Source organism: Gopherus flavomarginatus, chromosome 2 (genome assembly GCF_025201925.1).
Source record: "Gopherus flavomarginatus isolate rGopFla2 chromosome 2, rGopFla2.mat.asm, whole genome shotgun sequence".
Taxonomy (NCBI): domain Eukaryota; kingdom Metazoa; phylum Chordata; order Testudines; family Testudinidae; genus Gopherus; species Gopherus flavomarginatus.
In genome coordinates, this window is record NC_066618.1 from 7,328,223 (window position 1) to 7,472,401 (window position 144,179).

At 46.4% G+C, this 144,179-nt stretch overlaps 1 protein-coding gene across 1 annotated transcript; it reads right to left on the reverse strand.

Moving 5' to 3' along the window:
- Positions 1-90,316: 90,316 nt before the first annotated feature.
- Positions 90,317-91,861, reverse strand: LOC127045921 (Y-box-binding protein 1-like). Its single transcript, XM_050942806.1, has 2 exons — positions 91,807-91,861; positions 90,317-91,071 (listed from the first exon to the last, which is right to left on the reverse strand). Exons 1-2 carry the CDS (start codon positions 91,859-91,861, stop codon positions 90,317-90,319), a joined length of 810 nt encoding a protein of 269 aa, XP_050798763.1.
- Positions 91,862-144,179: the final 52,318 nt, after the last annotated feature.

Below are 144,179 nucleotides of genomic sequence, written 5' to 3' on the forward strand. Positions count from 1 at the left end.
CTGAAGGGGTTTCACACTCACTTTGCAGAGGAGAATCTCGAGTAAGAGTAATGCGCTACTGTATTTGCCACTGGAATACTGTGTCCAGTTCTGGTGCATGCTCACAATTCAAGAAGAATGTTAATAAATTCAAGAGGGTTCAAAGAACAGTCACATGAATGATGAAAGGACTGGAAAATATGTTTTATAATGACAGACTCAAGGAGCTCAATCCATTTAGCTCAACAAAGAAAAGGTTAAGTGGTGATTTCATTACAGTTGATAAGTACCTACATGGGGAACAAACATTTAATACTGGGCTCTTTGATCTAGAAGAGAAAGGTATAACACCATCCAATGTCTGGAAGTTGAAGATCATAGAATATCAGGGATGGGAGGGACCTCAGGAGGTCATCTAGTCCAACCCACTGCTCAAAGCAGGACCAATCCCCAAACAGATTTTTGCCCTAGATCCCTAAAAGGCCCCCTCAAGGGTTAAATTCACAACCCTGGGCTTAGCAGGCCAATACTCAAAGCACTGAGCTATCCCTTCCTGCCCAAATGCTCGAAATAAGGTGTACATTTTTAATGGTGAAAATAATGACCCACTGGAACAGTTTACCAAGGCTCATGGTGGATTCTGCATTACTGACAATGTTTAAATCATGAGTGGATGTTTTTTCTAAAAGATCTGCTCTAGGAATTATTTTGGGGGAAGTTCTCTGGCCCGTGTTATATAGGTAGTGGAGAAGCTGTTCATCAGCACAAAGCAATTCTACTCAATATTTTAAGACAGAAAGAATTGGGACCATCTGTACCAATCTGTGATCAAGTACACGACTGTCTAATTGATTTGCTGAAGAACCTCTTCTTCTTTACGTACTGAACTAATATAAAAAGCTAATTGGAGACAACCGCTTTGCGCTGTTAAACAGCCACTGTGCTCCACCCCAGAAAAGACTGCATTTCAAGATATGTGGGTGGGTGTGATTCTGGCCTGGACTTTATGAACAATTTTAATAACACTTAAAACTCTAATGGAGATGTAACCCAGGCCTGCTTGGCGTCCCTCTCTCGTGGTAGCTATTTCAGCCAAGGTTGAGGAGCCTGCTACAACCTTGGCTAAGAGAGATACACCTTTTAGCTCAGGCAGTAGAGTCTCATGCATTAACCCTCCAGAGATCCCAGGTTTGATCCCAGTCACTGATAACTGGGGTCTGCCAGCATTACACAGAGCATAAGCTGTGCATGAAGCCTTGTGTAGTCTGTCAGCACTGGGGTGAATTTCACCTGTGCAGGACAGCTGTCTGTCTGTCAGTGCAACACCCCTTGGGAGCACTAAATTCATCTGCAGTGTTGCAATAACTCAATCTTTGGCATAATTCACATGGATAAACTCTGAAGGTGGTTGCAGGCAGGGGGCAGATCATGCCAGAAAGGATGTCAAGTGATTGATTGCCAGCATGTTACAGGTCAAGGCAAACCCAATGTTCCCTCGATGTCCAAACATCACCGACATTTCAATTTCAGCGAGAAGGAGAAGTTCTCAGACACCATCCATCAGGGAGTTGAACCGTTTGGTAATGTCACGCCTCCAACCATGTGAAATGTACGTCAGCGTGGGGGGCTAACGGAGCGAGGCAGCCCGGCCTCTGGAATGTGTACGTCTTGTAAATATTAGCATTACACTGCATGAAAACTCAGCAGGCATAAAGTTCTGAGTCAGGCTTGTGCTTTGTTTTCATCACTTGCAAGCCCATTGTCTGCATGTGTGTGTGCAGGTGCGTGCCCCAGGCGTATATCAAGCATGACACTACGTGTAACACAGTAGATGTCAGGACTCAAAAGCGGGTAGACTAATGGACAGTTGTGTGAGATTGTCACTGGCTCCATCCAATTTAAGGCAGGGATATGATCTCTTCTAAAAAAGAAATGTAGCCCCGGAACTTTGACCTTTTGACGGAGCGTTTAGCCAGTGCCTTCTGGATGGGGGTAGATTTGATGATGGCATACACATTAACTGACAGAGAGAAGAGGCCAGATGCTGATTCCACTTTCAGTAGTGTAAATCCATTATAACACTACTGAGATTGGACCAGATGGGCCACAGTTCTGACCCCCCCAAGGCTGTTTCTTTGGTCTGTGAGTGCCTCTTGATTTACAGTGGCACAAGCAAATCATAGAATCATAGACTATCAGGGTTGGAAGGGACCTCAGGAGGTATCTAGTCCAACCTCCTGCTCAAAGCAGGACCAACACCAACTAAATCATCCCAGCCAGGGCTTTGTCAAGCCAGGCCTTAAAAACTTCTAAGGATGGAGATTCCACCACCTCCCTTGGTAACCCATTCCAATGCTTCACTACCCTCCTAGTGAAAAAGTTTTTTTCCTAATATCCAACCTAGACCTTCCCCACTGCAACTTGAGACCATTGCGCCTTGTTTGGTCATCTGCTACCACTGAGAATAACCAAATACTGTAGTGAAGTTACAATGCCCCAGGTATGGAGTAACCTGGCAGAGCTAATCACTAGAAATACTCCAAATTTGCACTGGCATAACTCAGAACAAAATTGGAGCCCAGGTTTAGGGAGGGTGGGAAGAATGTATTTGTGCCTCAGAATTCTACCTCCTTAGCTCCCTATATGGGGTTTTGGGTGACATCTATTTTAAAGAGACCTATGTCAGGCTGAACTTATTTGAAAAGGACCTATTTTGGGTTGGTTCTTTTTAGAAGGGAACTTGTGATAGTTGGTCTGGCCCATTAAGAGGAATTGGGCTCAGTTTCACGTGGGATGTAGCAACTATCCCCCAGTTGATCCTGACTGAGTGGTTTAATTGCAATTATTGGACACAGCTGGGAAAGGGTCAGGAAGGCCTATGGCGAGATAGGGATTAGTTGGGAAAAGAGAGACCCAGGAGACTGGGAGTTCCCTCTCTTGGGAAAAGACCTGCTCAGACTCAGTGAAAGGAGAATTGAGGAAAGCTCGGGTGGAGGGGGAGTGAGCCTCAAAATAGGAACATTCAACTGAGAACCAAAGCAGAGGGGAAACTTTAGAGGGACAAAAGGCAAGGACAAAATATCTTGGGGTCTGGTCCTGCTTTGAGCAGGGGGTTGGACTAGATGACCTCCTGAGGTTCCTTCCAACCCTGATATTCTGATTCTATGGAGGCAAGAGGGACAAGTTGGGCAGAAGTGGTTTTAGTTTGTATCTTCATGTGAGTTTTGCTAGGGGAATCCAGGAGGGCCCCTTGCCGGGCCCTGCCCTGAAAGAAGAGTGAACACTTAGAGGCCGTGGAGCTTGCTATGAATCAGGTACACACTGGGCCTAGGACGGGGTGGTAGGAAAGGCCTGCAGAAGTCTGAGGCAGGAAGAAGCAGGGGATGGGTCTGATAGATGGTTCTTGCCTGCTTACTACAAGGTCCCTGGGCTGGCGCCAAGGGAGAGGGAGGGCCAGGGTTCCCCTACCAGCCCTGCTCATGATTTTCATGTTGCAGCTTTTGGCTCATTCAAATCTGAAACTCAAAAAAAATAAATTCAGGGATGGGGAGGTGAAGAGATAAAACCTGAAACCAAAGAAAATAGTTGCAGGGGATATTATTATTTATTATTTGCCTCAGCTTAGGTCAGAGCCCCACTGTGCTAAGCGATATAGTAAGAGACAGCTCCTGACCCAAAGACAGACTGAGTGGGAAACCTCTGCAAACTGAAACCGTGAGTTTCACCCAACTATAAATATTAATTTCAAACCTTCAGCATTAGGGGACTGATCCAAAGCTCACCAAAGTCAGTGGGAGTCTTTCTGCTGAGGTCAGTCGGTTTCGGATCAGGCCTTGGAAGCAGCTGAGAGCTGCACTGACCCAAAGATGAACGTCACGCTCTGGCTGAAACACATGCGCTTACCTACGATAGCCTGCACGCTCTTTGCTACATTCCTTTGCTCATCCCTGGTTCTACTACACTGAGTGCTGGCCACTGGAATGGCACGCAAGGCTAAGCAGAGGGTGGGTTTTTTTGAGCTGCCATAGTCCACTGCCTGAGATAGTTTAACCTTTGAGAGCCCTGTCTCGTGCTTCAAAATTCATAGCCATTGAATCACTCCGATGACCTCAGTTTTAGCACCAACCTAGCAAGACCTAATTGCAATGGAATTCCCCTGCTGAGGAAGGGAAATACTGGAGGGCCCACATTTTTCATAGCCTGTAACTATGTCACTTCAGGGCTGCTAGTCAAGAAAACTTGATGCAGAGGTCTCTAGTGTCCTACAGCCCGTGAATGTCTTTGCTTTTGGATTTCTACTGTTATTATTAATACCAATAATAACACTTGGCATGTATATGGCACTTTTCACCTGCCGGTCCCAAAGTGCCTTGCAGACATGAGAAAGACAAGTTAGGTGAGGTAATATCTCTGATTGGACCAACTTCTGTTGGTGAGAGAGATGAACTTTCGAGCTCCTGAGAAAGAGCACTGGGTAAGCTCAAAAGCTGGTCTCTCTCACTAACAGAAGCTGGTCCAGTGAGAGCTATGACCTCATCTATCTTGTCATTCTAATATCCTGGGATGGACATGGCTACCACAACACTGCATACAACAGTTGCAGACATTCATTTATTAGGCAAATACAGAAAAAAATTATATCTCTATGTATATCTGCATCTATCTATGTGTATGCAATGATTTTAAGCAAGAATTGTGTGCCTGGTGGATGGCAGAGGTGGGTTTCAGGGGGAATTTACATGCTAAATTGGACAAGACACAACTTTTCTGCCTTGGTTTCCCCATTGGTATAAAGGAGTTAGTAATACTTACCTATCTATTTCACACAGCATTGTGAAGATAAATTGGTTATTACTTCTTAGTCACTTTGAAAATGAAAGGAAATATATAAAAGTGAAGCATGTTTAAGCATTTATTATAACTGTATAAGCGCTACATGACGGCGTAAGGTGCTCAGATACAATGTTGATAAGTACAGTATAAAGGCTGTGATCCAAAGCCCATTGAAGTTAATGAAACATTCCTATTGACTTCAGTGGGATTTGAATGGGGCCCCAAATGACTAGATATGTAGTTTTGGTAACGCTGACCCTTCTTCCATCACCAGTGCAACTTGTGTACTGAGCAGTAACAGAATTCCAGGGTTTTGCAGGTTGGCTTCCAAGCGGAGGAGAAATCAGTAATGGGCAGTAACATGTTTTATTTATATATACACTAGTCCTAGAAAAGAGGTGGTTGCCAATAGCATGCAGGGAAATCTCTTCTTCCTGGAATCTTAGCCCAACAACAATGCCTAGTTCCCAAGATGCAACTCTGCTCAAGAATGGGCTCCACGCAAGGCACAGTGCAAACTCCACTTGCTCACACATTTCTTTCTTCAAGGACCACTGCCTCTAGGGAGAATCTTGCATAACAAAAGCTAACAACTAGCAGCATGTCCTCCCTAAACTGAACATTTACTTGTGCACTAAGAAAAAGAATTTAGAAGACTATGTGTTACATCACCACCTGGTGGCCCCTGCCATAACAATAGTATGACCTTTGCTCCAGTTTCATTTGGTATGAATCATCTTCCAACTGCCTGGAAGCTGGGAGGAGTTGATGAGAAAGCCAAAGGTACAGTACCCTTAGCCAGTGGCTCTTGGGATGAGTATCTGTAACACATGGAGAGGGAACATCTGATAACTTCATTTCTTAGCTTCCATCTCTTGGTAACTGAGCATTTTTGTAGCTCTCTTTTATTCATCTGGGTTTGCTTTATATTCCAGGTGTGTGTGCTTTGTCCTTTGTAAAATTAATAATCTGAGCTGGCAGCCATGCTTGCCAATTTGTCCTACTTTTCTCGACAAGGACAGTCATTAACAGATCCACGTTGAATGACTGGAATGTTAAGCGAGGCACATGAATGCCTCTTAGCCATGCACTTTCCACAGGTATACTTCAGCTCCAGCCAGATAGACATAGAAAGCGTTTCTGTTATTTCCATCACTGTGACCACCAGCTTAGTGCCTGATCCAGCTCTGCTAAAGTGCATAGAATGACTCCAATTGACTTCATTCGGAGCTAGGTCAATCCCCTAGAGCCTAAAATGCCCCTCATTCATTAGCATGTAAAAGTTCCCCCTCCAATGGGATATTTTTTGATTCTCAGGGTCTGTCTACACTGTAATGTAAGCCCAGGGTTAATAGAACTCAAGTTAGCAGACAAGACGGTTACTCACCTTTGTAACTGTTGTTCTTCGAGATGTGTTGCTCACATCCATTCCAGTTAGGTGTGCGCGCCGCGCGTGCACGTTCGTCGGAAACTTTTTTACCCTAGCAACTCCGGTGGGCCGGCAGGTCGCCCCCTGGAGTGGCGCCGCCATGGCGCCCAATATATATCCCTGCCGGCCCGCCCGCTCCTCAGTTCCTTCTTGCCGGCTACTCCGACAGTGGGGAAGAAGGGCGGGTGTGGAATGGATGTGAGCAACACATCTCGAAGAACAACAGTTACAAAGGTGAGTAACCGTCTTTTCTTCTTCGAGTGATTGCTCACATCCATTCCAGTTAGGTGAATCCCAAGCCATACCTAGGCGGTGGGGTCGGAGTGAGAAGTCGCGGCATGGAGCACTGCAGATCCGAAGGCCGCGTCCTCTCTTGACTGCTGGACCAGGGCGTAGTGGGAAGCAAAGGTGTGGACCGATGACCAGGTCGCTGCCCGACAGATTTCCTGGATGGGCACACGGGCGAGGAAAGCCAGCGACGACGCCTGCGCCCTGGTAGAATGCGCAGTCACACGGCCCGTAGGGACGTGGGCCAAGTCATAGCAGGTCCTGATACAGGACGTTACCCAAGAGGATAACCTCTGGGAGGAGATAGGAAGCCCTTTCATGTGGTCCGCTACAGCCACGAAAAGCTGGGGGGATTTGCGGAAGGGCTTAGTCCTCTCCACGTAGAACGCGAGAGCCCTACGGACATCAAGCGAGTGGAGCTGCTGCTCCCTGCCTGAGGAGTGAGGTTTCGGGAAGAAAACCGGAAGGAATATCTCTTGGCTGATGTGGAAGGACGAGACTACCTTGGGAAGAAAGGCAGGGTGTGGTCTCAGCTGCACCTTATCTTTGTGGAAGACTGTATATGGGGGGTCTACCACAAGAGCCCGGAGTTCCGACACCCGTCTAGCTGAGGTGATAGCTACTAGAAAGGCAGTCTTCCAAGAGAGGTAAAGCAGGGAGCAAGTGGCTAACGGTTCAAAGGGGGGTCCCATAAGCCGGGACAACACCAGGTTAAGATCCCAGGTTGGAGCAGGGAGACGGACGTTAGGGTATAAACGTTCCAGCCCCTTAAGGAATCTAGTCACCGTCGGGTGAGAAAAAACAGAGCGACCATCCGCACCCGGGTGAAAGGTGGAGATAGCTGCCAGGTGTACTCGCAGCGACGATATGGCCAGACCTTGCTGTTTGAGGGACCAAACGTAGTCTAAGATGTCGGCCACCGAAACTTCCATAGGGCGGAGATTTTTCTCCACGCACCAACAGGAGAAACGCTTCCACTTGGCCAAATATGTCGCTCTCGTGGAAGGCTTCCTGCTGCCCAAAAGCACCTCCCTCACCGGTGTGGAGCAGCGCAGCTCAGAACTGGTCAGCCACGCAGGAGCCACGCCGCTAGGTGCAGCGACTGCAGGTCCGGGTGACAGAGGGTCCCGTGCTCCTGGGTAATCAGGTCCGGGTGAAGGGGCAGGGGAACTGGGTCGGCTATGGTCAGGTCCAGCAGCATGGGGTACCAGTGTTGCCTGGGCCATGCCGGGGCTACCATGATGACGTGAGCCCTGTCCCTGCGCACCTTCAGAAGGACCCTGTGGACCAGAGGGAACGGGGGAAACGCATAGTACAAGTGGGTCGACCACTGGATAAGGAAGGCATCCGCTATCAACCCGGGCTCCCTGCCCTGAAAGGAGCAGAACGCTTGGCACTTCTTGTTCCCCCTGGACGCGAAGAGGTCCACGCGGGGATAACCCCACCTCCGGAAGATGGAGAGGGCGACGTCCGGGCGAAGGGACCACTCGTGCGACAGGAAGGATCTGCTCAAGCGATCCGCCAGCGTGTTCCGTACTCCGGGGAGGAAGGAAGCCGTGAGGTGAATGGAGTGGGCTACACAAAAGTCCCAGAGTCGCATCGCCTTGTGACACAGGGGGGAGGATCTGGTGCCGCCTTGCTTGTTGATATAATACATGGTCGTCGTGTTGTCGGTGAACACCGCGACACAACGACCCTGAAGCTGATGACAGAACGTTTGACAAGCAAGGCGGACCGCTCTCAACTCCCGCATGTTGATGTGCAACCCCACCTCCTCCTGGGACCACAGGCCCTGCGTTCTCAGGGTCCCTAGGTGGGCCCCCCAGCCTAGATCTGAGGCATCCGTTGTCAGGGACACCGAGGGCTGAGGTGGGTGGAAGGGGAGCCCCGCACATAGCACGGACTGGTCTAGCCACCAACCAAGAGAATCTAACACCCTTTGGGGGATTGTGATCAGCATGTCTAGCGGCTGTCTTGCCGGCCGGTAATGATCGATGAGCCACAACTGGAGGGGCCTCATGCGGAGCCGAGCGTAACCGGTCACAAAGGTGCAAGCCGCCATGTGGCCTAACAGGGCTAGACATGTCCGCACCGATGTCAAGGGGGCTGCCCGCAGTCGTTGAACGATCGCCGACAAAGCCTGGAACCTCTGCAACGGCAGCGAAGCCCTGGCCACAGTGGCGTCCAGGACGGCCCCGATGAACTCCACCCTCTGCGTGGGGATCAGGGTGGACTTGTCCGTGTTTATCAAGAGGCCCAAAGTAGCGAACATGCCGGTGATCACGCGGACATGGCTGCAGACTTGTTGTTCCGACGTGCCCCGAATCAACCAATCGTCTAGATAAGGAAACACGTGGATACGATTGCGCCGAAGATGCGCCACAACAACTGCCATGCATTTTGTAAACACCCTCGGGGCCGTGGAAAGGCCAAATGGGAGGACTGCAAATTGGTAATGAAGGGGGCCCACCACGAAGCGAAGGAAACGTCTGTGGTGTGGCCAAATGGCAATGTGGAAATACGCGTCCTGCATGTCGAGGGCGGCGTACCAGTCTCCCGGATCCAGGGATGGGATAATGGTCCCCAGGGATACCATGCGGAACTTCAACTTCACCAGGTATTTGTTGAGCTCTCGCAGGTCGAGGATAGGCCTGAGGCCTCCCTTGGCCTTGGGGATCAGAAAGTAGCGGGAATAAAACCCCTTGCCTTTCTCGTTTTCCGGAACCGCCTCTATAGCTCCTTTGCTGAGGAGCGTCTGTACCTCCTGTCGAAGGAATTGCTCGTGAGAGGGGTCCCTGAAGAGGGACGAGGAAGGGGGGCGGGAAGGAGGAAATGATACAAACTGCAGGCGGTATCCCGTCTGCACCGTGCGTAAGACCCAGCGGTCCGATGTTATTCAGGTCCACGCCGGGAGGAAAAACGAAAGGCGGTTGGAAAACGGGAGGGAAGGATCCATGGGGGAAACTGTTACTGCGCCCTCGGGCGCACCTTCAAAATGAAGGCTTGGGTCCAGGCGGGGGCTTAGAGGAGCCTTGGTTCTGCCCCCCTTGGTTCCCCGAATGCCTGCGCCTTCCATTCCTGCCGCGGCGCCTGTTAAGGTCCTGCCGCTGGCGGAACTGGGAATACGGCCTGCGCTGCTGTTGTTGCTGTGGCCGGAAGGGTCTGCGTTGCGGTCCCGGTGTGTGCATCCCGAGGGAGCGCATAATGACCCGATTATCCTTCAGACTCTTGAGTCTGGGGTCTGTCTTTTCAGAAAACAGGCCCTGGCCTTCGAAAGGGAGGTCCTGGATGGTATGCTGGAGCTCCGGCGGAAGGCCAGAAACCTGCAGCCAGGAGATGCGACGCATCGTCACGCCCAACGCGAGGGTACGGGCAGCCGAGTCTGCAGCGTCCAAAGAAGCTTGCAAGGACATGCGTGCGACCTTCTTGCCTTCATTTAAGATGGCTGCAAATTCCTGGCGAGCGTCTTGCTGCAGCAGCTCCTTGAATTTGTCTGCTGCCACCCAGGAGTTGAAGGCGTATCTGCTCAGCAGGGCTTCCTGGTTCGAAACCCTGAGCTGCAGCGCCCCAGCCGAGTATACTTTACGGCCGAGGAGGTCCATTCGCCTGGCCTCTCTGGATTTGGGGGCTGGAGCCTCCTGCCCATGACGCTCTTTGTCATTCACCGATTGAACCACCAGGGAACACGGTGTCGGGTGTACATGGAGGTACTCATAGCCTTTAGAAGGGGCCATGTACTTCCTCTCGACGCCCTTCGCAGTAGGAGGGATGGAGGCCGGAGACTGCCAGATGGTGTTGGCGTTGGCCTGGATGGTTCTTATAAAGGGCAGGGCGACCCTGGTGGGAGCATCCGCTGAGAGGATGGTGACGATCGGATCCTCTATTTCCGAGACCTCCTCGGCTTGCAGACTCAGATTTTGAGCTACTCGCCTGAGGAGGTCTTGGTGCGCCCTGAGATTCAGCGGTGGGGGGCTGTTGGAGGAGGTACCAGCCACCGCTTCATCCGGGGAGGAGGATGAGGAGACCCCCGGCAAGAGAGTGTCTAATGGAGAGTCTCCCTCGGCCCTCGCCTCTGCCTCAGGAGCCAGAGCGGAGTCTTGCTGCTTGGACCCTTCCTCCCCATCCGGGGAGGGAGGGGGGCGAGACAACGAGGCTTCAGGCGCCCTGCGCTCCGCCGTCGCAGGCCTAGCAGGGAGCTGTTGGGGCCCCTGGGCTTGATGGTATGCCCAGGGTGTCCAGAACCCCCATTGCTGCGGGCCTTGGTCGTGTTGTGGCGGATCGCTGAATAGCGCCGCCTGCCGGTCGGTGCCCAGCGCATACCCGCTGTCCGTTTGGGAGGAGACCGACGGCTGTCTAGAAGGCCACGGCGGGGCTGACCCTGGTTGGTAAGGGTCTGCGCGGGTCGGCATGGACGAATGTCTCGGTGCCGGGGACCGGTGCCGGGAGTCAAAACGGTGCCGGGATCGGGACCGGGACCGGGTTCTGTCTCGGTGCGGGGATCTAGACCGGTACCGGCCGCCGCTTCGGTGCCGGGATCGGGACCGGGACCTGCCACCAGCTCGGTGCCGGGAGGTCGACCGGGACCGGGACCTGCCACCAGCTCGGTGCCGGGAGGTCGACCGGTGCGGCGAGTAACGTCGGGACTGGCTCCTGGAGTCGCGGTGCCGGTATCGGCGGCTGGAGTCCGACCGCGACCGTCTTGAGGCCGACCGGCGCCGCGAGTGCGACCGGTACCGTCGAGGGGAGCGGTGCCGGGACTGCGAGCGGCGGCGGGATCTCGAGCGACCGTGGCGTCGGGACCTCGATCACGAGCGTGAGTCCCGAGACTGTGCCGACATCATGGGCTTGCCTCTGGACGCGACCCGCACCGGAGGTACCGGGGGCGGCGGCTGAGTGGGCTCAGTCAGGGCTATGAGGTCCCGAGCCGAGGCGAAGGTCTCCGGCGTGGATGGGACCAATATCTCAACCCCAGATCTCATGGGGGAGCTTGGCGGCACCGGACTCGACGGACCCGCCGGGCCCGGAGTCGACGGTGCCGGCGGCGCCGCGGCCGATGTTGAGGCCGGGCGCTCCAGTCGGGTCTGCCTGGCCGGTGTAGCAGACTTCGACGGCCTCGGTTCTATCCCCGGTGCCGGAGAAGGTCGGTGCCGGGGAGTCTTTTCGGTGCCGGTGCGATCCGGTGCCGGCGCCGAGATCATGGCCTGCGAAGCCGCCGGGTCAAGTGCCGCCTCCATAAGGAGAGTTTGGAGTCTTTGATCCCTCTCCTTCTTTGTTCTTGGCTTAAAAGCCTTGCAGATGCGGCACTTGTCCGATCTGTGCGATTCCCCCAGGCACTTCAGGCACGCGTCGTGGGGGTCGCTGGTGGGCATAGGCTTCTTGCAGGCCGCACACTGCTTGAAGCCCGGCGAACCAGGCATGAGCCCGGTGCCGGGTGCCGGGAAGGGCTAAGCCCCCGGCGAACAACTATTTACAACCTATTTAACTTAATTACTACTATCTACACTTAACAATCTAACTAACAACTATAACAGTACGAGAGATAATCGAGAGATAACAAGGAGAGCTAGGGACGTGGAGGACAGCTATGCCGCGCTCCACGGTTCCAACGACCGACACGGCGGTAAGAAGGAACTGAGGAGCGGGCGGGCCGGCAGGGATATATATTGGGTGCCATGGCGGCGCCACTCCAGGGGGCGACCTGCCGGCCCACCGGAGTTGCTAGGGTAAAAAAGTTTCCGACGAACGTGCACGCGCGGCGCGCACACCTAACTGGAATGGATGTGAGCAATCACTCGAAGAAGAACCTGAGTTTGCTAACCTAGGACTTGAGCGTCTACACTCATTTGTAACCCCAGGTTAAGAATTGTTGAGTCTCAACTTGTGGCTCCAGCATCCACACTGCATTATGCAGGCCTGAGTCCATCTGCCCACATCCCAGACTTCCTAGCGCTCTCCCAAAATGTGGCTGCTTTAGCCTTTTGTTTGCAGTGCAGTGTGGGAAAACTTGACTGTCCACCAAACTGTCCAGAAGAGAAAGAAAGTCGGCCATGCAGGGATACAGTTGGGCTATATCTACACTGCAAAGCAACAGGGCTCGAATCCTGGGTCCCAGCTTGACTCAGACTTGGACCCTTCACCCCACAGGGTCCTGGGATCCAGAGTCTGAGCCCAGGGTTAGTGCAATGTGTACACAGAAAGAGGAGTTATCCTTGAGCCTGAGTTTGAACCCCGGACTTACACTTTAGTGTAGACGTACCCCCTGAGACCAGGAGGAATAAAAGGGCAGAAAAAATAAAAACATAAGAATGGCCACACTGGTTCAGACCAATGGTCCATCCTGCCCAGTATTCTGTCTACCAACAGTGACCAATGCCAGGTATCCCAGAGGGAGTGAACCTAACAGGTAATGATCAAGTGATCTCTTTCCTGCTGTCCATCTCCACTCTCTAACAAACAGAGGCTAGGGACACCATTCCCTACCCATCGTGGCTAACAGCCACTAATGGACTTAACCTCCATGAATTTATCCAGTTCTTTTTTAAACCTGTTACAGTCCTAGCCTTCACAACCTCCTCAGGCAAGGAGTTCCACAGGTTGACTGTGTGCTGTGTGAAGAAGAACTTCCTTTTATTTGTTTTAAACCTGCTACCCATTAATTTCATTTGGTGGCCCCTAGTTCTTATATTATGGGAAGAAGTAAATAACTTTTATTTATTCAAATTTTCAGTATCAGCCAAAGAAAGGTTACTTAACTGGAGGAGATTATTTACCCAAGTGGAAAGGAAAACACTAATGGAGAAGAGTTGAAGCTTGAAGGTATAGGTCCAGACTTATGAGAGAAAGGATGGCTTTGTAATTAAGGCCTTGTAATAGGAGTCAGCCTATATCAGTTCAATATTGGTTCTGCCACAGACTTCCTGCTCGATAGTGAGAGATTCAAATAGTCACCTGGTGCCTCAGTTTCCCCACATTTACTTATTGCACAGGGGTATTATGATGATTTGGTAATATTTATAAAGTATTCTGGAGATAATTATTTACATTGTAGTTTATTATTAGGGACTGCATGAACTGGAGATGTTACAAATGTATAGATATGTCTATGAGGGGTTATCTGCATAGGAAAAGGAAAAAAATTGTTTCCATGCTGTGGACTGAAATTCATGGTTTTTAAGGCCTGATGGTACTTTTATGACCATCTAGCACTACGTTCATTACAAGATCTGAATGAGAATCACAGTATTTTAACTAAGAATTTGTCCACTTCACCAAGCCTGGATTTCAAACAGCAATCATTGTTTCATAGTTTGAGCTGCAGATATGATGCAGATGCAAAGGCAATGAGGAACAAGGGATGGACTATGATGAACGAGAAGGTGACAGGTGAAGACCATGGTGGTGCACGCCTGTAATGAGTCACCCGCTATGGAAGTCTATGGCACCCCCAGAATTATAGGCAGGATGCCCTTCATAAAACACAAGTTGCAGTGGAATCTGGCAAGGATTGCACGAGTTCTTTAGGTTGCTCCTGGTTTCTTTGATGCTTCTTGCCCATGAGTGTGCGTGTGGAATAGTGGCTGGATGGTCGTGACTGTAGGTAAGTAGACAAGTCACTTAGGACCAAAATTTTAAAGGTATTTAGGTGCTTAAAGATGCAGTTAGGTGTCTAGTGGGGTTTTTAAAAGCACCTAAAAAAGTTAAATCTCTAACTCCCATTGAAACCAATGGGAATTAGGTGCTTAACCTGCTTAGATCAGTGGAAGTTATGCACCTAGCTGCATCTTTAGGTCCCTAAATACCTTGAAATCTTGCCCTTAATTTCTCTGAGCCTCAGTTCTCCCCACCTGCTTCCTTTCAGTCTTCAGATTATTTAGATTGTACGCTCTTCAAGGCAATGACTGTCTCTTTAATATGTTCAGTAGCTCGCCAAATGGGGCCTCTGGGTGCCCCTGTGCTATGACTAATTATGATTTGGTTTAGCTCACTAGCTTTCTAGTTGATTCCCTTGTAGTATGCCAGTCTCCATGGTGTTTAGTAAGCCTTCCCATATGCATGTGAGGTCAGTACTCACATTGTAGCCATTTTTCAGATGGGGACACTGAGGAACGGAAAAATGCTGTTCAAAGTCCCACAGTGGCAGAGTGGGGAATCGAATCCAGGAACCATGATTTATAGACACCTTGTTCGATAGACAAGCAGTTCCCAAGTGTGGGAATTTAGAATTAGGCTCACAAAGTCAGACTTCACAGGGTAAGCGCTGCTTCCTGTAGGGATCAAAGCCCATTGAGGTTAGTAAGACTCTATTATTTCCTCCTCTGGGCTTTAGATCAAGGCCTGGAAGAGGAAGAGGGATTGTACCCTCACATGAGATCCTACTGTCAGAATTTGAAGCATAGAGCTAAAATGTGTCATTTGCCACCTGCCAAAGATCCGAAGAGCTGGTGCAGGGTGTGGTTGCCTGAGAACCCTGTACCTTTACATGATCCTGGAAACACGGCTTCCACTCCCTGCGTGTAACATTTGACACTGCATGTTGCCAGCCCAGCACAGGAGTGGAAAGCCTTCCTGCTGCAGAGCGGACACTCCTCCAGCGAGGGCACTCAGAAGGGGCTCTCAGGACAGCTGGAAACTGAGCTGTGCCAGAGATGTTGTAAATGTTATCTTTCTGTGGGAAGGGAAATAAAATGATTAGGCAACTTCACTGTAGCATCCCTAAAGGTTCTGATAGCACAGCAGGTGGCTGACTGGGTACTGTGCAAAACTGGTCTGAAAAGTCCTTGTAGCTAAAAGCATAAGCTGCCTTGAAAGCTGCAGCTTAAAGTTGGTTGGGAAATGATTTTTTTCCCCACAATTTTTTTTCCAGTTTTCATTAAAAAAAACCCCAAAGCATAAAACCCAAGAGCTTTTTGGTTTGGGGCAAAATCACAAATATTTTCAGTGAAAACATCATTTTCCTGGAAACTGAATTTGACAAAATTCCATTTTTGACCCCTCAAAAATCCATTGAAAAAAACTTCCATTAGCTGTAGATAAAACTAGAGAGAAAAAAAAACAATAATTGGAAGGTGGAAAATAAGAAGAAAGGGAAGGAAAGGAAACAATGACAAATGAAGAGAACTTATGTGTGTGAGTTTTGAACTAGACCAAAATCCTCTGTCTCAGATTTTCTGGGGTTTTGACAACTAGAATTAGTCTGCAAACAAGTGTTGTCATTTTAGCCCTATAATTAAAGCCAATGGGTTGCCTAAGGAGGTGGTGGAATCTCCATCCATAGAGGTTTTTAAGGCTCGACTTGACAAAGCCCTGGCTGGGATGATTTAGTTGGTGTGGGTCCTGCTTTGAGCAGGGGGTGGGGACTCCTGAGGTCCCTTCCAACCCTAATCTTCTATGTTTCTATGATATAAGCCCTCTAGGGTGGATGTAGTTAGGCTGGTATGAAAGTGCATATAGTGGTATACCCTACAGGAAAGAGACTAAACTATACCAGTATATTAAAGGCGCCTTTATAACAGTATAACTGCATCCACACTTGATGTTGAACCAGTATGATTATTTTAAAAAATCAGACCTCTAATCACCATAGTTGTACCAGTACAAAAGCTGCGTTTAGACTAGGTTTTAGTAAGGGAGAATCACAACCTCTAGACCAACAGGTGATTTTTTCCCCTTCCTGTAGAAGTCTGTTAAGAACAATGACCACTTCCTTCCAGTGGAAAGAGCAGTCAGTCCATAATGAAACAGGGGACCATAGCCAGTGAATTAGTGTATATACCCTATAGAAATAAGCCTCCGTTAGAGTGATCCACAGGCTTTCAGGCTTTCAAATCAGAAACACAGAGGATTAAGAAAGAGGCAAAGGGCTAAATTCTTGTTCTCTGCTACGTGGATATAAATCCAGAGTAACCTCACGGGAGCTGATGGTTCCTATGGATTTACACTGGGTAACTGAGAGCAGCCTATGAGCTAAAGAGAAAAAAAGGAGCACTCTTCTGCCTGCTGAAGTCAAGGTGAGTTATTGCTACTGGTTTCAACAACACCCATTGGTAAGCAATTAGTCACAAGATTATCCCCGTCCGCGTCATCTGAGTTCTAAAAAAGTAGAACATAACAACGTTCCCTCTAAAGCAAACGGTTGTGGGTGGAGGGATGTGTGAATGCGAAATACAGAATGCTCTGAAGGACCCCTTTAGGATAGCAGTGTATCTCATGCTGAACCTCAGTTGTTGGGACATTAATGCGCCCCGCTGTATTAAAGTGTCCTCACTCATACGCTCCTATCCATCAGCATTAAAAATAAAACCATAATTTTTGGCTCATTTGCGTGGAAAAAAGCTTTCATGAGCCTGCAGATGTTCTCACTCCGGCACTTATAGTTTTATTACTCAAATAGGAACTTTTCGCCAACCAAGTGTAATGAAAACATAATATTTAAATATAAACTCCATTTACCTTTCAAGTATTTTTCTTGTCCAAAAAATTTCCTAGTAATTAGTGTCTAAATCAGGCCTCACTCTCATTATTCATCTCTTCGTGGGCTTATTCAGATTAATAGTGCTAATTCTCCTTTTGTGACATCAATACTGTTACTATGGCAATGGACTGTGATGTCACAAATATAAGACAATGGCCTCTGGCAATGAATAAACATGCCAGAAGGATGAGTAATGAAGGAATTGAAGGGCACATATACTGTATCAAAATATCCTGGGATCCAAACTTCCCACAAATACCTTAACGCACTTTATACGCTTAGCTTTCATCAGATAAACTATTGGCTGTCTGTGCGATAATTTTGTTGGGATTATTGAGGAATAATATATTGGGTGAGTTGCACTTAGTGCTGCTGTGTTCTAATGGCTGCTCTTTCAGAACTGTATGAAAGGTTCTTCAATTCAAGACTAGGGTGAGCACATCAACACACAGTCATAAATGCTAGAGATGGAAAAGCCCTGCTTGGCCACCTATCTGCCAACTTAGAATTGTGCCCTACAATATATTTCCCATTGCTTTGTCCAGTTGTGGTCATAGACAGTTACATAACACAACTCATCATCTAGCCCAATGAATCTAGGCTACTTCCCTGGGGAGACTATTTGACAGTCTACTGGATGTCTCTGTCAGAAAGACTTTCCTGATATTTAGCCAGAATTTTCCTTTTTAAATTCATCCCATGTTGTAGTTTTGCCCCTTTGTACTTAAGAAAACAATTCCTCCCATTAGCATTTGCATCCATCAGATAGTTTTAGACATTGATCACGACTCTCCTTATTCGTAGTTTCACCAAAGGTATACTTAACTGGCCAAATCCTCCTCTTAGGGCAACTCTCCTGTCCTCTTTGGCTATTGGACACTAGCCTGGGTTGCTTTTACTTGGGCCTAGGGTTATATTGATCCTATGTATTGTGACAGGGTCAGGCCAGATGGCTACAAGAGAGTGGTTGAAGGTAGATACATTAGCTCCAGGTTAAGCAGGTCCCTTTTCCCTGGGTAAAATAACAGGGATTATTCCAGAACACTCAGGAACTTTCTATAATTAATTAAGGCAGGCAGGCTAATTAGGACACCTGTAGCCAATTGGGAAGTTACTAGAATTAATTAAGGCTAATCAGGACACCTGGTTTAAAAAGGCTCTCACTCCAGTTAGTGGTGTCTGTGTAAGGAGCTGGGAGTGAGAGGATGTGGTGCTGAAGGACTGAGGAGTACAAGCATTAACAGACATCAGGAGGAAGGTCCTGTAGTAAGGACAAAGAAAGTGTTGGAGGAAGCCATACAGAAGTGGGCCAGGGAATTGTAGCTGTCGTGTAGCTGTTCCAGGAGGCACTCTAGACAGCTGCAGTCCACAGGGCCCTGGGCTGGAACCTGAGGTAGAGGGAGGGCCCGGGTTCCCCCCAAAGCCTCCCAACTCCTGATCCAACACAGGAAGATCTCTGAGGCTAGCAAAATCCGCCAATATGTGCAGGACCCACCAAGGTAGAGGAGGAACTTTATCGCAGTATTCATATGCTGCCCATCTCCATAGTACCAGAGCACCTCACAATCTTTCCATCCTCACAACATCCCTGTACTGTAGGGAAGTGCTATTATTGCCATTTTAGAGATGGGGAACTGAGGCACAAAGAAACTAGGGCCCAGTTTCTTACTTTCACCTTTAAAAAAAACCAACAACTCTGAATTTATCTAACTTCAACTTCCAGACACTGGATCATGTTATGCCCCACTCTGTTAGACTCAAGAGCGCATACTTAATCCAGTCACCCCTCAAATTTCTCTTGGTCAAGGTAAATAGATAGGTGACTTGGAATGCGATCCTCAAAAACCAGTACACTTGGCGGGGTGCTGCCTAAGCTAACCAGTGGACCATGCTGATGGGACAGTTGTGTCCTAAGCCCTATCCCTCTCTCGGAGAAAGGCTGCAGGGTGTTGCCCACTTCTGCTTGTGATCCACAAACTGGAGAGAGATAGGTGCCCCTCAGCTTAACTCTCATGCAGGGCCTGATCAGGCAGGCATGCTTAGGGGCCACCTAATTCTACACCAAGTGGCCAGGGGAGAAGGAGCTCCCTGGTAAGCGCTAGCCTTGTGATTAGAGCACTCAGCCGGGTCATGAGAGAGCTGGGATCAATATCCCCTCTGTCTGATGAACTGGGATCTACCACCTCTCAGTCGAGTGCTCAAACCGTTGGGCTCTGGGGCATTCTGGTGTGGGTCTCCCTCAATCTCTGCTGTTGGAGTTGTTCCACTTTAATTTAAATATTAATGGGGCCCCAGAGAGTGAGAATCGCTCTCCAGTCAAGCTGGTTCGAGCACTCCCCTGAGGGGCGGCAGATCCCTATTCAAATCCCTTCTGACCAGATAGTGAGGGGACTTGAACTGCTGGATTCCTACCTGCCAGGTGAGTACTCTAATCAGGGGGCTGAAGGTTACAAAGAGCTCGTCCTGCTACTGCTGCTCTCTCCCCTCACCTCCTTGATCGGGCCCTATGTGTGAGTGAGGCAGAGGACCTGTCCTCCTCCAGTTCATGGAAAGCTCTGGGGCTTAGGTCGGACAGAGACTCCAGAGGCCTCGATGGAGGCCACCACACACATGCCCACAAGCAGAAACTTGGACACTCAGAGAACTTTTACTGCAAAAACGTAGGTGTCAAGTGAATTTGGGGGCCTGCAGGGCTGGGCAGCAGCCAAGTCGGCATTCTGTGGATGGCAGCGGCTACTAAGTGACACACCCAACGTCACACAGGAAGTCTGTGGCAAAGCAGGCAATTGAAGATCAGTCTTACAAGGCTCAGGCGAACACCCTAACCATGATAGCATCCTTCCTTTCTTCCAAGTCAGAGGCTCATTTCATTAGAAGTCTCCTAAGGAACTTCCCTGAAACTAGCTTAAATGTGACAAGAGTTTGAGATTCGCAATCCAAGCCTGTTCGTGGGTGCAATCTTTGGAGACGCATCGCAGGAAATAGGCCAATTTGGGTTGTCGTCCTCATTCTTCTGCTTGGAAAATCAGGCTCCCAAGTTTCCCTGTTCTTATATTTCCTATACATACTTTCCTTGAATGAATAGACTTCATTTGCCTGGTGCTGGGCTTCCCATGCATACTATGTTTTTGCTCAGAGAACTCAATGCTTTAGTTGTTGGTTTTGGTGAGTGCTTTTTTATGGTGCATCAGATTTCCCCATGGGAATGGATATATATATGTGCTAGTTCTTGCACCAAATGCTGGAAAGGGAGGGGCAGAGATAAGGTTCTTTTGAGAAGGTACTCGGTATTTTAAATGTGCACACTCATTTAAGAGGTTGTAGTGAATGGGGAGGATTCTGAATATATATCTTTACTCTACCGTATCGGAATGATAATCAGAGTTTCTCTGTGTTAATTTCTTTGCTTTTTTAAAAAAAAAATATTAGAACAATACAGAATAGGGTGACCAGATGTCCTGATTTTATAGGGACAGTCCTGATTTTTGGGTCTTTTTCTTATACAGGCTCCTATTACCCCCCACCTCCATCTCAATTTTTCATACTTTCTATCTGGTCACCCTAAGCGGCCTGTGTCTTGTGTTGTGTATATATGAAGTTGCTCAGCAGTGTTCCCAGCTACCTCTCACCTACTGAGATCTGTCAGGTCTCCTGTCTGGCTCATCATACCCCAAAGAATTTTGGAGTAAGAGGAGAGAGTTCCATAGATCCCTAGTTGTAATTAGATACTGTGTTGAGGGCCAGCAGTATAAAATAGGAGCCCTTTGGGCCCAGTTTTTCAGATCCAGAGGGTAAGTGACTTCGCAGAGCCCTCTGTTTTGTACTGCTCTGAAATAGAGAGATGGAAAGAAATTCTGGAAGCTAACCAAAATGTCAGATCAGGCTACATGGGGACATCTGACTAGCAAGCCGAGAAACATTCCCAGCTGCAGAAGATTTGACACTTGGAGAGTTTTATATTACATTTATTATCTAGGATTTGATTTACAGCACATTTCTGTGTAGCTATATTCCCACACACACGCAACAACAAAAGCAACAACAAAACCCATACCAACTTCAACACTGGGCTGGAGTTAAGATTGAGAGTACATATCAGTAACTTAAGTGTGAAAAGAAATGGAAAGATGTTATAATGATACACACCACTGGGGGATATATAATATATAAACACATTTCATATAAGTTTATGTATATGTGTGTATATATATATATATACACACACACACACAAAGCACCAGATGTATACTAGATATATTTATATTCCTATAAAATATTTGGTAGGTATCTTACCACTGCCTAACAAAATAATAGTTAAAGCTGAGTGGGAACAGTTTTTTCTATCCTGAAAACATTTCTGAGATTTTGAAATCTCATCCTGTCATAAGAACGGTCATACTAGGTCAGACCAAAGTTCCATCTAGCCCAGCAACCTGTCTTCCAGAAGTGGCCAATGCCAGATGCCCCAGAGGGAATGAACAGAACAGGTAACCATCAAGTGATCCATCCCCTGTTGCCCATCCCCAGCTTCTGGGAAACAGAGACTCAGGACACCATCCATGCCTATCCTAGCTAATAGTCATTGATGGACGTATTCTCCATGAATTTATCTAGTTCTTTTTTAAATCTTGTTATAGTCTTGGCCTTCACAACATCCTCTGGCAAGGAGTTCCACAGGTTGACTGTGTGTTGTGTGAAAAAATACTTCCTTTTGTCTGTTTTAAACCTGCTGCGTATTAATTTCATTTGGTGACCCCTAGTTCTCATGTTATGAGGATGAGTAAATAACACTTCCTTATTTAGGTTCTCCACATCAGCATGATTTTATAGACCTCTATCATATCCCCCCTTAGTCATCTCTTTTCCAAGCTGAAAAGTCCTAGTCTTATTAATCTCTCCTCACACGGCAGTCATTCCATACCCCTAATAATCTTTGTTGCCCTTTGAACTTTTTCCAAGTCCAATATATCTTTTCTGAGATGGGGTGACCACATCTGCACTCAGTAATCAAGATGTGGGCGTACCATGGATGTACATAGAGGCAATATGATATTTTCTGTCTTATTATCTATCCCTTTCCTAATGATTCCCAACATTCTGTTAGCTTTTTGACTACCGCTGAACATTGAGTGGATGTTTTCAGAGAACTATCCACAATGACTCCAAGATCTCTTTCTTGAATGGTAGCAGCTAATTTAGACCCAATCCTTTTATATGTATAGTTGGGATAATGTTTTCCAATATGTATTACTTTGCATTTATCAACATTGAATTTCATCTGCCATTTTGTTGCCCAGTCATCCAGTTATGAGATATCCTTTTGTAGCTCTTTGCAGTCTGCCTGGGACTTAACTATCTTGAGTACTTTTGTATCATCTGCAAATTTTGGCACATCACTGTTTACCCCTTTTTCCAGATCATTTATGAATATGTTAAATAGGACTTGTCCTAGTACAGACTCCTGGGAGACACCACTATTTACCTCTCCCCCTTCTGAAAACTAACCATTTATTCCTACGCTTTGTTTCCTATCTTTTAACCAGTTCCCGATCCACGAGAGGACCTTCCCTCTTATCCCATGACTGCTTGCTTTGCTTAAGAGCCTATGGTCAGGGACCTTGTCAAAGGCTTTCTGTAAATCTAAATACACTATATCCACTGGATTCCCCCTTGTCCACATGCTTGTTGACACCCCTCAAAGAATTCTAGTAGATTGGTGAGGCACGATTTCCCTTTACAAAAATCATGTTGACTGGTCCCCAACAAATTATGTCCCAAATGAGACAAAAAAATTCTAAATCTCAAAAAATTTTGCAAACTGACAATCCAAAGAAAGAAAGAAAGAAAAAGTGAGTCAACCAAAAGTGGGTCAATCAAAACATTTTGCTTCAATAATTTTTTAAAAAATTATAATTATCTTAAGTTTCAAAACTGAATCTGAACATTGGCATTTTTCATTTCAAAAATGTCAAAATGAAACATTTTGATAATTTTGAAGCTCTTTATTTTGGAGAAAAAAATAAAAATTATTGATAAAACAATTAAAACCCAAATTTTAAATTTCCAAGGTATTGAACTGATCAGTGTGATTTCTCTAGTATAATAACCTAGGCGGTGATAAATGACTGCATATTAAAGCTGATTAAATCATCGATTGCCAGTAATAATCACTGTGAACATTGGTATATTTTTCATTTGTGAAATCATGTGTATTTGTGAATAGCTGCATGATTTGACCAGCGCTCTAGCTGACTGGGTCGTATTTATCAAATAATTGTCTGAGACTTTTTCACATCATTCGACATATATTGTTGATCAATTTTCCCCACCTCCCACTATTCAGCCAGTTCTACTGTCTCAGCTAAATGTTTGATTGTCCATACACTGAAGTCAACATCAACCTTCCAATTCACTTCAGTGGTGTAATAAGAACCAGCATTCATCCTACAATGGTGTGCCCTTCATCGCCATATTTGTTATTCTTGGAAATTCCACAAATACTCTTGTAAAGGCCAGATGTTGTGGCAACGTAAATGTTGAGTCTTTTAAGGGCAACACCCTTAACTCCAGATTTGAGGAAAAGGAACCAAAAAGATGTGAAGTGAGAAGAATATTGTTGGGAAATTAGATGCTAATAGATTGGGAGTTAGGCTGTTCAGATCTGATCTAATCCTGGTCCTTTTTTTAATCCCTCTCATGTAGAGAAGGAAAATAATAACAAAAAAAATTGGACATTAAAAGTAACTAAGCTTTTTTTTTTTAGAACCTCAAAATCTATTTGGCTGCAATTGTGGATGAAGGCTCAGGGTGGTCTTTCTGATCTTACTTCAGCTGAATTCTCCATCCCTAGAAATTAAGCTCCAAAATAATGGAAGTAGTGTTTAGGCTTTGGTTTTAACCTCAAAAAAGCAAGGGGATTCAAAGATAATGCTGTCGTTTCATCCTCTGTTGTGCACTAGGGAATACAGCTCATGATCCCTGGATAATCTTTCAAATCATATGAAGTAAATACCGAGGCATGGCCTAAAGTTTGATCCAATGCCCACTGCAATCAATGGAAATACTCCCAGTGACTTCAATGGGCATTGGATCAAGTCCTAAGTGAGGTAGGGTGGAATGATTTTCTGAATGTCTTTGTGGCTTCCATTCCGAATCTCAAAACCAGAGGAAGCAATATGTGGTTATATTTAAATAACCCATTGCTATATTTTGTTCCACGGACATTGATTTTATTTTTCAAAATTACGGTATCGCGTCAATATGTTTTGTGTGCCACAAAATGGCATAAGAGAAGAGGGTTTTGCTGAGTTTTTTTTTTTTTCAATCTGAAGTCTGTGGTGGGTCTATGAACTACATATTGAGCTCTAATTAATCCAAGGCAGCTCTTATGAATCCAGTTATTTTGGCCATTGGTTATCCTGCTGCTAATTCACTTGTGGAAAAGAAAGATGTATGATGGGGATTCGAAAGGCCTCCCCTCCATCGAATTCATCACACACATACACTCAGAAAATAGAATCCATCCATCCTTCAGTATCGTGAGTTTGAGTTAAAGAGCTGCATGGCTGGGAAAGTTTTATAATCACATTCTCTGGATTGAAATTATGTGGTAAAGATCAGGTTAACCTCGGTGCTGCTGGCTGCCAAAAAATACAGAAAATTCTTTAGGACGCCAACCTTTATGCTACACTGAGATTGAGCTTTAAAACATATTTTTATACTTGCAAATATATAGGCTGAATTTCGCTAGCAGAAGAATATACACTAGGCCAAATTCACACCCCCCACCCCGTCTAATTTCATTGATTTCAATGTGTTTATATGTGTAATTGAATTTAATGTATCGACCAAATGTGCGGATCCAATCTATCTCTTAAGCATCACAGCATGAAGGACTTGCCTTTCTCATACCAGTCGTCGCCACTGGAGTCAATGAGAGAACAGAATTTGGTCCGATCCTATCAAATGACTGAGAAATAGAAAAACAATTTGATGGATAATTTCAAATGGCCAAAGTTGTTTTCACTTTGCAGTGTTCAGTGGGACCCTTTTCCCGTTTGTGATGACATTTTCACATTTTTTTTTACCAAAACTAATTTTTTTTTTAGCTATTTTGTTCTTGAAATCATGATGCGGTTGGGGGAAGAGAGTGGTTGCTACTGAAAACGACATTTTCTTACAGAAAATTGGACTTTTGGTAAACAAAACGGTTAATAGTGATTTTGAAAATCATTTTAAAATCATTAAAATGTTGACCAAAATTGATAACAGTGTTGCAGGAAACGCCATACAAAATAGAAAATGTCACTAACGTTGATGGTTTTCAGTGAAAAATATCTTTCGGAGTTTAAAATTCTGATTAGTCCTATTTCCAGTTGGCGTCACTCTGGTGCACAGATGATTCATATTCATAGAACGCTTTGTGCTGGTCCACAGAAACTTGTTGAAAGTGCAGAAGTGCCAGATTGGGTGGTCACTGGAGAGAAGGCCTTTCTCTTTTGAAGGGATTCACCCAATGGAAAATTCAGTGAACATATGTCTTTGGCATATGTCTCAAGGCCTTCAAATATTTAACTATGCGAGAATTCCTGCAAAATATCAGTTCTCATCATACACAGAGGTTCAAACTAACAGGAGAGTTAGTTGATTTCAGGAGAGACTCCAGCAAATAACATGGAGGCCTTTAAGAGTAAAAAAAAGGGCTAGATCCCTAGATGGTGTCAATTGACATAATGGATTTATACCGGCTGAGGTGCAGGCCCTGTATCTTTCCAAAGAAACGTAAATGTTTTATTAGAATTACTGTATGGCTTGATGAAAAGAATACAGTAAATGTAATGAACTTGGATTTTAACAGAGGATTTTGTTATTGTTTCATGAAATCTTGCCTGAAAATTTAATTCATCTGGGATTAGATTGGATTGTGGTCAGGTACACTGCAGACCGGCTAAGCAAGCATAAAAAAAAAGATTAAACACGTCAAGATTCGAGCTGGTCTAGAATTTGTCAACAAAACCTCTTTTGTAGGAAAATGTTTTGGAAAAGCTGAAACTCTTCACAGAAAAGGGGAGGTTTTGATGAATTTCTCATGGGGGGGAAAACATTTTGTCCCATTTTGACATTTGTTCAACAAAAAAGCTCTGTTTTTCAGTTCAAATGACTTTTTAATTTGAAATGTAAGTACATTTATAGTAAAAAAAAATAAAAAGTCAAAATCCGAACAAAATGTGTTGAAATTATTAAAATGAAACATTTCAAATTTGAAACATTTGAAGTTTGGTGGCTTTTTGGGGGGGGGGATTTTTGATGTGCAAAATTTGTGACTTGACTTTTCATCCTGATTTGGGAGAGGAATTTTTTTCAAAATCTTGAAAATTCTTGCAGAATGGGGAAAAACATTTCCCACCTGACTCTAATAGCAATGGATCCATTGGGATAATACATGGCTCAACCTTAGCTCCATTCAGATTTAATATCTTCATTAATGAACATGAAGCAAACAACACATCCATGACATTTTGAGGTGACATCGAATAGAGAAAACTGCAAGCACCAGCCATAATTATTATAATAATACAAAGAGACTGCAGGGCTGATACAAAACCCATTGAACTCAGGGGAAAAACTCCCACTGACTTCCATCAGACTCGTAGGGTACGTCTACACTGCAAAGGTGCAGTGAGTTTTAAAGGTAGGGTCTACAGACTTGGGTTCGCTCTGTGTAAACCTGAAGATGCCCCTCACCTTAGGCTTGAGAGCCTGAGCTCCAGCCCAAGCTGGAATGTCTATATATCTATTTTTAGCACCTTAGCATGTGACTGAGTCTGTAGACCTGGGATCTCCAACTAGATGTGGCAATGTAGGCATACCCTGAGAGAGAGCAGAAATGTTGGCCTAAAATAACAAAATAAAAGTCAGTCTGGAAAAATGCAGGCTGGTACACCTTGGTATACAGATGGCAAGCACTGGAAGTTGAAACTAGAAAAATTCAGACTGGAAACAAGAAATAAATTTTTAACAGAGTAATTAACCATTGGAACAAATTACCAAGAGTCTTGGTGGATTCTCCATCCCTGGCAAGTTTTAAATCAAGGCTGGATGCTTTTCTAAAAGATCTGCTCTAGGAATTATTGTGGTGCTATAGAGGAGGTCAGATTAGGAGACCACAATGGTCCCTTCTGTTACACTGAAAGATATGTAGTAGTGATGGTAGATGGGAAATTAGACATGAGTTTGCCATGGTATAAGAGAATAATAGAAGAGTCCATGAAATTTGGGACCATATGTGCAAAGACATGGAGTTAAAAGTCCTTTTTATGCAGCTCTGGTGGTATTAGTACTTCTCTAAGGGCCTATTAATAGAAAAACTGTTGAGTTGGATCATGACCCATGTGCTTGTATATATACTGAATTCAGTTCTGAGCACTATGTAAAGATATTGATGCTCAGAGAAGACTGAAATCTGGAAGCTCTTAAGGAAAGACCTAAAAAGCTAAAGACGCAGCATCTCCTGGTGAAGACCCAAGAAAGAAGAGGAAAGGTGATTGTTGTGAAATATGTTAATACTAAGGAGGTTGAGGGATAATTTAGTGTGATTCTTATGGGTATGACCGGGAGTAATGGGATGAGACATGGAAAATTTAGGATGAAGATCAGAAGAATTTCGGCGGGTTACATGAAGGCTATGGGAGAGTTTCCCCGGGGAAAGCAGTGGAAGACAAATAATTTAGGATTTTGAAAACTACACTGGACAAAATCACTAGGTGCCTGATTCACCACATCTTAATTGCTATATTTATACTTGTGGGGTTCCATTGAAATCAACCGCATAAAACTAATATGGCTGAGTGGTTCTTCTGGCTGGAGAAATGTACAGTTGGGAACAACCTCGCTTCGGGACTAAGTTTCATTGGATGAGCTAAACCAACTTTTCCCCTCTAGCTTCTGTGATGCTATGTGCCTTGATATGGGCCCCATCGCCCTACGCCCTGGCATGCGTTCAGTGCTTTATGCAAGCCATAGCATTTCACCCAGTGAATTCCTGCATGGAGACCATTCACGTGTGGTTGAACTAGAACTGATCTAGAAAGACATCCAGTCTAGATTTAAAGAGTCAGCTGGACAGTATTAACTCACAGAGAACTGGAAAAGACCTGTTGCTAATAGGGACCTACAATGCTAACTCATAGAGAACTGGAGAAGACTAACTGCAATTTCTCTGCTAGCCCGTGGTCTGGATGGGGTGTAGGGGAATACAGGATTATCTCCTACAGTGTTTGCTCCATCTGCTTTCAGCTGGCTCAAGTGCTCGGTCTTCAGACTTGCCAATGGAAACAAGTGAATTAACCCTTGTTGACTTCAAGCTATTTTAGCTGCACACCAAAATAACTACTGCCGCTGGGAGCAGTCATGCCAGTGGAGCCTGTCTCTGTGTTTCACCTCCGCCTAGCAGGGTGCTCCCTGAGAGACAGGGCGGGGTGTTATCAGTATGTCAACGCAGACAAGCTCTATCTCTGCACTGTCACTCACTGGATAGCTATTTATCTCTCTCAGGGCTGATACAGCCTCTTCGCACCCACAGCGAGAGGCGATAGTGGCACTGTCTCTGAGGCTTTACACCCAGCCCTGGCCTTAGCTAACATCCTCTCTTTGATAGGAGACAGCAGGGTGGTTCCTAACAAGGCCTGGTACCAGACAGCGAGCGAGAGAGAGCAGGATGAAAGGGAGGCTTTAAGGTAGGATCAGCTGGGTGGCTCACACGGAAAGGGTGCCACTCCTTAGCTCTATCACAGCTTTCACTCGTCAGTAATGACAGCCAACAGCTTCTTCCTCTGGCCCAACCGCTGATTGAGAATGTTAAAAATAAAGTGCCAGATCCTCACAGATGTAATTCGGCGTCGCTCCGTTGGTGTCTCAGCTCCAACTGGTTTAAACTGGTGTGGCTCCATTGGAGCCTCTAAGATCTCTCTCCTTTCTCCCAGAATTATAGTTAGAGTTTTTCCCCATCGCTTTGTGGTATATATGCACACCGTCTCACTCGTGCTTACAAACATCTACACTCGCACAATTACTAACACAGACGCAGGCCGCACTCAGCGTCACAAGCACACGTGCACCATGGTTTGTCCCGAGCATTGGAAAGAAACAAAAGCAACATTAAAAAGGAGCATTGGCTCTAGTCTAATAGTAAGAGAGCTGTCCTCTATCTTCTCATATCTATGAGGTAAAGAATTGTTAAGTCAGTCGGATCCTTCAGGTGGCTTATTTAATTGACTCTGTGCCAAGCTCCTATGAGGGGTTTTGGGAATACCGCCCCCCCGCCCCCGGTCAAGTAACATCCCATCCCATTATGCTTGTCTGCTGCAAATATTCAAGCACATAGAGAATCCCTTCTGATTAGTCAAAAAAATCCTATACATGCAAACTATAAGTGTAACCCACGAGTTATTGTTCCCCTCTCTGACAGATCCATAGAGGCGACGAGGCTATGACAGTTGTAGGTATAAATCCTGTCTATTTCAGCTTCACAGGTCTCAAATTCTGGTGCAGGCCAAAATAGTAGCCATCACCTAAGGCAGGGTTGGCAAATATATATAAGCAGGTGGCTAGAGCCTTGGAGTGGGACTCGGGAGAGCTGGGTTCTCTTTCCACCTCTACCACTAGGCGGCTGGGTGACTTTGGACATGCTACTTCCCCCTTTCTGTGCCTCTGTTTCCCCATTTGTAAAATGGGCATAATGATCCTGACCTCCTTCTTTGTAAAGTGCTTTGAGATCTACTGATGAAAAAAATGCTAGGCGAGAGCTAGGGATTATAATTATCCTCCTGCTACATCCTGTATCCAGAAGGCCCTGCAATGCTTGGTGGATGTGCCGCAGCTCCCAACAGGTTGCTGATCATGTAATAGGAGCAGGTCTTTCCTTGTCCTTCTTCTGATTCTTTCTTCCCCTCCCCCTGACAAGGTTGTACCTAAAGAGCAGACACAGAAACTAAAACAGCCAAGAGCCAAATCCTCAGCTGGTGAAAATCAGCATAACTCCAATGAAGTCAAGGGAATTAGGGTAGTGTGCATCAGCTCACACTTTCTGCCTGTGTTGCAACTGTATAGCTGGTTTGCCTTGTCTAATATACAGGATAGGACTACCGTTAAAATGTTAACACCATATTTCCTGATTTAAATTCCCACAGTCTGACCTGGGGCAATTCCTTTATCAGCTTTAGTATTTTTTCAAAAGTAGCTAGTGACGTGGTGTGCCATCATTTCTTTTTTTGTTGTTGTTGGTACCCAACTTGATGGCTATAAGGGGAATGATTTCCCGAGATGTGGGGGTTGGATCAGCGCTTCCTGAAAATCAGGTCCCTTTAAAGGCATCTCAGGTAGGGCACTCAATATCACTAGTCATTTCTGAAAATCTTGGCGTGTTTTCCCAGGCGAAAGGATGTTCTGTCTTCGGGGGGCGGTGGGGGAAGTGGAGGCAACTGAGCAAAGCCAGAACTTTATTGTTCTTAGCCAGGCTAATAATAGATACAAAAACACCAGTAAAAAATGTTACTTAGTCTTCATTCAGCTATGAAAAGGTTTGTCAGAAAGAATGGGGAGTGAGAATGGGGAAAAGAGTGAGACAGAGATGGAGAGAGAGAGAGAATGGGGGTTTTTGCAAAACTTTTCCACTAGAAGACAGCTGTGTTGGCCCGGCGTTCCAGTGCAAAGGAGCGCTCCCATAAATTAACTCCGTTTTGTTTTCTCTAACATCAGTTAGCCTCACCACAAGGTCTCAGTGCCGTGCCATTTCCAAACCACTTTGGGCCTGTCAAACGTAAATCACAGGGTGTGGAATCACTGCAGGCAGAGAGTTATGGTCTGGGCACAAGGTGCAAATTGCTTAGAGTTAGCGCCAGATTTTTTTCCCCCCTTTCACCACAAGTTCATTTTCTTTCTTTCTTTTTAAATTATTCTTGTAAGAATCAAGAATTAACAAGAGGCAATTAGGATAGCGCTAACTTTAAATGGAGCACGGCCCCCATCACAACATCCACATTGGACTCTTAACCTCTCCCGTGGAATATGTTCCACTTCTTCCTTTTGAGGGTCCTCCCCTTCGCTCTGCTTTTTGTTCTGCTGCAGTGATGGTGGTCTCAGTCCCATGCAGAGATCCAGAAGTAGGAATGGATACTGAACAAAGAGAGGGCTTTGACAGCAGTGACTGCTTCCTTCAGTGCTCTGCCTTTATTTTTTTAAACATAAGCCCCTTTGGCCAAGGTCTTCACAAGGCTAATTGGAGACCCTTAAAAAAGGTCTGATTTTCAAAGGATGGATGCTCAGCACTTTGTGAAAATCAGACTCCTTTGAGCTGCCTGAAGTCAGACATCTCAAATAATGGAGGCACTAGACATTTTGGAAGAAGTGTTTTTTTTACCCATGAAAGCTTAAGCCCAAATAGATCTGTTAGACTTTAAGGTGCCATCGGACTCCTTGTTGTTTTTGTGACTACAGACTAACACGGCTACCTCCTGATATTAGACACTTTGGAAAGTCTTAGCCCATGTCTCTATCTTTCCAGTGCAGTCAGAGATGCTGTCAGACGTATAAGCGGCAATGGAAACCTGCCTTGGGCATCAAGGGTGGACGTGTCCAAATTCAGAGCTCTGTAGTGCTCTCTCGCATCCAGTCCTTCAAGATCCTGCTTCAAAACCGCCTTTTGGTAAGCACAGCATTTGCGTGTTAGGAAGTGCTTTCCAGCCTTGTTACTGGAGCTGGGTAAAGTTATGTTTCGGTTCACTGGCCTGTCTGAAATATCAGAAAAAAAGTCATTTTGAACCAAAAATTCAAAAAATACTGGTGAATCAAAGAAGTCGACAACTCCTCCCTCCTTTTATTTTGGGCCAGGCAAAACATTTAATTTGACACAAAATGAACCATTTAGTTTAGTTTCTTTTTAATATAGAAGCAAAAGAAATGACAAACTAAATTCACAAAGTGGAAGGCAACATTTTCGGATGACCTTTAACCTAGTGGTTAGGGCTCTCATATGGATGTGGGAGATCCAGGTTCAGTTCATTTTCTTTCTGCCTCATATAGAGAAGGGAGTGAAACTGGGGTCTCCTACATTGCAGAAGAGAGCCCTAACCACTGGGCTAAGGGTTATAAGGGCAGTAACTTTGTGACTATCTATGTAGGTGGGCAAAATACTCCTGGTTCTGGCTAATTTTTTGTAGGGCTCCTACTGTAAGCAAATCTTGAAACCAGACCACGGAGATTTAGCTTCCAGTGACCAATGTCTGGATTCACATCTTGCCAGCTTTCTGCCTGAAATAAGTCTCTTGTGTTGTAGGATGGGTCTCGCTTCAAGCCATTTCACAGTGCAGGGATGAATACCTCAAAGAGATAAAGATGCTCTTTAATCACTTTTTGTTGTCCCTAGCAGTGGTCACACGCCATGTATTACTTTCCTCTTTTGCACTCATTCTAAAAGTGGATGCAAAATTCTAATGGCCAGATATTCCCTCTTTCATCCTGGCTGCCTTAGCTGGGGATTTCCCTTGTGTAGGGGTATCCCTTTGTGAGATAGGGGACATATGTCGGGTATGGCCTTGGGTGGGAGGGGACGTGACTGGACATGGCAGCTGCTCTAACTCATCCCAGCTGCTAAGCTGACTGCCGATTGGCCCCAGAATCAGGGATCTACCCTACAGATCTTATATTATAAAATCTCCTGGTCAGGAACTGCATCATTTTAAAGTGCCATGCCCACCTATGGTACTGTATAAATCACAAATAAATCTACACTAAACTTAAGAGCAGGAAGCATTCTTGTTCCAGGTGCTGGTGCTCAGGCACAGTGGGGATAGCCAGATTTCACGCTGGACATCAAAGTTCACTGGTCCCACCTGAAAATCCTGGCTTTCAGCTTGAGTAATCCAAGGAAGGCATTAATCAGAATGTTGCCTAATAGAATTTGCATCTCTCGGTGCTGTGGTTTCTTTAAAGATTGAATACTTCAGCTCAATTGAAAATGTCAATCCTTGCTCATTTTCAGATCAATCTAACTTATGTAGCCCATTGGGGTGAGTGTGTGGGGGTTTTATTTTTGCATAATGATCACATGCTTCAATTAAACCTTTTCCCAAGGTCATCTCCAGAGCAGATTGATTCTGCAGAATTCTTTTCTGTGTCGGGGGGCGAGAAATGGTGCGGTGGAACCCCTGCTACTACACAGCAGATACCAAGGAGACAAGATTTGGACAGTGCGGGCAGAACCCCAGCGAACACATTTGTTCTAGATGAAAAATTCCCAGCCTGCAGAGCTAAGACAGCAACCCAGGTGCTGCAATGTAACTTCTTCTCCACAACTGGGTTAAGGGGGGGCGGGAAGGGAAATCGGAACAAATGCCAAGAGGCTAATACATAAATAATGAATGCCTGCGGGCAATGTGCAGTGGCTTAAAGTTCTACACATAAACTGCAGTAGGTCAAGTGAGCTCCCATTAGGAGGGTGAGTGACAGAGGGAAAAATATCAAAGCCGCAGCAAGCCTTTGCAGTCAAGGTAACGTGGAACATTTTAACAGCACTGTCCCCGTGGAGACCCTTTCTTTCTTTCTTTCTTTCTTTCTTTCTTTCTTTCACAAAAGAAAATCTAATAAAACTAGCCTGCCCGCTGGATTTCACACTCAGGCAACGGATCAGGTTGTGGCTGCCTTGAGCAAAGAGTAAACAAAGATGCTCTGCCTTCTTTCTTTGGAGAGAGTTCAGCCAGTTTAGGAGCACTTGGAGGTCTCCGAAGGAAAATATAAGGCAGAATTTGCATCTACAGATGGAATGTTGGGTTTTCATGGTAGGGAAGGGGAAAATCTGAGTTAGAGATGGGCCTGAACCATAAAATTTGGACTCGGATTATATATAAATCCTGGGGACAATGAAAGAGAAAACAGTCCTGGTGCTTTGAAATTCCATCTAGCCTGCAGGGTGAAGTCCATTGAGTAACACTGGGTTCCTGAATTAAAAAAAAGATACTCTTTTGGGAAAGATGCAACTTTACTCAGCTAGGATTGTGCAATTAGAGACGGCAAAACAAAAAACCTTCTTTCAAAGAGAAGAACATTTCATCTTGACCTGAGAACATATCAAGGACTTGCAGACCCACCACCGCACTCCTGCCACCACCCAAGAATACGCTGATACAAAGAGATCCTTGCACCCATAAACATATGACCTCCTTCCCTTGGGCGCACATGACTTTACCAGACCTCTGTGACTTCGGCTTCAGTTGTCAGCAGTGGGGGTGGAGCCGTGACTGTATGTCCCCAACCCACAGCTTTAGTGGAAGCTGGGGTTTGGCACCCCTACCCCTGAGGCTTTGGCTGGGCTGGAGCTGTGTGCCCCTGACCCCCAGCTCCTGTGAAGTTTGGTTTATTGCCCGCGACTTGTCTGTGACTTTTACTAAAGTGACAAAATCTTAGCCTTATTTATGATCATCAGTTGGTCTTGGATCCCTTGCAATTCCCTCTGCAGCCCACCTCCATCCCCCGATGACTCCTGATACTGTCCAATCCTGAGGCATCTCCCCTTTCTTTGGTCTCTGGAATCCCTAAATATCCAACCCTTGGGGTTAGTTGAATGGATTCTGATGAATTAAGACTTGGAGATATGGTTTCTAGGTCATCCTGAAGTTTGGAAACAGGCCCAAATTTTCTCAAAGACCATTGTGTCAAGTCCAGTGTACAAATTTGGTCCTCATCTTGCCTGAGAATCAATATCTCCCAAATCACCAAGCCCAGCTAAATCATCTTTGCACTCCCTGACTGCCTCTGTTGCAGACCAAATACCACAAACATGGTCATGCCTATGGTCTCTCCAGGCCAATCATCGGCAAAAAGAGATATACTTTTCATGAGTGACAGCTCTTATACTTAAAGTAATGGCATGATGGTCTCAGGAGACCTGGGTTCAAATCTTGTCTTTGCCACAAAGTTTCAGAGTCACCTTGGGAAAAGTCACTTAAGGTCAAATTTTAAAAATTCCTACATGATTTAGGAGTTTAAGTCCCATTTTCAGAAGCATCAATATCACTTAGAAACCTATTGACTTTCAATGGGACTTTAGTGACAAAGTGACTTGGGCACTTTTCAAGATTGGACTTATGCTTCTAAATCACTTAATTACTTTTCAAAATTTTACCTTTAGTCTCTCTGACTCAGTTGCCATGTGGGGATTATTCTATTTCACTGTCTTACACTACTCATCTGTCTTGTCTTTGTTGATTGTAAGCTCATTTGGGCAGAAACCATCTTTCTAGAGCTCACTGAAATTTTTGAGATGAATACTGGAGTAGACAAAAAAGCAGTTTTGGTTAACCTCAAACTATTTGAGAGTATGTGGCCAATCACAAAATGGCTGGAGGTAGTGGTGGTGCTGTTGTCTCATCTTTCCCCCACCCTTCAGCTTAGTAGTTCTGACACTAATCTTCCATTCATGAGCTACAGGTTCAAATCCTTGCTCTGTAACAGACCTAGAATCTTCAATTCATTGAAAATTCCCAAAGCTATTTCCCCCCTCCCCATATTTTTGAGCACTGAACTGAAAAATCAGTTATTCATATCACTCTATGCCTCACTCTGTGTTTATGCAGTGCCTTGCACATTGGAGCCTCCTGGAACTATATCTTAATAAGAATCATGTTTTGTGAGATTTCCACTCCTGGTAGGCAGACGCACAATGAGCTCATTTGAACTGACTGTGAACCCTGAACTTTTATAGCTTTCCCCCCTTCCCAATTTTCTGAAGAGAAAATGAACTTATAATTAAAAGCAAATAGAGTACATTTTAACAGCTGAATTCTAACCCCCTGGAAGTAGGAAGGGTTTATTAGGGGAAGGCTGACCCACTGCCCAGCCCAACAGTGTATAATAAACAAATCCTAATGTACAGCCAGGCTAATGTGCTAGTTTCTCAGCATAGGCTTCGGTCCTCCCTATATTTTGTACATGCTCGAAAAATAATGCACATTTTTTCAGTGTTTACAGTCTCACCAATGGACATACTGTCTTCCGCACACACCAAAGCGATACTGTCAGTCTCCAAGTGGGTAGCTGTGCAACCCTAACACACATCATTAGTATTGCCTTCGATTTTGGCTTCCACTGGAGGTTCTTGTCATGGTATAATTCCCCACTCTGAACCTTAGCATTCAAAAGATGGGGTACCAGCATGGATCCCTCTAAGCTCAATTACCAGCTTAGTACTTGTAGCGCTGCTACCAACCAGGAATTCCAGTGCCTGGTACACTCCGGTCCCCCCAAAACCTTGCCCGGGGACCCCCAAGACCCAGTCTCTCTGGATCTTAACACAAGGAACGTAAACCCTTTCCCCCACCATTGCCTCTCCCAGGCTTCCCCTCCCTGGGTTACCCTGGAAGATCACTGTGATTCAAACTCCTTGAATCTTAAACAGTGAGGAAAATTCACCTTCCCCCCTTCTTCTCTCTCCCCCTCCCAGACTCTTCCTGAGAGAGAAAGTAATCCTGACACAGAGAGAAATTTAACCTTTCTCTCCCCCTTCCTTGCTTTCTCCCCACCAACTCCCTGGTGGATCCAGACCCAGTCCCCTGGGGTCTCACCAGAATAAAAAAACAATCAGGTTCTTAAACAAGAAAAGCTTTTAATTAAAGAAAGAAAAAACAGTAAAAATGATCTTTGTAAATTTAAGATGGAATATGTTACAGGGTCTTTCAGCTATAGACACTGGGAATAGCCTCCCAGCCTAAGTATACAAGTACAAATTAAAATCCTTTCAGCAAAATACAAATTTGAACTCCTTCCAACCAAATACACATTTGCAAATAAAGAAAACAACCATAAGCCTAACTCGCTTTATCTACCTAGTACTCACTAGTCTGAACTGATAAGAGCCTGTATCAGGGAGATTGGAGAGAAACCTGGTTGCATGTCTGATCCTTCTGAGCCCCCAGAGAGAACAACAACCAAACACTAACAGCACACACACAAACTTCCCTCCCTCAAGATTTGAAAGTATCCTGTCCCCTGATTGGTCCTCTGGTCAGGTGACAGCCAGGCTCACAGATCTTAACCCTTTCCAGGCAAAAGAGATATGAAGTACTGTTCTATTAACTCTAACTTATCTGTTTATGACAGTTCTTAACAAGGAAAGGCTGGTTGGCGGGTTGGAGGGACACCTTTGCTCTATCAGCAGTTAGCTGTTTAAAATATTACCCTCTTCATCACTGTAAATAGGGTCCCGGAAGTTTCCCTTGGTTCCAGCAGGATCAGCTGATGCGTAAATAGTGGCAGTCCCAAAACAGATCTCACTGTTGACTCTCAGAAAGCCTGGCTGCAAATGGGTCATCAGGTGTCACAAGCTGAGACCCAATTAAAAAACAGAGACGTTTTTGGAGTAGACCCCTGGCTTGTGGCTGTGACTCAGAGGGCACAGGTGATCTGTTCAAAAGGGCAATGTCTCCGAACGTACTGCCCTATGCTGTTTTTTCCCTTCTCTCCCAGGGCATTAAAAGCATGCTCCCTGGTCTGGAGTCAAATTCAGGTTGCTGTGAGAACTAACAGCCACGGATCATTTTAACTAAAGAAACCACAATTCCTTCTTGGAGGTTTGCTTTCATGCTAGTATTTTGTAACATATTGATTGACGCTGCACTCTGTATCTTGCCATGATTATTGGCTGGAATTTTCAAAAGGAATTAGGTCTGGATTTCAGTTGGATTTAGGCATTTCAGTCTTATTTGAAATCCCAGCCATAATTCTCAAGGCTCATTGGGTGGGAATTTCATAGGAACATAAGGGAGTTGGGTATCTAACTTTTTTAGGCTTCTTTGATGATCCCAACCACTGTGGGACCAACTTTGTGGCCCTTTACAAACATTAACTGATTGACTTTCACAGCATCCCAGACAGGCAGAGTATTATTAATTCCCACTTTATGGGGAAACAAAGCGGAGACGTTGGTTGACTTGCTCAAGGGCACAGTGGGATTGTGTATCTATCTTTGCTATGTCCGAGGTGTGACTGCAGCTCAGGTAGGAACACTTGCACTCCCTTTAATCTAGCTAATAACACTCAAAACCGCAGCGGAAACAAGACAGGATGGACTGTCCAAGCCTGGCTGGAACCCAGGGTATGTGCTAAAAGCCACCTGGCCCTTAGCTAAGGCTGTAGCAGACTCATTAATCTCTAAATGGTCTCGGTGCCGCTAGAGGAGACAGAGCACCACACCCAGGAGGTGTGTGGATTACACTAACATTCCTTGTCTGTGCTGCTGCATCTTCACAGCTATTTTTGCCTGCCCAAGCTGAATTTACACCTCCGATTGCAATGTAGACAGACCCTTAGACCTGCGGGTAGAACTCAGAAGTCCTGCTCCTCCATCTGGAGACAATTAGATTGCGCCCCTGTTTATGGTATTGGTAACATTCTATGCTATACCCCAGTATGTCAGTGACACTAGGGCAACTTAGCAGGGATTCCTCATACGGTCTGGCAAACTGACTAGCTGCATGTGCATCGTATGTGTTGCCGGAGCTGAAGCTTGGATCAGGACACTAACTGAGGGATTAAAAACGGACCTAAGCTATGTGACTGTGATCAGAAACCTTCAGCAGTGCCCACCAGCAGTAGTTACACACATCCCATAATTATACTGACAAACCTCTGCTTGTGTAGATATGTGCAGGGCATTTGAGGTAGAGAGTCTAGTGAATTTCACACTTAGGGTATGTCCACACTGCAATCAGGAGATATGATTGTAGACATACCCGTAGCAAGTGCAGTGAGGCTGGCCCAGCACAGGCAGGGACTCAGGCTCGGGCTAACTGCTTCAGCATGTGCCCAGGTCCAGAGTAGGCAGAGATAAACTGCTGTCCGCCCTGCCCCAGCTTTGCTGCTGTTCCTAGCTAGATAAAATCTAGCTCAGCTATGTCTACATCTGCTGTAATCACACCTCCTGACTGCAGTGTAGACGCACCCTTAGACACAAGGTAAGATGTGGCTAATGAAAAATGGTCCTGATCCAGACATTCTGAGGAATGAGCTAAGAGACAGAGGAATGGAATTGCCTTGACAGACTAGTTCTGTTAGCATACCCTGCATAAATGAAAACTACCCAAGTGATCCCAAAGCACAGCCCATCCTCATGTCACATAGGGTATGGCTACACTGCACACTTCTTATGGTGGTGTGTAGAATACATACACTGCATGTCACACACACACCGCCACTCAGCACACGTATAAATAGCAGCGTAGACCAGTGGGTCTCAAACTTTTTTACTGGTGACCCCTTTCACATAGCAAGCATCTGAGTGGGACCCCTCAAATAAATTAAACACACTTTTCAATATATTTAACACCGTTATAAATGCTGGAGGCAAGCAGGGTTTGGGGTGGAGGTTGACAGCTGGCACCTCCTATGTAATAACCTCATGACCCCCTGAAGGGTCCTGACCCACAGTTTGAGAACTCCTGGCGTGAACAATGAGGCACTGGTTTGGTGAGTAAAGACATGCCAGAACCTTAGGACATACCCTACACAGATCTCTGCTCATCCAAGCAGAGTCTCCCACATCTACCCTGCTATTTTTTACATGTGTAGTGTCCTACTGCCTCCCTGCTTCCAGAGCCTTTCACTGCCACAGAGAAAGATTCAGGTTGCGGGGAAAGGCTGTGGCAGAGGGAGACAGTGATGATCTGCCAGAGCCTTTCCCCACTGCCAGAGCCTTTCCCTGAGGCATATAGCTACACACTGCAGTGTGGGCACACCATGCTTTTCACTATGGCATGCAGCTACCCCTACTGCCAGCGGGTACAGTACAGAGATAGTCAGCTGAGTGCTACCCCCCACAGGGCAATACTGGGGAATGGTATTCCAAACTAGATGGCAGTATACTTAAAGAGGGAAATGCCAATATACTGGGCCTGATTTTCCACTGCCTCAGACCTTGTCTCATGGGTTTCCCCTGTGTATGGAGGGGGTAAAAAGCTAATTGATGCAAATTACAGTGGTTTACAGCCACCTTCCATGGTGTAAGTGAGGATGTGAGGTGCAGGGCAGGGGAGAACCAGGTCTGTTGTTTCTCTAGAAAACACAAATGTGGAAACGCAGCACCTCAGCTGGCTGGAAGAATCAATTACTGAAGCCCTCACTGAATAATTTTCCAGGCCCTCAAACCAAATTTTGCCAAGACTTTGATCTGAGCTCCACTGAAATCCCAGTGAGGTGCTGATCCGTGACCTCAGATGTCAAGGCTTATTTTACACCAGCACTGAGAGCAGCATTAGGAATACAGGGCAACTTCTTGGTGCCAAAATATAGGTATCATGGCCAGAATTTTGTAAAGGGGCCACTGGCTGATGGTGCTGGCTCTGGGGTGGGGCTGGGGTTGAGGGGTTTAAGGTGTAGGAGGTGCTCCAGGCTGGGACCGAGGGGGTCAGGGGGTGGATCAGGGTTGGGCAGGAGGTTGGGGGCGGCTCAGAGGTGAAGGCTCTGGGCAGCCCTTATCTCAAGCGGCTCCCAGAAGCAGCAGCATGCCCCCTACTCCAGCTCCTACTCAGAGGCGCGGCCAGGCAGCTTTGCTGCACACTCCCCTGTCTGCAGGCACCACCCTTGCAGCTCCCATTGGCTGCCGTTCCTTGCAGCGCTGGGGGCAGGGGCAGTGTGAGGAGTGGAGCCCCCTGGCTGCCCCTATGTGTAGGAGCTGGATGGGGCACATGCTTCTGCTTCCAGGAGCTGCACGGAGTGGTCCCCGACCCTGCTCCCTGGCTGGAGCAAGCCCCAGACCCCATTCCCCAGCGGGAGCTGAAGGGATGGATTAAAATGGCTGAGGCACACAGGTCCTAGTTTGCCCATCCCTGCTCTAGCTTCTAGTACCAAAAGAAAGGGGAAGGGTTGATGGAAAACTCTGAGACAGACAGTTCCCAGGGGCAATGGGGAGAGGAGGCTAGGTCTGCTAGGTATATGTGCACTGGTGGTCTGTATGGCATACACACACCTGATCTCCCAGCTCAATCTGTTATTCTCCTATGCAGAAGTCTGAGGTCAGAATTAAGGTTGGGTGAGGGACAAATGTGTCTATTCTAATACTGTACATATCAGAGGTGGTTGGGTGACTCTTAGTGTGACTATGGGGGGAATTCTGTTAGCTCCAGAGGCAAGAGGTCAGTTGGTTCACAAGCACGAAACCCTTCTTAACTGCATCCCAGGACTCGTTTGCCCATTAGATGCATTCAGATCAGATCCAATGTAGAGAGGCAGAACTCCTGGATTGCAGGTCAGATGTAAGAAAGACTATTCCATCTTCCAGGGTCTCCCTTGGTTCATGCAGAGACAAATAGCTGGTCAGACATAGTTGGGCTAATATATTGGACTCACAGTATCATCCAACCACAGGATATGTTGTGCAATCAAACTTCTCTGGAGTTAAGGATGATGGGAGTCTTTTAGCCAGTGACCTTGTAACCAGCAACGTGAATGGAAGAACAAGATCCCTGGTGGCTAACGACTGACATCTCAGTGAGGCCAGAGGGAACGGCTATCAATGTCATTCTCCTGCCCTATGCCTACTAATGTGTCTAAATGTACCAAGTCTTCTCCTGGACACCATGTCAGGGATCAAAGGCCTCAAATTTGTGCAACTGACCTGCCATATCTGCACCTCACAGCAACCTTCTCACTCACCTGAAGAGACAGACCTGCTGCGGCTGAACGCTCAAACAGGGACCACCAAGACAGGTTCCTGGCACCAGCTACCCTACTTTCCTCTGTCTCTCACAATAAACCTTTAAAACTTTTCTTCTCCTATGCAAATCCATCCTTATAAGTCTCCCCCAGCCTTGACTATAGGCAATGTACAATGGAACAGAAGATATTTCCCAAAGGGTTAATTAGTCTGTCTCTGAACTCACTTGCTTATGCAAAAGGCTATGTTCATCTGCAGCTGTAGCCTGGTGCAGGCGGTACCAGTGCAGTAGGTGGGTGGCATATCTATCTTTGGAGGGGAAAAAGGTGCTTTTTATTGCAAATTCACTCACTTTAAACTAGTCATCGAAGCCTCACTGGTCAATGTAGTGACATCAAGATCATCAAGTGGTTCCATGTGAGTTATGGCCAGAGAAGGAGAAAAATATGTATGTTTAAGAACAACAACAGCGAAGGCCAGGCACGGAAATGCTGTCATGAATGTCAAGTGGGAGAGTGAGGGAAAGAGTTCATAAAGTAATAATCCAACAAGTTTATTTCTAAGTCTACATTTTAGTGGTGAAAGAGCTCTGAGTATTAGAAGTCTAGACAACATGAGCGTTGAGTGTTTGGCAGAAGTTCACCGACTCTTGGTGCAAAGTGCATACACATACCTGATCTTCCAGCCCAGTCTGTTTTTGTTTTGTTTTTTTAATCCGGGTGATGGTTATGTTACTGCAGACTTGAGCTGCGAATGCCAAAAACACATGAGGTCAGACAACTCTATTCCTTACGGGCTGGATGGTGCCCTGTCTTTAGCCATGTATAGTAAGGATTTCTCCACATGCTTAGCTTATAGGGGCAGGCAAGCGACAATTGAACCAGTGGTGCTTGGGGGAATCTGTTCTTTGTGCCCCAGATGGAGGGATAAGGAAAACAGCGGTGTAGCCCAGGAATGAGGCACTGCTCTGGCTTTCAGGACTCTATTCTCAGCTCTCCTACTGGCTTACTGTGTGATCTTGGACAAGACACTTCACCAGCAGGGTAATGTGCTATTCAGTCTGAGTAAGGATAGCAAAATCTGGCTCTAAGGAAGAATGTTTGGCTAAAAGTATCAGTCCTAAGCAGTGATTCAGCTGGCACATAAGAGATTCCCCTTTCTTACTTACTATTATAATAAACTGGCTACTCTGTGTGTGTACCACTGCCCTCTACTGACCAAAATCATAATGGTTTTACTAGGTGTCATAGGCACTATACTATCAAAAGATCATGGAGATTCTCCTTTAGCTTAAGTGGTAGGGGCATGTGCTTGGTGACTCCTCCTGTAGCAGCAATGTTTTGAGAGAGCAAAGTGTGAAGCATAATAAAAGTCACAAGATGCTAGGGTAACAAAACTGTGGCTACCTCTTATGAAATGGATTGGTGTAAACATTCAGATGGCTTGAGAGGATTCTGAACTAGAGCTGGTAGAAACGATTTTGCTGAAACCTCCTTTTTTTTTAAAATGAAAAAAAAACTTTTTGACTCAATCAAAAATGTTGATAAAGCTTTTTTTTTTTATTTTGGTGAAAAATTTTCCACCATAAAAGTGAAACCCCCCAAATGGAAAATATTTCAGTAGATATTTTTGAAGACCAACATTTTTACTGAAAACATAAAATAACCAAAAGCAGTTTTTGAATGTAGAAAACAATTGTGTTTGGTTTCAGTTTTTCATCAAAAAAAAAACTTTAAAAAATGGGAAAATTAAAAAACTCCACAATGATTTAAAAAAAACCCTTTTCTCCACAGCTCTGCTCTAACCCCACTATTACCTCTCAGGGGAGGATATCATGTGTCTCAGTGCATTGAGAATATCCATCTCTGTTCTGATCATAATAATATTTAACCTGTCGTGAGTGCTTTTCTACTGATAGATCTCAAAGTGCTTTACAAAGGAGGTCAGTATCATTAATCCTGTTTTACAGCTGGGGAAACTGAGGCATGAAATGGTTGCAGTGCCTTATCTAATGTCACTCAATCACCCAATCAGGAATTGAAGCTAGGTCTTTTGCACTTCACGTCTGTGCTCACACTCAACAAGCTACAAAGCCTTGCTCTGTAGGCAGCTGCTTTGTTTTACTAAGAAAGTAGAGAGAGAGCTATGTACTGAATAAATACTGACAGGTTTCAGAGGGATACCGGGTTAGTCTGCATCAGCAAAACCAAAGAGAAGTCCTTGTGACAACTAGAGACTAACAAATGTATTTGGGCACAAGCTTTCGTGGGCTAAAACCCACTTCATCAGATGCATGGAGTGAAAATTACAGCAGGCAGGTATAAATATACAACACATGAAAAGATAGGAGTTGCCTTACCAAGTGGGTGTCAGTGCTAACGAGGCCAATTCAATCAAGCTAGAGGTGGCCTATTCCCAACAGTTGATGATGATAAATACAGTGAGGTGTGAATGTATCAGCCAAGTGTCTCTAAATGCTCTTAAGTTTCCACCTCCCTTTCTGCCTGTCATAGATGCACAGCGTTTAAGGCCAGACGGAGACGTTTCTGATCATCTCGTCTGGCCTCCTACATAATACAGGCCAGAGAATTTCACCCACTAATTCCTTCCTCTTTGCTCTTCTTCTCCCCATTCCCATTTCTTTCTCCTGGCCTGTCTCTCCTCTGAACAGCAGCCACACCCCCACTTCGTTAATCATTGCCTCCCTCCGCCAACACTCCATTATTCAAACAAACCACACACACACACACACACACCCTGAACATCAGACTCAGTGGAAAGTCTTACCAAGATGGCGATGGCCACACACAGGTTCCGAGCTCTCATCCAATAACACCTCCGGGCTTATTTGATTTGTTAGAGTGGGGGCTATCCTGGCTTACGGACTCCACCTTTTCTCTCCATAGGCAACGTTGTTAATATCACATCTGGATCAGACGATCCTATGTGGGACTTGGGCTCTGACTCAGGATTGTCGCAGCAAGTAAGGCTCTTATGGGGTTCTTAGCTGTTGCTTGGGCCATCTTTCAGAGACAGGGCCAGGTCCTGAGCTGGCATAAAGCAGCATCGCCCCATTGATTTCAGCAGAGTTTGCCCATTTTCACGACAGTAACGCCTAGGAGCTTCAACCAGCATCAGGGCTCTATTGTGCTAGCTGCTGTATGGGCACATAGCGAGAAGCAGACCCTGCCCCAAAGACCTTGCGGTGTAAAGAGATAAAGGATGGGAAGGAAAAGAGGGGTGAAATCACCTAAAGTCACACAGCAGAACCAGGGCTAGACCCCAGATCTCTTGATTCCCACTGTAATGGGAAGCTGTTTCTGCAGCTCCTATAAGCATACTTGAACTCGCTTGCTAAACACAGTTATAAAGCCTCAGCAGGCTGGGCTAGCCACTCTGTACAAGTCCATCCCAGACTACGGGTACATCCCTAGGCAGCCACCTCTTCAGGTCTGTTTTCATGGAGCTAACTCAGGCACACTGCAATCACACCTCCTGACTGTGATATGGACACACGGCTTATCTGGCGCCCTAGCCATTGGACCCTGCTGCCAAACAGCTGAAGCTCTGGGCCGAATTGTTTGCTGTTACCTTTTCCTGCTTCAGGAGAGCTACACTGCCAGGAAGAGAAAAAAAATCAACCAGAACGTGCCAGAGAATAATACGGGCTGTAGATAGGCGGTATGCAGGTGTAGAAATGAGCTGGAAGGCTTAGAAATAAGTAGCGCTGTGTGAGATAGTCCTGACAATATTCCAAAACCACACTGATGGGGAAGCATGGCTCTGTGGTTGGCTGAGGCACATGATGAGGAGAGAGGAGATCTAACTTGTATTTCCTGGTTCTGCTACCGACTCTTTCTGTGACTTTGGGCAAATTACTGACTTTCTCAGTGCCTTAGTTCCCGAGTGGTAAAACAGAGGTAATGGTACTTTCTTTGTCTGACGTGGCTATTTATGTTGTAAGGGGCAGAGACTGTCTCTTTCGATGAGTTTATATTGAGACCTTGACCCTGGCAGGGTTTCTAGGGGTGTGTCTATACTGGAGCTAGCAGTGTCCCTCCCTGTCCAGGTAGACAGATGTGCTAGCCTGGATGTTGTGGCACAGGTGGTGGCATGGACTAGCCATCTGAATACAAGCCCAACTGGGTGAGGGTTTACGTGGCTAGCCTGCTGCTGCACCATTCACACTGCAATGTGTGAGTCTGTCTCCTTGGGCTGGGCGGCTTGCTTCCAGCTCCAGCGTAGACAGATAGAGGTGCTAATGCAATATACCTCATAACGTCATGGTCTTTTACACCACATTATTACAATCTCATGGGGAAAAAATGAAAACATTGCTACGCTATAGACATTTCTCATGAAAAACTGGATTCAGTTTTCAAGCCAAACCAGTCCATTTTTCTGAGCTTCTGCATGACAACATGCCGCAGCTTCTCATGTTCAAGGCAAAAGTAGCTATTTTGTCAGCATTCTGAACAAAGGGACATTTGATGGGATGCCGAGTGAATCGGTGAAAATGTTCATGTCCACTTCTGTGAAGCAAAAATTGTACTTGTGTGCAAACTGGAGAAACAACCCATTTGTAGAGACAGTTGGACCATTTCCAACAAAATGCATTTTCATCAAAATTGAAAAGTTTCAGAGACCTCAATTCCAGAAAAGGAGTTGATGGGGAAAGTTTCTATGGTCCAGAGCTCTCCAGTCGCTCCTGATAAGAGAAAGACCCAAGACAACTTTGGTCTGAAAATGGATGTTTCGACACAATTCTGTTTTGCGAAAATGTTCTGAAGAGTTTGTTTTTCTTCCATTGCGGAACCAAAACAAATATTAAAACCTCAAAAGTTGCTGTGAAATGGAATTGGCTTTCTCCAGCCAACTCTTGCCTCTTTGTCTCTCTCCATGTGGCAGCTGAGGTAATACTGGGGTGAATCACAACGGTAGTTACTCTTCTACTTGGGATCTTGAAGGGCCTCCAAACTTCTATCTAGAATGAGAGGTAAAATTCAGAAAGGTTTATCAGCTGAGCTGGTCAATCTTTTTTTCATGTTAGACAAAATGTGTTGGCAAAAATTTCCAAGGAAAAATATTCATGATTATTTTCACCAAATATTTCCACCTAGTTTGCCACCAGCAATATCTGGGAATTCAGGTGAGATTGAAAAACACAGGTGCATACCTTAGTTCTTAGCTGCTGTTTTTACTCAGGTCAGGGATACAACAAATGCAACCATCTCCATTGTATTTTTAGCACTTGTGTTCCAGCGCTAAGAGCACAGAGGCAGCGAGAAAATGATCTGGAGGAGAAGAAAGGAAAAATAACTGTTTTAAAAGAAGGAAAATTAAAGAAAATTAACCAAACTTTTTTGGATCTCAAGCAACATTCAGTTTGGATTTGCATCAAAGTATGGACGACAGTTGGGGATTGTTTCTTATTTCAATGTGAACAGGTTTGCTCCTCTTTTACTTCTAATACCCATCTAATGCCAACTGGCACAGACAAAAATGGAAGAGAAATCTGAGTCAGAGAAACACTTTCTTTAATACAGTACATTAAAAGTGGTTTCCCTTGGACTGAAAAACCACATCATGAAAACTGCTATTTGATGACTCTTTTGCGATGAGAAACACATGTAAGCTAGCAAAGCGAACCGGGTTTTATTTATTATTGGTTATAAATTCTGCTCATTTCCTAATGTCTCTGCCCTTCAGCTGGGCGAGCTGGGCTTTGAAACTATGGAGAGTTTTCATCTCTCTGCTGTTCATAAGAGCGGGTGGCTCTGGTGTAATGGAAGGTGTCTAGGTACTGTAGATACAGAGGACCACACTGGATTCTGGGGCATGTTTTGCAGAGCCAGTCAAAGAAATAATCTCCTGTATTTGTATACTGCCTTCCAGCTGTGAATGACAAGCATCGGTCAATGAATTACAACTCACAACACGCTGGTGATGCGACTACCATTGGGTAATATTTTCAAAAGTGTCTAATTGGTTTAGGAGCCCAAGTCCCAGTGAAAGTGCATAGGATTTAGGTGCCTATGCGCTTTACATTTTTATCTCCATCTTACATTCAGCCTTGCAACACACCTACAAGGAAAGGGAGTTTTGTTATCACCATTTTACAGAAGGGGAACTGAGGCACATAGAATTATAATAATACCTAGTGCTTACAGGGCATTTTTCATCTGCAGATCACAAATCTTTTTACAAAGGAGGTCATTATTGCCATTTTACAGATGGAAAAACCGAGGCACCGGGAAGTAAAGTGACTTGACCAAGGCCTTCCAGCAGGCCAGAGCGGAGTCCCTCTGTCCACAAGGCCACACTGCCCCCTAAATAACTTGCCCAGAGTCGCTCAGCAGGAGCCCTGAATGTAAGCTAGAAGTCTTGAGCCTCAGTTCAGTATCTTTATCACCAAACCATCCTTCCTCACATGGAATCATAGAAGATGAGGGTTGGAAGAGACCTCAGGAGGTCATCTACTCCAACCCTCTGCTCAAAGCAGGACCAACCCCAACTAAATCACATGAGGCTACCAATGGAATTGCTAGTGTGAAGGAGGGCTGCAGGTCTGGTCCCTAATTTGAGAGATTTAGGGAATGTGGCTCTTCCAATGGGGAAAGCTGGGTGGAAAAATCAAGATTTTATCCATGAAAAATTTCAAATGCAAAATTTTTGTACAAAATGTCAGTTTTGCCATGGGAAATACTGACCTGATTTGAAATGAGAATGTTGCTTTGGTTTGGTTTTTTTGGTTCCAAAACCAAGAAACAGCCCTTTCACTATCGGTGTACATGACAAGCATAGTTGCCTTGACTTCACTGGGACTATATGATTACTCCCGTGAAACAGGTAAGCGACACTGAGCTTTTCGCTATATAGTGCATGGGGCTTTCCAAGCAAGTAAACATGACCATGTCCCTGCCTTATCATTGAAATTTGATTTAAAGGGCTAGATACTCAGCTGCTGTAAACAGACCCAGTTCCTTTAACTTCAGTGGATCGGTGCCCATGTATGCCAGTGGAGAGTCTGGCTTGAAATATCCGCCATTGCTCTTTTCCATGGCAGGTGAGGATGAGAGCAGGTGGAAAGCGTGAGAAAAACATATTTATGTCTCTTAATCTTGGAAAAGGCACTTAGCCTCTATGTGCCTCAGTGCCACATTTGTAAAACAGGGATAGTGGGGCCTGTACCTTTCAGGGCTGTTGTGAGGAGAAATATATCAAACTGCCAAGTGCTCGGATATTGCCATAAAGGGAGTCATTTAAGTACCACAGCTAGAATAGCTAGAGAGACCTGCTGTATTTGGGCCAGATCCAACCATATCATAGGCTTGCGCTGAAGGAGGAATCATTCTGGGAAGTTGCATGGCCTGTATGGTATAGGAGGTCTGACTAGATGATCAGTGGTCCCTGCTGGCCTTGGAGTGTGTGACTTTGTAACCCTGGGATATCTACATCCAAGTCACTGGAATTACGCACTTGTACAGCTGGTCTACGTGCCAGTAGACTCAAGCCCAGATCATCCCAAGCAGTTGCTCTCTGTATTTGTCGTTGGATATGTCTATACTGCACTATAAACCTGGGTCTGTGGGACCCGGGCTTGCAATTTTCAGGCTCACACTTTAGCATCCGCACCGTATTGTGAGCCTGGGCTTACAACTGCTGAACATGGGTCTCACAGTCCTGTTAACATCACCGTACTGAACTACACAGACCTTCCGACTTGGGTCTGTGGCTTGAGGCGCTTCCACACTGCAAAATGACAGGGCTTAGCCTCGAGTCACAGTGGATATATCTACACTGCATTGCAGTGTAGGCCAGGAGGCCAAACAGCTTTAAGCCTCACCCCCTTTCCGTCAACACACAAATGGCACTAACCGAGGACTCAGTCCCAGGAGCCCCCCAGGGTGAAGGATCCAAACCTGAGTGGAACCAGGGTTCAAACCCTATTGCTTTACAGTGTAGATGCAGCCTCCCTGGACTTGTGCTCTGGCAGTCTGCCAAAAGTATCCCACGATCCCACAGGCCTACTTTCTTTGTCTTGTGGACAGTCTTGTTTGATGGACGGTTATATTTTCTCATGAACCACAAGCAAAGGGCTGGAGCAACCATATTTTGGGAGGGCGCTAGGAAGTCTGGGATATGGGTGGCTGGACTCAGGCCTGCATAATGCAGTGGAGATGGAGGAGCCCTAGACTGGGACTCAGAGTTCAACAATTCCCAATCTGGGGTTACAAATGAGTGTAGACGCTCACGCCCTAGGTTAACAAACTCAGGGGCTGCTAACTCAAGTTTTACTAACCCTGGGCTTACATTGCAGCATAGAGACACCCAGTGGGACATGGGCTTTGACCTAGTCCCCTAGAGGGGTCCCAAGACCGAGGTCCTGAGTGCTTGCTCACCTGAGCCTAGCTGATTTGTGTGTGGACAGAAGGGGCTCAAACCTGAGTGGGAGCCCAGCGCTTGGCGTGCAGTGTAGACATGCTCTTTATGGCCAGGCCTGTACAATACACTGCGCGCCTGAGGCTCAAGCCAAATATAGATATGACTTCAAACACACACTGTCTGGGTCTGAGGCTGAGCCTTAGCCGGCAGTGTGACCTGCTTTTACCAATGTCGGTGCCAAAACTGCATTTCCACTCTCTGATCTGCCAAGGCTCTTTTGTATTGTGTGTCAGTGGATTATAGAGTTTTTCCCTTCAGAGCGCCATTAATATGCACGCCTGGGGGAGCCGACCGCTTGCGATCTGGTGAGTGGTGTATTGAGCCTGGCTAGAGAGGCCCACGAGACACTTCCTGTGCGGGTCTGGGACGAGTCCATCACACACAATATCTCAAAAAAAGCGCAAGGGGTGTCAAAAAAATAAATGAGAGAAGGAACATACAGGCAATGGAGAACTCTTACAGAATAATTATAGATGATATTTAAAGAGGACTTGGATCTTTGCTTAGCTGTTTAGCAGGCTCAGGAAGAATTTACCAGCATGGGTGGGACACCATTAGGCCCTGTCTGCAGTAGTATATTTCATATCCAAGTGAATTAGGCAGCTCATTTTTATCTGATAATTTCTGATAATGTAGCAACCTATCATCTTAGCTGCCTCACCAGGGATCTCCCAAGTGAAACAGCACAAGCTGTGCCTGTGTGAGCTAAAGCTCCCTAGTCTCATAGCCCCTGTGGACTGGGCCCATAACACACCCTCACTAATGGGTTACACTAGACTCATCATAGATATACAAAAAGACAAGGAGTGTGCCCGAAGAGTTCACCGTCTAAGGCCTTGACCCTTCTGACACCCACATCCAAGAGTAACTTTAGCTGTTGGAGTAGTCCTCATTGAGTGAAAAAAAATGTACACCAGGGATGGTGTAGGGTATGGGTTTTCAAAGGAGTCTAAAGAAGTTAGGCACCTAACTATATTGAATTCTAGTGGGATTTGGGTGTCCAGCTCTCTTAAGCTTAACAATTCCAGCCTTAAAGCTGCCACCTTTCCCAGGAGTCAGCCTCAATGAATTCCTATCAGCCCTTTGTACTTATTACTGTGTGTATTGTGTTAGCACCTAGAGGGCTCAGTCAGGGTCTCATTGGGCTAGGTGAAGAGCAAAAAGATGGTCCCTTCCCCAGAGAGCTCCCAATCTAGTATTTAGACCAGTGATTCTCAACCTATTTACCATTGTGGGCTGCACATGTGGCTGGGGTGATCAAGACAGTCCCGATATTTGGGGCTTTTTTATATATGGACTCCTATTACCCCCCACCCCCAATCCCATTTTGTCACACTTGCTATCTGGTCATGCTCCATGTGGCCCACAATGTGTTATGTGGGATGCATCCAATACTACTTGTATGGCCCTGAGGATGTCACATGGGCTGCAGCTGTGTGCTGATTGGGCCGCAAGCGGCCCCTGGGCCGCACATAGAGAACCACTGATTTAGACAATATGCCACCACTGACTAAACAGATAAACGGAGGGGAGTAAGACAAGATGATGGGTGCACTAGTATAAATTAGTAGTTTCAGTAGTCACAGGTGCTCTCTAGCCTAAGCAATGGCAGATGGATTGATCTGTGGACATCATGGCAAAGGTGGATTTTAAGGAAGGTTTTAAAAGAGTTGCAGAGTGTGGGTGGCTGGATGGATTTTGATGGGGAGTTTGTTCCAAGCATACGTGGTGGTACGGAGGTGTTTGTGGGAAAAGTGGACAAGTGGGTGATTATAGACAATCGTCATGGCCAATCCATCTTGTAATTTTATATCTGCCATATATTACAAAAGATCATGTCAGCAATGCACTAGAAAATTCTTCAGATGTTCTGTTGACATTATTTCTGGCATCCTTTCAGCTGCAGAACCAGTTGGCATTAGTTACCATAAATCCAGCTGTACATAATAAAATCACAAATGTAAAGTTCTCTATCTCATCCTCTTCCTGAGACCAGAAGCAAGTGTTGAGTGTCCCAAAGGGAAGCCAGGAATCTGACCCACCATCTTTGGATCACACCTTGAATCTTATTCACCATGACCTTGGTCTTCAGTTGTCATTAACACTTGGGCAAAGTGAGTTCAAAGTGGATGAAACATGCTACCACATCCCAATGGCAGTGCGTTAACCCACTTTGCACTGTTGTAAATGATGACACAAGGTACAGGGCATCAGAGAATCAGAGCCATGATGTGTGTGTGTGTGTGTGTGTGCGCGCATATCTGGTTAGAGCTGTTCAACAACTGAAGTTTCACTTTTGCAGGAAATTTCAAGGTTTCAAAATTATTTTCCCTCCTGAATGGGAAAGCAAGGTCAAAATATGAAGAATTTTCACAAAACAAATTAAAAAAATGCAAGAAATGTTTCAAATTGGAAGTATCAGAATGGAGAATTTCTGCATCAGACTGAAATGATTTGACATGTCAAGATGACGTTTTTTCATTTCAGTGCTCCCAATTGGAAAATTGAGAAATTTCATCAATAACATTTTCCCCTGGAAAATGTCAAGGTGGATAAAACCACCTATTCCAATAGGAAAATTTTTCTTCTGAAAATTTTGAACCTGCTCTTGTCTGGATCTTGGAAGGACCAGAATTGCAAACAATAATTTCTCGTTACTGCACTATTAGTTCTTGATTCAAGCCTGACTCATGACATCTGCAGAGCTTACTCTCACTATGTCATAGTCAACTTCAGCTTATATCACACCGGAGCATCAGGACATTTTGCCAGTTACATGTATTAGCACAGTCTGCAATGTCCAGCTAATATGGAAGCAATGGGAAAACAAGTGTGTCTTTGGGTTTGACTTTAAAGTACCAGGATTCTGGACTCCACTGAGCCAGGAATTTCTTAGAGAAAACTTTAAGGACTGGATCCAAAGCCCATTAAAATCAGTTGAAAGATGCCCATTAACTTCAGTGGGCTTTGGATCAGACCCTAAATGCTTACAGCAACAGACTGTCAATGTGGCATGGATAGGTGCAGAGGAGACTTTTAAATGATAATAGAGATCCCTGTAAACCACTGGAAGGCAACCTGCGGCCCATCAGGGTAATCCACTGGCGGGCTGTGAGACGGTGTTTATATTGACTGTCCGCAATGGCAATGACCGTCCCTAGCTCCCAGTGGCCGCAGTTCACTATTCCCAACCAATGGGAGCTGCAGAAAGTGGCGTTGGCCCCAAGGATGTGCTGGTTGCCACTTCCCGCAGCTTCCATTGGCCAGGAAGAGTGAACTGAGGCCACGGGGAGCTGTGGGAGGCCATGCCTGTGGATGGTCAATGTAAACACAGTCTTGTGGCCCACCAGCGGATTACCCTGACGGGCTGTGTGTGGCCCGCGGGTCACAGGTTGCCCACCACTGTTGTAGACAGACCATTATAGCAGCAGTGGGTGATATCTGTTGGTGCATGCTGGGTATGTTGATGAAAAGGGAACATGTCATCGGGATGGCTGGGTCCAGAGAAAGGTTAAAACTAAAGATTTCAAAAAGCTGTTATGAAAAGCATGTTGAATCTGCCTGGCAACCAGGATCAGCCAGTGCTTTGATTAGAACCTATTTTCAGTATGGATAGCATTCAACAAGCTTCCTCAGAACACACAGGGTGAGTAATTATTTTGACCCCCCAAATAGAAATACTGAGGCACAGATGACTTGCTCAAGGTCACAAAGCCAATCAATGGCATCCCTGGGAATACAAAATGGGAATTCAGTTCTTCCATACACCAGAGGAACAGCTGGATCAGGGAAGATGAGGGGCCATCAGAGAGCCAGCTATGGCTCCCTCAGTCTGTGTTAGCCTGGCCCTGAAATGAGTTAGAACAGTTTTGGGGTTGCTCTGAGTGTCACCACTGGTACAAGATGTTTTAGCAGAGGTATATTCTGCCACACATCCCAGCTAACTCCTGACATGCCTCCTCCCTTCTCCAACATGCTGCCCATATTGGGGTGCAGGAACCATATCTGCCAGGTTGACACCAGCAGAGTGCCCCTCTGCAAAGAGAGTTCTCTGCTAGCCATTTGCAGCTGGATTCTAGCCCTTTTGCAGTACCTGGGCACTGTAAAGTGACCAGCTTGTATCAGAGAATACTGCCCCTGGCATCTTGCTTCCCAAAGCAGTTTCCAACCTCTGGGCCATTCTATCTCCTGGGCAGCTGGTGTGTGCATCAGAGAGGAGACTCTTATCTAGTACTGGCTTAAAAGGATGAGGTGGAACTTTTATTCAATGGAGTTTGCTTTCTCACAAATGGTTCTGTTTAAAATGCTGAGTAATCAAATTGAAGTCAAGCTCCTAGAAGCTATTTTAAAAGAATAATCATTGGCTAGAACATATTCCAGCAAGAGAACAACCATCTTCTTTCAGCAACAGTATGCCTACCACTCAGACCTTTTCTGGAACAATGAACACCAGGAGATAATAATACCATTATTGGGGGGAAAAAAACATCCTTCAGCATGACTGACTGAATCAGGAACTTCTCAGGGAAAGCAAACTGACATGCTCCCTCTCATTCAAGAGCTGTGCCGTGCAGGAAGACTTGGGGTGTGCTTCTCCATTGTTTGTAACTAGAGTCAGCTGAAAAGGCTTTGATGAAACTTTCTTCCCATCAGAAAATGTCATTTTGTCTAAACCAAAATGTTTTGTGAAAATACATTAGTTTTGACAACAATGTTGTTGGGTTGGTTTCTCAGGTTCAGAATGCAATTTCTTCCTTGAGAAAATGAGTGCCTAGAATAGCCAGTGGCCTTCTAGTGAGGGCAGTCACCTGCAATGTAGGGAACCCATGTTCAAATCCTTGCTCTGAATCAGGGAGCTAGTCCCTTGGCTAGTCATTTCCACCTGTATGATGGGGGTATGAACACTCCCATTCTGATTTATTTCCATTACACCCCCACTCTACCCTGGTGCAAATTCTCATGCAAAGAGCAAAGCAGTGGAGAACCAATCCACCAAGAACAAGCAGAGGAGACTCAATCCACTGAGAAGCGTTCTTGCTACTGGTGATTAAATAAAAGACTCCAGTCCAAAGGGCTGTCTATCTATCACCACTAAATTTATACAACAAAAATATTAAAGAGAAAGGGGGGAAATCTCTTGTAGCTGTAGAGCTGAGGAGTTGTGATGATTGACACAGCTTAGTAAAGACTGCTGCAATACTTAATGACTTGGTCCACTCTAGATTCTCCAGAGACCTCTGCTTACTTCCCTGAGAATCAAATCGGGCTCAATCTAGAGTTGCGCCTTATAAAACTGGTGATTGTTCCATCTCATGTTGCACCGATGACTCCGGGAAAATGACTCCCCAGTGGGGAGCTTTGAAGGCTGATTGATTTGTCATTGTTTCCGGTGGCTACTCCTGATCACTTATCAGGACGCCCAAGGAGACGTGGAATAAAAGGGGAAATATAAGTCAGCTTTGGCCCTTTCCCATTTAATCCTGTCAGGCGCTATGAAAGGTTTGCTTGTGTAAATCCGGCAACGGGGCTGTTTCTGCTTGGGGATGAGGTAATCAATTGCTCCACATCCTAGCAGAGGAAATGAACACAGCCAATACCAACCACAATATTTAATTCAGGTGCTCGCAGCTGACTCACTGACAGGGGGAATAAGGGACCAGCCTGGGGACAAGCTGCAGCTGCAGCCATCCCAGCAGCAGGCATGTGCAGTGAGGAAAAAAATAATGGCTGTGGACGAATAGGCAGGAAAAGAAGAGATAGCAAGCTGGAGGTTACAAAGCTGCTAAGATGCTCTCGCTTCCACAAGTGATTCCTCTGGCTCATGTTTAGCACACAGCAGGCGAAAGCAGCAAGAAGGAAGTCTACTATTGCTGTTTCTTGCTGAACAAAACCTGCTAGGGGGTTTAACCGCAGCACATAAGTTCTGATCACTCTCAGGGAAGCTTTGTTCTGTGACCCAGCTGCACTCTGCAGTCCAATCCTAGGAGATGACAAACATCATGTGGTCCCACTGCAGTCAATGACAGCTGCAGAAATGAGGTAGACAATTCTGTCCGTGTCCCCCCCGCCCCCGACCTGAAATGCACAACTTCACTGTTGTCCAGGTTTCACTCACAGGATCAGACCCTTGTTCATGTGTCAGTCAAGAGGGACTTCACCCAGAGGAGAATTTGGACCCCTTTGTGTTTGGGCAACCCTAGGATGATAATTATAGCTAGAGGCTCCCACCCAGGTCAGGTCTCTGTGTGCTAGGTGCTGTACAAACACACTCCTGCCCCACAGAGCAAACAATCTAATTCGACAGGACCCCACAGTCATACAGGATGGAAGAGAACGCAGGTGCCCTCTCCCACTAGATTACACTACCTCTGACTGAGCATGTGCAATCTCTTTGGCTTTCAGTCATATTGCACTAGCTTACACCAGGTCTGAATCTGGCCCCAAGCAAACACCTATTTATTAACCAACGTTAGCTAATGCAATGAGATGACGTGGCTGTCCATCATGCCTTGACATCTCTGCTCTGCTGAGTGGCTGGTTTTACTGACTCTGCCCCTGGAAGCCTGGTTCTTATATGCCAAGACATTTTTCTTCACTTGATTTTTCTTTTAAGGCTCATTCAACATTGCACCAGAGCCTTGGAGAAAATAATTTTCAACAGCACTGCGATACTTTGCACCTTGTCTGTGAGCATCTCAAAGCACTTACTGATCTTTAACCTATGCAGCTTCTCTGCCAAGTATTGCTTCTCTCTTTGATCCACTCTGCATGATGGGAATCATGGTTCCACCTACCTTGTCCCATGTGTGGTCCCTCGTGCTTGTGCAAAGTGGAGAGTAAGACAGTAGCATTCTAATCTGGGAGCACTATACACCCACTCTGCACAGGGGTAAATGGCTGTGCAGGGTGCAAGGCAGAGTAGGATCAGTCCTAGTGGATAATACTTTTAACTGATTTTTTTAACCCATCAGCAACATGATCTTGTATCCTCCATGCCTGACTGGGTTAATACTCTCTTGGTAACCATGGCAGCTGACCATGGCTGCCTTTCTCTGACCCATTGGACATGCGTCAAAAGAACATAAGAACGGCGATCCTGGGTCAGGCCAAAGGTCCATCTAGCCCAGTATCCTGCCTTCTCACAATGACCAGTGCCAGGTGCCCCAGAGGAAATGAACAGAACAGGGCAATTATTGAGTGATCCATCCCCTGTTGTCCACTCCCAACTTCTGACAGTCGAAGGTTTAGGGATACCCAGAGCATGGGGTAGCATCTTTGACTGTCTTGGCTAATAGCCATTGATGGACCTATCCTCCATGAACTTATCTAATTATCTAATCCTTAACCATGCCTGGGTAATCAGGCCAGGTGGTCCTCCATCCTCTCAGAGGTAGCATATCCCAGAATGCATTGCTTCAATGTGATCCCAGAGCTGTTCTGTGCACTTGACCGCCACACATTCTATCCCCTACTGAGGCAGCCTGGGAGAGCTGCCCAGAGTCACCCAGAACGCACTGCCACAACCCTGGTTAGGCAGCTTGTCAAGTGAGGGTTTACGAACACCATGGGTAGACATTTAAGCTATGATAAAAGCAGCTGTGTTCACACAATTTAGCCCTGAGGGTTATAACTGTCTTAGACGAGGGTATCACAACCTGGTTCCACAAACCCAGCCACATTTAAAGGCTGAGATTTTCAGAGCTATCAATAAGGTTGCGGACACCTGATTCCCATTTAAACAAACAGGAACTAGAGATCAGATCCCCTCAGAGGCTTTGGCAATCCCAGCCATGAGGCCATCTGTTGAGGTCCTAGGTGCTTACACAAAAGACACTCAGCTAAGCAGAAGGCCTGACTTGCAAATGATCCCCCTTCCATGCTCCCAAGAGTGGTGGATGGACTACAGATAGACAGATGTAGCTCTGGCAGGTTATAAAAGCTACCGGTGGGGAGCGTCTGGACAGCTGTATCTTTACTCTCCTCATGGAGCACCAGGGCATGGGGGCAGAGGCATGAGGAGGCAGAGGTAACCTCATCCACCCAGAGCGGAGGAGGAAGGGAGGAGGTAATCCCCTGGTAATGTACAATTTAGCACTAATCTGATGGGTAATAATGGTGGTCAAAGGGGATCAGCACAACTGGAGCCCGCTGTTAAGAAGAGTGAAGCTACATTTCCCTATAAAGAGGAGTCGATCATCACTGAAGGCCACTGCAGACAGGCTTGTGGGGGTAGAGGGGGGAATCACGTCACTGTAGTTTAAATGGAGTTTCACTTTGGCCTGGTCCGGGCTGGGAGTTCATCTTGATTTCAACAAACAGCAGCCAGGAAAGGGTGCAGCTGCTTCAGAGAAAGCCACAGTTTGCACCCGGGGGAGATTACCCATTCTGGAAATTAAGCTATTGCAATAGCCTTGGCTCTGGCCTCCCACACACACACACACACACACACACACTGCCCCTCTCTAGCCCACACAAATGCAGCTGCTAACAGCATCTTCTTTGCTCATCAATTTAATCAGGTCACGCAGGCCCTTTGGATCCATCCACTTGCTCTCCTTTGGCCACTGCATCCAATTTAACTTACCGGCCGCCTGGCTCAGAATGTGTCTGCCCCTCCCTGCTCATCCTCCCTTGCTGAGTATAAGAACAGCCATGTAGCCCAGTATTCTGTCTTCTGACAGTGGCCAATTCCAAGTGCTTCAGAGGGAATGAACAGAACAGGCAACTGAGTGATCCATCCCCTGTCATCCATTCCCAGCTTCTGGCAATCAGAGGCTAGGGATACCCAGAGCATGGGGTAGCATCCCTGCCCATCCTGGGTAACAGCCATTGATAAACCTATCCTGCGAAGCTTCATGTGGCATCTATGCATCCTCTACCTCCACCAAATCCCCCTCTTATCTGCCCACTTGACAGCCTCTGAAACAGCCACCTTCACGCCATGTAGTCTCTAGGCACAGAACAATCTCCCTGAGTTCAGGTTCAAGGACCCCTCCCTCTCCACTTTCAAGTCCATCTTAAAAGCCTACCATGCTGCTGAAAGCGAATCAAGCTGTTTGGTGAAGAAAATCTTTCCCTGGCCTCTGTCTGTCTGTCTGTCCATCCTTAGTTTGTGATGGCCTGGGACCAGCACCATCTCTATTTGCATGAATGGAAAGTGACCCAACGACATCACTGGCGTTGGTGCAAACAAATAAACAGATAACAATAAAAATCATAAAGGACAGATTCTGCCTTGTACCTGGCTTCTCCATTCATGTGACACACTACTAAGGTGGCTACATCAGCCTCTCGGATCTGAGCTGCTGGCCAGCATGTACGCATGTAATTAGTTCTGTAAGTGCTGTTTGATCTGTGTGCTCCAGTTGAGGAATACAATCGGAGGACAATTCTCAGCTAGGCATCTCAAAGAGCATTACGAACATGGATGGGTCCAGCCCACACGCCTCTGTGAAGAGCAATAGGAATTGTGTCATTTTCATCTTTGTGTCGGTGTGGAAACTGAGGCACGCATAGTTTAAGAGCAGGGCTGTGATTAGGACAGCATGCTTGAGCAAAGAGGAAAGGGAGAGAAAGAACCCCTCAGCCCTATACTCTGACATGGGCTCTCCAGAACTTGGGTCCAGGTGTACACAACCTCTCTGGAGCAAGTGGGTGGGTGATCAATGATCCATGCTCTACTCACTAGCCAGCTCCATCTGAGCCAGGGTGGGGTGGGGAGGTGTCACTATTTGCTACTGGGATAAATCCACAGTAAATTACTACACACACTCCCCTGGAGCAATTACTAGATTGTGTTTCTGAGTCACAGCATCTCTTAGAATGGTGCACCTGACACACCACCCTTCACTCAGTGGTAGGACCAAAGGCACAATCTACCCCTAAGTGGCATGTGTTGAACAGAGCAAGTCATCAACAGAGAATGAAACAGAACCTAACAAAGTCCTTATTCTTTGCCACAACCGTTAGACTTGGTATTTTTTTTAATACCTTCTATTTTTGGTTGAAATTCACACTACAAATGAAGTCAGCATAAAATAGCCAATATGGAAAGGAGAGATTGCTGTGACTAACAAAGCTTGTAGCTCGATTACATTAACATCAATTTAGCATATGCAGATCTGAAAGTAAAAGTCTTTTTGGTTTATTTTCAGTACTTGGAAGAAAAGAAATCTCATGTAATTTACTCTCCCCAGGGTGGTGGAAAGGAGAGAAACTTTTTCTTAGCTGGCATAAGGTACTTTATATGTTTTCTTAAACTCCTGAAGGCGCTCACATACTAGGTTGATGGAAGTGGTGTAAGAACCTACATAGAAGAGAATATGCTGTGTTGTAGCCATGTTGGTTCCAGGACATTAGACAGACAAGGTGTGTGAGGTAATATCTTTTATAGGAACAACTTGTGTTGGTTGCAGACCTGAGGAAGAGCTCTGCATAACTCAAAAGTTTGTCTCCTCACCAGCAGAAGTTGGTCCAATAAAGATCTTACCTTAGCCAGCTTGTCTCTCTAATAGAAGAGAATACAAAGAAGTAATGGAAGGTTATTATCCTCTCAGGGTTGTTTGGAGCCCTATGTGTACAGGGTCATTTATTTAGGAACCAATTCTGTAACCCCAAAGTTGAGAGGCACTTTAAATATGAGGCATTAATGGCTGGAAGTTAAAGCCAGGCAAATTCACATCAGGAACAAGACACAATTTTTTTTGACTATGATGGTAATTAACTTCTGGAACAAACTATCAAGGGAAGTGGTGAATCCTCCATCTCTTGATGTCTTCAGAGCAAAAGTGAAAGCTTTTCTGGAAGATATGCTTTAGTCAAATACCAGTTATTAGGCACAGTGGCCTGTGTGCTGGGACATCGTAACATCAGGCTTGCGACGAAGCTGTGAGTCTATAGGACCATGGTTTTAATAGCTTTGTTGTATGGGAGTGAAACCTGGGTTCTGGGAAAGTTTGAAAAGCAGCGGACTGACATTTTCAATTCTCCTCGCGTTTGTCAACTGCTCCATATTAAATGGCAGGAAAAGATCAGCAATGATAACATTGGGAGCCAAACCCAGCAAGCATCTCTCTCAGCACTGGTTTGGTTTTAGTGGCTTTTTTTTTTTTCTTGGTAGGAACATATTATTAGGATGGAAGACCAATGAATTTGATGTGCATTTACCAAGGAATGCAGCTACGTAGTCAGCCATCATGTGGGCCACCAACACTTTGATGGTGTGGTAAGATCGCCGACAATGGGCATAAACTGAATAGCCAGCCCCATTACCTTGAGGAGCTCACTAGAGACTGACCCAGGTGGTGCTCAGTCTGCAAGGAGGTTACGTCCCTTTGGGATTTGACATGATGACCATGAGTTAATGAGCTCTATGTAGGGGCAAGTGCATGAATTTCTCTGACCTGTGTTATACAGGAGGTGAGACGAGATGATCCAATGGTCCCTTCTGGCCTTGGAATCTATGAATCACATGTGCATCTCATTGATGACAGTGGGAATACTTGCATGAGCAAGTGATACAGAAGCCAACCTGTCACCATTTGCTTTTCTATGATGCTTATCACTCTGAGACTTCAGTAGAATTGGTCAAGCATTATACAAGCGCTTGGACCCAGATTCTTATTATCTGAACCCAAATGACCCTTATTTGAGTCTCACTCTTCACTGTATTAGACAGAGGCTGATGATGGAAAACTCCCAATGTACTCAATGTAGGCAGGCTAGCAGGAGGAGACAAGGTTAGGGATGAATGAACTGGTTTGACTGTCTTAAGAACCTCACCCTATCATCTAAGAAGCTTGTGCACAGACCACAGCCTATCATGCCGTTCAATATTGTCTCATTGTTTCCCTGTATTCCCCCATCTGACTGTGTCCATTTGGTGTCGCTTGTCCTATACGGAGATTGTAAGCCTCTTCGGGAACCATCTTTTTGTCCTGTGTTTGTACAACACCAAATGCAGCGGGTTCCTGATTCATAACTAGGGTACTTAGTTGCTATGGTGATACAAATAATAAATAATACTAATAATAACTAGAATGGGTTCCTATTTCCACCAGAACTGGTTACATAAACTCTGATTGTTTTTCAAGGAGAAAAATGTGGTATCCCAAATAAAAATCCTGTTAAAGCTACTTAACAAATCCCAGGTCCCTGTCTGTGGGCACTGAGGGTAGGTCTGCCTTGCAACAAAAGACCTGCAGTGTGGCTGCAACTGGCCCGGGTCAGTCAACTCGTGCTTGCGGGGCTCACGCTGTAGGTCTAAAGGGAAGGACAGTCCCTGGCTGTCCCATCCACCACTACCAGCAGAATGCCCTGGGGGCACCAGGACAATAACATACCATGTGATCTTCCCCACCAATGGGATGCAGAGGCAGGGGGGATGTGGAAGAGGGGAGAGGAAGGCAGAAGAGATATCTCTCAACCTCCTCCAAAGGCACAGCGGAGACCCAAACAATAGATAGCAAAAACTCAAAAGGCGTGGTCTTTTTTTGCTTTCTTTCTGTGACAAAGAGAGGGATTCAGGAGCTGCACTTCTCTTCTCCAACACCCCAGATCTGGAGTGGGCAGTCTCCTCTCCATGACCCAGCAGCAGTTCTCCTTTCACTCCGAGGATTAAGGGCTGGAATCCCCCTGAATTCAATGGGACTTAACTGCAGGGAGATTTGGATCAAGCCATTCCAGTAGCCACTAGCCATGTCTTCTGCTTTTACGTCCTGGGAAAGCAGGTATGTGAGGAAAGGAAACTGCTGCTGGACTGGCTGGGCCTGACCATGAGGTGCCTCTACATGGGTGGTGAGAACTGCAAAGCTCTTTCATATTTACCACCCCAGCATGGAGTGGTAGCCAGTTCTAGTGATACATTCACTCACAGTGCTATACAAGTACCAACCATTGACTTCAGTGCAAAATTGTCCATGCCCTACAGTGATTAAATAGAGTCTCTGGGAGACGGAGTGGCAGAAGGACAGAAAATATGAAAGTGGTCATGAGGAGAGACAGAGGCTATGTCTACACTACCCCCCAGATCGACACTCCGGGGTCAATTGAGCAGGTCTAGTGAAGACCCGCCAAATCGACCACAGGTCGCTCTCCACTTTACCCCGGTACTCTACCCCGAATGAGAAGAATAAGTTGACGTGAGAGTGTCTCCCATCAACCCAGCATAGTGTGAACCTCACGGTAAATTGACCTCAGCTACGTTGACTCCAGGTATGTTATTCATGTATCTGGGACTCCAGCTACATTATTCACATAGCTGGAGTTGAGTAGCTTAGGTCGATTTACCAGAGTTATATAGCCAGACACATGGACTGCAAGATGGAGAGAAAATGAGAGAAAATTGGAGAAAGAAAGTTAAAAAGAGGGGAAACAAAGTAAGATCATAAGAACGGCCATACTGGATCAGACCAAAGGTCCATCTAGCCCAGTATCCTGTCTACCGACAGTGGCCAATGCCAGGTGCTCCAGAGGGAATGAACAGAACAGGAATCATCAAGTGATCCATCCCCTTTTGCCCATTCCCAGCTTCTGGCAAACAGAGGCTAGGGACACCATCCCTGCCCATCCTGGCTAATAGCCATTGATGGACCTATCCTCCATGAACTTATCTAGTTCCTTTTTGAACCCTCTTATGGTCTTGGCCTTCATAGTCTTTACTAAGCTGATGCTAACCATAGAACAATCCTGATCCCAGGTGGGATTTAAGCTGTAAGCTATTCCAGGCTAGGAGAGCTTCTTACCATGTGTATGCACAGCACCTAGCACAACAGGGCCCTCCTCTCATATACTTTAAGGCCAGAGGGAACCATCATGATCATCTAGTCTGACCGCCTGCACGTTGCAGGATATGGAAACTCACTCACCCACTCCTGTGATAGACCCATAACCTCTGGCTGAATTACTGAAGTCCTCAAATCTTGATTTAAAGACTGCAAGTGACAGAGAATCCCCCATTTAAACTAGTGAAAATTATCAAGTGATCCATGTGCCAGCTGAGGCCTGTATGTGCTACCCTAATATAAATCATAGTGAAAATACACTCTCACCATCCTGGGCCTCCCTCTCTCAGGAAGGGATGGCTAATCCAAGCAAACCCCCAAATTCCTCGGTGTGGTGGGGAAACTGGCAATTCACCGTGGGCTATTAGCGATCCATTCACGGCTCCAGTTTCCCATCAGTGTGTGTGTGTGGGGGGGTGTGTGTGTGTGTGTGGGGTGTGTGTGTGTGTGTGTGGTGCTCTCTTCCTTGCTGTTTTTTCGAGATTTGGAATCAAATTGATGGCGGGAGGTGGGCATGGGTCCCATCTCCAGGCGCACCCTCCTGCCCCTTTACGTCATGGTCTATCCACGCACGCACAACGCCTACCCACAGCCTCCCAAGCACAGCTCACAGCGTCAGCTCCTGGCACGGGTGCTTCAGACTGTATTTCTTCTTGTTCTCTTGTGTTTTGAAAAGCTGCTGACGAATGTTTTGCTGGCCGGGAGCGAGAGATTCCAGGTTGGCACCGGGAGTCCCCCACCGGATTGGCGATACCATCAATATATCATGAATCACACTTTCTTATTGTGTGAAAACAAGCGGCTGTCTGAACTGACAGGCAGGGCTAAGATTTGGGCTTATCCCAGGCTACCAACAAACACCCTCTTATATTACGCATTCTGGCCGAATCCATACCCACCGCCGGCCCTTGTGGGTTTGGGAATCTATGAGATTTTTGTTTTGCAGGAACTGAAAACTTGAGACCATTGCTAAATTGGTCCATGAGAGAATATATGCAGGGACACAGTATTCAAGGCAACATGACTATATGCTACTTTCAGCTACAGCAGAGGAGCTGGATTTACCCTCTGATTCTCTTTATGTAGAGAATTTGTCTCACACGCTCGCTCTCACCAATTCACACCCCCTCCACAGGCATACATCCCATCATCACACACCCCTTTACCCCGAGTTATATTCCCCAGCACCACCAAGGTGACCTCTTCACTCTCTGCTGTCTCACTGGTACTGCCACATGCCTCAGGAGATCCCGATCCTGAGACCATTATTCAGGCTAATGCCTATAGATGTCTATGGGAGTTTGTTTGAACAAAGAATAGGTAAAAACTGAGTTAAGAATCTCAGCATTTTGCAGAGGAAGAATATCTATCTATCTATCTATCTATCAATCATGGATCCCTCTATGCAGCACAAAGACTTTGCACCCCTTAAGTTCCAATCGTGCCCAGTTGAAGGACCTCAGGGCAACTCAAGTGATTAGTATGACCAGACGTCCCAATTTTATCAGGACTGTCCTGATATTAGGGGCTTTGTCTACTATAGGACCCTATTACCCCTATCCAATCCTGATTTTCACCCTTGCTATCTGGTCATCCTACAGAGGCAAAGTGCTGGCCCTCTGCACAGAGTCTCTTTACGACTGGTGCTGTACAGACACATAGTGAGAGACAGTTCTTGCCCGCAAAGAGCTTATGACTTAAATGGATGCAGGGTGGAAGGGAAAAGGAAAGGCACAAAGACATGAAGTGACTTGTCAAGTATCACACCGCAGATAGGGACTTAATTTAGGTCTCCTGATTCCTAGCCTAGTGATCTACACACTAGACCCTGCTGCCTCTGGATAGACACAGTTAGCATGTGCAACACTGCTCAAGTAGAGAAAATCTTGTCTTTGTCTCAAGGATTCTGCGCTCTAAGCTAAACAGACAATCAAGAACCAGATGACCTTGTGAAGTTCTAGTCTCGAAGTGGTGTCAATTCTTTTGTTATTTTACAACTCTATGGGCCGCATTGATTCCCAATGTAACTCCATGGCCTTGAGTACCAATACTTTGTAGTGAACTTACTAGGGTGGCTGAGCATCACTGGCTGATTCCTGGAAGGAATCAGAGCTGATCAGTGGGACGTCATGGAGTCTAGACAGTGGACAGCCAATGGAGATACCTCTGCTGTTGCTGTGAAGTTCTTAATGGTCCTGGTGTGCATCCTGTGATATCTGTGGAGTCTTTGATAGCTGTGGATTTGTTGCAAAACTCTGCCATCTCATTACAGCAGATGAATAAAAGAAAATGCTGGACACCGGAAGGAATTCTCTGTCTCACTAAGTACAGCAATGGACAATCTTTCCCCCGATAGAGAGATCCTCCACTTTTGCTTACAAGTATCATTTGTAGGCTACTGCTGGAGTCAGGATGTGTGACCTGAAGGGTGAGTGACCCAATCTCCTATGGCAAGTTCCATGTGGTTACAGATGTTAAGACCAGAAAGACCCACCTTGTATGGCCTTAGGGATAATAGAAGCCATAAAATTTCACCTGGGAATTACTGCATCAAATCCAGTAAACTCAGGGCTGTGAAATCTCAAAGGAAAACTTGTTCTCATGAGATTTTTAGAGCCACTACTAAGTCATACATAAGGCTTTAGTTTTGCAGAGGCTTCATACTGACCTTCTGCAGAGGCATGCATTTCACTGACTTTACCTCTCTGTCACTTCTACAACAGGTGTTCTTCCGCCGTTCTGCAATATAATCCCCACGCAACTCTCCTGTCTTTCCTCCTACTTTTTAGACTGCCTACGAATACCAGGGTAGTGTGGTTCCCAAGCGCAAGTTGTCTTCATTTTGATGATTAATCAATCACAGGTCCAGCGACGGCTCTCACAACCTCCAACAGAGAAGACAAGTAAACTGTGCTCCTCATCTGTCAACTGCACCCAGATGACGGCAGATCTCTCTGTGGGTCTGTGTGTGTGCGCATCAGATACCTTGGTAAGAGACTCAAGTGTGTTACCCTACGCTGTAAGTGGTTTATGAGTCTTTAGCACATTTATAAAATACATGGTGTTAAGCATATGCATAAAAATAATATATAGATTGCCACAAAGTTTTTATGACCTTAACCAGATCCGTCTTGGAATGCCGTCTTGAATGGTTCACTCCTGCAGGTGAAAACACATATTATTTCAACCCAGCTCAGTGTAAGCTGTTTAGGCAAGGAAACAATATTGTGAGGATGGCCGTTACCTTAGCAGCACTTTGTCAGTTTACGAAAAGGGAAGGGCTAGCAAGGATGGCTGATTTTTTCCCCCTTCTCGCCAGCATCAACCATCAGCGTCTACTGTGGCTCCAATCTGGCATTCTTAGTGCATCCTAAACTCATGTTGATTGCAAATAATACAGATTCGGAACCTATCTTTATACTGCATTGCTCTTATATCACTTGACACTGTTCTATTTCTTTAATGATTTCCTCTATTGAGCATCCCATTGGCTAGGTACTCAGTCACATGACCAACACTATGCAGCACGAATCAAGAAGAAGGCTGGTGATTATGTGCTGGTTTCAGGAGATTGGGGTTTTATTCTTGGCTGTGCTACAGACTCCCAGTGTGCCCTTATGCAAGTCACTTAGCCCCAGATCCCCAAATATAGTTAGGTGCCTAATTCCAATTGAAATCAATGGGAGTTGGGTGCCTAAAAACCTTTGAGGATATGGGTCTTAGAATTATATGCTTCAGTTCCCCATCTGCAGACATGGGAGTAATGATTCTCTTTCTCCTATGCTTTGTTTGTCTTGTCTGTCTATATCAGTGGTAGGCCACCTATGGGATGCATGTCGAAGGTGTCATGTGAGCTGATTTTCAGTGGCACAAACACTGCCCAGGGTCCTGGCCACCAGTCCGGGGGGTTCTGCATTTTAATTTAATTTTAAATGAAGCTTCTTAAACATTTTAAAAACTTTATTTACTTTACATACAATAGTTTAGTTATATATTATAGACTTATAGAAAGAGACCTTCTAGAAAAGTTAAAATGAATGACTGACACGCAAAACCTTAAATTAGAGTGAGTACATGGAGACCTTGCACAGCATTTCTGAAAGGTGGCTGACCCCTGGTCTATATTGTAAGCTCTTTGGGGTTGGGGTCATCTTCTCCTCCTGTGTTTATCCAGTGCCTTTTACAGCAAGACCCCAATCTCAGCTGGGCTCTCTCCATATTACTGTGATATAAATAATGTAACAACACAGTAAAAGAAGCTGCCCATGACAGACAGCACATACCCACTCCCTTGTACTGCCCGCCCCAAACAGCTAACATATAATCCATTGAATGTCAAAAGTCACACACATGCTTGGCCAAAATAATGTATCTCTCACCAGGCCCCAACGGTCACCTGAGTTCTGGCGCTAATGAATCTCAGTACTACACATCCTGCATCCTGCCTGGAGGCCTCAAATATGCCTCAGCTGATCTCAGCCATCACACTGGTGCATTGACATATCTCCCCCACCTCTCTCATTGTCAGTGAGTCACGAGGTCATGACTGGGGCATCTGGGCACTGCTTGAGTACCCAATGGAACCAGCTGGGCCTAAAAGAACAGAGTGAAAACACAGCGGAAGAGTGAAAAAAGTGGGTGCTCTCTCTGTATTTCTCCGACCTCCCACTTTCTGCTGTCTTCTCTTCTTTCTTCTTATGCTTCTATTCTCTTCTCTGCATCACCCTTTCCATCATCATCACTCATCCATCCTCAGATGTGTACCTCCCTCCCATCCCCGCCCCCACCCCACAATATGAGCAATCTCCCATTTCCTGTTCACCACAAACCCTCCCTCTTTTCAGATTCATGCTTAATCCCAAATATTTTCATGGATCCTGTCCAACTTGCCCACTTATCAAAGTTCTCCCTCCCTTACTGGAACTTTCCCCCCATGGCTTGCAGTTTTTTGTCTCATCTACCTTAGACTGTAAGGTCTGGAAAGTAGGGAATGTGATCAATTCCCTGTTTGTAACGGGCCATGGAGATTAACGATGTGACATGGGATGCAGTGTTGCTTAGTGGCGACAGCACTGGAATGCGGGTCTGGGTTCTAGTTCTGGTTCTGCCACTGGCCTCCTGGATGATCTTGGGTAAGTCACTTCCCTGCCTTGTGCCTCCGTTTCCCCATCTGTAAAATGGGGAACAATGAAACTGACCTTCATGGGAAAGTGCTGTGAGATCTACTGGATAAAAGTGCTATATAAGAGCTAGATATTTATTAGTATTGTAATTATAATTGGCCATTTTAGTCACTCTGTGTCCAATTCTGCCATCAGTTACATCAAGGTTAATCTGGAGTAATTCCACTCAAACCAGTAGAGTCACCCTGCATTTACACAAGTACAAATACAGTTACTTCAGACCTATGCCACTGTAATTAAGCAAGATTTGGTTCAGTGTATTATTATTAATTTATTTGTTTGTATTGTGGCAGCACCTAGGAGCCCTCATCATGGACGGGACCCCATTGTGCTAGGTGCTGCACAAACTCAGAACAAAAAGAGCTTGCAATCTTTCTTCTGTTTCACTCCAGCTGCTGTGCTATTGTGTGTTTCACTGTGCAGCCTTGACTCTTACCCCTTATCTGTTTTGTCTGGCACCTCAGAGGACAGGCTGAGGTTGGGGGAAAGTTGAGAAGGGGTGGGTACACAACATTTGGGGTGCATAAGGACACAGTGTGAATTGTGAGCAGTGGAGGAAAGTAGAGCCACCAGATCACTGCAAGGTGAATTCCATCCATTAAAACAAGAGAGCCTTTCTTGCAGGAGAATTGGAATTTTATGGCCCTGCCATTGATTTAATTGGGAGTTAGACAACTAGGGTGCATCTAACTGCAATAAAAACCAGTGGCACCAAGTCTGAGCACCTGGATCACTTGACTCGGGCTCGTGGGGCTTCACATGTCTGGCTCAAAATTGTAGCATAACAGTTCAGGCTCAGACTGGAGCTTGGGCTCTGAGACCCTCCCCTCTCATGGGGTTTCAGAGCCCGGGCTCCAGCCCATGCCCGAAAGACTGAGCTGCAATTTTTAGCCCCATATCCCGAGCTCCATGGCCCTAAGTCAGCTGACCCGGGCCAGCTGTGGCTGTGGCCATGGCCCGGTCTTTTATTGCAATGTAAACATACCTAGAAATAACTTTTGTGAATCTGGGCCCAGGACCCCAATCATCCCTCTGCACTGAACAACTCCCATTGTCAAAAGGAGCCGCTCATGAGCAGAGATGGCAAATAGAGACCCAGGGCTGAATGTGATCATTCCTCCTCTAGCAAGTGGTAAGTTGTTTTGTGTGGGCTTTTGGGGCCTGGCTCCGGGGCACTTTGCCAATCAGTCAGGTCATATTATAAGCGGTGCCAATGCAGGGATAAGGGGTAGGCAGATCTCCCTCTGAATTTCCTTGGTTTAGAAGGATTTGGATTTTTTTTAACCTGCATTTCAACAGCCTCGTTTGATGCTTTTAATATATTCTGTGGTCATGCTCCCAGATCATGCTCCCAGGTAATTAGCATTTTATTATAAAACCTATATCCCAGGCTTTTCTTCAAGGAGTTTCAAATCACATAGGGCCAAGAAACAGAGTGTACATGTCAGTGCACATGCCCCATTCCATTCTAAGACGACGATCTTTTTCCACATCATTTTGGATCCCGGCCGGGTGAATTTAGGAAAACCCGCCTGGTTTTGGAGGGAGCAGCCTTTGTTTTTTAAGGCTGAGTTTGAGACGGGCAAAGAAGAAGAAATAGCTCATCTTTGCCTCCTCATGTTGGGATTTCAGATGACCTTGCAGTCTGCACAAGGTCAAGCCAGTGCAAGTCAGTAGTGGGCTAGGGGTGAACTTTCCCTCTGAGGGCCCCAAGTGAACTGCTCTGGGGTAGGAAGAATGATCTAGGGGAGAAGGCAGTGGAATGAGACTCCGGAGATGTGGGTTTAATCCATGGTTCACCTATAAATTTCCTGGTTGACCATAGGAAGGTTTTTTACAAAATCCTCAAATGAGCTCCTAGAAATGAGATTGGCTTGAAAATCGTTGTATTTAAAAATACAACAAATGTTGTGTTAATTTATTTACCCCATAGACCAGGGGTTCTCAAACAGGGGGTCGGGACCCTTAAGGGAGTTGTGAGGTTATTACATGGGCGGTCACGAACTTCACCTTCATCTCGAGCATTTATAAGGGTGTTAAACAGATAACAAAGTGTTTTTAATTTATAAGGGGGGGGTCGCACTCAGAGGCTTGCTACGGGAAAGAGGTCACCAGTACAAAAGTTTGAGATCCACTGTGATAGACTTTAAGGCCAGAAGGGACCATCAAGATCATCTTGTCTGACCTCCTGTACATCGCAGGTCACAGAGCCTCACCTACCCACTCCTGTAATAGACCCCTAACCTCTGGCTGAGTTACTGATGTCCTCAAATCATGATTTAAAGGCTACAAGTGACAGAGAATCCTCCATTTACCCTAGTTTAAACCTGCAAGTGGCCCATTCCCCATGTTGCAGAGAAAGGCGAAACCCCCGCAAGGCCTCTGCCAATTCCTTCCCAACCCCAAATATGGTGATCAGTTGGATCCTGAGCATGTGGCCAAGATCCAGCAGCATTCCCGCTTTGGAGCATTTAGGCTTTACCTTTCCAAGCTTTTCTCTGCAGCCATAAGGACTAGAAACATACTATTATTTTTAACTGAAAGGTGAGATTCACCCATTTTAAGAAGGTATTAGTATGGCTTAAGTAGCTCGAAAGGCTTTGCGCTGACCCTCTGCACAGGGGTGAATGCAGCCTGGCTGGAGGCTATGGGTAGGCATGGGTGGGCTGAGGGTAGAGCCTGGCAAAGCAGAGAGCACAGAGGGTTGTCTGGCCGCAGCTGGCGCTTCCTTTACAATCGTCCTGGTCATGCAGCCTTAACGATGGAGAAAAGATCCTCCCTGGCCAGATCTGTCTGAGGATCAGGTGAAATGCTTCTGAAACGAGTCTTATGAACCAGTTTTAAGGTGCTAAGGCCCAGACCTGCAAAGGTTTTTCAGCCCCAAACTCCCAATGAGAATTAGGCACCTAAACACCTTGGAGGATCTGGGCCTAAACACTTGGTCCAAAGTCCACTGAAATTGGTGGTGAGAATCTCCTCAGCAGGTTTTATATCGGGTCCTAGATTTTGACTCAGGACCAAACCCAATGCTCATTCAGGCAATGAGAATTTTCCCTCTGACCTCAAGGGTGGGCTGTATGGGGCTCTAGGTGACTCTGTGGCATCATTCCAGGCTGACCTGGCATGCCCCCTGCAGGCAGGCCTGGTGTTACGGCTAAACCCTTGATTTTTTTTCATCTCACCCAGAGTCTCAACCGGTCCAGACAGACACACGGATGCTAAAAAGCATCCTTTCAGAGGGCCTCATTTGTTAACAGAAAGGCCAACACACACCATAAACAAAACTCTGCCCCCTACATATTAGCTGTTCTTCGTCCATCTGTCCCCCACCAGTGCTTGCCTCCATCCAAGCTCTCTCTAGAACGTCTCTCAGTTCTGGTCTCTGCCCTGGCGTTAGGCCTCTTGCCTCTACCAGAGTAAGATCCATCTCTGGATTCAAGGATCTGGAGAAGTCTGTCCACTGCAACCTCTCCAGGGACAGCAGGTGATCCTTGCCAGGATGGGCTTCCCGATAGTGTCTGAGAGACTCCCCAGCTGAGACTCTCTTGGATACCTGCTATCTCCATCTATGATCTCGCTTGGATCACCTCTGACAGGCTCCCCATTTAGGCCTCACCCTCTAACGACCCCTCTTCATCCCTCTTCTGGGAGCTCCTCACACAGTCAACTTGTGGAACTCCTTGCCTGAGTAGGTTGTGAAGGCTAGAACTATACCAGGGTTTAAAAGAGAACTGGATAAATACATGGTGGTTAAGTCCATAAATGGCTATTAGCCAGGATGGGTAGGGAATGGTGTCCCTAGCCTCTGTTTGTCAGAGGGTGGAGATGGATGGCAGGAGAGAGATCGCTTGATCATTACCTGTTAGGTTCACTCCCTCTGGGGCACCTGGCATTGGCCGCTGTCGGCAGACAGGATACTGGGCGGGATGGACCTCTGGTCTGATCTGGTATAGCCATTCTTATGTTCTTAGGTAAGTGCTCCCTGAGTTCCCTTTAACTGAGCCTGAGTAACCTTTACTATGTCCAGCTGCTTAATCAGCTACCTAGGGCAGTCAGGTACTCCCAGGTGAGGCCTTCCTAAGTTGGTTCTGGGCAGACTGGGCCTAGCTCTTCTTAAAGGACGGTTGTCGTGGGTCACTCCAGTAATATTTTTCTCTCTCTCTCCCTTTTTCCATGTTGTCATTTTGGATTGCTGGCGTTTTTGCTGCAAAGGAGTACCAGAGACTCATTGGTCTCTGGTGACCCTTAAGGTGCCCCACAGGGGCTGTTCCTTTAAGGGTAGAACTTCCTAGACACCAAGTCTGGGTATGGCGCTGCAAAGCTGGTGTTATGAGCAGCCAATGGGAACAGGACATAGAATGAAGCAGAGTTTTTGCAAGCACCTTAAGAGTGGAGTGATCTTGAACGCAACAGTCTCTCCTCTCTCTGACTGAATTGGCCTGGTCAACACTGGTTCTCCACTTGTAAGGTAACTCCCTTCTCTCCATATATATTCATGCCTGTATCTGTAATTTTCACTCCATGCATCGGAAGAAGTGAGGGTTTTTTACCCGTGAAAGCTTATGCCCAAATAAATCTGTTAGTCTTTAAGGTGTCACCGGACTCCTCATTTTTGTGGATAGAGACTAGCCCGGTTACCCCTCTGATCCTCTGTTATGATGCTTCAATTCAGGGACTCTTTATCCAGTTCACTTTGACTAGGGTAGAAATGTTCTAACTCAGACTCTGACCCCACTGAGTACTTTTAACACTTACGTTCCATTGTGTGTCGATTTCGGGTAGGTCTGAGAGGCCAAAATTAGGCTTTTAATTGACATTCATTTGTTATTACCACTGCATTACTTTAGCATGTAAAACATAGACAGGTGCGTGAACATTTGAGGCCCAATCCTGTAGGATGCTGAGGTCCAGAACTCATATTGAGAGCATATTGAAAGCTTCAAACTCCCAATGATTTCCATCAGAATTAAGGGAGCGCCGCTTCTTGTAGGAGTGGTGTCTGAAATGGGCATGATGGGCGGGGGGCACACATTTGAAAAGTTGGCTGTTGGCATCTTTCAGTGGCTGCTGAGACCACTATGACAAATGCTTCTGGTTCCACCATGACCTCGTCCTACCTCCCCTCGCCCTCATTTGTCTGTTCAGTCTCCGGTGTTCACTGTGTGAATCTGGCACTGCAACCTCTTAGAGGCAGAGGCAGGCTCTGTGGTTTTTCTTTGTACGAGGCCAGGTACAATGGAGCCCTGATTCCTGGAGGTGTAATAATAATAATAATTAATAATAAAGCAATAAAGTCCTCAAACAAATAATTACAGAATGTTGAGAATTATTAGGAAAGGAATAGCAAAGAAGACAGAAAAGATCATAAAGCCACTATATAAATCTATGATATGCCCACACCTTGAAAAGTGTGTCCAGTTCTGGTCGCCCCATCTCAAAAAGGATATAGTGGAACTGGAAAAGGTTCAAAGAAGGGCAACAAAATTGATCCAAGGTATGGGACAGCTTCCGTACAAGGAAAGATTAGGGATGCTCAGCTTAGAAAAGAGACGACTAAGTGGGGTTATATAGAGGTCTCTAAAATCATGACTGGCGTGGAAAAAGGGACCAGAGGAATGTTATTTACCCTGTCCCACAGTACAGAAATCAGGCATAGCCCGATGAAATTAATAGGCAACTGGTTTAATACAAACAAGCAGAAGTACTTTTTCACACAATGCATAGTTAACCTGTGGAACTCATTGCCATGGGATGTTGTGATGGCCAAAAGTATAGCTAGATTCAAAAAAGAGCTAGATAAGTTCATGGAGGATAGGTCCATCAATGGCTATTCCCTAAGATGTTCTGGGATGGAACTCCATGCTCAGGGTGATCCTTAACCTTTGACTGCCAGAACCTGGGAGTGTAAGACAGCGGTGGGTCACTCCAACTGTGTTTTCCACCAATGCTCTGGCACTGGCTGCTGTCAGAGATAGGATACAGGGCTAGATGAACCACAGGTCTGGAAGTTCTTATGTAATAATAAAGCAGCACCTGAGGACCTCAATCAACTCTTGCTTTGTGCACTGTAGTCCAGAACACAGAGCACTGAAGTGGGATTTAGGAGACTGGGGTCAATTCACAGCTCTCCCCTAATCTGCTTGGGCAAATCATTTCCTTCCCTGTGCCTCAGTTTTCCCCTTTGTAAAATCGGGATAATGATATTGATCTCCTTGTAAAGCACTTTGAGAGCTGAAAAGAACAAGAGCCAGGGATTAGTATGCGTAGCCTCGAAGCGTCTTGAGACAGGGTCCGTGTTTGTGTTCTGGGGTTGTACAGCACCTAGCACAATGGGGTCCTGGTCCATGACTGGTGCTCTTGGGTGCTACGGCAGTCATAATAATGAATGTGGCACTGTTATTATAAATAATTCATCCCAAGGCAGTCACTGTTTCCTCCTGACTCTGCTACACAAGGGGCTGTAACAAATTGGTTTTTGGATTCTTTTTTAAACAATGGAAAAATCAAGCCAGTTTCTCTTTCTAATATATATGTATATGTATGACGTGACATGTGCCAAATACCGCTAGCTCCTGGTGGCCTTCTCAAAACACAACGAGGCCTGAACTTTCACTCGTATGTCTAGTTTCCATGTTTTTTTCAGAGAGGGTTATGCCAAAGCCCTGCTGCTATTGTCTCTTTAACCAGCAGGACATGCCAGTGCTTTCCAATTATTTGGGGTTGTTTTATAGAGGGATGTAACATGATGCACCATCCTGTGCCCTTCCTGGTTATTTTCCTAAACTCAGGTTTGCCAGCACCATTTGCTGGACTTTCCAATCCAGGCTGCAGATGTTCATTGGTTTGTGAGCCATTCAATTCATTTTACTGTCAGCTCCTTGCTTACAAACAAGGCAGTGTTTATCTTTCTCCTTTGTGCAGCTCTAAAAGAGAGGAGAGATGGATTTTTTTAAAAAAAACTGGTTATGTTAAATATGAATTAAATAATTTTAACACAGTAATAAAACCTTTGAGATCTCATGGCTACAGAAGATGCTACTGTTGTGTCTACACGTGCGCCGAGGGACTGGACTAATAATGTGCTATACGCCATTTTACTGCTGGAGCGTGGCTGATCCTACTGAGGGCCATGGCATCGTGGTCCTAAGTGGGATTATTCGTGGCAGTCAGGAATGCTTCAAACAGAGAGAGCAGCCCTTCGACGTGGAGCATGTGACCTCTTTAAGACAGTTGGGTGTAGCCCCCCTTCCTCTCAGGTGGTGAGCTAAAAGGCCAGCAAGCAGCTGCATTGGGCAGACTGGCCGCAGGAGACTCTGGATCAGGGAAGGAAGAATTTTGCCTGCCTGAGGGAACCTGTCTGTTGGCAGCAGCAGAAGTTGAGGAGAGGCCAGGTAGCATGAGCTGGTTTACCTGTCTTGACTGATGTTGGCCTGTGTTTGAACAATAAATGCGTCTAAGAGGGAAGGGACTGAAATACGAATGGATGGGAGCTGATTGGCCTACGTATTGGTCTACAGGCTTACGTGAGAGTTGGGAAACTGAGGCAGAGGCTGTGCTGGCACTTGGTTTGGGAAGACTCTGCAATAGACCTCATTCCAGCACACAGGATCCTACAAAAATGAAAAGAAGGAGTGGTCAGTGTGGGCCAACGTGATGGAGGTGGTTAGGTTGCCGAAATCGGGGTTTACCCCCAGGCTGACTTTGGCCCAATATTGCTTTAAATAATCAAACTGCATTTAAAAAGTTTATTGTTATTCCCTCACTCAGCCCCTGAAGTTTTCCTTCGCCCCCTTCCATGCGGCTGCCTGCTGCAGAGATGAAAATAAACAAACCTGGAGAGGATTCCTGAAGGAGTGAAACCACAGGAGATCAGAGATTGATTCAGCCTTTTTCCTCTGCCTCCCTCAACCCAGGTAAGTATTTTTAGCCATGCAAAGACCCACATCACATCTATTGCACCTAGTACTGACATTTCCCCAGGTAGGGACCTGAAAGCCAATTTTTGTGTCTGCAAAGTTAGTGGGGGGATCAAGTGATGGTTCCCTCGTTGTGAGTTTGCAAAGGAGAGGGTGGGGTGGAGAGGTCCTAGAGGGTTGATAGTCCAACGTTCCCTCTAGTTTTTTACATCCATATGTGGAATGAATTTTGTGATGTGCACCAATATGGAGGTGATGTGTGGCAGGGGTGGGGCTGAGGGATTCAGAGTGTGGGAGGGGGCTCAGGGGTGGGGGCAGACGGTTGGGGTATGGGGGAGTGAAGACTCTGGGGCGGGGCCTGGAAGAGGCATTTGGGGTATGGGAGGGGGCTCAGGGATGGGGCAGAAGGTTAGGGTATGGGAGGTGAGGGCTCTGGCTAGGGGTGCGGGCTCTGTTGTGGGGCCAAGGATGAAGGATTTGGGGTGCAGGCTGCTCCTCCCACCACTCTCTTGCCATGGCAGCTCCGGGACCAGGGGAGAGGCACCTCTCCTCTCTGCAGACCTACATGGCCCTTGATAGCCTGGCTGCGTAGCCTAGAGGAAACTTAGGTTGCTACTCCTCTAGAATTTCCTTACAGCTTGTGGGATGACGTGCCCTTCTCGGCTCACTTTTAAAATAAAAATCCATCTCTAACTCTCTGAGTTCCAGACAGAAGCTTGAAAATGTGACTCTCAGCACATCCTAAAGGCTCAGAAACTAGAAGGCAAATCCAAACAATATCTGGCAATAGCTAGAAAAGATTATGATTATTAGGCCACTCTCATGATTCTAGGGAGCTGACTAGTGATTTTTTGAGCCTCTGTGGTTGGCCATAGTGTCCACAGGTGTGTGGCTGCTGAGACTCATATTAGCTGTCATGGGGCAGAACCTGATTTAGGGGTCAGTGAAGACCAGGGCAGGCCATGTTAATTACTGTGGCAGCTAATCAGATCACTCACAACAGTGTCAAGGCCTGGGGAAATATGACCTGTTAGAGGAAGATAAGAACATAAGAACGGCCATACTTGGTCAGACCAAAGGTCCATCTAGCCCAGTATCCTGTCTTCTGACAGTGCCATTACCAGGTACCCCAGAGGGAATGAACAGAACAGAAAACCTATCAAGTGATCCATCCCCTGTTGCCCATTCCCAGCTTCTGGCAAACAGAGGTTAGGGACACCATCTCTGCCCATCCTGGCTAATAGCCATTGATGGACCTATCCTCCATGAACTTATCTAGTTTCTTTTTGAACCCTGTTATAGTCTTGGCCTTCACAACATCCTCTGGCAGGGAGTTCCACAGGTTGGTATGTATTTAACAAAGAACAATGCAGGATTTTAGAATTATTTTGTAAGAAAGGGATAGAGACATTTCTCAGTGTGTTGGACTGAAGATGCTATATGTCCCAGGGAAAGTATATTATAAGGAAGGATTTGGAATAGGAAAAGGAGAACATGTATTATTATGTTTATGACTGATTATTTGCAGTACCATATTGCCTAGGAATCCCCGTCATGGACCGGGTCCCCATTGTGGTAGGCACTGTGCAAACACTGAATAAAAAAAAAGACAGGTGGAAGTGAGAGAAACTAGAGAGTGGGGAATTGCATGGAGGAGAACTTACAGTTTAAACACAAAACAAGAGAGAACTGATGGAGGAGTACAAGGGAACGGGACACTATTGGTCAGTACGATGAGCAGGAGTTTATGTGTAACACTGACAGACCCTGGGTGGCGGCAGGCAGGATTGAACCTGGGATTGCTGGAGTTTAGTGCATGAGCTAAAAGTCACCTGGCTGTTAGCTAAGGATGTGGAGCAAACTCATTTTAACTCTCACTAAGTGGTCTCAGTGCCACTAGATGGCACAGAACAGCACACCCAGAAGGTGTGTGGGTTACATATGCACACCAGCAGCCTAACTGTTGTCTAGTTTTTCATAGGGGTCCCGGCAAAGGCGAGTTTTAAGGAGGGATTTGGAGGAGGACAAGGAGATCGCTTTGGGAGCATTTACATGGAGCACCTCCCACGCCTGAGAGGCAGCATGGGGAGAAAGCACAAACATGCCCGTTTGAAAATGTATCCAGTGGGTGATGGAGGCTGGTGTCCCGCGCCAGTCGGAGGTGTGAGTCATCATCTCAATAGCGAATGAAAGATGATGGGGGGTGGGGTGGCTAGGCCATGAGGGGCCTTGAAAATGAAGACAAGCCATTTATATTCAATGCGATGGAGAAAGAAGAAGCCAGCGGAAGGACTCAAACCAAGGAGTGACATGGTCGAAGTGACGGGCAGGGAAAATGATCATTGCAGCAGCATTCTGAACGGCTATGAGCGGGGCAAGACTGCCTCTCTCAAGAGCAGAGAAAAGGACACTTAATTAATCTGTGCTGGTGCTCTGATAACACAGTGGTGGACATAGCATCAGCCACTACATGATATATCTAGAGAGAGATTTCCAGGCTTGGCAGGCAGCATGCAAGGAAGAGTATCTCTGTCTTCTTTTAAACTGCTCGTGTTTGATTTCTCTTTTACTATATTGGCACCATAAAGGTGGGGGGGGGGACTGTGCTGAGCATTTTATAATTTGTGCAAAATTCAGGGAGTGAAAATGTTTCCTTAGCTCATTAGAGAGACCAGTGGGTGAGGCAATATCTTTTATTGGACCAGCTTCTCTTAGTGAGAGAGGCAAGTCTTTGAACTTACACAGAGCTCTTCTTCAGCTCTTCTTCCTTAGGTCACAGCAGTGAAACAAAATGGAAATAGATGGGTATAGAATAGGTGAAAAAGCCACTAAATCCTGCAGGCTTTCCTTGTGCAAGTACAGGTACACAGATAGTCATCTTGAATTCAACAGGACTGCCCGTTGCCTTGGTCATGCCCCTTTGACGTCAATAGGACTTTTGCCAATATCAGAGTTCATGTCGTAACCTCATGTGAATAGGTATTTGCAGGATGAGTCAGTAAAGAAAGAAGCAGCTCTTCTGCTAATGTAACACTGACAGACCCTGGTTGTCGGCAGGCGAGACTGAATCTTGGATCTCTGAAACGAAATACAAACCCTTAGTTAAGGCTGTAGCAGACTCATTAATCTCTAAGTGGTCTCAGTGCCACTAGAAGAGACAGAGCACCAGACCCAGGAGGTGTGTGGGTTATACTAAGTTTTCACAAAGTCCAGAAAGTTTCTTGAAACTGGTCTTCTAGCACTATCATGATTAGAGTTGGCTGCAAGTATCAGGGCCAGGTCTAACTTTTTGCCTCCCCAAGCCAAAAAAAAAAAAAAAAAAAAAAAAAGGCCGGCCTCTGAACCAAAACCACCCCTCCTCGAGCACCACCCCACCAAACCAAAAACAACAACAACAAAAAAAACCAGCGCCACCCTGCCAAACCAAATCAATCCCTCTACACACCCCCAGAGCGCTGCCCCACTGAACCCCCCCAAAAACCCCGAGCACCGCCCTGCCAAACCAAGATTGGCTGCCCCTTATAAGGTGCAGTCACAAGCATGTGCTTGGTCGGCTGGTGCCTGGAGTCAGCCCTGGCAAGCATGAATCCGTCATTCTACCAGGGGGTTGCTGTGCTGCTGCTGAGAGCCATGGAGCAAGAGGACAGGGTGCCTCTGACAATCTAATGCAATTTCTTCTTTCCTGAGGAACTCTGTTCATTTCAGCACAAACCACCCTGCCACATTTGTATGTTTTGTCTACCCAGTGCGGGTCTGCCTATACTGCAATCAGAGGTGTGCCTGCAGCACAGTCCAGACACACCCACACAAGTTTGATCTAGCTAGCTTACATAACAATAGCACTGAACCCATAGCAACACAGTTAGTACCTTGGGCCGTGCAAGTGCACCTGGGACCGTGGGTATGTACTCGGGTGACTAGCGCGTGCTCCCACAATTTTGTTGCTAGTGCTAGGGAAGTAAGTGCAGGGGCGGCTCCAGGCCCCAGCATACCAAGTGCGTGCTTGGGGCGTCAAGCCACTGGGGGCGCTCTGCCGGTCGCCGTGAGGGCAGCAGGCAGGCAGCCTTTGGCGGCTTGCCTGCAGAGGGTCTGCTGGTCCCACGGCTTCGGCGGACCTCCCAGGCATGCCTGCGGGAGGTCCGCCAAAGCCGCGGGACCAGCAGACCCTCCGCAGGCAAGCCGCCGAAGGCAGCCTGCCCTCTGTGCTTGGGGCGGCAAAATGCCTGGAGCCGCCTCTGAGTTAGTGAGATCAAAGTCAACTCCAGTGTGTCCGAACATGCTGCAGTCACACCTCTGATTGAAACATAGCCATATCCTTAGACTCTGAGCTCTTTAGGGCAGTGATTGTCATAGAAATGTAGGTCTGGAAGGGACCTCAAGAGATCATCAAGACCAGCCCCCTACACTGAGACAGGACCAAGTAAACCTAGACCATCCCTGACAGGTGTTTGTCCAGCCTGTTCTTAAAATCCTTCAGTGACAGGGGTTCCACAACTGATCTGGGAAGCCTGTTCCAGAGCATATCTATCCTTACAGTTAGAAAGTTTTTTCCTAATAATTAACCTAAATCTCCCTTGCTGTAGATTAAGCCCACTGCTTCTTGTCCTACCTTCAGTGGACATGGAGAATTAGTTCCTATCCTCTTTATAATGGCCCTTATATTTGAAGACCGTCATCAGGTCCTGCCTCAGTCTTCTGTTCTCAAGAATAATCACACCCAGCTTTTTAACCTTGTCTAAACCTTTTATTATTTTTGTTGCTCTCTTCTGAACTCTCTCTGATTTATCCACATCTTTCCCAAAATGTGGCATCCAGAACTGGACACAGTACTTCAGCTGAGACCTCATAGTGCTGAGCAGAGCAGCACAATTACCTCCAGTGTCTTTGGTATGACATTCCTCTTAATATGCCCCAGAATGATATAAGCCTTGTTAGTTGTCTGTACAATCCCTAGGACAGTGAAGCCCTGATACTTGATTGGATTTCTAGCTAATACTGCAATAATAAATAAATATAGAATATAATTAATTAATGATTTCAGGAAGCCATTTTCATGTAGATGCTCCACAAATCATTGAATATTTGCTTCCTGAGGAACTTCTTGGGAGGAAGAAATAAGATTTTTTTCTACACTTTTCAGCCCTATTAGTACATGGAGGCAGGATGGTCCACTGGTTAGAGCAGTTAGCTGCCACCTCAAAGAGCTGGGTTGAATTCCTTGCTTCCCTGCTGAGTTTCTACGTGATATTAGGCAAGTCGCTTAGGGTGTGTCTACCCTCTAGTATGACTCTTTTTTTTCCAACGCCTTTGAACCTGGGGCAGCTGGGCTAACAAGAGCCCTGTCGGGTAGGGTCAGGCTGGAGCCTGGGCTCTGAGATACTGTGATGGAGGAGGGTCTCTGAGCCCAAATGTCTGCACTGCAAGTTGATAACCCCCAGGAGCCTGGGCCAGCTGTGGCCTCGTCATGTGCCTGTCACTGCAGTGTAGCCATACTCTTATGCTACAAGGGAAAAAACATGCTTTGCTAACTTGGGTGAAAATAGCAGGGAAGACCTGGCAGCTTGAGATAAGGCCTAGTGGTGAGCCTGGGAATGACATACCCTGAGCTCCCCTCTGCCTCAGTTCCTTCTGTGCAAAATAGGGATAATAGCATTGTTCTGTCCACAGAGTTGGAAGGGTAAATGCAAGGGTGGTTGTGAGGTGCTCTGGTAATGCAGTATTTGGGGTTGCGAGCATATAGACATACTTAAGAGGGATGTTTTTTCTCATCTGCCCTTAACTCTCCTTAATGAGAATAGCACTTTCCACTCCTCACCTGAGGCTCTCAGCTCACGTCCATTAACGAAGCCAGAGGCACACTGCCCATGCAAAGGAGGAAAGCACCATTATCTCTGTTTTACCACCTGGTAAAGTGAGCAGCTTGTTGTTATAGCTTGTGAGTGAAGCTGTTGACCTTAGATGAAGCAGGCTGGGGGGGATTTCCCTCCCCTATTGATCAGCAGCTATCTCAAGCCATCAGGTCAGGTATAAGGCAGGGGTAGGATGACCAGATATCCCAATTTCATAGGGACAGTCCTGATTTTGGGGGCTTTTTCTTAGATAGACTCCTATTACCACCCACCCCTTGTCCTGATTTTTTACACTTGCTGTCTGGTCACCCTAGGCAGGGGTATTATTTCAGCAAAATTGCAGGGGGAGTCATGTCAGCGTATATATTCTGCAAAGTTGTGGGAGGGCAAAAAGTGGAGCATATAGGCCTCTAAAAATCGGGGAGGGGAAAACTGGCCCCTAACAACCCATGCCCCTGATATAAGGGCTCTTCTGTAGTTTGCTCTGAAAAGTTGCAAACCCATCGCTTTGCTTTTGGCAGCAGAGGGCAGCACAGGGTTCTTGTTGTGCCAGCACTCCCTGGCCTCTCCCTCACCCTCCTCCAATGACTGTAATTACTGCAGGCAGTAAGTGGTGCTGTCTGTCTGGGGCTCCTGAGACTTCTGATTTGTCTTGGCTCTCAGCTCTGACATGCCTGGGAAGGGCAAGGAAAGGAAATGGGTGGGAGCTCCCCTCTAACCACAAGCTTGTCCTACCCCCACCCCAACCAGGTCTGAGAGAGAGGAGCTTGCTACATCATTTAGAAATAAAAAGTCCAGATGTTTTGTTTGGTTTTTTTTTTTCCCCAGATGAAACAAGCCACTAGCTTCTCCCTTTAATAGAGGTAATTTCCATTTGCTCATAGCCAGGCAAGGATTATTAATAGGGGAGATGGGGAGTGTGTGTGTGTTTTCATGGTGCGTGGAGAGACTAACCATATAAAACCTGTGTTAGGTCAATAAACACGCAGCCACGCCGAAGACCTGTGTGTAGTTCTTTGGACCCCAGAGGATTTCCCCGCAGGGTGGTCCTTCTTTGTTACAAATGCCCCTCCATTCCCATCTTTCTTTCCCCCTTCCCTGTGTCTGTTCTGTGGGCCTGATCCTGCCAAATGCTGAGGTTAATGGGAGCTGAAGGCATTCAGTGCCTGGAAGCAGGATCTCAGCTCCTTGCAGGGTTGGGTCCTGAGTCCCTTGTGCTGGATGTGAAAATTGCAAGCAGTGTGGCTGCAGCAGCCAGAAAATATCAAAGTCTAATATCACGTCTGTCCTGTTCAAGTGATCCAGGATCACCCCGAGACTGCCTGTGCCTGCTGCTATGAACACTTTTTCCGCACTGCCCCTAGCCTGTCCCATCCTGGCCCCATGAGAACGCAGAGCCCCAACCCCGCTGCCACCCACAGAAGGAGCTGGACTTATTAGCAATTACAGCAGAAAGTTGGTCTTGTAGTTAAAGAGCCAGCCTAGCACTCAGAAGATCTATGTTCCAGTTCTCAGCGCTGCTGATAATAATGCTTCTTTTGTCTGTCTTGTCAAGTTAGATTGTAAGCTCTCTGGGCAGGGACAGTTGATAATCTGAGGTGTAAGGCACGTGTACATGATATTGCAATCAAGCCCTATTTGTGCAATGGGGGCGTGATCTTGGCTGGGGCTCCCAGCAGTGACTGCAAGAACAACAATGAAAATCAGTGGCTGATCATCCAGCGTCTCAGTAAAAGAGTGGAAAGAAATCTAGAAATCGATGGAGCTCCTCCGTGAAATCCCCACGCTCCTTTCAAAGATGCAAGCCTAGGGCTAAATGGGTTGAACTTGCTTATGGTGCAGTTCTCTGCAGATGGAAAATTCTGGCTGAGTGACCCTATCTAGCTAAGGGTGTTGGGTGTTCCTAGAATGGAGTGATGATATTTCCATGTGGCACGGGGCCACCACATAATTGCAGGTTAAGGCACAGGGACATGCCTGGGCCAACCTGAAAAAAGGTGTGTGGGGGAGAAAACCCTCCAACAGGCTCATCTTGCTTTTAAACCTCTGCAGAACCATGTTTCGCATCTTGGCTGCAAAGCAGCATTTGAAGGCCAGTGTTAGCATCTGAGCTGATGTCCTGTGAGCTGTGATGGAGGCTTAGCAGGCAGGCCAGCAGGGGCTGTTTCATGGGTCTGTTTTTCATCCTGCCCCGAGGGTTGCTATCCTCAGCAAGCGAAGAGGGTGAGGGGAGGTCTCGTCTGCCTGCGAGAGGAAGGGAGAAACCAAGATGTAGAATAATTTCCCCTGGTTTGGAAGGAAACCTGGAAAACAAACTGCCTCGAAGCACAGATTGTGGCTTTGGGAGAAGAATGTCGGCGGTCACTTTCTCATCCTGTTTCTGTCATTCCAGGGCAATGGGCTGATGGAGAATCTCAACAAGCCACAAAACAACAAGAAAGCTGCCCCGTGGCTGCAATTTACCATTCGTGAGCTTTCTGCACTCACACGAGGACTTGACAGAAGGATGCCTGCAGAACATCCCAGCCAGGAAAGGAGAGTCCTTGAAAGGTTTCATCTGGCCATAGGGATGGGGCTTATTAAATGACTGTTACTTAGTGTTCCAACAGGGTGAAAAACTCTCCAGAAGGAACACAAATTGCTTAGTCGAGGAGATGGAGCTGGTGGTTTGGGGACTGGGACCATGGGTGTGGCTTGGTATCCACCTGGGAAGAAAATGTATTGCTTTTTATTATGATGATGATGGTGAAACTAACAAGGCAGAAGGGGGCTGCTCTGAGAAACTGTTCTGTGCACAAGCTTACTCCAGTTTGAGCGCCCACTGAAGTCAAGAAGTCTATGTGCAGTGTCAGGATAGACAGGCTCAGACTCCAAAGGGCCACTTCAATACACCCCACAATGCATTTTTGCTAGCACAGGCAAAAATGAAAAAACACCTTTGGATTATTTAGCCAGATCCTGAGAAATTCTGGGCTAGATCCTCAGCTGGTGTCATGCAGCATAGTTCTATCAAAGCCAGTGGGCCAGATCCTTAACTATGCAAATCAATCATAGCTCCGCAGAAGCCATTGGGTCTCATCTGCAGATGGAGTAAATCAGCACAGCTCTGCTGAAGCCGGATCCCCAGTTGGCGAAAATCTGCACAGCTCCGTTGAAGTCCCGGCTGCTGGATGAAGTCAATAGGGCAATGCTGATTTATGTCAGCTGAGATTCTGGCCCAATCCCATCCCTGTTTCATTTTGGAATTGCTTTACGGTTTAGAGAGCAGCAATAATCACCTCATTATTGTTAATATCCATGGCAACAGAATGGAAATTAATCACACTACTTCTATTTATCCCCATAGAAACGGAGCCAAAACAAACAGGGCTTATCCACGATGTCTGATTCCTAGAAATCATACATATTACATAATTAGCGACAAAATGACCCAGCAATTAGCAAGCTGCCCAAATTATCCGGTAGCGTCTCTTTAAAGGTTAATAATATTCATTTAGATTAGCTTTCAAACAGGGTGCTGAACAATAACGGTGGGCTAAGAACATCTACAGTAGCTGGTCAGATCTTTGCAGCGGACTTCACTGTAAATGTCTGCTTCAGTCACTCATGGCCGGGCATGCTAGATGGCAGTTGTGTTTCTTTTTCTGATTGTGTTTTGTAAGCTAGGTAGGTGTAATCAGGTCAATGCTTAGATGGGATACTGCAGAGGAACAGCAAGGGTCCGTAGGCCTGCTGTGAGAAGTGAAGTACATGGGCTGCTGCCCTCTCAAGCAGTAATCGAGGAATGCTCGAGTGCGGGGCTGGCTGTGAAATGGCTGAGTGAGACCTAAAATCATCATCTTTGCTTGTTAAGGTAGAAACGCAGGCCTGGTCTACACTATGCGTTTAAACCGATTTTAGCAGCTTTAAACCAATTTAATGCTGCACCCATTCACACGAGGCCCTTTATATCAATATAAAGGGCTCTTTAAACCGGTTTCTGTACGCCTCCCCAACGAGAGGAGTAGCACTGAAATGGGTATTACCATATCGGATTAGGGTTAGTGTGGCCGCAAATCGAAGGTATTGGCCTCCGGGCGGTATCCCACAGTGCACCACTGTGACCGCTCTGGACAGCAATCTGAACTCGGATGCAGTGGCCAGGTAGACAGGAAAAGCCCCGTGAACTTTTGAATTTCATTTCCTGTTTGCCCAGCATGGAGCTCTGATCAGCACAGGTGGTGATGCAGTACCAAATCCAAAAAGAGCTCCAGCATGGACCGTACGGGAGATACTGGATCTGACCACTGTATGGGAAGACAAATCTGTTCTATCAGAGCTCTGTTACAGAAGGCGAAATGCCAAAGCATTTGAAAAAAATCTCCAAGCTATGATACAGAGTCCACAGCACAATGCTGCGTGACAAGCGTAACAGAAAGCCAAAGAATCAAAAGGCCGCTCATGGAGGGAGGGAGGGGGTACTGAGGACTCCAGCTATCCCACAGTCCCTGCAGTCTCCAAAAAGTATTTGCATTCTTGGTTGAGCTCCCAATGCCTGTAGGGTCAAACACATTGTCAGGGGTGGTTCAGGGTATAGCTCGTTAATTTACCCCCCTTCCTCCCCTCGTGAAAGAAAAGGGAAAAAAATCATTTATTGACTTTTTTCAATGTCACTCTATGTCTACTGCATGCTGCTGGTAGACATGGTGCAGCGGCAGTGAACAGCAGCATCTTCTCCCCTCTCTTCCCCGGTGGCAGACGGTACCATACAAAAGGACTGATAGCCGTCCTTGTCATCATCCCGTGAGTGCTCCTGGCTGGCCTCAGGTGAGGTCGGCCGGGGGCGCCTGGGTAAAAATAGGAATGACTCCCAGTTATTCCCAGTAGATGGTACAGAATGGCTGGTAACCATCTTCATCATAGCAACTGGGAGCTGAGCTCCATCAGCCCCCTCCCTTTCATGTGTAAAGAAAAGATTCTGTACTGCCTGGACTATCATAGCAGTGGGATGCTGGGCTCCTCTCCCTCGCACCGTTTAATGTCCTGCCTGGACTATTATAGCAGCTGGAGGCATCCTCCCCCTCATTTTATCTCACTAACAAGTCAGTGTTTCTTATTCCTGCATTCTTTATTACTTCATCACATAAATGGGGGGACACTGCAATGGTAGCCCAGGAGGGTTGGGGGAGCAGGGAAGCAACTGGTGGGATTGTTGCAGGGGCACCTCCTAGAAAGGCATGTAGCTCATCACTTCTGCGGGATCTGACATGGAGTGGCTGTGCTGTCTGGTACCCTGGTTCTGTAGTACACTTGCACCATATTCTAGACAGGACTGACTCTATTTTTAGATATCATAAAAGAGGGATTGACTCAGGGAGTCATTCCCATTTTTGTTTTTGCGCCCTCGGCTGACCTCAGCCAGGGGCACCCACCCATGACAGCAGCAGACGGTACAGAATGACTTATAACCGTTACAATGGCATGACAGACAGTACAGAACAACTGATAACCATCTCTGCAGTCTTGCAAAGGCAAATGAATGTTGCTGTGTAGCGCTACAGTACCACGTCTGTTAGCAACATCCAGTAGACGTACGGTGACAGTAAAAAAAAGCTGAACGGGCTCCATGGTTGCCATGCTATGGCATCTCCCAGGGCAATCCAGGGAAAAAGTATGCAAAATGATTGTCTGCCATTGCTTTCACGAAGGAAGGAATGAGTGACGACATTTACTCAGAATCACCCGCGACACTGTTTTTGCACTGTCATGCACTGTCAACCCAGAATTCCAATGGGTGGGGGAGACTGCGAGAACTATGGGATAGCTACGGGATAGCTACCCACAGTGCAACGCTCCAGAAATCGATGCTAGCCTCGGACCATGGACGCACACCACCGAATTAATGTGCTTAGTGTGGCCGCATGCACTCGACTTTATACAATCTGTTTTACAAAACCGGTTTATGTAAAATCGGAATAATCCTGTAGTGTAGACATACCCTCACTCGTCTGCACATCTCCCCATATGTAACCCTGCACTGAGGGCTTTAGTAGTGTCCTCTGCTTGCTCCTAATGCAGAAGAGTGGATCTAATATCATGATTTCTCCTATGTGACAGCATATCCAAGGTAACTGTGTTCTGACAACCTATGCTTCCCCTGGAGTTTCAGTTGAGATTAGTCTCTTCTTGTCCTAGGTTGTTGTGTACCGTTTGTGGTGAACGAGCTGACTTCTTTGCTGTTTGGGTTTGCCCATCCATGTTTGCTGGCAGGCAACCAGTGCCTATAGAACAAACAAAATCTCCCTGATCTGATCCTTCAGAACCAGAAGGCTCCACCGACCACTATCAGGGAGCTGCAAATGCAGCAGCCGTACAGCTGGGAAATAGGTTTGTAGAACTCACCGAAGCCCTGGAAATTCTGACATTTAAAACTCAAATCCCCACTGCAATTTTAGAAGAGAAAATTAAGACGCCAGTCCTGCCAACACAGGTGGAGACACAGCCCCTTCCCCGAAGAACTTACCCCATGAGCCCCTGATCCTGCAATCAGAGCTGCATGGATGGACTCCTGCATGAACTTCAGTGGGAAGGTATGTGAGCGCCGGGATCCAGCTGCATGAATGTGATTGCCGGGTTAGGCCCCGCGAAGACAGGGGTGGGAACAGGGATAAAAGAAAAAGGCAAAATATAGACATTGTGAACATGCATCTGTTTTAAAAAATATGAGCTCTGAAACCTTGAATAGTCCCTAAAGCCCAGTGGGGCAGCCTGTGTGCCGAGAAAAGCACTACTCACCAGGGGTACGTCTAGACTAAACCTGTTGCTGAGATGTACAATAAACCACGAATGTTTGTTTGTGCCCCGACACAAACATTTGTAGAGCGTCTAGACTCTCAGTTCAAATGGTGCAATTGGCAGTCAACTATCTCAAGTTGAAAGTGGGTCATAAATGCTTTCACCAAGTGGAAAGGGCATTTTCCTGTATTTTGGTGAGGAATTGGAGCCTAATATTCAGCCAAACCCCCATGCCAGGTAGTGAGGATAAAAAAAAAAAGTCATCTCCCATGACTATACCACCAATAGAAAGGAATATTTTACATCTGTGGCCCATCCTCACAAACTCTGACCCTTTGCAAAATTCTTTAAGACTTTTATTAAGAATTGCTTGCAGTTTGCTATCTTTCAAGTGTGCGTTTACGGGGCGGGTGGGATGGGGTGCGGAAGAAATCAGATATAGCATTTCCACACAAATTAAAAAGAAAGGGTGTGAAAAACTTGAGCTTGGTTGGATAAATAGGAAACAACTTGTCAACTCTTTCAGCTTTGTTGGTCCTGAAAGGAGACTGGCGGAGTTTAGGTAAGAAAGATGAAAAACTCACTATGGTAAATTGTGAGTTATCCAAACAACAGCAGGGAAAACAGCAAGCGGAAGGTCTGTGTTCTTATTCTTGGGTTTCCATGTTCTCTTACTCCTTCTTGTCTGATAGCTGAGTGGTGCTAGGTTGTTGGCTGATGGTCTCAGGAGCCATGGTGTCTTCAGCTGGTGGTCCAGAGATCTCCTTGGTCTCTTTCCCATCTTTCACGTTCCGTGGGCGTCTGCGTAGGTAACTGAAGTTAGGACGGTAGAAATGCTGACTTATTGCTGAGTCTTCAGTCTCATTTGTCTGGGGAAAGTGCCTGAAGCCCTGGTGTATGCTCTGTTTCACTGGCTTGCTTTGCTCTGTGTGCACACACTGACCTTCAGCATGCACCACTTCTGCGCTCACAGAATTGAAACACTGGGGCTGATACCCATAGGATGTGTGCATCAAGTAAGATTGGCCACTGTAGGACAGATTCCCATCTTCTGGTGCACTTGTTGCTGCCTCATTCTTTGGCACGTGCTCACAAAGATGGTAACTCTTGTGAGGCAGACTCCTCCTTAGTCCCAATGAGAACTTGCGACGGTCTGCAGCATATATGCTGCCTTGCACGGGAATGCCACTGGGACCAGTGACGTTGGCAGCCTCCAGGCCTTTATCTCCCAGAACCACATCAAACTCTACCCTCTCCCCATCGCCCACGCTGCGATGGTACTTGTAGGGGCTGTTCTTCTTTATGGCCGACTGATGTACAAACACGTCCCTCTTATTGTCGCTCCTCGTAATGAAGCCATAGCCATTTTGGACGTTGAACCACTTGACCGTGCCCCAGACCTTCCTTTCGATCACCATCTTCTCCTCTGCAGGGATCAGTGAAACAAGGAGGCATTTGCTCTTGATGGATGCAACCTGCGGATCCTCCTGCATCGCAGGTTTGTTGTTCAGGACCATTGCACAGTTCAATTTTGCCTTGGGAGATCAGTGGCACACAGTGCCCCAAGCCTTAGAAGACAAATAAAGCCAGAAGTGGAGCTACTGCTACCTTCAAGCTTTTGTCATCAGCTCTGGGCTACCCCTATGAACTGGGTTTAGCCTCTAGCAACTATCACAGTGAGAGACCAAAGCTTCAGGCAACATTTTTAAACCAATCAGATTGCAGCTTTCAGGTTTTACAGCTGAACCAGAGGTTGATTGGCTCAACCACATGTGATGTCACAGAACTAAAACTCACTTGAATTGTTAAATAATTCACATGATGAAATGAGAGGGAGAATCTTCTACGTCCTGCATCAATCCCAATAATTTGTGGCCAAACTAGAGCAAATCTTTTAGAAAGACAGCAGAGAGAAAGGAAGGTACAATGGTTAGGGTGCTCACCTGGGATTTATAACATTCTCTGCTTTGTCATTAGCTTTTTGGGTGCCTTGGGAAAGTCACTTAGTTTCTCTGTGCCTCAGTTTCCCACTGGTAACTTGGAGATAACAGCACTGAAAGATTGTAAGGTGACCCATAACTATAGGGCTAAGTTTCGTACATAGACAGTATCTTGCCTGTTGCAAGGCAGGAACTTAAGACCAGAATCTGCTCTTAGTTACCTTGATGTGAAATAGGACTAGCTCTGTCAGCTTCACTGGAATCACTCCAGACCATTTCTAATATGAGATCACAAGCAGTCCTGCTGTTGCACAGGGTGAAGCTCAAAAAATTTGGAAGTTTCCTAGATAATCAGAGGCAGCCTGTGCTGCAAAGAGCTTGCAAGTAATGTAAGACAGTCAAAAGAAGGTTTATCACTCCCATTTTACAGATGGGAAATCGAGGCCCAGAGGTATTAAGTGACTCACTCCAGGTCACACAGGGAGGCTGTGACACAGCCAAAAAATGAACCCAGCTCTCCCGAACCCTCATCCTATGCCTGAACCACAAGTGTATCCTTTCTGTCATCTCCAGGATGCCAGTTTCATGATGGAGTAAATCCAGTGCCCTCATTGGCATGGCCCTAGATTTACCCTGGAATAATTGAGGTTGGAATCTGGTGCTAACTAGTCTCATTTTTCCTTGGATTCATTCAATCAGTGTTTGACTCAGCAGTGAAATGATGTGTCTGTTTTAGGGAGTTGCCTGTTTCCTCCTTTGCCATTGTGTGTGTATATATGTGATTTTTAAAAACACTTTCTTACAGTTTCTCAACCCCTATTAATCACTCTGCAAGTGGGGTGGGTTTGGTTTTCTCACGGTGATTGCTTAAGGAGATTCTCATCAATGAAGCTTTGTTCTTTCCTTCACTCCCCGTGTCTGCTAACCCTCCGTTCCCCTGTAATAACAATGGGCTAGATGCTGCCACCGTGACTTCACAGAGTAGTACCTCACTCCCTGAACAGTCCTGTAGAGGTCAACGGAGTTGTTCACTGAATAATTTACTACTGAATGGAAGGGTGGCAGGGTCTGGCTCATTATGGGTTAATACAGCAGTTTCTTTGTATTACAGAATTTGCCCACACAAACCGTACTTACACCTTTTTCAATCCAGAGTAACTCAGTCTCATTGCAATATCTCCTTTTTATGGATTCACAGGGTCTGGTCCATGTAACCAGCCTCTTGGAATTACTCCTCTAGAGTGCTGTACTCCAAGGGTACGTCTACACTGCAGTTAGACACCCGTGACTGGGCTGGGCCAGCTGACTGGGGTTCGGGCTAAGGGGCTGTTTAATTGCCCTGTAGACATTTAAGCTTGGGCGGGAGCCTGGTCTCTAGGACCCTGTGAGGTGGGAGGGTCCCAGAGCTCAGGCTGCAGCCTGAGTCCAGATAGCTGTACTGCAATTAAATAACCCCTTAGTTCGAGTCAGCTGGCATGGGCCAGACACAGGTGTCTAATTGCAGGTGTAGACATACCTCAGGAGTCCACACAGTTCCCCGGGGGCAGGCCTGCAGTGTCCATGACTCTGAAACAGGGCTTTCGGGCACCATCCCTCCCTGTCTGCCTCTGGCTCCCTGCAGCTAATCCATTTGAGCTAGATTCCTGTGTGGGGCTGTGATGGCATGGCCCCTACACGCAAGGCAAAGCAGGTTACATTAGGTGAGTCTACCTGATAGGCTGCACCTGGGGGAGGGCCAGGGCTTGAAGTGGGTAGTTGATGAAGGGCTAATTGATGATGAAACCCAGCTGGGATTGTATAACTCCAGCAGGCTCAGGGGAAGCAGTCAGTCACTCCCTGAGAGAAGGGAGGTATGTTTGGGGCTACAGAGCTTAGCAGTCTGCAGTTGCTCCCTGGGAAGAGGGAGTTTGGGCTAACAAACCAAGATGAGGAGGGGACCCCCAAGAGAGAGCAGAGAGCCAGGAAAAACACCAGGGAAATAGCAACAGGATCTGGGAGCAAGCAGATCATAGTCGCCACACTCAGGGCTCCTGGACTGGAACGCAGAGTAGGGGGCAGGCCTAGGTTTCCCTATGAACAGCTGGAAACGTGACACAGAACCTAGCCGTGGACTGGAAGGCTGCCAGGAGCCAGTGAGGAGAGCTGATCCAGGGGGACTCTGATACCCTGGAAAGGAAGGACTGCAGAGTGACCTACCCAGAGGGCTGAGTCACGAAGAGGGAACAGGCCGAGTCCAGAGAGCAAGAGAAAAACCAGGGGGCATGTGACCGACAGAACCCCGGGGGCGCCAGACTGGATGAGAGCTAGTCCCCTGATGTACAAGGAGGCTACATAGCATGTGGTGGACCCCGTTATAGAGGCACAATGCTTTGGGGCCCACTGCTTTTAGGGGGTATTTGCAATCACACCAGGTAGCTTTTTCAAAACAAGGTAACAATTTATTAGTCACCCGGCTACAAAATCTGAAAGTCCTTTGGTTAGCTTAGAGAAGCAAAGGTTAAGAAAGAGCTCAGTCTGACTGACATTAGGCCTGTCCCCAGCCCAGCTACTAAGGAATCCATTTTGGCCCTGTCTGTTCCTTTGTCTTTTTTCCCAGCTGTGTGTCTGGTATCTCTCTGTATGCTCAGCTGTTAACACACCTGGCACTTTGGTTCTCCAGCTCCAGGCCTTTCCTGCAGAGAGGTGGGGAAAGAGGAGCAAATTTCTGTTTTTTTGCCTGTCAGTAGATAGGTGTGAATGTCCTGGCCATGGGGGATTCTGTTTTCTTTCTGGATCCTCTACTGCGATGGGTTGGTTTTCAGCCAGTCATTTAGTGACTCTTTCATACCAGCCCAGTTACATGTCACACATCCACATCTCCTGCTCTGCCCTGACAGCAGCTTTTTAATCCGCTACACTCTGCACAGAGCAATACAATGCCCAAAGGGAAAGTGAGATGCACCTAGAAATGCTCATCACACTCCCAAGCTACAACAATGTAACTGAGATCAGAATCTGCCTCCGAGACTTTGGTTATTCCCAGCAGGCAGCATTAGTTTCAGTAGTAAGTGTTTGCAGGATTAAGCTCAGGTTCTTCAGGGAAGGGACTGGATTTTATTCAGCTGTTAAGTGTCCTGCACATTTGTGGCCATATATATATTGTTAGCAAAACATATGGAGAAGGTTTCAGAGCGGTAGCCGTGTTAGTCTGTATCAGCAAAAACAACAAGGAGTCCTTGTGGCACCTTAGAGACTAACAAATTTATTTGGGCATAAGCTTTCGTGGGCTAAAACCCACTTCATTGGAAGCATGGAGTGGAAAATACAGGAGCAGGTATAAATACATGAAAAGATGGGAATTGCCTTACCAAGTGTGAGGTCAGTCGAACGAGACAATTCAACTAACAGTAGGATACCAAGGGAGGAAAAATAACTTTTGTAGTAGTAATGAGTGTGCCCATTTCAAACAGTTGACAAGAAGGAATGAGTAACAGTAGGGGGAAATTAGTATGGGGGAAATTAGGTTTAGGTTTTGTAATGACCCATCCACTCCCAGTCTTTATTCAGGCCTAATTGGATGATGTCCAGTTTGTAAATTAATTCTAGTTCTGCGGTTTCACATTGGAGTCCGTTTTTGAAGTTTTTTTGTTGAAGAATTGCCACTTTTAGGTCTGTTATTGAGTGGCCAGGGAGGTTGAAGTGTTCTCCTACTGGTTTTTGAATGTTGTAACTCCTGATATCAGATTTGTGTCCATTTATTCTTTTGCATGGAGACTGTCTGGTTTGGCTAATGTACATGGCCAAAGGGCATTGCTGGCACATGATGGCATATATCACATTAGTAGATGCACAGGTGAATGAGCCCCTGATGGCGTGGCTGATGTGGTTAGGTCCTATGATGGTGTCATTTGAATAGATATGTGGACAGAGTTGGCACTGGGGTTTGTTACATGATTTGGTTCCTGAGTTGGTGTTTTTGGTGTGTAGTTGCTGGTGAGTATTTGCTTTGGGTTGGGGGGCTGTCTGTAAGTGAGGATTGGCCTGTCTCCCAAGGTCTGTGAGAGTGAGGGATTGTCCTTCAGGATAGGTTGTATTCTACACAAAAGCTTATGCCCAAATACATTTGTTAGTCTCTAAGATGCCACAAGGACTCCTTGTCATTGTTTTTTTTTATATATGGAGAAGAGTGATCCAGTGGATATAGAGTACTTGGACTTTCAGAAAGACTTTGACAAGATCCCTCACCAAAGGTTCTTAAGCTATATAAGCAGTCACAGGATAAGAGGGGAGGTCTTCCCATGGATCAGTAACTGGTTAAAAGATAGGAAACAAAGGGTAGGAATAAATGTTCAGTTTTCATAAAAAGGTAAATAGCAGGCTCCCACAAGGATCTGTACTGGGACCAGTGCTGTTCAACATTTTCATAAATGGTTTGGAAGACAAAGTGAACAGCGAGGTGGAAAAAATTGCAAACTATACACAATTACTCAAGATAGCTCAGTCCAAAGCAGATTGTGAGGAGTTACAAAGGGATTTCACAAAACTGGGCAACAAAATGGCAATTAATATTTAATAGTGATAGCTGCCAAGTAATGTGCACTGGAAAATATGTCAACTATGCATACAAAGTGATGAGGTCTAATTAGCTGTTACCACTCAAGAAAAAGATCTTGGAGTCATTGTGGACAGTTCTCTGAAAACATCCCCTCAATGTGCAGCTGCAGTCAAAAAAGCAAACAGAATGTTAGGAACCATTAGGAAAGGGATAGATAATAAGATAGAAAATACCACAATGCCGCTATATAAATCATGGTATGTCCACACCTTGAATACTTTGTGCAGTTCTGGCTGCCTCCTCTCAAAAAAGATGTATCAAAACTGGAAAAAGCAGAGAAGGGCAACAAAAATGATTAAGGGTATGGAACAGCTTCCATCTGAAAAGAGATTAAAAAGACGGGGACTATTCATTTTAGAAAACGGATGACTAAGTGGGGGCAGATACAGTGGAGCTTTATAAAATCATGCATGGTGTGGAAAAAAAATGTTGTTTACCCCTTCATGTAACATGGAGATCACTCAATGAAATTAATAGGTAGCAGGTTTAAAACGAACATAAGGAAGTACTTCTTCACACAGTGCACAATCAATTTGTGGGACTCATTGCCAGGGAATGTTTTGAAAGCCACAAGTATAACTGGGTTCAAAAAAGAATTAAATAAGTTGATGGAGGATAGACCCATCAATGGCTATTAGCCAGGATGGGCAGGGATGCAACCAGTGCTCTGGGTATCCCTAAGCCTCTTACCACCAGAAGCTGGGAATGTGCGACAGGGGATGGCTCACTTGATGATTGCCTGTTCTGTCCATTCCATCTGAAGCACCTGGCACCGGCCATTGTCAGAAGACAGGATACTGGGCTAGATGGACAATTGGTCTGACCCACTGTGGCCATTTTTATCAGATGAAGGCAATGTGTTGTGATTTGAGTGTTCTGAGTATGCAACTAAGTTCCCCTATTTTTTGGCCTTACCCCTGCTATTCATTATCATCAAGGCAAACCCCAAAGGGAAGTAGCCTCCTTGCAGAGCAACTTCCACTCGGATCAATCTCATGGTCCTTAAGGCAGTCTGGCTGGATATTCAGTGTGTTCAGTGGTCTTATTGCACCACTGAAGCTTTTGGTGACCATGTGATCACTGGCTGCGTACTGCATTCCTTGGCCAACACACTTTGCAATTTGTTGGTCTTCCATCCGAATAATATGTGCTTATTAAGAAAGCTGCTGCAACCCAGCCAGTGCTGATGGAGGCGATTGCCAGATTCGGCTGTGAATATCCCCTACTGTTACTCATCTACCTAGCTTGTCTTGCAGCCAACATCTTAGTGTCTGAGAGAGGCTGTGCACACCTCCTCTCCTGCCCATCACTTTCCACCTTGCACTCATACATGCAGCACCTTGGCATCAGCAAAGTGCAGGAGCAAGCCCCTAAAAAGCAAGAGAATAACAGCTTGGATTCCCAATTCAGGCCAGCTCTGTGGGGCATTGGTGAATTATGCATCGGGCTAATGCCTTTTAATGATGCTGGTGCCAATGATGCAGCACTCAGGAGATGAGGACATTGAGAAACCACGTTTCTGTTTTCAATTGCAAAATATTCTTTTCCTTTTATTTGTGTCCTTTTTATTATTATTTTATTATGATATTTTCTTGAGTGCTCAGGGACTGGGTTAAAGGTGGGGTAAGGACTTCTGGTTTAATTTTATGGGATCCTAGAGGCAATTAGCGTTGGAAGGACTATTAAACAAACCATAAATGTGAAGATGATTAGCCTCCTCTTGGAATTACAACAAGATTCCCAGTAACTTCTTGCTAGCCTCTCCTCTTCCTTAGAAGCTTTGGGGCACCAAGAAGATAATTACCCAGCATGCACTGGAACCGTGTACTTCCTTCAGTTGGTCCCCATGCCCTATGCTTTCTGATTGCTCACTCAAACACTTCGTTTGCTTTGTAATGTGATGGTGACTGGACTGGCACTTTGGAGGGATGTGAATGAATCGGAGGCAACAGCTGTTCAGAATTTACACATTTTTAACGAATAGGGATCATTTAAGATTGTATCATTCTGGAAGGAAACACCAGGTGCCCTTAGCATTTATTGGTACTGAAAAAGGAACCCACAAATCCAGACATTTTTTATCAAAACAGCTTTTGCAAATTACCAGCTGTTAATGAGTGAAAATGCTAGGGAGAACATATGGCTCAGAGTTATTTCATGAGCTCAGATACATCCTGATTTGATACCAACCAAAAGTTATGTTCAGTCACTAACAAAAGTCAATGGTTGTTCTGTAATCTGTGAGAAAGGAACTGGGGCGTCTTTTTCCATTTCCCATTGGATAGGTACCACAACAGCCATTCTCAGCAGAGAAGCCCAGCCTGGAGTGATTGTGGCAGCTGAACTACCCTTTGATCTCTAGAGAGCCTTCCAAGTCATGGCTAAGGCAGATTGGGCAGAGAGTGAAGTTAGGAAGCTTGCATCACTGATGCCCTTAGTGGACTAAACAAAGGATTCAGTCTATAGGATTCACATCCTATTTTATAAACAAGTGGAAGAGAGGGAAAGTTGATAGTAGTGAATATAAATCAGAAGTTAGGAATTGTATAAAATGGATAAGTGAACCAAGGGGAAATAAGGAAAAATCTATGACCAGCAGAATTAAGGAAAATAAGAAGGACTCTTTAACATATATTAGGAACAAAAAGAATCCTGATACTGCTGTTGTTTCACTATTAAATGGAAATGGTAGAATTGTCAATAATGCAGAAAAGGCAGAAGTATTCAATAAATATTTATGTTCTGTATTTGGTGGAAAAGATGATGTAGCCTCATCATATGGTGCTAACACTTTTTCCATTCCACTAGTATCTCTGGAGGATGTTAAAGGGAAACTACTAAAGTCAGACATTTTTAAATCAGTAGGTCCAGATTAGTTGCAGCCAAGAGTTTTAAAATAGCTCTCTGAGAAGCTCACTGGACCATTAATGCTGATTTTCAGGAAGTTTTGGAGCACTGGGGAAGTTCCAGAAGGCTGAAAAAGAGAACTGATCAATTCAAACCAAAATCATTGTTTTCAGAATTTTTGTCAACTTAAATAACTTGAAACAACTTCATTTAAAGTAGACTGAACCCTTTTGAGCTAACTCAAAACATTTTTTTTCAAGAAGGGTGTGTGTGTGTTTTAAATAGTCCAGATTTGAAAGTGAAATGTGAAAAGTCCAAATGAAACATTTCAAAATGATCAAAACTAAACATTTTGACTTAAAAAAAAATCCCAAATTAGCTGTTACCACTCAAGAAAGAGATCTTGGAGTCATTGTGGATAGTTCTCTGAAAACATCCCCTCAATGTGCAGCTGCATTCAAGAAAGCAAAACAGAATGTTGGGAATCACTACTAAAGGGATAGATAAGATAGAAAATATCATATCCATGGTACGCCCACATCTTGAATACTGCATGTACATGTGGTCTCCCCATCTCAAAAAATATATATTGGAACTGGAAAAACTTCAGAAAGTGGCAATAAAAATGATTAGGGGTATGGAGCAGCTTCCATACGAGGAGAGATTAAGATTGAGACTTTTCATTTGGAAAAGAGACAACTAAGGGGGAATATGATAGAGGTCTGCAAAATCATGACCGGTGTGGAGAAAGTAAATAAAGAAGTGTTATTTACTCCTTCTCATAACACAAAAACTAGGGGTCACCCAATGAAATTAGTAAGCAGCAGGTTTAAAACAAACAAAAGGAAGTATTTCTTCATACAGAGCACAGTCAACCTTCCCTTGCCCCAAAGAGCAAGCTAGCTGGCTTTCTTTCTTTCTTTCTTTTCCTCTCAATTTTTATGACGGCCTGAACTCCACAAGCAAGAGTGCAAACTACCCACAGGAAAGAATATTCAAAACATTTACTGTTTGTAGCAGTCCCTCCATCTCAGGCTCAGAGGGAGGCCACTCTGACCTGCTGTGTCAGGCAATAAACAACAGTTCATCTGCAGTCCCTAGCCCAGGTCTCCTGATTGGGGCAGACAGTTCTCACAATCTGGCCCTGGTCCTCTGGGCAGGGTAGAGCACTAGCATCAAGCAGTCTTTAGCCTAGCTTCCTGGCTGAGGCAGACTACACACTGTCAGTGGCTCTGGCCCTCCAGGTGGGGCAGAGTAGTAAGCAGCTGATAGATTAGCCGCTGGCTAAGGCAGACAGCACACACAGTATAGGGGCTTGCAGCCTTATGGCAGAGAAAGCCAAAAATATGGCACAGGCTTCCTGTCCTAGGGTAAGTAGGTTGCCATCTGAGGGTTGAGGTTGGTGGCAGGGCAGGTAGGGGGACCTGGGCCCACTCTATGCCACCTGGTGCCTGCCCAATTCCCCGCCACTGGATCAGCAGGGATCCTGCCAAAACACACTGACTCGCATGTTTGGACCACTAATATCTGGTTCCCCTGGGCTATTTTCTATAACAGTCCATTGTGGTGGCTCCATAGTCTGCAGGTAATGGTCTTCTCGGGATAAGAGGTGGACTGCAGTCTCAGAAGTTCCTTTCCACTGTTGGTCTCCTGCAGGGGCAGGGTGTTGCAGAGCTTTGAGTCTGGTACAGAGTCCTGCAGTGGCCTAGAGGCGTCTGCCTCTTTTGCTGGCTCTGGCCCAATTGAGCTGATGGGCCCACCTTTTATACTTCCTGTCCTTCCCCTCTGGTTCTGGTGCAAGGGGCGGGGCTGGCTTGGCTCCATCCACCAGGGAGCATGTAGAGGGCCAGGCATCTCAGGCTTGAAGGGAGACCACTCCACTTCGCTACAATGTTGAACAAAATATTTAATTTGATTCAGACCTTGTTTTTATTATTTGTCACAAAAATTGTTTTTGGTTCAACTTAAAACTATTTTATTTTCATTTTTTCAGAATTGCCACTAAATTGAAAAAATCTGTTATTCAGTCAGCTGTAAGTGTGAGTAGATCCACCAGAGTTGGTCTGGTGATGGTGTAGAGGTAAACATACACGTAAGTGTTTGCAGGATCAGCAGCTAAGCAACTGCTTTTTCTTGGTGTTTATACACATCGGATATTTGTAGTTATTATTAATTGTATTACCATAGCACTTGTGTCCCACCCATGACCCAGAGACACCATTGTGCCAGGCACTGTGCAAACACAGAACAAAAAAGTGATCCCTGCCTCAGAGATCTTAAGTATAAGACAAGAGAGAATGGTGAAGACAGGCAGGGGAACACAAGGAAACAATAACAAAACACTGATTGGCATGATAAGCAGTGGTCTCAGCACACCAGTGGCCTAAACCTTGCCAGATTTTTTGTAGGCATTACACCAGAGGAGAGCTGTAAGGAGGGATTTGAAGGAGGACACTGAGGTGGCCTTGTGGATGTTTATGGGGAGCCCCATTCCTGTGAGGGACAGCATAGAAGAAAGTGCTGGAGTTATCTTGCCAAGCTTCAGTAGATATTCTTTGTTATGTATTTAATTTAATAAAACTTTAGATGATCTACAATGAGCCTGCCTGAGTAACAGAGTATGGACAAGAATAACCTAATAGAACATCTTTTACTTCTCCTAAGTCATCAAATGTCCACAAGGAGGCACAAAAAGTAATCAGTTATTTTTTTTTCCTGGGATCATATGCCTGTATCACAGGATGAGAGTAATTTCTGTTGACATCAATGGGAGTTACTTGCATTCTAAGTGGGGAGAATGGGTTTTTCTGGTTACAATAAAGGCAATCTGAACAGACTGGAAGTTTGCTGGATCTTGAAGAGCAGCACAACAGTCTATTAAGAGATTCAGTGGAATTCTTTTATTTATTTTGTCAACCAAAAAAAGAGGAAAACTATATTTTATTTTTCAAATTTTTAAGGTTATACAATGCTTGCCAGATGTGGCCTTTCAGTGAAAGAGCGGAAGGTTTCCTTTACACAATTGAATAATTTAATTGTACAATCTTCTGCAGGGTTGACTGTTCCATTTCCAGTTCTGTTTGGCTTGGATCGTACCTTTTATGCCTGGATTTCTTCATCAGATGCTCCATGGTGTCCTTACTGGTGATGGCAGAACCACTGAATGTTCAGATGTTCCATCTGGATGCTTGCCTAAGAAGGAGGCATTTAATTTCTGCCCAGGAGAAGGAGACGGGAGCTACTTCTCTGTTATCCCACTGACAGTATGGCCGGGAGCAAGAAATTTAGCCCAGACTTGTTTGTCAAAAGTAAGGAAACTACATCCATATTTTGGCACTTAAATATCCTGTTTTCAAGGTGCTGAGCACCTACAACTCCCACAGTAGACCCCATCCCCCTTTCTTTCTCCTTCCCCTCCAAAATCTCTTCTCTGCTCAAAGTAAAAATGTACTGTATTTGGAAAAAGAAAATGCAGATGTAAGTAGGGGAATAGTCCCACTATTGTGGGGAACTTTCCTGGCTTATACACCACCCTGGTGGAGTCGGATAGCGAAAGGATCTGATTCCTTGGTTCCACTCCCTTTACCCAGAGGCCTGCCTGACCTCGAGGACTCCCCTTCCACTGTCTGGTGTGGCAGAGTCCTTGTAACCCTGACAAGGCGGGGCCCAGGATTCCTCAATTCCATTGATTGTTGCATATAGTTTAAAGCAAATACAAATTTATTAAATAGCAACTAATTAAAAAAATAAAGGAAAAAAATGGGACAGATTATAGGAAAACACGTAACCCGGCTCTGTGGCACGGGGGAACCCCAAACTGTGTCTCTGGAATGCAAGGGAAGTTCACAGTCTGTTCCTCACGTGTCCCAGGCCTCCTGCTCAGACCCTGGCTTTGCCGCAGGGATGCTGCAGGTCGGACACTTGCTCTGGTGATGGCCACAAACTCTCAGGCTCTAGGTGACAGGAACTTTCTTCCCAGTGTTAGCCCTCCCCCATCAGGGTTATGATCCCCCTCCCCCCCACCAAGTCTGGCCTGCAAGGCCTCTTGGCTAGTAGCGTTTCTCTGTGCTGGGCCTTCTGCCCACAGTCCCCATTGCTCTCAGCAGCTGTTCTCCGCACTCAGCTCTGAACTGCTCCAGCTCCAGCTCCAGCTCCAATCCCACTCCGCCTCAGCACCACTGCGTCCCTGCCTCCAGGTCAACTCTCTGGCTGCTTCTCTGCCTCTGGCTACTGTTGCACTGCTTTGAACTTGGCTCTGCTCCCTGGGCTGCTTCTCTGGTTCTCTCTCCATTGGTCCTGGGGACTATCAGTCTCAGGATCCTGATTTCTTATTGACTCTTCCCCCTTTTTTTTTGGTCCTGGAAGAGGGCCAACCTAAAAATGTCACTAAGTTTCAATAAGGGGCCAACAGTCCCCTTAAACAAAGGTAACTGGGATGAAGCAAACCTGACCCATCACGCCGTGGAGACTAGACCAACTCAAGAAAGCTTTGTCACTTCAAACCCACCAAACACTGGGCACAAAATGATCTGGATAAACGCAGAGGGCCAAATCTTCAGCTGGTATCAATCAACATAGCTCCACTGAGGTCAATGGAGCAATGCTGATTTATACCAGGAGACAATCAGTTCAGCCGGAACAACTGGCCTTCACTAATGGTCCCACGAGTAGAACCATTTGGCCAAACAAATAAAACCACAATCAATTCTACTCCCTCACTCCCCCAGATTCCACACCCATCTTTCTCAGCAATGCACTCTGGAGGATGACTCACTGTAGCTAGACGGGACATGCTTTTTCATAGGCTAGTGGCCCTAAGCTTGTGAAGAGTGAGAACGGGTGGTGGGACGCTGGTGGATCTTTGGCTGAAGAATTAAAAGTCACTTATATTTTTCCTGTGGCTGGGGGATTGTATTACAAGAGCAACAGGGGAAGGCTCTGTACTGATTATGTATATTTTACATTTTCAAATGGTATCAAGGGTGCCCCATGCTTGGGATGAGTCCACTCTGGATGTAGGATAAATAATAATAAATACCTAAATAGAAGCCAGGAATATTAAGTACAGATGAGCCACCAGCAGTGAAAAGACCATGTTCTACAGTCTTTTCACATGGCTACAGAACAAACAATGAAAACATCCATCAGGCCACTCAAGAGGTCAAACCTGAGATGTGAAACGGGAAAGCTTACAGCTCTCGCTTAGCCTTCCAAACCTGACCTTTTCCTTTTCATTTGGCTGGGTTCATTTCATTTGGCAGCCTCTGGAGCACACATTGCTCCTACTCTAGTCCCCATGCAATTAATGGTCAGCAACAATGAGAGTACAGAGGAATCATTTCATAAATTAGGCAAGACCCTTGGCTGAAAGGTCCAGTGTTTCATGACTGAATAGTGCAGCAGAACAGTTTGGCAGGTCCAATACAAGTGCTTTGGGGGCCAGGTGCATTTTCTCAACAATGAGAATTTTACAGTCTCTGAACCCCAGTAAGAAGGATCCCACAGCCACTAGCAAGTCCTCCCACCTGTTCCCAGCTACCATCAGCACCCGAGATCCGTACACACTTTCTAATACTGTCACACATACTGGCACCATCACCTGCCAGCACCACTGCATACTTGTATCCACCCACAAAAACACCACCCACACACAGTCAGGAATCAACAGCATCTCCTACCTGTTCCCCCTTAGCAGCTCCACCACTGAGCTGCTCCCACCTAGCAACACCACTCTCCAAACTTACATCTACCCAACAGCACCTTCTGCCTGTTCAACCTGCCAGCACTACCATGCCCATGTACCAGCACCATGATTAACTTGCTCCAGTGTACCATACCCCCGCCACACATCTGTACTCAGCAGCCCCCCACCCTCCGCCACACCCACCAAACTCCAGGAGAAGCTGTTCAAGAGTGTGACTTCCTGAACTGGGGATGGCTGATGGGGAGAGTAAATGTGATTGTCTTTCTGTGCTGGTGTGAAGATGGAGGAAGAAGGTGCTTGTCCATGGATGAAGGAAGAGGGACATCTCTGCTCTGGCCTATGCTTGATGCACAGGTAGTTGGCTCCTATTCATGACTGTTTGTATCTACTCCTGGGGAACAGAGAACCCCCCAACGGGGTCTAGAAACCAGGTCATTCTTGGTGCTATCTTAACCCCCTAGTTACATCAGCAGATTGTATAGTTACCGGAGCGAGTCACCAGGGAGATATGATTGCTTGTACTCAGCCAGTATATTGATTAAAGGCTGACGAAATAAGGACTTCAGAAAATGGCTCACTATTTATATGGCTGTTAATAACACCAGTAATTCCAATACGTATACAGGCTGTCTCCAGGTCCAAAAGTCGGCATACGAGGAGGTGGCAGGGCTGGAAAATATCATGAGATATAGAGTCACAGTAGTTCTTAAATGGGATGGCTTCATTAAACAGAACAATTACTGACAAGAAAACATGGCTTCTCTGCAGTTTGAGTTCCAGCTCTCGCTCCCAAGGAGCACACCCAGTCTGCTGTACAGCACAGAGAGAAATCTAGTGGCTGAATAACATATCAGTAGAGGGGGTAGGGTGCACTGCCCATATTGTTTCCCTTCCCAAAACAGGTCCTATCCCTCTCCCTTTCCTCTGGGATGGATAACTCAGTGGTTCAAGCATTGGCCTACTAAACCCAGGGTTGTGAGTTCAATTCTTGAGGGGGCCACTTAGGGATCTGCGGCTTGGTCCTGTTTTGAGCAGGGGGTTGGGCTAGATGACCTCCTGAAGTCCCTTCCAACCCTGATAGGCTATGATTTCCTATTGGCTATCTTAGCATGCTGGCTTCTTTCAATCCCTTTCTTAGGCACCTACCCTTCCCATACAGTGCCTGGAGAATCTGGATGACTAACTCAGGGATGTGACTTCCACTTGGTGGCAGGCCATCTTGCCTTCCTCTGCAGCCTGGGGCAGGGGTTACTTGAAGGTTGAAACTAGTATAAATGGTGGATTCTCTGTAACTTGAAGTCTTTAAGCCATCATTTGAGGACTTCAGTAACTCAGCCAGAGGTTAGGAGTCTGGCACAGGAGTGGGTGAGTGAGATTCTGTGTCCTGCAGCATGCAGGAGGTCAGTCTAGATGATCATGATGGTCCCTTCTGACATTAAAATCTACGAGTCAGCCATTGCAGCACTCAGCGTTGCATTGCCTATGTCGTTGTGTGGCTCTATCCCTATGCGCCTCCTGTACCACATAGGGTTGTGGAGAAGAGTCACTAGTTAATGTTTAAGAAGTGCTGGGTATTATTACTACATTAGTGCCAGAGGAATTTTATCTGGGTTTAAATTTAACACTTGATGGAAACGTTTCTGGGTCTAGCATCTTTTTTTTCCTCTTTGCTCTTTCCTTTGCTGTCTCAGCAGCATTGAGGTCTGGTGTGTTAGGCAAGAGATGATAGGTGTCCCTGGGATCTCTACTCTAGCTCAAAGAAGGAAGTAGCCTGTGCAATCTGCCGATTGGTGAGAACTCACAGGTTGTTATCCAGTACCTGCCCAGGCATTAAGTGATATGCTAACTGCATGGCCACAGTCCTATTTCCGGATTAAGTCTCATTGCTAACAGCTTGATTCTGCCACTTGGACTCACTCAGATAACCCTGCTAAGGTCACACGAGTAAGGCCCTGTTGCATGAGGGATTGGACACTGATTTCAAGCATCTAACTGCTGGGGATTTCCTAGGAATGGCACAAAGAAGCCAACATTTACAGACAGCCCTGGGAGAACACCGTGGCTATTTCATTTTCCAGTACAAGGCCATACTGTAGCATCTCAGACACCACCACATGGCCACTGTTGCTCAGTATGGGCTACCCAGTGGAGGCTGCTGCCCTGGGGTTTCACTTACATTTTGCATGCTGCAGTAGATGTGGACTCTTGTCAGTGAGACCAGTATGGATTCATTCCCAGTCAGTCTCCCGTTGACTTCAGTGGGCTGTAGATGAGGCTTTGAGCATGTGCCAACCCAGGGACATTGAGCAGATAGCTGAGGGGCGAATGTGATGGGACATGATCCCCTCTGCATTGTATTCATGGCCTAGGTTCCTACTGGAGTGGGGCTTCAGGAGGCTGGGTGAGGTAGTAGATAGACCATGGGACCAGGAGTCAGGAGTTCGGAGTCTCTGGGTTCCCAATTTCCTTGCTTTGCTAATGCTTTGCTAATGTGTGACATACTGGAAGCTGCTCAGATACTACAGTGATGCAGATGTGTGTCCAAAAGGAAACACTGCTTGGGCTTGCTTCGCCTTTGCCCTGCACCTTGTCCTGCACCGCAACCCATGCAAAACGGTGCCATGCAGATATGGTCACTTTTCTAGGGTGTAAATGACCCAAAGAAAGCTAGTGAGAATCAGGCCCATTATATCCAGCTGTTGCAGCTACAGGTGCCCACTAAGTACTTGTACTAGTAAGAATTTCAGTGAGACCACCAAGTCGTTCTCCGTTAACATCTAGTCACTACTTACATGGGGTAGGTTCAAACAAGCCACTTAGAAACTGGAAGGCTTCAAAATCCCGGTCTCAAATGCCTGAGTCAAGAAAGATAGAGCCCGCAACATGCAAACTCTTATGATCCTTTGTTTCCACTGAAATAATAAAGTGCAGCAGTGATGAATATTTCCTTATCTTGGCTGCCTTCCTGCTTTTGGGGAAGAGTTGGCTGGTACAGAAGGGAAACACCCAGGAAAACATTTAGTGCACAGCCAGCCATCCTGATTTATGTGCACATTTAAGATTAAATAGAGTTTCTCCAAAAGGTATCAATGAAAAAAGGCAGAAGGTCTCATTATCTTCCCCTGGCCACACACCCATTTAGAAAAGCAGCCCAGTTGGGGTCTCCCAGCAGGGAAGCAAATAATCTACAATGAAGGTCTTCCCCCCTCCCCATATATATTCTGTGGGTCAGTGTTACAGAAAACAGAGGCAGGGGGTGGAGTAGCCACTTGAAACTGAGCAGGAAGAAAATAAATGCAATTAAATTGTCAGCCTACTAAAAGCCGACGGGGCAAGATAAATGATTGAGTCTTTGGAAAGGCCATCTCTAGCCTGATTTATGCCCAGTGCAAGACTTTGAGAGTAAATCGGGAGAGAATGTGGCCTAAGGTTGTTGAGTTTTTTTGCTTTGTTTTAAACGTACCTCCAATCCAGAAAAAAAAAATCCCCAGCAAGGTGTAAGAGAGAAGTATAGCCAGATAAAGGGACCTCTGAGGTCTATAAAATCAGCCTTGTTGTGAAAAGATTGGCAAATTAGAACACTGTTACTGTCTAATGGCTGCTTGCTGACCTAGGTCATGGGAGTTCTGTGGTCCCAGTAGACAGGTATCCACATTATCACTAACGCCACTGTAATCAGTGTCAGCAGGGAGGACCAGGACTGACTGGGCAAGGGAGACGGAATGACCCTTTCAATCCTAGCTCCAGAACCTGGTTGCAGCCCATGGCCAAGCAACATGGGGGAAGTCACTTTAACCCACTAATCAGTGGGTGTCGTGTCCCCCTCTGTGCATGATCCAGAGAGGATGTGAGTCTACAACAGACAAAGAGTCTGGCTCTTTTGCTTGTTCTGAAACAGCTCAGAGCTCTGGAGGTTCCTAGTGCATGGACTGACTTGAGCATAGTCCTGTTAGCACTGTGTCATTCCATGCTGTTCCTGTGCCGTGGGTATACAGAGAATTTCTATTGCTAGGTTGTTGGTCTGGCTCCTTCCGCTACCCCACAAAAAGTTTTGGAAAATGCTCATGTTAAACAGAACAAAATGAGGACCAACTTGGTCCATTCCCAATCAGGTTTATAAACCCAGACACGAGAATGTCCTCCAACCATCAAATGGACGTGTGAGTCCACTGAGGGTAAGGACAACATGGCACAGGGCCACCTTGCTGACAGATCATAAATCCAGCGGGCAGCGCAGAGTCAGGAGGCTAGGGAGATGTGGAGGCAGAGCTGGTGGCTTCTCTGCATCAGACATTGAATCAGTTTCCATCTGTTACGTTGTTGAAGTTACAGTTCACTGAAACCTGAGCCTCCCTACTTCTGTCAGAAGATAACAGAACACAGCAATGGAGGTTTCCCCACTAAAAATTCCCCATGGGTGGGGCAAAGTGCTTGCCCTATGAAGAAGACTGTCATGGGCCACGGGGTGGGGCTTATCTGAGACCTTTAGGGCCACAAGACTCAATAGATGGGGTTGAGAGATCCCTCAGGAGGTGAGTTGAGGGTAGAGGTGGAGCAGAGCAGAGCTTTACCCCACGAGAGGAGCATGTTCAGGGTGCTGTGTAGCTGTTCTGAGGAGAATTTCAGTCATTCTCTGCTCCTTTCACCAACACTAACACTCTCCAGAGGGCCAGATAAATAGATCAACTGAATCTGGCTCAGCTGTTTACTTAAAATGACGTGCCTCCCATTTCTTTTCTATTCACCTCTGGGCAGCGTTAGCCAAAAGCTGTCACAGATCTGGTCTGGCGCACGAGTGAAACATAACAACAGGGAGCGGCTTATTTACCTCCCCCGGCTGCTCCTGTCACTCTAATGTAACCCTGGCATGCTCAGGGAGTCCTATTGTGTTTCATGAAAAGAACAGCGAGGCTATAAATTCTGACACGGTATATTTATTGAGAAATGAGGGTAATAACATTAATCCGGATAACCAGCCATACATTTCGCTGCCTTGAAAAATCTCTTAGCCAGCAGAAAAAAATCCACTTGAAACTTCACAGCACAGTCAGGTTTTTTTTCCTGCTACTCAGACTCCCTCACAAACTGGCTGATTTGTCTCTCAGGGCATGAAGGTGGAGTTTTTAAAGGTACTGAAACCACTTAGGATGGCCTGGTGGTTAAATCGCTAGATGGGGGGTTGGAAGACCTGCTTTCAATTCTCTGTGCTGTCCCATGCTCCCTGGGTAACCTTGGGCCAGTCACTTACCCCATCTCCATCTGAATTCCCCATCCAAGAAGGGGGTATAATAGAATTTTGCTGCCTCACTGGGGTTTTGTGGGGATAAATACAGTAAAGATGGTGAGCTGCTCAGATACTGCAGTAATGGGGGGTCAGACAAGTACCTTAAATAGGTACCTGTAATAAATGAAGGGGGTGGGCTCCCTTTTATGGACACCCAGACATCCATTTAGCTATAAAATCCCTGTTAGTAGCTGTTCTCTACTTGCTTTACCTGTAAAGGGTTAAAAAAGCCCATAATTAAAAGGAAGGGAGTGGACACCTGACCAAAAGAGCCAATGGGAGGGTTAGAACTTTTCAAAATTGGGAAATAAACTTTCCCTTTGTCTGTCTGTTGTTCTCCGGAGAGAGGAGAGACAGAGCAGCAATACTGTAAGAAGCTAAACCAAGTATGAAAAAATCATCAAATCATACCTAGGAACAGGGGCGGCTCCAGGTCCCAGCATGCCAAGCATGTGCCTGGGGCGGCAAGCCATGGGGGGGGCGCTCTGCCAGTCACCATGAGGGTGGCAGGCTGGTTGCCTTTGGCGGCATGTCTGCGGAGGGTCTGCTGGTCCCGCGGCTTCGGCAGACCTCCCACAGGCATGCCGCCAAATCCTTGGGACCAGGCACCTCCCGCAGGCAAGCCGCCAAAGGCAGCCTGCCTACCGTGCTTGGTGCGGCAAAATACCTAGAGCCACCCCTGCCTAGGAATTACTTATCTGAAACCCAAGTTATGTAAGTAGCTCAGGGAATGTCTAGGAAGATGAGATTATAGTTATTTCTTATTAGCTTGTGGACTCCTCTGTGCTAACCCCCAACTGTTTTTGTTTTGCTTGCAACCATTAAGCTGGAGCTCAAGAAAACCATTCTTGATGCTTATATATTATATTACTCTTTTTAAATCTAGCAATAGCCTAAGTTCCAGATGTATTTTCTTTCTTTTTGTTTTTAATAAAATTTACCTTTAAGAACAGGATTGGGTTTTTTGTGTCCTAAGAGGTTTGTGCATATGTTGTTTCATTAGCTGGTGGCAATAGCGGATTTCCTTTCTTTTCTTTCCCAGCTCTTCCTGGAAGGGGGTGGTGGTGATGAAAGGGCTTGAGGGTACCCCACAGGGAGGAATTCCCAAATGTGCCTTCTTTGGTCCAAAGGGGTTCTTTTTGCACTTGGGTGGTGGCAGCATCTACCATCCAAGGTCAGATTGAAGCTGTAACCTTGGGAGTTTAATACAAACCTGGAGTGGCCAGTATTAATTTTTAGAATCCTTGTGGGCCCCTACTTTCTGCACTCGGAGTGACAGAGTGGGGAATCAGCCTTAACAGTACCCACATTTCATTACCTGGGTGCCTAACTCCCTTAGGTTCATTTGAAAATCCCAGCTAAAGGGACCACATCCCATCTTTGCATAAGTGGCTGCAATGCCCTTTGCAGCCCTATCCATCTGTCCATGGGCCCAATACAGAACCTAGTAGAGTCAGAGAATAATAATCCAGGTTGGAAGGGACCTCAGGAGGTCATCTAGTGCAGCCCCCTGCTCAAAGGACTAACCCCCAACTGCATCCCCAAATGGCCCCTCTGAAGGATTGAACTCACAACCTTAGCTTTACCAAAACCACTGAGCTATCCCTCCCCCTGAGCTAGTGTGCCTAAAGAGAGACGCTTTCCATTGACCTCAATGCGCTTTCTGCAGTGAAGTGGTCATGATAGAGTTAGCGGGATTACCCAGAGTATTATTGGATGAAGCCATGCTCCATCCCTCCCTTACTTTTTGTTTAGTCAGTGGGAATTCCTTCCCTCCCACTCTGCTATGATGCAATTAAATAAAGCTGCAAGTTCCCAGCCTGTACTCCTGTGAGTAGACTCATTTTTGTTGCACTGAACAGTCCCCTTTAGAAAACTGTAGAACAGGACCTAATCTTTTAACACATCACCACTCCCCCTGCACCCCTCATCCTCCAGTGATACCAGCCGTAATGCTCCACTGTATCTGCCTATCTCCATGCTTTTCTTCATGCTGCCCCTTGTATGTGGAACATCCTCCCTGAGCCTGTACAGCCAGACACTTAGTCTCCTTCAAATCCCTCCTTTAGGACCACAAGGAGGGAATCAAAGACATTTATTTATCCCAATATGTGCAGGTATTTTGCTTCACCGCACTGTGTGCTGGCCTTTGCCGAGTAATCCTGGGAAATCATTGTTGTAACAATATGGACCTTCCTGTCCACAGGCTTCTGTCATAAACAGATAGCTAAGGGTTAATGTCTCTTACACCTGGAAAGAGGTAACCTGAAGCACCCGACCAGAGGACCAATCAGGAAACCAGACCTTTTCAGGTCTGGGTGGAGGGAAGTTTGTGTCTGAGTCCTTTGTTCTTGGTCTTCTGCCTGTCTCTCTCTCGGCTATGGGAGGATTTCTGTTTCCTGCTTTCTAATCTTCTGTTTCCAAGTTGTGAGTACAGAGATCATAATACAATAGGGGTTATTGTTTTTTTTCTTTTGTATTTACATGGTATAGTTGCTGGAATGTGTTAAATTGTATTCTTTTGAATAAGGCTGTTTATTCATATTTCTTTTAAGCAATTGACCCTGTATTTGTCACCTTAATACAGAGAGACCATTTTTATGTATTTTTCTTTCTTTTTACATAAAGCTTTCTTTTTAAGACCTGTTGGAGTTTTTCTTTAGTGGGGAACTCCAGGGAATTGAGTCTGTGCTCACCAGGGAATTGGTGGGAGGAAGAAGTCAGGGGGAAATCTGTGTGTGTTAGATTTACTAGCCTGACTTTGCATTCCCTCTGGGTGAGGGGGGAAGAGAGATTAGCTCTCGGTACTTCTGTTTTCCAAGGCTGGAAACGGGGAGGGTGGAATCCCTCTGTTTAGATTCACGGAGCTTGCTTCTGTGTATCTCTCCAGGAACACCTGGAGGGGGGAAGGGAAAAGGTTTATTTCCCTTTATTGTGAGACTCAAGGGATTTGGGTCTTGGGGTCCCCAGGGAAGGTTTGGGGGGACCAGAGTGCCCCAAAACACTCTAATTTTTTGGGTGGTGGCAGCTTTACCAGGTCCAAGCTGGTAACTAAGCTTGGAGGTTTTCATGCTAACCCCCATATTTTGGACGCTAAGGTCCAAATCTGGGACTAGGTTATGACAGCTTCCCTAGTGGAGAATCAGAGTGCAAGGCCAGGAGGGACCACCAGATCCTCTAATCTGATCTCCTGTATATCACAGGCCACTTAACCCAGACACCCCTCCCCCTCACACACACCCCAAGCCCAGTCACCAGAGTATTACAGTCCTCAAGAGACTAAACTATTGTGTAAGCAAAGTCTGAAGCAGATATCCCCTGACAGCTAGTGATGAGCTGGGGGAAGGGGCAGGTTTCAGGATCAGACTGTATTTACATGAATGCACCTACTCTACCTAAGTATCCAGCAGACAGAGCTGTGTTGCCCAGGTGATCAATTTTGGCTGCTGTTGGGATACAAATCTCTGGTCCTGACCGTAGACAACCCTGAGAGTCTTCAAGAAATGCTTGATGTCATGAGCCAGGCTGCCAACTGGATGGGACTCTGCTTCAATGCTAGGAACTGTGCATCCCTGCATATCGATGGCAGTAGAAGGGACTTGGTCCAGGTGACGCCGTTTCAGATCCAGGGTGAACCCATGATCTTCCTTGAGGATGAGCAAGCATGCCAACATCTCAGTATGTCCACGGGTTTCTGCATCCAGCCTACACCCGAGGATACAATAGTGGAGATCCTATAAGACGTGGTCAAGATCAACTCCTTGTACTGGCACCGTGGCAGATCAACACCTTAAACATCTTCCTGATCCCTCGTATTTCAGTTGTACTCAGGGGATCTGCCGTGGCGACAGTACCTCTGAATAAGGCAGACAACACCATCCGGCCGCTGGTGAAGAAGTGGATGCTTCTTCCCCAAACGGCCAGCAATAAACTGGTGTACATCTTGCACAGGCAGGGCAGCACCAATGTCCCTTGAATGGATGATCTGTGTGATGTTGTAAGGATCACTCATGCCTTCTGATGCGCCCACACGCCACAGTGAGGAACAGCATAGAGTGCGCTCTGCAGAATGTCATCAGAAAGCGAATCACCAAGACCGCCTCCAGCCAAGATGTTGCCACCAACCTGGAAGGCGAATTTGGAAGAGATGAGGGAGATGTTGCTTCACTCTGGACTCATGCCCGCAATGCTATGCGATGACTGGGGAAGTGTATCAGCTGCCACTGGACATGATGTGAGGAACACCAGGAGGTGGGAGTCCTGGTGCCACACATGAAAAATATGGAGCACGCAATCATCATTCTGAGAGCTAGAACCATGTTGGAGAGGACCCTGAAGGATGCCATCTACTGGCAGCATGTGGAAAACCTGAAATGGAAGCTGGACCAGGGAAGGCCTTCAAGGTGATGTGCAAGTGGGACACCAGCAACCCCTTCCTTCCTGGAGGCAGCTTCACCCGATTTGCTGACTGGAAGTTCATCCACAGGGCCTGGCTCAACTGCATGCCACTGAACAGAGCTGTCCACCACGGGAATCAAGATAAGTGATCCAGGAAGTGCGGCTATGCCAACGAGACGTTGTTCCACGTCTTGTGTAGCTGCAAGTCCCATTTCAGAGCCTGGCAGATGCGCCACAATGCCATCCAAGATTGCCTGGTCAAAGCCATCCCTCCACCTCTGGGGAAGGTGTCTGTGAACTCTGCCATCCCTGGAACGGACAGCCAACTGTTACCGCACATTGTCATCACCAACAAGGACCAGAAGAAGATTGTCATGGCAGATGTCACAGTTCCCTTCCACTATGCCTGATCCTGAAAGCTGGAGAAATACGCCCCACTGGCCAATGCCTTGAGAGCTATGGGTTACAAGATTCAAACACACGTGCTGATCATTGCAGCCCTGGGTGCATGAGATCCCAGTAATGAGGGAGTGTTGTGGGAATGTGGAATCTCGGCTGATGCGGCAACTTATGGTTTCAGATGCCATCAGGTGGTTGAGGGATATCTACCTAGAACATATCACTGGACATCGGCAATACTAGCAGAGATGAGTTGGAGTGCCATTGAGAAGTGAAATCAGGAAAGTAACTGAAATACTTCTCTGACGGACTGCATTTACTGAGGGACAACCAATCCTAAATGCTCAATTACTGAGGGACAATCTACACTCATTGCTATATTTGCTTTCTACAACCAACTCTCTGTATAACTTTTCTTGAGTGATGTGCCCGAATATTTGGATGCTAACTATATTGTTAAATATATTAATCTAAATTTAGGTTATTGCTGATTATATGCTATATGTATTGTATGACTTTGAAGCCAAACTTTGTACTTTTGGATAATTTAAGCACTATAACCTGTATATTACATCATTTTAACATTAGCTTTAATAAAAATTTTAAATTGAACTAAAGAGCAATGAAATGTTGTTGTCCTTATTGAGTGAGAAAAGGGCAGCAGAACTGTGTTTAGCCTGTCCTGATTGAGGGGAGTCTTCCTCAACTGAACTGGACTCACTAAGCAGGGGGTTTGGATGCCAAAGCCCAATGGATAGTGAAAGGGGGTTGGGGCAGGTGTTTCTGCCTGGAGATGTGAGGTCTGTGAAAATTTAAAAAACAAGAGAAAAATGGAAAATATCAATATTTTTAAGCATCATCATAAAAAAATTTGAATTCTGCCATTGTCATAAACAGATAGCTAAGGGTTAATGTCTCTTTCACCTGAAGCACCTGACCAGAGGACCAATCAGGAAACCGGATTTTTTCAACTTTGGGTGGAGGGAATTTAGTGTCTGAGTCTTTTGTCTGTCTGCCTGCTTTCTCTGAGCTTTGGAGAAGCAGTTTCTACTTTCTAGTCTTCTGTTTCTAAGTGTAAGGACAAAGAGATCAGATAGTAAGTTATATGGTTTCTTTTCTTTGGTATTTGCATGAATATAAGTGCTGGAGTGCTTTGATTTGTATTCTTTTTGAATAAGGCTGTTTATTCAATATTCTTTTAAGCAATTGACCCTGTATTGTATCATCTTAATACAGAGAGACCATTTGGATGTATTTTTCTTTCTTTTTATATAAAGCTTTCTTTTAAGACCTGTTGGAGTTTTTCTTTACTTCAGGGAAATTGAGTCTGTACTCACCAGGGAATTGGTGGGAGGAAGAAATCAAGGGGAGATCTGTGTGTTGGTTTGCTAGCCTGATTTTGCATTCCCTCTGGGGGAATAGGAAAGTACTTTTGTTTCCAGGACTGGGAACAGAGAGGGGGGAAGGGAAAAAGGATTATTTCCCTTTGTTGTGAGACTCAAGGGATTTGGGTCTTGGGGTCCCCAGGGAAGGTTTTTTCAGAGGGACCAGAGTGCCCCAAAACACTCTAATTTTTTGGGTGGTGGCAGCAAGTACCAGGTCCAAGCTGGTAACTAAGCTTGGAGGTTTTCATGCTAACCCCCATATTTTGGACGCTAAGGTCCAAATCTGGGACTAAGGTTATGATACATGCTTAGCTCTGGATGCTGGATGACCTTCCCATCTGTCAATGTGGTGTCTTATTGTGGCCAAGAGCTTAGCAAGGTTCAAAGAGGGGTTGGATACTATGGATAACAAGAACAGACAGAGCTACAGTACCTAATACTAAGAAAAACAGTACTGGAAGTTCTATAGAACTTATTGTTTAAATGATCTCGAACCACTGAATGGGACCCTCATGGAGAGCAGATTATCCCATGTCTGCCTACTGTGGAGTTACGGAGGTTCCTTCACTTTCCCTTGAATCATCTAGTGCTGGCCACTGTCAGAGCTAAGATACTGACCACATGGACCGTGGGCTTGATCCAAAATGGTGATTCCTATGTTTCTGTGTTACTCCAGAAAAAGGTTGGGCACACTGCTGGAGTGGGTGGGTGGATGTTTGCCCGCCCAGCTCCTATCTGTGCTGTGCATAGAGAACTCAACCTCTAAGGTTGTCACTCTGCCCCCTTGCATGCATCAGCAGAAAAAGTAAAACCAGCTCTGCTTTGGGTTAACTCTCGGCATAGGAAATTGGTTCACTGCAATGCTTGCCAGTGGTTTGGACACGATGCTGCTAAGGAAGGTCAATCTCTGTAAAGTCCTTTTAAAACCACCACCACCATCTATCGGTTTGCAAAGACTGTTACAACTACCTGGCTCCTACTGAAACTAAAGGGGATCACCCAGCTCAAAACAAGAACAGGCAAACTTCAATAGCAATGGTTCAGTTCAGCCTGAATGAGCATCCACAATTTCAGATGCTGGGCTTGGTGTGAGGGTGTCTGAATGGGGTAAAGTGTCCTGTGATATACAGGAGATCAGATTAGATCAAGGGTCGGTAACCTTTCAGAAGTGGTATGCCAAGTCTTCATTTATTCACTCTAATTTAAGGTTTCGGGTGCCGGTAATACATTTTAATGTCTTTTAGAAGGTCTCTCTCTAGAAGTCTATATATTATATAACAAATTAGTGTTGTATTATAAAATAAACAAGGTTTTCAAAATGTTTAAGAAGCTTCATTTAAAATTAAATTAAAATGTTGATCTTACGCCACCAGTCCCTCAGCCCACTGCTGGTCTGGGGTTCTGTTCATCTAGGCCGGCAGTGGACTGAGTGGGGCCTGTGGCCGGGACCCCATCTGGGAAGGGTTTGGCAGCCAGAACCCCAGACCGGCAGCGGGCTGTGCGGGGCTGGCAGCCAGAAGACCAGACCGGCAGTGGGCTGAGCGGCTCAGCCCACTGCCTCTCAGGGGTTCCATCCGCCGTCTCCTGCCAGCCAGGATCCTGGCTGCCGGACACGCTCAGCCCGCTGCCAGTCTGGGGTCCCGGCTCTGCCCACATACAGTACCTACCTACCTGAGCTGAGGGTGGGAGAGCACTGAGCACAGGGCTGGGGGTGAAGGGTCTGGCCAGGAGCTAGAATGAGGGAGGGGGCTCAGGGTTGGGGCAGGACCTTTGGTTGTGGGGGCACTTACCTGGGCAGCTCCCATGTGGTGTGAGGGGTGCAGGTGGGAATGTGAGTGGGGGTGCAGGACCTCCCATTTGGTGCTCAGGGTGGGGATGGGGTTGTGCGGGGTGCATGGGATGTGGGGGGTGCAAGAGTCAGGGCAGAGAGCTAGGCACATATGAGGGGGGTGCAGGTGTCAGGGTAGGGGGCTGGGTATGTGTAGAGGTGCCAGAGTCAGGGCTGTGGTCATGGGGGTGTGAAGAAGTCAACATAGGGCTGGGTGGTACATGGCTCAGGGCAGGGGTCTGGGATGTGTGTGGGGATGCAGGGCTCAAGGCAGAGGGGTGGGTGTGGGGGGGGATCAGGGCTCAGGACAGAGGGCTGGGGGTGGGGGGAGTCAGGGGTCAAGACAGAGGGCTGAGTGACTGCCCTTTCAGAACCCCTAACCCCCCCTCAGCTCCTTGTCCTGACTACCCCCTCCTTGGACCCCACCCCCTATCTAAGACTCCCTGTCCCTTGTCCCCTGACTGCCACCCTAGGACTCTACCCCCTACCTGTCCCCTGACTGCCCTGACCCTTATCCATACCCCTGCTCCCCAGTCAGACCCGCCCCGGCCCCGGACCTCTTACCATGAGGCTCCCCACTCATCTGGAGCCCCATCGCCACGTGCAGCGCTCTGAGGGGCGGGGCTGTGCATGGCAGCAGGGCTCCAGATGTGCGGGGACCGTCTTTTCCTCCCCATGGAGCCAAACGCTGCCCAGCAGAAGCCCGCAGCCCCGACCTCCAGAGTGCTGTGCGAGGTGGCAAGGCTCCGGGGGAGGTGGGGGAGGGGCTGGCAGCTTGCTGCGCTGGACCTGGCGCTCCAGCCCGGGAGCGCGGACCCTGCAGCTTGCCGCGTCGGCAGGATATTTAATGGCACATTGGGGTCCCAGCAAGCCCCAGCGTGCCATTAAAAATTGGCTTGCGTGCCATAGGTTACCGAACCCTGGACTAGATGATCTGGTGGTCTCTCCTGGCCTTGAACTCTAGGATTCTCCACTACGGAGGCCTAGGGACCCTCCTGTCCATGTCCTTACAGCCATGATCTCAAAGGATTACTCGGCAAAGGCCAGTGCACAGTGTGGTGAAGCAAAATACCTGCACATAGTGCCATAAATAAATGCCTTTGACTCCCTCCTTGTGGGTCTAAAGTAAGGCTTTGAAGGAGATTAAGCACTATATTGCAGCAGCATAAGGAAGATAGTTGGCTTGATGGTGTCCAGACACACTTGCTGCTAGTTTATTAGGCCACAATTCTGGGCACTGGGGCTGGATTTTTAAAAAGTGTCTGAGGCAGTTAGGAACCCCCCTCACATCAACTTCCAGTGGGAACTGAGACCTAGGGCAAGGTATTTAGGTACATATCTTCTGTTGAACTCAATAGGAGTTAGGCATCTAGATACCTTTGGGGAATCTGGGCTTGAATGCCTAACTCCTTTACATGGAGTGCCCACAGTAAGGTGCTGAAACCCATATTTGACTAGTAATCTACAAGGCATCAATGTTTCTGTGTCAAGCTTGAGACACCTTAGAGGGCCCTGACTTTCTGAAAGCGCTGAGCATCTGTCCTCTTAAGATCAGGTCCTTTTAAGATATCTCATATGGGACACCCAAAAATCACAGATCACTTAGGGAAATCTTGGCCTAGACACCTTGTAGTGAGGCGGCCTGGCTCCCAGCCGCCCCAGAGAGGGACGAGCCCTTACGGACGCCAAAGTGGGCGGAGTCACTGGAACCTGTGCCCGCCCCTCAGAGCTCACGGTGCAGGGCAGGAAGTATAAAAGCCCAACCCCAGGGCTCAGAAGCTGCCAGGCCACTGGAGAGGCTGCACATGGGTGCCCTAGCTCCCACTGGGGAGACTCCTGCCGCCAGCGACCGACCTGAGGACTGGCCATACCCTTGGAGACTGGACGCTGACCAGATGCTGGAAAAGCTCCTAAGCCGACCGATCCAAAGGGACCCGGAGGAGCTGCCCAGTTTACCCCTCGCTCAGTATCCCTAGGAGCCCATGGGGTGGGACGCTGCAGAAGACGCTGCTGAGACAGAGGTACCGGTAGAGGGGGAGGTCGGAAGTAGCCCGGGGGCAGCCGACCCCAGTCTGGCTGCAGCACACCCAGAGCCAATGTCAGTGTGTTGTGGCCAGGATCCCCACTGACACAGCAGCAGGCGACGGGCCCCGGGCTGGGACGCATTGGAGTAGGCAGGCCTGCATCTCCTCTGCCACCCCACTCACGGGTGGCATCTCCCCCTCGCCCCGACGCTCAGGCCCAGGAGCCTGGGCTTCTTAAGCTACTGAACTGTTTGCTCAGCCCCTGCCTGAGGGTCGGAGCCCTGAACTATTGTTTGCTGCCCGCCCTAACCTAGGGCCTGGGCTTAGCTTACTGAACTGTTTGCTCAGCCCCTGCCTGAGGGTCTGGGCTCTGAACTACTGTTTGCTGCCCCGCTGTGACCTAGGGCCTGGGCCTCCAAGACAAGACTATTGGCTCAGCCCCTCCCTGAGGGCCTGAGCCCCTGGCCATTTCCTGACCCACGAGACTAATTCACCAGTGCACGGGACTCGGGCAGTGAGGTGGCCTGGCTCCCAGGTGAACCCCAACAGTGGACGTTTACACGCCTATATAAAAGTGACATGATTTCTAGTCAAGCTGAGCACCCTTAGCTCCTATTGAAGTCAACATGTTGATGTCAAAAAGTATCAGCATTTTGATTTGTGTTTTCTAGGGAAACCTTAGAATCCACACTATGAACTAAAGCCAAAATTCTCAAACATAGATGTCAAAGATAGGGTCCTACATCCTTAGTTAGGCACCTTAATAAATGACTTTGGGTTTTTTTTTTAAGTGTTGAATGGTCATGGCAGCTGTTAGGTGTTCAGCAAAGCTGGGAAATTTTTTTCCCCAGCAAATAGTAAATTTACACCCCCAAAAAGAATTTTTGGGAGCACTGAAACTATTTGTGAATTCAGGACAAATTCAGTAAATAATTTCATCACAAAACAAAAACAAAACAACTCCCCAAAACCAAAAAATTTCAGAAATGTGAAAACATCTCATTTGGTAAAAAAGTGTTGAAACCAATTATTGTGTTTCCAAATGACATTTTTCAAACAAAACCATCATTTTAATTGACATTCAAAATGCTTCATTCAACCTGAAAAAAAAAAGTTTTTGCTTAGTTGAAATAAATTGAAAAAAAAATGATATATTGAAATCAACCAACTTTTTTAGAGGGTTCGGCCACTGAAATGAAAAAGTCAATTATTCACTCTGTTCTAGTTCACAGCACTTTGAAAAATCAGGCCACTTACTTAGACACATAAATATGGAAAAACCATAGTTTTTATGGCCAGAAGGAACCATTAGGACTGTCTAATCTGACCTCCAGAATAACACAGGCCAGAGAACCTCACCCAATAATTTCTGCATCAAGCCTATAACTTCGGTTTGAGCTATGGATGACTTTCTGAAAGAGATGCTAATCTCGATTTAAACACTTCAAGTGATGAAGACTCCAATTGTTGCAATGGTTAACTACCCTCATTATAAACTATGTGCAGTTTATTTCTAATCTGAATGTGTTTAGCTTCCACTTTCAACCACTGGGTCTCATTATGCCTTTTTGTGCTAAATTAAAGAGCTGTCTATCAGAAATCCCTTCCCCATGTAGGTACTAGTGGACTGTAATCAAGTCACATTTTAACCTTCTCTTGGTGAAACTAAATCAGCGTTTCTCAAACTTCACTGCACTGCGACCCCCTTCTGTCAACAAAACAAAAATTACTCCATGACGGCAGGAGCCTGAGCCTACCTGAGCCCTGCTATCCTGTGTGGGGAGGCCAAAGCTGAAGCCCAAGAGGTTCAGCCCCAGGTGGGAAGCCTGTAACCTTAGCCCTGCTACCCAGGACTGAAGCCCTCAGCCCCGGGCTTTGGCTTTTGCCCCAGGCAGTGTAGCTCAGGCTTCAGCTTTGGCCCCAGGCCCCAGCAAATCTATTGCCAGCCCTGGTGACCCCATTAAAACAGGGTTGTGACCCACTTTGGAGTCCTGACCCACAGTTTGAAAACCACCGAACTAAATAGATTGCAGCTCTTTAACCTTTCACTGTGTTTTCCAAACCTTGTGTCATTCTTGTAACTCTTTATGATCTTAATTAGGCTTAAAAAAAATCTTGGCCTTTATGACATGAAGTGAGATAGCAAAATATGTCAGGATCTTGCTATTATTTTAGTTTACAGTGATAAAGTAAAGGTCCAAAGTGCCTCAGAGACAACTGATAGAGTTATTTTCTTATTGTTAATAAGTCACATTTTTCATCTATTACCAAAAAAAAAAAATCGCTTTGGCAAATTGGTTCCTGGGCTCTTTAAAAATATGACTTCCTGATGTTAGTGCTAAGTACATGCATTTAAAAACAAGCTTCTGATCTCCAGCATTTCATTTCTCTTTTAAACTCTTTTACAAGGTTATTCTTTGGTCATGTAATTTTTTCTCTGCAAGGATTTATGAGAGCACTTTTGTGAATGGGGGCTTGCAGGAGCTTTACCCCCTTCCTGCTTGGGCTGCCATTGCCACTTGTGCGGAGATGGAAGTTGAGGTCACTTTTCCTTTTCCTAACTGAACACAGTCCTGATGTAGTTGTAGCTGGTCGCATTTTATGAACTAGCGGGGGCAGGAGGGGGGGACATTCTCCTTACAAAACTGTGTGGGTTTGCCCTTCAGGGTATGGCATGGGGAAAGATGGGGGTGCTTATATTTTGTGATCCAATGTCTTCAGTAAAAACTTGTGGCCACAATGGCCAGAAAAACTTATGGCTAGTGTGCCTGGAGTCCAAATCCTGCACTCAATGTGTATATAAACACAGGGGATGAGAATAGCCAGATTGGATCAGACCAATGGTCCCTCTCTTTCAGTATCCTGTGTCCAACAATGGCCAGTACCAGCTTCTTCAGAGGAAAGTATAAGAGACCCTGCAAGAAGCAGATTATTCCAGAGGCTGATTATGGAATACTCTGCCCCAAGGGAAAGCTTTTTCTTCACTCTCAATAATTGAAGATTGGATTATGCCCTGAAGATTGATTTACATCCCTTCCAAAATTCTTGGATTTTTAAATGCTTAAAACAACAACTCTGGATCTTTTATTTACCCTTAGAAATGTCCAATCCTTATCTGAAACCTGCAAAGCTCTTGTTTTCAAAGATATCCTGTGGCAATGAGTTCCACAGGCTAATTGTGCCTTGTGTGAAAGTTTATTTTCTTTCATCTCTTTTACATCTGCTGTCTTTCAATTTCATTGAACTGTATATTCCTTCCCCCAAGCAAACTCAGAACTCCACAGTCTTGTTGTTTGAAATGATTATGCTTCTTTTTTATCCTTGCATGGATAGAAGTTGCTTGCTGATTTTTGAATAGGTTTTATTCATGTGAATAAAATAATGTGCTCCAGCAAGCATACTGGGGTGATGATTCTGGGATGGATGGATAGATAGATAGATAGATAGATAGATAGATAGATAGATAGATAGATAGATAGATAGATAGAGGTTGAAAAATTAAGCATGTAAAAGCCAGGTGATTGAACAGCTGAGTTCCCTTCAGCCACATTACAAATAAATAGATACTATAAAATGTTTGCTGGACAATGGATCCAGTTGCCCTGAGAATATAAGAAGGCAAGGCCCAGAAACAGTCTCTCTAGCATCTTAGTCCAATGAGGCCCTGATTTCAGTTGGCATCTCTAGGTACTAAAATAAGACAAATAGTCATAATAATCCACACACCTGCCTGTCACAACATGTGATGTATCTCATCAAGTGCACCTGATGCCTCAACAACAACTATGTGGGTGAAACCAGCCAATTACTACGTCCTCAAGTGATAGAAGACAAACACGATGTCACCTATCGGCAAAAGCAATCTCACAAACCGATAACTCCATAGCGGAGCTCTCAGTCTTTGTCCTCAAAAGGAAATCTGCAGAACGCCTTCCAAAGGCAAGCCTGGGAAATTCAGTTCATAACTGTGCTAGATACTAAAAACCTTGGACCCAAGAGACGCCTCTTTTATGGCCCGTTACAACAATTTGTAACACACCCACTGCCTCAAATCCTTAACACCCTATTTCATTTTAAGTGGTCTCCTATAGCACATGTTAAGCCCTTATGTTTAACAATCTGTCCCAACTTGGTAGTAGCTTACGCCTTTTGATTATCTTCCCCAGACCATCATCTGAAGAGTTCTGTACCTTCCACCAGCAGATGTTGATCCAATCAAAGATCCTACCTCACCCATTTTGTCTCTCATAATAACCCACAGTCATCTCCTGAATTGTTCTCTGAGTCTTACTGTATGTAAGTCCACTCATTCCTCTGTTTTCATGTCTGCTCTATTAACACCAAGACCCTATCAGGAGAACTGGAGGGGGGCACATTCTCCTATTTTATTTATTATTATTATTTTTGACCGAACCCATCAGAGGGAAATTATGACAGGAAATCAATTCAGGATATGAACACAGCTATTGTTTTAAATATCAGGCCTTTTTTTGTGACTCATTGTTCTCTCAAGTTGCTCTGGCTGGACTGAGTGTTTGTTAAAGGAAAGTTTACCTTCTGATGAAGGGGGAAAAAAGAGCCTGTGAAAGTCTTCATGGCGTCATCATTTGGAGGATATTTGGCTGGATCCAAGTGCTTTGGTTAAAACAAAGCAGATCCTTTTATGGGTTCACTAAGCATAGTGGCCTTCAGGAAATGCTTGTCCAGGCATATTTGCAAAAACCTCCCTTCTGAGCCCACTCTGATAGCTCCACAACTTGACTTTCCCAGAGCAAACATGGGAGACGATCCATTTCCTTTTGGCCTCCTTTTGTACCCCTCTGTTGATTTCAGCAGTTACTCCCAATTCACGCCGGGGTGAGAGGAGGCTAAGGACTTGTGAATGGTTTTGAAAAGACCAGTATGAAGAATGGTTATTTTTAAGTGAATGCAGAGCTGGTGAGAGGTGCTAGAATAGATGCATGGATCCGAAGGCAGGAAGAGACTATCATGACCATCTTGTCTGACCTCCTGCGTAACCCAGGGTAAGAATTTCACCCAGAGAATGACAGCCCAGGAGACTGAAAACTGTCAGCACATCCTTGGCCTGCCTGCTACACCAAAGGAACTGGAAGGGACATGCATATATCCATGCTGACTCCATACCATCAAGGTGGGAAACACCTCATCTGCCTGGGTCTAGAGCACAACGTATTGTTTATTACTGATGTAACCCTTCTGCCCTTCTGAGTTGGCAGCAACAAGGGCAGGGTTCAGTATCCAGGGGTTCCGTTTCAATAACACAATACAAAACCAGCTCGAGCCCCCACCCAGTGACCTGGAACAATTACATACCACCCCGCCCCCCAGGCGCCTCTAGGAGGCAATACTTCCCCACTCGCAAGCACTGAGTCCTAGTGTAGCAAAATCCTTTTAATAAAGGAGGGAAACAATGCGGCATCACGTTGGAGAAACACCACAAACAGGATTATAACACAAACCATAAGCAAAAAAACCCCACTTCCAAGTACGTTTGGCAATGTCCTTTCCCACTTAGGGTCTTAAGTCCCATCACCCCAAAGTCCAACCACCCAAAAGTCTCTGTCTCTGGTCAGTGCCACCCCAGAGTTCAAAAGTTTATCTGCAGAATTTTACCCCCTCCAGCCTGGGTGGAAATGGGGGGGCACACACAAGGTGTTAAGGGGCACCTTACGTGGGCCAGAGCCAACTGCCCTGCCTCTCCGTGGAGCTCTGCTGAAGCCTTCACCACAACTGGCTCCACTCTACCAGCTGTACCACTCCTCCAGCCGACCCATGAGCCGCTTCACTCCGCTCCTTGTTCCACGGGTTGCTCCAATGTGCAGCAAACTGCTCCGCTCTGCCAGCTGCTTAGCGTTAGATCTTCAGGTTCCCCCACTAGTTAACAGAGCACTCAGTGATTTCAGCCTGTAGTAGGGGAGCCCCAGTGCTGGTGCACCATTGGCTCAACGTGAATTCAGCTTAGCAGCCTCTAGATGGACACCTAATGGAACCAAAGTTAGCTCTGCTCTTCAACAGTGGAGAGAGGAGGATGTGCAATTGGTGTTCCAGGCCCTCAAAAGGAGGGCCCGGGGGGGGGGGGGGGGCACATACCATCAGGTATACACACCAATCCCTAACCTCTCTCAATTCACTGGGTTTTGGCACCCACATCCCTTGTCTAGCAAGTGCTACTTAAGTGATGGTGAGACATCTCTGTCATAAAGCAGTCTCATAGTTCCTCGTTCACATAATCATGGTGACAACACTTTTTTCCTCCTGCCCCAATAACAAAGACATTGAGAATCCCAGAGCTGTCAAAATAACCATCCCGGGCTGCCATGGGCTATGCTAGGTAGGGTGGGTGTGCCAATGCAAATACCTGAAATTCCTTTCCACACTCCCCATAATTCATCATTTAGGGTGAGCTCATCCTGACTCTGCTTACATCAATGCTAAGATAACAATTTATGGATTGTATGTAATGGTAACTGGGTGCATTGTATGGAAATCAGATGTCAAATTTCAGGGAGCATTTGGATTAGTGTCCTTGGACATGAATCTGTTTCTGCTGGTTTAGATCCCAATCCAGCAGGGGTCTGTCTTCTAGTTCAAAAATCCTGTGAGATCCTTTCAACCTAAGGTGGTGGAAAACTCAAAAGAAGAGGTGATATTTCAGAATGCTGATCAATCAAGATGAGATGGAGATACGTTTATATATTAACATCTATCTATCTATCTGTTTTGTGAAAAACCCAATCTTCTGTCAAAATAGATTTGACTGAAAATTTGACCAGGCCTCGTTAGCTTAGGTAAGGTAAAGTCGAGAGAATATCTGGATTGGGCAGAAGACCTAACGACTGTGAAGGGGTCAGAAACATAGTGAACACTTGGCAAGGAAGGAAGGAGAAAGGAGAGGAAAGGAGAGAAACAAACATGAGAGAGGAGGAGAAGAAAATATGCCTTAAACACTATTTTAAAAAAAAAGACAGAGAGAGAAAGGTCGAAGGAGGGACAGAGCCAGAGATGAAGAGGTCTCTGAAGCAGTGAAGAAATTGCAAGAATGGAAAAAAAAAAGTTTGCTGAGAAGAGAATCCAGGGGATAGCAAGTCATGGACATAAAAGAAAAAATTAATACCAGATAGCTGGAGGAGAGAGAAACCAGAAGAAAGAAAACACATGAAACGAGACACAAAAAGCCAAATAAACGTTAGAAAGAAATGAAACAAGAGCTCATGCCATTGGGCTAAGATCCTTCCCTCTCTGCTTGTGCATGATTTCCCTCCTGGACCGCTGCTTCAGAATTCAATTTATTTTCTTTCTTAGCAATTTGTGGCTGCGAAGCTTAAAGCAGGGAGGGGATACCTTGCCATCTGAGTCATACCCAAACGTGAGAGCAGAGGCAGAAAGGAATTTCGTCTCTCATCCTTTGGGGTGTGGGGGAAGTCTCCCCATTGTCTCATTTAAATAACATTTGCTAAAGAAAAATAGAATCCATCAGATCCTGTTTGTTGAATGTTCTAATAAGGGCCACTCCTTGAGCAATTAACTGCCTGTGTAATGTTCTTTATACAGACATAAGCTGCCGCATCCAACTCTATTAAATGGCTTCATATATTAGGTTCAGTTAAGGGAAAGAAGTTGAGGTAGGCACATGCATTAAACTGCTAGTCTAAATCTCCACTGTCTGTTTTTAGCCAAGCTGGAACAGGAGACCTTTAACATCACAGTCCAGATCTGGCCTGCTAGAGCTGAAGGAGTAATTCTGTTGTCTGGTAGCAGTAATACATTGTTGGATTTGGTGAGCTAGCCACTAGTCAGGGTCATAGAACATACTTTACCTTTGTTTTACGCTAGCCTACATGGCTCTATGCTACAAAGAAAAACGTGTGGCACCAAGTCCCAGTCAATTGACTTGGGCTCACGGGACTCAGGCTGCAGGGCTAAAAATAGCAAGGTAGCCTGGGCTCTGAGACCCTCCCCTCTTGCTGGGTTTCAGAGACCAAGCTCCAACTCAACTGGGACCATCTACACCACTATGTTTAGCTCAATAGCTCAAGTCCTGCAAGCCTGAGTCCATTGGTCCAGGCTCTGAGACACAGAGCCATGAGTCTTTCTTCGCAGTGTAGATAGAGCCTCTGTAGTGCTTCGCATCTTTGAAGCATCATGGATAAATTCTACTTAATTGACTTAAACAACTCTTAATGCCATCATAGCGGGATTACCACATACTCTTGTCATGTACTTGTCTTCACAACAGGTCCATGAGGTAGGGAAGTATAATCTCTATTTCACAGCTCAGGCACTGAAAGACTAAAGAACGGATAAGGTTTGTCAGAGCAGCCAACTGAACCCATCCCTCTTGAATCTGAGGGAAGCCCTTGAACTACTAGGCTACAGCTCATCCTGAGAAGCAGTGTTGACAGCTTCTCAATGAGGCAGGTGAAGGAGAGCTAATAACTGCGATTGTTTTTCACAATTATTCCTTCAACTTCATGCATGGTTTGAAGGAGCATTCAATTGCTGGGGCTTTACCAGTATTACTGCCCAGGTGAGTGAATTGGAAACTCCTGTATGCATAGCAAGCACGTTTCAGCTGTTTGTTCAATTACAAAAAGGTGTTCCCCAGTGCCGTGCAAATTGTGACGGTTACAGTCAAATATACTGTTCCTGACATATGCAGGGCTGGTTAGTGGTAGAAGTTGTGTGGTGTATATAGCAGGATTTTCTACTCCCCACTGGGGCGCCTCCTGGGGGCTGCAACTGGGGAATAGCTCTGCCTGGTTTGACACTTCTTTCCATCTGTCGTTCACGCTGCAACCCCTCTCATGTTCCAGGAGATATAGAGTGCTTCCTCTCTGTGACTCAGGGTGCTCTCTCTTCATGACTTGGCCCTCCGGCAAGATCACTATAGTTTTCCACCTCTGGGGTATCAAAGTTCCCGACAGTCCTCCAACTCAAAGCTATGTCACTTCCCTCGTGGCTGGTAGGGGAATCGGGGCCCATCCACTACTCTGGGTTCCGGCTCAGGGACCTTACAATCAGCAATCAAGGTCTCCTCGGTCCCAAACCTTGCTGCCACTTCCCTGGGTTTTTTCCTATTACTCCTGTCAAGGTTTTTTTCCCCACTTCGAACTTTAGAGTACAAAAAGTGGGGACCTGCATGAACACTTCTAAGCTTAAATACTAGCTTAGGTCTGGTACGCTGCCAGCAGCCAGAATTTAGTGTCTGGCACACTTTCTGTTCCCCAAAACCTTCCCTGGGGAACCCAGATCCAACCTTTTGGATCTTAAAACAAGGAGAAATTAACCATCCCCCTCCTTTTCCCCCCCGACTTTCCCCTCTCTGGGTTGCCTTGAGAGGCTTCACACAGATCCAAACTCCTTGCATCTTAAAACAAAGAGGAATTAACCATCCCCCTCCTTTTCCCCCCAGACTTTCCCCTCTCTGGGTTGCCTTGAGAGGCTTCACACAGATCCAAACTCCTTGCATCTTAAAACAAAGAGGAATTAACCATCCCCCTCCTTTCCCCCCCCCCCAGACTTTCCCCTCTCTGGGTTGCCTTGAGAGGCTTCACACCGATCCAAACTCCTTGGATCTTAAAACAAAGAGGAATTAACCATCCCCCCTCTTTTCCCCCCACTAATCCCTGGTGAGTTCAGACCCAATCCCTTGGATCTTAAAACAAGGAAAAATCAATCAGGTTCTTAAAAAGAAAGCTTTTAATTAAAGAAAGGAAAGGTAAAAATTATCTCTGTAAAATCAGGATGGAAAATGCTTTACAGGGTACTCAGATTCATATAGACCAGAGGGACACCCCTCCAGCCTTAGATTCAAAGTTACAGCAAACAGAGGTAAAAATCCTTCCAGCAAAAGAAACCTTTACAAGTTGAGAAAACAAACATAAGACTAATCTGCCTTGCCTGACTATTACTTACAATTTTGAAAGATGAGAGACTGATTCAGAAAGATTTGGAGAGCCTGGAATGATGTCCCGTCCCTCTCAGTCCCGAGAGCGAACAACGAACAAAAACAAAAAGCACAAACAAAGACTTCCCTCCACTAAGATTTGAAAGTATCTTGTCCCCCTATTGGTCCTCTGGTCAGGTGTCAGCCAGGTTTACTGAGCTTCTTAACCCTTTACAGGCAAAAGAGACATTAACCCTTAGCCATCTGTTTATGACAACCCCTTTAACAGGGCTTCTGTTCCTCCACCCCTCTGGGTAAACCCTTCCATCAAGGCCAGGATCCCAGGGCTTCAACTCTTCCACCTAGGTCTCCTCCTTTCCCTCACTAAGCCCTGTGAGGGACTACAGGCTTCTACACTGCAGCATCCTTCTCCCTCACTGCCTCACCTGATACCAGCCCCGCCTGCTCAGCTGGGCTCCATCCCCAATCAATGCTTGCCTATCAAGCCTAAATCTCCTTCAGGAGTGGCCTATCAGCGTACTTAATCCCTTCTGAGTCATGTTAACCCTTTCTGGGCTAGAGTGGGAGTGAACACCCCATCACCACTGTGCTCTGGGTTGAATTGCGCCTGTGTGCAACTTCCGTCAAGCAGAACGTATTTGTGTTGAGTTCCCCAAGTGGGAAAAATAAATTCATCAGCTGTGTGATTCCCAGAGCTCGAGAGGTAGGCAAGCCATATTCCCATTTTACAGAAGGAGAAACTGAGAATTTAAATGACCTCACCAAGGCCACAGAGTAAGTCAGCATTAAACCCAGGATTCCCATCTCTCAGATCCATGTGCGGTCCACTAGACCGTCACCACTTCTCCCTATAGATCCTACTGCCTCTCTGAATGCTCCCGGCTTTTAAACTGAATGTGCTATAAATGATCTCAAGAAACATTAGGGGCTTTGGGACCCATTCCACTGCATACGCTGTTATATCAGCCACAGAGGTGGCATCAAAGGAAAGGGGCCCAGCTAAACGCCCGGGCAGATTGTACTTTCTTGCTGCTGCCAACTCTGCTGCTGCGTGCCATATTCCATTGCTATCCAGCTGAATGGTGGCGGATGGCGCTGGCGCAGCAGGTGCAGGAGCAAACCCGGAGCGAAGGAATTAGCTGTAGACACTGGGATCTTTATAGTGCTAATCTGCCTGCTTGGGATATTATTATGGGCAGTGTTGGCTTGATCTGTAGCCTGAAACACAGCCAAGCAAACTGGCTCATTAATAGTGTAATTAGTTCACTCAGCTTCCTCTCTGCCCCCTCCTGTTCCCTGAGGACAGGAAGGTGAATATACCAATACCATGTATGGACTAATGTATGCATATGCCTCAACAACCTCCATAAAAAGGGTTAGCACTGGGGAAACTGTTCAGAGAAATATGAGTGAGATCAAGGTACTTCTATATCTGTCTTTTCTATAGCATCCAGGTCCTTTTTTTATAGCATCCATTCCCAGAGTAGCGGAGTCCTTGCTAGGTAAGTGAGATCTGCATGACAAAGTCTCTAGTGAACTTCCAGGAACCTTCTTCTCTTCTCCATTCCCTGGTTACGGAAGTCCTGTCTGGCATATACTTCTGTATGGGTGGCAGGGGGAAGAATATATATATAATAGGGAGAAAGTGGAAAGTCCTATATTTAAGCAGCTTAACCCGTTCCATTGTATATTTTTTCCAACCTTTTTTTTAAGAGCTGTGGCACCTTCATGATTTGCAGCAGGAGCCTGCAATTCAGCAGGATAGTCCGAGGAGCAGGGAGATGACTTCTGCTGTCTTCTGATTAGTGTGAATAATTCTGTGGTCTTGAGAAGTTCCCATAGTCCACTGAGAGGATACATGAGCTGTGAATAGAACCTAGTTTTCTAATAGGGCAGTGTGGTGGGGCAGAGAACCCCCTCCAGTCAAGAAGGGGTTAAAGAACTCCGGTGGTCACAATCCATGGCAACTCACTGCATTTGTGCAGTTTGAGAGTCCCCGTCAGTCTGAGCCCTCTGAGGAAAGAAGATGGGCTGATTTGTTTCTATGATTAAAGCCTCCAGGGCTAGCTCTTGGCATGTAGCCATGCACAAGGGTGAGAGCTGAGACTTTCTGTGGGATTTGATAAACTGCTTCCCCTCCTTTGTGTAAGGAAGGGGGCCAAGCCCCCTATGGGCGGTGGAACTATTTTTCTTTTTGTTTGGACTCTTTGATATCCCTTGGATGGGGGGTGGACTTGCTAAGAAGTACTGCTGGAGGGCCATACTCCAGGACTGGACCACAGGCCTGCTGTCACCTGGGAAACAATGGAAGAGGTAAACAGCCTTTGACGCACACACACTCAAATCTCAGCCATTTAATCACACTGTTGATTGGAAAAGATCAGTCAAACCTAATCTCTCAGCTATGCTCTCTGAAAAATGGGGCTTCTTATGTATGTTTTTCAGAGTTTTATGTATCCTTCTCTAGTGGCTGGTGCACACGAGATAACAGTGCTCTGAACCCACTAGCAGCCAAGGTCCCTTCACCCCCTGCCTCACCTCCTCCTCTATCTTCTCCTCCTCCCCTGAGCGCACGTCCTCACTCCTCCGCCTACCTCCCAGCGCTTCCTGCCCGGCTGTCATCAAACAGCTGTTTGGCAGCATTAGCACACCCTGGGAGGGAGGGGGAGGAGCAGGAACATGGCACGCTTAGGGGAAGAGGCAGGGCTGGGATGGGGGTTTGAGGAAGGAGTTGAAATAGGGACAGGAGGGGGTGGAACTGGGGAAGGGACTTTGGGGGAGGGGTTGGAATAGGGGTGGGACAGGGGTCAGAAGGGATGGGACAGGGGTGGGGCCTCATGGAAGGGGTGGGGTAGGGGCGAGACTAGGGACGGGGGGGTGTTGAGCACCCACTGGAAAGTGGGGAAGTCGGTGCCTATGGGAGAAGCCAGTGAGGAACAGGTTTTAGTGGTGAATGGAAGAGATAAGAGCTTGAATTAGAGCCTTAGCAATGTGAACAGAAAGAAAAGTCTGGAGTTGGTAAGAGTTATGGGGAAAGAAGCAGCAGGTTTGGGGCATGTGGGGCATGGGAGAACAAAGAGTAGAAGATAATCTGTAAGTCGCAGACCTATGGGACAAGGAGGATGGAGGTGGTGCTAATGGGGAGAGGACTACGTTTTGGAGAGAAGGTAGGATGTTCAGTTAATCCATATTAAAGTTATGTTGCCAGGGAGGCAGGGGAAGATGTCAGCAGTAGGACTGCCTGGCTGGTGCCAAGTGAGGAATGGAAGGGTCATTGCCAGTGTAAAGTTGGTAGTTGAAGCCGTGCGCTTTCACCTCCCGGTAAGATAGAGATTGAGGAAAGAAGGGGATGAAGGCAGCTTTCATCATCACAGTCTGGACTGGTGGTGAAGAGTGGACTGCAGAAGACAAAGGCTGCCAAGCAAAAGGCTGCCGTCCCTCTCTCTGTGCCTGTGACCCCTGCTGAGCACCAGGGCCCCTACATGTGTATATTTAGCCTCCCTCTCTCTGCAAGGCGTTCCTCGCCCCGGTGTGAGGGCAGCGAGGTTCCTTGCTGAGTGATTCACAGGCAGCGCTCACGAGGCACTAAACGGAGAGCCTTTTCAGAGCGGAGAGGAAAAGTAAACAAAAACAAGGCCTGCATGGTTTGGAGCTGAGCTGGAAAAAGTTACCACCTGCTGGACTGACATCACCCTGACATCACAGACTCTCGGTGCCAACTAACACAAGCCGCCTTTTTCCCTTTTCCTTACTAATCCCCACTCTTCATTAGCCCCAGCCATGCTGCCTCCCTCTGCCATCCATCCTTGCCCTGATGTGGCAGTGCTGTTGTAACTTTAATCTTCCAAGGGCTGATCAGATGCAAGGGCATCTCTCCCAGCCAAGGATGCTGTGAGCATAAATAAAGGGCTTGGTCTTGCAAAGTGCTGAGCTTCTCCTGCTGGGCACCACTGAATTTCCACCCCCGTAATCAGATCATCTAGACTCCATGAGGTTTGACAGCAGAGTCATAAGTCTCTTGCCACTCCTCCCAGGAGGATCGCAATGCACCAAAAGGAGGCCAAGCATTCCTGGAGGAGTCTTCCAGCATCCTAAAGTAAAGATCCAGGCCCCTTTCATTAAGCCCCGTGCTAGCTGAAGTGTGGTTGTTGTCAGAGAAACTACAGCCAATAACTGCTCCTCATGCATCATCAGAGTCAGACAGAATCTTGGCAGACAGCAGCTGTCACTCTTTTCACACTGGAGAGCCAATAAGTAGCAATGGAGGAGCAAATCTGTATTTAATTCTGCCTCTTCTCCAAAACTGCCAGCTAATTGCTAATGTCTGTGGGCCGGATAGTGTCTCCAGTCTTTAAGAAGAAGAACCCAATGGGAAACTGCATAAAACATGATGGAAGAATGTTTATCCTTGTTAATCAGTATCCAGCTGTCTGTAGCCAAATCAGGAATTAACACAGAGAAGTCTTATGGTCTGTGTTATACAGGAGGTCAAACTCCATAATAACAATGGTACCTTCTGGCCTTGGAATCTGAGTCTGTTAAGAGGTAGCAGGATACCAGTTCTGATGGTGGCCTGGCTTCTTTAGACTAGATTCTGCTGGCTGTACTCATGTTGATTACTACCTTAACCCTGATGTAGTCCCACAGATTTCAGTAGGACTACTTAGAACATCAGGGTTAGAAGGGACGTCAGTAAGTCATCTAGTCCAACCCCCCTGCTCAAAGCAGGACCAATCCCCAGACAGATTTTTGCTCCACATCCCTAAGTGGACCCCTCAAGGACTGAATTCACAACCCTGGGTTTAGCAGGCCAATGCTCAAACCACTGAGCTATCCCTCCCCCACTTCAGTTACCCCTGGAATAAGGGGTAACTGAAGGTGAATTAAGGGTGTTGGCCACTGGCCAGCACTAAACAAAATTGGTCGGGAAATGTTACTATGTGTATGTACAGCCCCAAGCACCATGCGACCCTGATCTCAGCTGGAGCCTCTAGGTGCCACTCTATTATGAATAATAAATAATAACAAAAGACATAGATCGAAAGGGGGACCCTGAACCTGCCTGATTCTGCTCTCGTTTACACACCAGCCAAAATGGGGAGCAACTTCACTGAAGACAATTGAGATACACTGGTATAAGTGAGAAGAGAAATCAGACCCGGAACAGCTAGCTGTCATTCATTATTTCTGGCTCACTTTTCTTACCAAGTATTCATCCTGTGCTGGATGAGCCAGAAATGTGTGCACGCACACAGAGTGAAAAGCAAAATACTATTTTTGATCAATCCTTTACTTATTCTATCCATTTTACACCCATTTTCAATCCAACATTCTCTACCTCCTTTCTGTCATGCAAACGCTTTTACTAGAGGGCACACCGGTGTTATCTTTCTTGAGCCCTAAGATGTAATCACAAGACTCTGACTGGAGTTCTTTGAGTTTTTGACGAAACATGCATCATGATTTTGACCAAAATGGGCAGGGAGGGAATCTTCATTAATTTGCAATTTTCCCTCACTGCCTTGTCCTTCAACCAACGCTGGAGCTGTGAGGATTTTTTTCAAAGTTTGAAATCCCAGTGACATTTGGAATTTTCAAATTTTCAATTTCAATAGAAAACACAGAATGAAAATCTTGATTTTTTTTAAACATATTTCTTTTTCCCTCTAATGTATTTTGACCAGGTGTAATAATAATGATAAAATGATGGCAGTTAAAATACTCCTATCAGTTTTCCGCTAGTTTAAAGATAATTCCTGTGCAGGTAATGGAACCAATACTTTCAAACCAGTAGAAACCTGGACTGTAATCCTGGCCCTACTGGAGTCAGTGTGAATTTTGTCATTGACTGCAGCGGAGCCTGGATTTCACCCTTGAAGTGTGACCACTTTACTAAGCACTTGGTCTGATAGAAACTGGATTACACCTTGCTCTTGTGAGCTAGGGAGGGAAAGGGACTCAACTCTTTGAGGCAGGGATCATATTTTTGTTCTGTGTTTGTACAGCACCTAGCGCAATGAAGTCCTGTTCCGTGACTGGGGCTCATAGGCACCACCGCAGTACAATCAATCAATCAATAATAATTGAAAATGTTTGTATTCGATTGACCTAAATTATGTGCGGCTGCCCAGTTACTCTGGAGACTGCTACACTGATTGTATATTATAGAATCAATCTCTTTTTATTCGTCCCCATTGCCAAAACCTAGGCCAATGCTCCTGTTTCTTCCCACTGGGATGGTTGCCATCGCCTGCCCCACTCACATCTATGCCCCTTCTTGTCCACCCAAAATGTGTCTGCATGATCATCTTTTCCTTTTCATTCTGGCCATTTCTCTGTTTCTCAGATCCCTGCACTGGCTTCTGGTCTTCTGCCACATAACGATGCCTCCTCTCTTCCTCACTTCCACAGTTCTCCATCTCTTTTTACCCCCAGCTTGCATTTCTACCCTTTTCTTCTCTTCAGTTGGCCCCGCCCAAAAGGAGATACCAAAACTCACTACTAGTCACTTGTGAAAATATGGGCCATTTTTTCTACTCTAGCACCATCATCTACATAGACGCAGCCTGAGTGAAGCTTGGTACTGGTGGAAATACAGTAGCAGTGAATGGCTTGATAGGTTACTATATTTTTCCACAGCCATTGCATGATGGAGTATGATTTGGACTCAGATCAATATGACAGCTTTCTTGCTTTATTTCCCTGTCATTTTATTAACTATATTACATGCTGCAGAAAAGAAAATAAGCACTGTGGCTAAAAATAAGGTATGGGATAACAGGATAAAATTGCTTTTCTAGCTGCCTGTGACTTAAATCCTTGGGGAAGGTGGGTAAGCAGTAGTGTTGATAAATAGGAAAGAGCCACCTGGTTTAAAAACACAGCGATCTATTTCTTGGTCATGTTTCTATGCAAACAATCTCAAATGAAGGAGAACACATCGCTCCCTCAATAAATTGACCTACAAGCCAACAGAGACCAGTTAAGGGACTAAACCCTCAAGCCATCAATTTTCCCAGGCTAAGACTTTGCTACTTAAACTTCGGGGACTACTCTGTCAAGCTGATCCAGCAAAAACTCATGTAACAGTAATACCTTGCATTTATGTGCCACCTTCTGCCTCAAAAACTCCCAGAGCACTTTACAGACTATCCAACTCTGAAATGCAGCCACCTGTTTGGCGGGACATAGCAGCTGTTGAACAGCATGCAGCAGCGCTACCCAGCAGTTCAGGAAAAGCGGTGAAGGTGAGTTGACCCCTGAAGTCCTTACGCAGACAAAACTTACCCTGAAGTTAATGGTGAGGCGTTCATTGCAGGATTTACAGTTGCAACTGCAAGAAAATATTTTGGTATTGTAACAACTTACATTGGAATCTGGCTAGGACATACCAGATTTAATACCTCTGTTCTTGTGGGGAAGGCCATGGGTCAGGAATTTGGTTTGATTTCTTATCTGAAAGATGCTACCTTCAGAAGCAGAGTTTCCCCCCCAAACCCTCTTATCATGCTGGTGGGGCACTGGCCCAAAGAGGAGATTGGCTCTAATTGAAACTGCAGAGATGCTTTCTACAGAATCTAGGCTTCTCCTTGGAGGTCTGCTGTCCAAGTCCTGGCCAGCTCCAACCATGTTTGGCTTGGAGGGACTAGCGGAATCCCACCATCAGGCAACATAGCTGCAAACCATACAGACCATTTGGCTCATAGTTCCCTGCCTTGATACAAGCCCTTTGTAATCTGAGCTACTGTCCAATCAATGACCTTGATGCTGTAATGCGAGATACACTCTAGTTCAAGAGTGTTCCAGTATCCTATTTAGGGCAGCTCTGGATCATCTTCTGAGCAGAACCTTCCATATGTGTGCAAAGGCATAAATAAAAAGCATGTCCAGCCTGCCAAGTTAAATCAATCAAGAAGTGTTTTCTGAAGGACCATAAGTCTGTGCTGATTGCTAGTCAGTGCCCATTGTGCAAGATGGTCCAGAGAACGATTTAAAACCAAAACCAACCCAAATCTGCATGTTTCACAAATCAAAGAGTATTTTGCACATTGCTCTTCTGTTTTCTTTCTGGGGTAGGGGACAACTGAACCTGTAGGGAAGGGCCCAGAAAATCCTCAAGGAATATTATCATTCCAACTGCAATGTCTATTGTCTTCATCACTTTCACTGACCCCTTCCATCCAAAACCACAGTGTTCCACAGAAAAACTACTTCACTTGGCCCGCAGAGCTGTTCTCTCTACTGGGAACCCTAAACTTTCACCGTTAGTTCACTTTTCAGCTGCCAGAAAAAGAAAAGGGATGTTTCTCTGCCAGACAGGAAAGTGTAAAAGCCAGTATTTCCATGAAGACTAAACAGGTGGGGACTAACCAAGTGAGTGAGAGCGAGCTAAGGCTTCATAACGAATTCTGCTCTGTTACAGCTGTCACAGTAAGGGAGTTTATGACTGAGGTCAAGTTGTGTGAACTTGTTCATTCCCTGTCTGACTTGTAATGAAATGAAGGTTTGTGTCTATGATGAATATAGTAATCATAAAATAAAATGTGAAACCTGACAGCACTGAAGATTAATTCTGTTAATCTACTGGGCATTAGAGAAACACGGTGGGTGAGGTAATATCTTTTATTGGACCAACTTCTGTTGGTGAGAGAGAGAAGCTTTTGAGCTACACAGAGACCTTCTTCAAGTCTGCTACTGGGCGGGCAGCTGTACTCCTGTTTGTCTTTAAGTCCACCCAGAATCTTTCCCTGTCTGTGTCTGTTCTTTTTGCCCATGTTTTTGCTCTCGCATTGTGATTAGAAAAGCACTCACGCACTCCAGCTGAAATCAGAAGGGCAAGAAGGTTGGTGTTCTTTAATCTCTGAGAACCTCCGTGTATATCCATGTTACCCACCAATAGGGGTGTAGCATACTGCACAGTTTGGCTAGCGTGGTTCTCAGAAAACAAATCTCCCACTATGCCAGCCAGGGGAATCACGCTTCAATGGTGCTAGAAACAGCTGTTTTCTTTCCTAGTGAACATAGCCAGCGACTATGAACTAGAAGTGGGAACAGAAATCACAAAGCACGGTACAAAACCAGGAGAGGAACAACTGTGCAGGTGACAGGGGAGGAACAAAGGCAGAGACACACAGCTCCTTCGCTGGACATTTCCAAAAGGAGGCTAGTAAGCCATCCATCTTGGATGGTTTAAACACAGCAAATCTTGCCTCTTGGCAGAGGGGCTAGGCTAGATGACCCTAGTGGTCCCTTCTGACCCCTTGGTTCTGTGCTTCTGTGGCAAATTATGAGAAAATGGAAGAAAGATACTTCCCTGAACAATCTGAAAGGATAAAAGACTTTTCATCCAAAAACAATGGTGGTGGTGAGGAATAGTCCTGGGAGAAAAGGAGAGGAGAGGTAGAGATAGCACCATGCCATGTAGTAACCTGCCATCCAATGAGACTTGACATATGGAGCCAAGAGATAGCAGGCTGGACCTGCCTTCTGACAGATACATGTGGGCAGGCCTGCTGACAGGGGATGAGGGGAGGCAAAGGGGGCAATTTCTCAGGGGGCTGGATGATTTTAAAGGGCTCTGGGCCCCCCCAGGCCCTTTTAAATTGCCCAAGCGGGCCGCAGGGCTCTTAGGTGCATGTGACTGCTCAGGGCCCCACACTTTGGGGGGCACCGCAGGCCAGACCGGCTTGATTGGCCAGCGTGGTCAGTCCCAGAAAGGATGGACTAGTCATTTCCTCCCCGGGCCCTGCACCTCCCTAGGGACGGCCCTGGCCCTGGGGTCAGGAATTGCAGTCATCTGACCTATGTATGGGGGTCCTTTCCCTTTCCTACCTTTTAGCCACCCATGTCTATCTCATCCTGCCACCAGAAGATTATTGAACTGGACCGAGGCTGTGCCTGACTAACACAATTTCTAGTTTCAGGGTAGACAGGACTTAGACACATATACTGGCCATGGCCACCTGAAGTGGCAAGTCGTAGACTACCGAAATGCAGGCTCTGATAATATATATCCTAGTGGATTGGTAAAGGGAGGAGAAGCCTTTTATCTCTAAGCCAACAGTTCATTGCTACTGCAGCTCATTAGGAAGTGATTGAAAGTCGTGGATATCTAGTGGCTGTTTGGTGACCTGTATGAAATGAACTGGTGGTCTCATAGCCATTCCTAGAAGACAGAGGCGCACCTAGGGTGACCAGATGTCTTGATTTTATTGGGACAGTCCCAATTTTTGGATCTTTTTCTTATATAGGCTCCTATTACCCCCCACACCCTGTCCCGATTTTTCACATTTGCTGTCTGGTCACCCTAGGCCCACCACCACCACTGGCAGGGCCAGCTCCAGGCATCAACTCAGCAAGCAGGCGCTTGGTGCAGCCAAGGGGAAGGGGCGGCATGTCGGGCTCTTCAGTGGCAATTCGGCAGCGGGTCCCTCGGTCCCTCTCAGAGGGAAGGACCTGCCGCCGAATTGCTGCCAAAGAAGAAAGTGGAGCGGTGGAGCTGCTGCCGATCACGATCGCGTTTTTTCTTCTTCTCCCACCGTTTTGGGTGGCAAAAATCCTGCAGCCAGCCTTGACCACTGGCAGCCCTGCTGGCAATTTTAACAGAGAAAGAGAACTAAAGTGGCCATAGAGATTGATCTGCTCCCCCTCACCTCTGCCCCGCCAGCCCAGAAAGGTGGTCAAAGATTATATGTAGTTCTGTGAAATGAATTCTGATTACATACGGGCTGTTAGAAGGACACCAGTGAGTCAGAGTCATAGAGCTCTTGGTTCAAACAAGGGCATCAGTTAGCCAGGCATAAGAACATAAGAACAGCCCCACTGGGTCAGACCAAAGGTCCATCTAGCTCAGTATCCTGTCTTCTGACAGTGGCCAGTGCCCGGTGCCCCAGAAGGAATGAACAGAACAGGGAATCATCAAGTGACCCATCCCCTGTTGCCCATTCTCAGCTTCTGTCAAACAGAAGCTAGGGACACCGTCCCTGCCCATCCTGGCGAATAGCCGTTGATGAACCTTGGAGCTAGTCATTCCATCGAGTTTGTCGGTTATTCTAGACTAAGCCACTTCAGCTCACTTTTTGATGGAAGCTTCTTGGCCCTATGGGCACGTGATTCAAGGTATCAGCTGGTCTGAATGTGGATGAAGGGTCCTTGTTTGTGTGGGACAAACCTAAAATTGTTGATGGATCAGGACAGTTTGGTTAGAACTATCAGAAACTCTCAAGATCCCCCTCCCCCACTTCCGACCCCAGTCTATAGGTTTCTATTGTTTAGCCCCACAGCAAACCTAAGAAGACACCATGAAGCGTGAGCTTTTAGTTATCAGCCAGCCAGCTGCAGGGGTCAGAAAGGGGGTATTTTTGTCTCCAGTCTATTCTGGGTTGTTTTTTTCATCTTCTTCCTCTAAAGCACCAGTGGTGGCCATGGCTGGAGATGGATACTGGGCAGGGCAGACCAGGGCTCTGAGGTGTCACCAAGCACTGTCTCACTCTCTCTCTCTCGACAGTGCTTGGCTGGCTGGTTCTTGCTCACAGGCTCTGGGTATAATCTGATCACCCTATGTGGGGTTCGGAAGGAATTTCCCCTCTGGTCGGATTGGCAGTGACCTTGGGTTTTTCTGCCTTCTTCTGCAGCATGTAGTTGAGGGTCACTTGCCAGGATTATCTGTTTGTACCTCACTTAATCATTTCCTTGCCATTGCGGGGATCTCAGGCACTACTGGAGCTTGGTCTCTCCTATTTTCTTCATAATAGTCTAGTCTCCTGTAAAACTTTGCCAGGTGTTGGGGTTAGTGTGTGGGTGCTGGTAGCCTCTGAGGACAAACTAGATGATCTGGTGATCCCTTCTGACCTGAAGCTTTCTGCCTAACTGCCCTTAGGGGTGGCTATACATCCTGCCCCTCATCAGCGGGAATTTTCAAAGATGATATTCCCAAACCTTCCTAACCACCAGCAGAAGTCTTTGAGGACAGCCTATGAACACTCCTCTCTATCCCCCCACCCATAGCATCTGCAGGTGTTCTGGGGAGAAAACCAGAGATCTTTGGCTCACTCCCTTGTTTCTACACTATGTCCCTTCCCAACCCAGCCTGTGTGCCCCCAGCCCCTCTGTTTAAAGAGAACATATGGCTGGGCTGAATCCCTCTACTCAGAATTTCTGTGTGCTCTGCACCCAGTGGAGCCGGGGCCACATCAAAACCTAGAGCAGGCCCAGGTGATACAAGAATGTGGCGTCTGCCATTTGCACAGATGGGCCCTTCCATCCTTCCCTGAAGTTAGGGAGAGATGAAGATGCAAGGGGAGAACTGAGATGGGCGTGAGGGTATGCAGAAGCCTTGAAACAGGGCAGTCAGTAGATGGAGTGGGGGCAGGGGGCATAGTGGAAGGAGAAGTGCCTTAATCAAGTAACTCAAAACCTCAAAGATTCAGCTTTCAGGAAACAGGCAAAGGCTGATGCTAATTGATCGGCAGCAATGGGAAGAACAGTGTATTCTAGTGCAGCAGTTCTCAAATTTTAGTACCCTGAGCACCCCCATTTTTATTTAAAATTATTCATGGACCCCCAAGTCCCCCACTCAGCCTCAGGCCCCACCCCCACTCCACCCCTTCCCCCAAGGCCCCAACCCCACCCCACCTCTTCCCACCCTCGCTCCACCCAGGAGTGGCGCCAGGGTTTTTGGCGCCCTAGGCAGGGGTCCTTCCGCGCTCCTGGTGGGCTTCCGCACTCCCAGTCGGCGGCAATTCGAAGGCGGGGGGTCCTTCCATGCTCCCGGTCTTTGGGGCACTTCAGCGGCGGGTCCCGGAGTGAGTGAAGGACCCGCCACAGAATTGCCGCCGAAGACCCCAAGCGCGGAAGGACCCCCCGCCGCCGAATTGTCACTGAAGACATGGAGCGCAGAAGGACTCCCAGCTGCCGAATTGCCTCTGAGGGCTGCAAAATGCCGCCCTTCCAAATCCTGGCACCCTAGGCGACCCCCTAGGTTGCCTAAATGGAAGCGCCGGCCCTGGCTCCACCCCTGCCCTTCCTCTTCCCTGCCTCTTTCCACCCTCTCCCCTGAGCGCACCCTGTCCCCGCTCCTCCCCCTCCCTCCTAGTGCCTCCTGCATGCCGCTGAACAGCTGTTCCCCAGCATGCAGGAGGCGCTGGGAGGGAGGGGAAGGAGTTGATCAGTGGGGCCAGTGGACCCCCTGCAGTACCTCACAGACCCCAGTTTGAGAAACGCTGTTCTAGTGGCTAGCACATTGCATTGGCACTAAGGAGCCCTAGTTCTATCTCAGCTCTGTCATGAATCTTCTGAGTGACACTGGGCCAGTCACTCTCCCTGTTTCCCTTCCAGCTCATTGTCTCTTTGGGGCAGAGACTATCTCTCGCTATGGGTATGTGCATCAGCTGGCTCATGGTTGGGCCCCTAGTTACTGCAGCAGGACAATTTATAACTAGTTTTTCAGCCTTGTTCAGGGCTTTCTGTCCCCCTGCATGAATCCCTTCGCCCGCTGATCAAAGCTTTCACCCTCTTGCAGGCAAAATAGGCATCACGGCCACCCCTGGCAATAAACACCACTCTCTGTGGCAAGCCAGCATCCTTCAGCTTGTCCAGACTGGCATGACCAGCCATAACCCGAGACTCTCAAGGCTGCTCTCAAGTTTCCTGATATCCACCTCATCATCAGCCTGACCTTATACAGAACATTTGAATGGAGCCCCCTTTACAGAGAAGACCAATCAATCATTCCGGATCTGGTAAGTGCTTCTCCTCCCTCCCCCCACCTTCCCCAACGCCTTCTCCCAGCACATTAATTTCAGGTTATTTATTGCTTCAGTGGCTTGCAGGGAATCTCCGGCGGGAGGCAATTTTATCCCAGGATGCCAGTGTCCCGATGATTCAGTGGGTCAACATGCATGGAACGGACGCTGTCAATCCATTGTGGACATCACTCCTGCTTCAGCTGTTGGCATGTCTGCCACATGATACAGTGCAATGGAACTTGTGACACTTGGGAAACTTCCTGCCCATGTGTGTGAAACACATAATACGGCAAGAGATTGAGATTAATTATACCCATGTGGAAATGGATATGTGGATGGACAGCAAAGGGGCATGACCAGCAAGATGTTTGCAAGAGGTGCTAGGAATTCAGTGTGCAAATAGAAAAACATCTTTAAACAGGGGTTAAAAAAAACACATTGAAATAGGAGATTCTGAA

Excerpts from the sequence above, each read along its gene's own strand:
- LOC127045921 (XM_050942806.1), bottom strand. The coding sequence starts at position 91,861 with ATGGTCTGGAGTGATTCCAGTGAAGCTGACAGAGCTAGTCCTATTTCA. Across the intron at positions 91,072-91,806 it reads TAGTCCTATTTCACATCAAG|AGGAGAAGATGGTGATCGAA; the intron begins GTAACTAAGAGC and ends TGATCCCTGCAG.